Genomic DNA, 144179 nt, shown 5'->3' on the forward strand with positions numbered 1-144179 from the left:
AAATACTGCACATGATAAATTCGCCTCTTGATTCTGGAGAAATTAGATTATGAGCCCCACTGGGGGCAGGGACCTATAGCCATGTCAGTACACCACTGTAGAATATGTTGGCGTTATGTAAGTAACACATAATATATAGCCAAAATATTTTATAAATATATATATATACACTCACTTAAAGAATTATTAGGAACACTTGTTCTATTTCTCATTAATGCAATTATCTAGTCAACCAATCACATGGCAGTTGCTTCAATGCATTTAGGGGGGTGGTCCTGGTCAAGACAATCTCCTGAACTCCAAACTGAATGCCAGAATGGGAAAGAAAGGTGATTTAAGCAATTTTGAGCGTGGCATGGTTGTTGGTGCCAGACGGGCCGGTCTGAGTATTTCACAATCTGCTCAGTTACTGGGATTTTCACGCACAACCATTTCTAGGGTTTACAAAGAATGGTGTGAAAAGGGAAAAACATCCAGTATGCGGCAGTCCTGTGGGCAAAAATGCCTTGTGGATGCTAGAGGTCAGAGGAGAATGGGCCGACTGATTCAAGCTGATAGAAGAGCAACATTGACTGAAATAACCACTTGTTACAACCGAGGTAAGCAGCAAAGCATTTGTGAAGCCACAACACGCAGGGGCGGATGGGCTACAACAGCAGAAGACCCCACCGGGTACCACTCATCTCCACTACAAATAGGAAAAAGAGGCTACAATTTGCACAAGCTCACCAAAATTGGACTGTTGAAGACTGGAAAAATGTTGCCTGGTCTGATGAGTCTCGATTTCTGTTGAGACATTCAAATGGTAGAGTCCGAATTTGGCGTAAACAGAATGAGAACATGTATCCATCATGCCTTGTTACCACTGTGCAGGCTTGTGGTGGTGGTGTAATGGTGTGGAGGATGTTTTCTGGGCACATTTTAGGCCCCTTAGTGCCAATTGGGCATCGTTTAAATGCCACAGGCTACCTGAGCATTGTTTCTGACCATGTCCATCCCTTCATGACCACCATGTACCCATCCTCTGATGGCTACTTCCAGCAGGATAATGCACCATGTCACAAAGCTCGAATCATTTCAAATTGGTTTCTTGAACATGACAATGAGTTCACTGTACTAAAATGGCCCCCACAGTCACCAGATCTCAACCCAATAGAGCATCTTTGGAATGTAGTGGAACGGGAGCTTCGTGCCCTGGATGTGCATCCCTCAAATCTCCATCAACTGCAAGATGTTATCCTATCAATATGGGCCAACATTTCTAAAGAATGCTATCAGCACCTTGTTGAATCAATGCCACGTAGAATTAAGGCAGTTCTGAAGGCAAAAGGGGGTCTAACACCGTATTAGTATGGTGTTCCTAATAATTCTTTAGGTGAGTGTATATAAAGAAGGACGTATATATCTATATGTATGTATGTTCCGCAATCAATCAAAAACGCAACCATCGATTTCAACGAAACTGGGTATACACATCCCTTGCTACCTGGAAAAAAATCTTGTGGGGGTCTCAGCTCTCTAGGACGTACCGTTCCTGAGATATTCCCAAAAAATGAAACAATGTCCAAAAAAAGGGGGCTCACTGAAATAGAACTATACCACCTAGCTGCTTAATAAAATTAATAATAAATAGCCGGTTATTTCAAAAACATATAACCACATTTATTGTTACCTATTATAATACATATAAAATACCATATAATATGTATGAACTCAATGACAAATTAAAATAAACTTAGAATAATATACAGACACAGGGCCAGATTTATCATTACTCTGACAGCTCACTCCACTTTCACATAATGGCTAAAGTCAGTTTTAGCCAAGTCAGATTTATGATCGGCCCTTTAAGACTGTAATAAATGTGGTTTGACGGTAGCAGTTTATCCGTCAGTAAGCAGCGTTACAAAAGTCGCACATCTTTATGAAAAAGTCGCACGTTTTTATGAAAAAGTCGCATGTTCTATTAAAAAGTCTCATAAGATAAGCATGGTCCTCACTGGAGTGAAATTGGGACTTTTTTGCGACTTTTTTAAATAGTCCCAATAGTAAATCTGTCTAGAGATTCATTTACATAAGAAGACACGCCCACTTTCAGAAAACTGGCGAGCATAGTGCAGAGCAGAAAAAAGTCGCAAATTTGTGCGCAGTTTTAGCGTTTGGGACTTTTTTGGGACTTTTTCACTCCATTATTCTGACCTGAGCTAATGATAAATCTGGCCCACAGTCCCTCTTTAAACATTTAGTGTGGAGCTCTCGCACTATTTAAAAATGAGTACGTCACACAGCAGTATAGGAGGAGTTAATGCAGAATCCTTATTGTAGCGTTCTTAATTGAGTCTTATAAGTAGCACTCCTTCAAATAGTATCAAACGCAATATACAGTGATATGTAGCTGGTTATATCGTCACTGTTTGATGTATTTAGCATGCACTATTGCACAATAATTAAGCAGAAGATGCTGTCAACCGCTTACTCCTTGATACAGGGTGCGCGATGATTGTCAGATGGTCCCGCCGCCTTCACCCAACCCATTCAGCAAATAATGCAGTTGTGAAGCGAAACAAATAAGCAGAGTATGTTGTTAACTGCTTACCAGACCTGTCGCTGTGCTCAATGATGGCTAATACGTGCGTAGCTGTATTCAAGTTCCACTTTTCTTGTGGAGCGCGTGTTACCTTTGTTGCATATGCGCTAGTGCCGACACTGTTTTCTGGCGCATGCAGGTTGGTTACTTTGTAATACTGACTTTGCTTTTTAGTTGCAAAGTTTTTATCTTCATGTAGAGCAGGGATGGCCAACCTGAGGCTCTCCAGCTGTTGCAAAACTACAACTTCCAGAATCCCGAGACTGCCTACAGCAGGGCATAGTGGGAATTGTATAGGAAACTATTTATGTCCCTCACTATATTTCTTACCACTGAAGAAGAAACCTGTGCGGTTTCGAAACGCTTTTGTGAATTAGAAACACAACAGCATATACGGAGTGTGAACCTCTACATCAGGGATGGCCAACCTGCGGCTCTCCAGCTGTTGTAAAACTACAAATCCCACTATGCCCTGCTGTAGGCAGTCTCGGGATTCTGGAAGCTGTAGTTTTGCAACAGCTGGAGAACCTCAGGTTGGCCATCCCTGCTCTACATGAAGATATTGGATGGATTTTTTGCAACTGTCGTGTCGCAGTTGCAGCATGTCACATGTCGCAGTGCAACACTATAGCCTATCATTCTAAAAATTGTTGAGACAAAATGTCACACGACACATGTCGTCGTGTAGCACTAGCATTAAAGGGGCAGGGCGCTGTGGAGGTCATTGTTAAAGGGGTGCCACTGTGGAGGTCACTGTTAAAGAGGCCTTCACTGTGGATGTTACTGTTAAGGGGGCAGGCTGCTGTGGAGGTCACTGTTAAAGGGGCAGGGGCCACTATTAAAGGGGCAACTGCTGTGGAGGTCACTGTTAAAGAGGCATTCACTGTGGATGTTACTGTTAAGGGAGCAGGCCGCTGTGGAGGTCACTGTTAAAGGGGCGGACACTGTGGAGGTCACTGTTAAGGGGACAGGGGCCACTATTAAAGGGGCAACTGCTGTGGAGGTCACTGTTAAGGCAGCAGGGTACTGTGGAGGTCACTGTTAAGGCAGCAGGGTACTGTGGAGGTCACTGTTAAGGCAGCAGGGTACTGTGGAGGTCACTGTTAAGGCAGAGGGGTACTGAGGAGGTCACTGTTAAGGCAGAGGGGTACTGTGGAGGTCACTGTTAAGGCAGCAGGGTACTGTGGAGGTCACTGTTAAGGCAGCAGGGTACTGTGGAGGTCACTGTTAAGGCAGAGGGGTACTGAGGAGGTCACTGTTAAGGCAGAGGGGTACTGTGGAGGTCACTGTTAAGGCAGCAGGGTACTGTGGAGGTCACTGTTAAGGCAGCGGGGTACTGTGGAGGTCACTGTTAAGGCAGAGGGGTACTGTGGAGGTCACTGTTAGGGGGCGGGCTGCTGTGAAGGTCAAAGTTAATGGCATAAGCTGCTGTGGAGGTCCCATTTTAAAGTGGTGGGGCACTGTGGGGGGGTCAGTGTTAAGGGGTGGAGGACTATGGAGTTCACTGTTAAAGGGTCGGGGTGCTGTAGATGTCTTTATCTTTTAATGACACACACAAACATTAAATGAAATAGATGAAATATACCCGTGTGAAGCTGGGTCCTTCTGCTAGTATATATAAAATGATGTTATACACATTGAGCAGTATCATCTGTTTTCAGCCCACGTCAAACCCTACTACACAACACAGTGTATTCAGTTTACTACAATTATAGAATGAACTGTAAATTGTACTTCTTTGCCTCATTCGCTGTGTTAATTTAGAGCCATGCGGTAGTTTCCATCTGATTATCTGCTTCTGGAGCTATGTAATTAACTTATTATGTGAAGCCCAGATGGAAAACAGACTAGTGCACCAACAATCCTCATGCATCAGACGAGAAGATGGAATCACCACCTCCTGTCAGGCAGCCTTCCTAAGATCCACAGGCAGCTGTCACTTTTTCTTAGCAATATGAAGCAGTTAGTATGTTTTAGGATACTGCGCCCAGACCTGTGACTTCTTTTTTCTGCGTATTAGACAAGAAAAGGCTTTTAAGATAAATGTAGTCATAGTGTAGTCTTTTCCCAGTCAGTAAAAGACAAATCATTAAAGCCTCTATCCAGGTATATCAGGACAGCTGGCTAAGGATATAGGGGGTCATTTATTAAGGTCGTCTGGCGTAAAAATAGTCGCAAAGGGCATTACAACTATTTTAACAGTATTTAGTTGCCCGGGCATTTTTATGCCATGTACGAAAGATGGCTGGATGGGTGCAACTGAGGGCGTTTTGGTGGCTGTCTGGCTCCAGCAAATTTACTACATTTTCGCCTGTCGTAGTTTTTCAGATCGGTGCATGGACTGCCATATATATGCCTAATTTATGATGAGTTGCACGCCTCATCATAAATTAGCCATATACCACGGCAGCAAAGAGGGGACATCTAAGACCAGCATAAAAAGCCATTTTAGTACAGTACAGGAAGGGTACATCCTCTGAAAATCATCGATTCACCTTGCCCCCCCCCCCCCCCCCTGTACCCATGCAGCTGCTTTCGGGTGCCAAGCATGTCTAAAAAACAAAACCCTTGAAATAAAATCAGATGGATAAACAGGTACAGTAAGGGCAACAGCTATAGGCTATGTGTAATAAAGGTCCATGTGGGTATAATTGTGGCGTTAGAAAATATAGTAAATTCACACTATCATGGACCAGAAGTACCTGACATAGGTGTTTGTATAGAAATGTACACTGTAAAGTTCTGGTTGGTTTCCATTAAAGGCTGAGATAGGAAACCCTCTTCAAAGTCAATGGGCCAGTTCATATGTGTGATTCGGCTTTCATGCTAGACTTACCCATTGGTGTCAGTGGAAAAAAATGGACAGCACATGGACACCATCCATGCTAGGAAATTCAGGATGGGAGTTCTTCAGGTTGTTTTGGATGGACGTGAAAAAATGGATGGCCTACGGACGCCATACGGATAGGAAATACTGACAAACTGAACGAAGTTGGAGACAATGCCGATTTTACTTGGCAGTATTATCATTTTTTAGTAGATTGAACACAAGTTTTTCAATGTAATGCCTCATTCACACAGTCAGTGTTCAGTCAGTGTTTTCCATCAGTGATTTTGAGCCAAAACCAGGATTGGAGCCTCCATAGACATAAGGTATAAGTGAAAGATCTGCCATTCTTTGTTTAGAGCCGCACCTGGTTTTGGTTGAAAATTACTGATGGCAATCACTGACCAAACACGGACGTGTGAATGAGGCATTAATCTGAATAAGCCCTTTCAGATATCCAGTGTAAGGCCTCGTTCACATTTCCGTTTTTTACTAACGTGTGCTGTCCGCATTTTCCACGGACAGCACACGTACCCATTGATTTAATCGTGTCCGTTCACATTTCAGTGGACCAAGCACGCCCATTGAAGTCTATGGATCTGAGAAAATCACTGGCACACATCCGTGTTGTGTCAGTTTTTCACTGAAGACTAATAGGAGATTCTTTGGAAATTAATTTTCAGCTGAGCCACGTCAGTGAATTACGGATGACACACGGATGGTAAAAACGGACACACGGATCCTTCACGGACAGCTTCACGGATGAAACACGTACGCTTTTTTTTCACGGACGTGACACTGACATGGAAATGTGAACGAGGCCTAATGCAATGTTACTCAACTCCAGCCCTCATTACCCACCTGCTGGTCATGATTTGAGAACATCCCACAGAATGAATACCTGATACAGTCCTGTTGCATGGACACTAATTATATTACCTGCTCAATACTGAGAAAATCCTGAAAACATGATCGGCAGGTGGGCCCTGAGGACTGGAGTTGAGGTGTACTGGACCCCAAATATTAAAAGTGGGCTATCCCTTTTAAGGGGCTGTATACTTTTTACTATTGATGACCTATCCTCAGAATCGGCAGGGGTCCGACTCCCAGCACCCCCGCCAATCAGCTGTTTGAAGAGAAGGCATGCCTACATACGAGCTCTGCCTTCTCTGCTCTGTTTACCTGCTCGCTGCAGCAATTGCAGTGGTGACCAGGTGTAATTACACTTCCATTCACCTCTATGGGACGGCTCTGTAGTATTCACTTGAACAGAGCTGTCCCATAGAAGAAAATGGGGACGCCATACTTGTAATTACACAATTGAACCTTCTCTTCAAATAGCCAGGAGCTGGACCCCCAACGATCTGATGTTGATGACCTATCCTGAGGATAAGTCATCAACAGTAAAAAGCGGACAACCCCTTTAAATAGTTAAAAGGGTATTTTCATCACAGATATTTATGGCTTATCCATATTACAAGTCATACATTTCTGATAAATGTGGCCCATCTCTGGGACCCTCGCCTATCTTTAGAATATGTGGCCAGCCTGCTCTGCTCTTTCCATAACTCCCATTCACCTTTATAGGAGTCACCAAAAACAGCATAGCACAGCCAGCTTGGCTGTTTCAGTAAACCTAGGCACTAGTGATGAGCGAGCATGCTCGATCGAACTTCTGTTCGGCTCGAGCATAGCGTGCTCGGCAGATCCAAGTGCTCAGCTGAATAATTCGGGTGCTTGAATACAATTTGATACAATAGAAGTCAATCGGAGAACCCCAGGCACCCCCTGCTTGGAAGAGAAGAGGATGTCTGGTTCATAAAAAAAGGTTAGAAATTAATGGAAACCCCATCAAAATGGTTTGGCAACAGCATTAAGAGGATAGCTGGATGCATCTTAGACTCCTATTATGTATGACATACAATAGACAACCACACAAAGGCTATATACCAAAAGCCAGGTATGTACAAGCCATCCATCTATCCATGAGACAGATAACAGCCAGCATACCTTAAAATGGCAGCCTTGTGCACTATGAGACATTCCAAACCAGCTCTCATCTGACTGAGAACCAGTAAACCTCAAAGTTATTTTGCATCCGTTGGATGGCTTGGGTGGACCTGCACACCTAGATCAATATCATTAGGGGGACAAAAAGTTTTCCGATTGTCCTAACATAATATTCAATAAACTTTCTATACAGTTTTGTCATGTAAAAACGAATTTGCATAAACATGGACATATGGGAATTGACATGCAAATGAGCAGAATCTCTCATGAACAGCGCCCTCTATTAGTTGCATAGTGTTATGACAAGACTATTCACTCACAACAGCGAATAGTCTTGTCATAACACTATGCAACGAATAGAGGGCGCTGTTCATGAGTCATGACTCACATGAACAGCGCCCTCTATTAGTTGCATAGTGTTATGACAAGACTATTCGCTGAGATCATATACACTATATTGCTCTATATTCGTTTTTTAGAATATTCGTAATATTGTAAAAAAATTAATATGTAGCAATATAGCGAATATTATGTAATAATTATGTAGTAAGTCAGTGATAATATCTGACACTGGAAAAGCTGGGTAATAACTCAGTGCAGATCGCGAGTTATTACCCAGCTTTCCCAGTGTCAGATTTTATCACTGAGTTATTACCCAGCTTTCCCAGATATCATCCTAGTGTAGATTGCGAATATTCTAATCGCAAATTTTTATCGTGAATTTTCCATGCAAAAGGCTACACTAATAAGCTTGTCATAAGACTCAGTCTAATATTCATGTCAGGAGACTATGAAACCAATAGATGGCACAATTGAGTTATGAACAGCGCCCTGTATTGGTTTCATAGTCTTCTGACAAGAATATTAGACTTGTCATAAGACTGTGAAACCAAAAGCATATTCTGCTCATTTGCATATCTTTCCCATATGCCCATGTTTATGCAAATTAGTTTTTACATTAAAAACTGTATAGAAAGGTTATTGAATATTATGTTAGCACAATCAGAAAACTTTTTGTCGCCCTAATGATCATGGGTGTAGGAACCCCCAAAAATCTGGGGGGGACAGCATTTTTGCTCGCCGGGTATAAACTTACAGTTCTGAAGACTCAGGGGTGCTGGCTCGCTTGGCCGGGCAGAAGGAGTGTGGGAGACTGTGAGGCCTTTTTCTCCAAGCTGCTCCGGATCAGTGCTCTGGGCAGCTGGGCTCCGGGCTGGAAGTGGGCACAATAAGAAAAAAAAAATTTTCATTACACCTCAGGTCAGACCACCAATCAGACCACCAATGTTAATCAGACCTCAGCTAACAGCCCCAATAAGATCCCCAATGTTAATAATACCTCAGATCACACCTCAGCTCAGACCCCAATATGAATGACCCCCAATCAGACCTCAAATAAGAGCCCCATGCCTCATAGCAGCCCCCAGTGCCTCTCATCAGCCCCCCCCCGGGGCGCCTCTCATCAGCCAGTAATAACAGAACCCCCCCCAATCATGTGCCAGTAATAACAGACCCCCCCAATCATGTGCCAGTAATAACAGACCCCCCAATTATGTGCCAGTAATAACAGACCCCCTCAATCATGTGCCAATAATAACAGACCCCCCCAATCATGTGCCAGTAATAACAGACCCCCCCCCCAATCATGTGCCAGTAATACCAGACAGACCGCCCAATCATGGGGCAGTAATACCAGACCCCCCCCCCCCCCCAATCTGTACCAGTAATTCCAGACCCCCCCCCCCAAATTCCCCAATCATGTGCCAGCCCAGTATAATACCAGGCCCCCCCCCCCCCAAATTCCCCAATCATGTGCCAGTATAATACCAGTGCCCCCCCAAATTCCCCAATCATGTGCCAGTATAATACCAGTGCCCCCAATCATGTGCCAGTAATACCAGACCCCCCAATCATGTGCCAGTAATACCAGACCCCCCAATCATGTGCCAGTAATACTAGACCCCCCCAATCATGTGCCAGTAATACCAGACCCCCCCAATCATGTGGCAGTAATACCAGACCCCCCAATCATGTGCCAGTAATACCAGACCCCCCCCAAATTCCCCAATCATGTGCCAGTATAATACCAGACCCCCCAATCATGTGCCAGTAATACCAGACCCCCCCAATCATGTGCCAGTAATACCAGACCCCCCCCAATCATGTGGCAGTATTGTAATACCAGACCAGACCACCCAATCATGTGCCACTATACCAGACCCCCCCCAATCATGTGCCAGTAATACCAGACGATCCAGACCCCCCCCCCCCATCATGTGCCAGTAATACCAGACCCCCCCCCAATCTGTGCCAGTAATTCCAGGCCCCCCCCCCCCCAAATTCCCCAATCATGTGCCAGCCCAGTATAATACCAGGGCCCCCCCAAATTCCCCAATCATGTGCCAGTATAATACCAGACCCCCCCAATCATGTGCCAGTAATACCAGACCCCCCCAAATTCCCCAATCATGTGCCAGTATAATACCAGACCCCCCAATCATGTGCCAGTAATACCAGACGGTCCAGACCCCCCCCCCCATGTGCCAGTAATACCAGACCCACCCAATCATGTGGCAGTATTGTAATACCAGACCAGACCCCCCCCAATCATGTGCCACTATACCAGACCCCCCCAATCATGTGGCAGTAATACCAGACAGACCCCCCAATCATGTGGCACCAGTAATACCAGACACCCCCCCAATCTGTGCCAGTAATTCCAGAGCCCCCCCATTCAAATTCCCCAATCATGTGCCAGCCCAGTATAATACCAGCGCCCCCCCAAATTCCCCAATCATGTGCCAGTATAATACCAGTGCCCCCCTTTTATGTGCCAACTAATTATTGTATATAGTAAAAAAAAAAAAATGAACACTTATACTTACCTCGGCTCTTTGGAGCGATGCGATGCAGGCCTCTTCCAGCCTGTGTCCTGACTCCAGCTCTGTACGGCTCAGGCCGGCGCGATGACATCATCGCGCCGCCTACGCCGGCCTCTGATAGGCTGCCGGCCTAGTAGTGCCGGCAGCCTATCAGAGTAACAGGAAAGGGACACACCTCCCTGCCCTGCTCCTCCACAGCCTTCTGTTTGTATCGCTGTCCTGAGGACAGCGATATAAACAGAAACCGATCACCATGGAGATGAGCGCTTCGCTTCCCCAATGGAAGCGCTCATCTCAGTGCCTGCCCCGCCGCCGCACACTGCCTGCCGCCGCCGGCCCGCCGCACACAGACACTGCCGCTGGCCTGGCTGGAGCCTGGGGGGGATTTAACCAAACCTGTCCCCGCCGCATTATTTCCTGGGGGGATCCGTCCCCCCCCCCCCCCCCCCGCTTCCTACGCCCATGCTAATGATTTTGATCTAGGTGCGCAGGTCCACCCAACCCATCCAATAGATCTGAAGTAACTTTGAGGCTTACTGGCTGATTTGGAATGTCTCATAGTGCACAAGGCTGCCATTGTAAGGTATGCTGACTAAGCCTGTTATCTGTCTCATGGATAGATTGATGGCTTGTACATACCTGGCTTTTGGCATGTAGCTTTTGTGTGGTTGTCCATTGTATGTCGTACATAATAGGAGTCTAAGACACACCCAGCTATCCCCTTAATGCTGTTTCCAAACCATTTTGATGGGGTTTCCATCAATTTCTAACCTTTTTTTTATGAGCCAGACACCCTCTTCTCTTCCGAGCAGGGGGTACCTGGTTGTCTCCCATTGACTTGCATTATACTCAAGTGCTCACTTTGGTGCACTACTAGGCACCTCTTGCAGCCGATCTAGAGACAGGTGCCATTCCAAGAGGTGGGATCCGCATCTAGCAGACACTGACGGCACATTAGAGGATATAAATGTCTGAGCATACCCCTTTACATGAATAAACTAGTGTGATAATTATAATGTATGGTAAAATTTGTTACATCTTGATAACTGTAATCATTAGGCAAAGAAGTTAAATGACTGCACTGCTAGAGTACAAATTATGCATGCAGCCCATGGTACACTGCAAAATTAATTTGAGGTAGACTTTAAATTAGCATGAAATTACAAGAATGAAATATGTAGTGTTAGTCATTGCCCAGAATCTAGCAATAACACAGTGGGTCCGAGGAGAATTATGACAGCATGAGGCTAGTTCACTCAGGACATTTAAATTAAGGTTTGGTTGCTCGGGTATTTTAACGGTATGCAGTTTTTCCATGTTTCACCTGTAAAGCCTCACACATCCGTGCTTGAATCCGTGAAACGGTGGTCAGTGATGGCTCCGAGAAGATGTCAGTGATGGATCTGTGTTGGGTTCGTGTGTCCATATTTTTTGCTGTCCATGTATCTTCTGCGTTTCACTGACACTGCACAGCTGAAAAATAATTTTCAAAGCATCTCTTCCTAATGATCCGTGAAACACGGATGGCATCCGTGACTTTAACGGACCTATAGACTATAATGGGCGTGATGGATCCGTGAACACGGACAAAATAGAGCATGCTTCTGTTCTAAAAAAATTGACCCACTGACCGTGCTAAAAACTGATGTGTAAATACACACATTAAAATGAATGGAGAACAGCACACGTATGTGGGGGAACACTGACGTGTGAATGAGGCTTTAGGCCGCGTTCACATGTGCAGCAAGCTGCTCTGGCACAAATGCCGGCTGTTGGCCGGACCAAAAACCATTGCATGCGACCGTTGTTTTTGTCTGGCCGAAACCTGCCATTTAGGCTGGAAAGCAGCCAGACCTCATTACAGTCAATGGGGATCCAGCGCTAAACTATAGAATCCGGCAATGCCAGAATCTGTGAAATCCAGCAGGATGCTTTCTGCCGGAGATGTGAACAGAACCTAAATAATACACAGCCAATTACCACATCGTAAAATTGCTGCAAGGGACGGTTTTCAATTACAATGCAGTTATGAATCACAATGTCTGAATATTTTCTACCAAAGTGGTAAAGGTGTGAATCCAGTGAACGGAAAATTCTATTTATAAGATTAGTTACAACAGGAAACGACGGGAGAGCTCCAGATACATGTTAGACTGTCGGCCAAACCCACCATTCCCGGTGGTCTTGGCCGACCATACACTAATTTGTATGGGGGTCTTTCAGTGTAGACAGGGACCCTTTAAATGCGCCAGAATGATCACAGTGGCTTAGGTTGCATGAAAACCTGGTTACAGAATGCCTGTACAAACTTTAAGACAACTTTTAATTGGTTTAGCTTCTTTCAGATAGAAATGTTGGCGCATTTTAGGCCACATCCCTTTTCCCCATGAAAACATGCGTCTTTTCAACTAAGCCACACCCCTTTGTCAAGTATGGCGAAAAAACACTAGATGTCCCATAAGCAGGCTTGAGCGAACCAAGCTTCGGATCAGAGATCTGAAGTTGATTCCTTCAAACACTTCGGTTTTAATGCTGAGACCTGTCTCCGTACGTTAAAATGTATTACCTCTGTGTAGGCAAAATTAGTTTCACCCGAAGTCGCGCAAGACCTCGGGGAATTAATTTGGTATTTATTTATGCATTTTTAAAAACATTTAAAATAAGGAATCCGAAGTCAGGTTTGGTACTGAGGTACCAGCCGGTACCAAACCCGATTTCGGATTCCTATTTTTAATGTTTTTAAAGATGCAGAAATGAATACTGAATTAAATCACCAATACAGAATTAAATCACCAAAGTCTCGCGCCACTTCGGTTGAAACAAATTTTACCTACACAGAGGCAAAATGGAGCCAGTATATTTTAATGCTGTACAGAGACACGGTCATGAAACAAAATTCAGTCCCAGGGTCCATAGTAAATCTGTGCCACTGTATCAGTTCTGCCCAAAGGGCATCTGTCAGCTGATTTGTACCTATGAAACTGGCTGACCTGTACATGTTAACTTGGCAGCTGAAGGCCTCTGTGTTGGTCCTATGTTCATACAGTATCTCAGAGTCCACCCTTCAAATTTTTGTAAATATTTTATTCTATCTTTTCATGAAAATCTAACACTTTGATACAATGTAAAGTAGTCAGTGTACAGCTTGTATAACAGTGTAAATGTAGTGTGCCCTCAAAGTAACTCAGCACACAGCTATTAATGTCTAAACCGCTGGCAACAAAAGTGAGTACACCCCTAAGTCAAAATGGCCACCATTTATGTGGTCACCATTATTTTCCAGCACTGCCTTAACTCTCTTGGGCATGGAGTTCTGTAGAGCTTCACAGGTTACGACTGGAATCCTCTTCTGCTCCTCCATGATGACATCACGGAGCTGGTGGATGTTAGAGACCCTGCGCTACTCCACCTTCCGTTTGAGGATGCCCCACAGATGCCCAATAGGGTTTAGGTCTGGAGACATGCTTGGCCAGTCCAGCACCTTTACCCTCCGTTTTTTTTTAGCAAGGCAGTGGTCGTCTTGGAGGTGTGTTTGGGGTTATCATGTTGGAATACTGCCCTGTCGCCCAGTTTCTGAAGGGAGGGGATCACAGTACATGTTGGTCATCAGGGGCGGACTCAGACAGCAGAGGGCGCCTGTTCAAAGAATGTGCCTGGGCCCCCTCCCCAAACCACACATACAGATGTAAATATATACAATAGATACAGTGACCCCTTTAAGGCTACACAGTACCAACAATGTGTCGTGCAACCAAGGATCACAGCAGACACAATGCTGCAATGCATCGAGTTAAAATGAATGGGGTCGCATTGTGAACTTGAAGTTTCTTGAAATCACAATTGAAAAGTTGCAAGAAATTCATCAGGTTGGATTTTTTTGTGACCGTCAGGTCAAGACCTCATTTATTTTACTAGTTGTGATGTACAAACTACAAATTGGCATGGTATTAAAAAGCAGGAAGTGCTCAACCCCATATGCAGTGGAGCATCTATACTGGGGGGGCAGATCCTGCACTTGTGGCCCTTTGCTAATGGCAATCCCCAGCAAAAATGCATACAATGGAGGATGCCTGCAGCGGACCACAAGTACCACAATGGACATCCTACACAGGATAGCAAATGTGTGGATGTGATAAGCAGTCAAAATAACAAACCAAAAACAAAGACAGGTGCACTCTACGGTCTTACTAACCCTCGTACTGGTGTAAAATTGAGAATTAGCCAACATATCCTGCTTGGAGGACATGTCTGAGCCCGAGCACCGCGCCAAGGTTTCTCAAGTAGCTCGGGAACCTAACGCTAAACCTGTAATTCGCCCACTGGCTCCTGGTATCGCCCATACGGCCCAGGTAGGTTTAGTGTTAGGTTCCCGAGCTACTTGAGAAACCTTGGCGCAGTGCTCGGGCTCAGACATGTCCTCCAAGCAGGATATGTTGGCTAATTCTCAGTTTTACACCAGTACGAGGGTTAGTAAGACCGCAGAGTGCACCTGTATTTGTTTTTGTTATGTTAGTTGTGATGTATCGTAGTATCGCTGCAATCTTTGGCTGCATTATGTGTGTTGCAGCCACAGCCACCTTGTGGGCCCATTTCGACGACTGTGCTTTACAGTCCATAAATTGCGGATCCACAAAACACGGAGACTGGCCATGTGCGTCCTATGATAGAAAATGTCCATTCTTGTCTGCAATTGCAGACAAAAATAGGACATGCATCGTTTTTGCAGGGCTGCGGAAAGGACATGGATGTGGACAACACACGATGTGACGCGCGCATCTTCTGCGTACCCGTTGAAATGATTGGATCCACACCCATTCTGCAAAATTGCAGAACAGATGCGGACTCCTTCATACGGCCATCTGAATGAGCCCTAACACAGATACTGGACTTTCATACATGCAACCGCTCTTTTTCACACATCCTCACACATGCAGGCATTGTCACACACACATTGTCAAATATGCAGGCACACACACACTTGTACACATGCAGGCACTCTCACACATTCACTGTCACACATGCAGGCACTCTCACATACACACTTGTACATATGCAGGCACTGTCACATACACACGGTCATACATCCTCACACATGCAGGCACTGTCACATACACACGGTCATACATCCTCACACATGCAGGCACTCACATACACACTTGTACACATGCAAGCACTGTCACATACACACGGTCATACATCCTCACACATGCAAGCACTCACATACACACGGTCATACATCCTCACACATGCAGGCACTCACATACACACTTGTACACATACAGGCACTGTCAGATACATACGGTCATACATCCAAACACATGCAGGCACTCTCACATACACACTTGTACACATGCAGGCACTGTCACATACACACGGTCATACATCCTCACACATGCAGGCACTGTCACATACACACGGTCATACATCCTCACACATGCAGGCATTGTCACATACACACGGTCATACATCCTCACACATGCAGGCACTCACATACACACTTGTACACATACAGGCACTGTCAGATACATACGGTCATACATCCAAACACATGCAGGCACTCTCACATACACACTTGTACACATGCAGGCACTGTCACATACACACGGTCATACATCCTCACACATGCAGGCACTGTCACATACACACGGTCATACATCCTCACACATGCAGGCACTCTCACATACACACTTGTACACATGCAGGCACTGTCACATACACACTGTCATACATCCTCACACATGCAGGCACTGTCACATACACACGGTCATACATCCTCACACATGCAGGCATTGTCACATACACGCGGTCATACATCCTCACACATGCAGGCACTGTCACATACACACACCGTCATACATGCAGGAACTATTTTACACTACATTACATACTGATCCCTTCCTCACCTCCTGGCTGTATTGCTGTTTCTCGTGTCCTCAGCCAGGCTCCTCCCCCTTCTTGCAGCAGGGCTCGGTCTCCACACAGCAGCAGTGGGTCCTTCCTTCCTCACTGATTAGCAGTGCTCGCCCATTGAAGGAGAGCCTGTCAGTGCTTTTGAGTGACAGTTTTCAGACCAATCAGCTCTCCTGGTCAGTAAGGTTGGGTCCACAAGGTCCTATTTTCAAGAAAATCGCGTAAAAATGTGGTGTTTTTTGCCGCGATTTAGTAAAAATCAGACCCTGTGGACACAGCCTTACTGACCAGGAGTGCTGATTACACTAAAACCTGTTAACTGTCCTATGAATTAGTCCTGAGCTGCACATTATCTTTCAGTCTGAAGTTCAGGAAGGGGGCCCCACTCACCAATGGACCAGTCCAAGCTGTATGGGCCCCCTCGCACACTGGGCCCCTGTGCAGCTGAACCAGCTGCACAGGCGGTATGTCCACCCCTGGTTGGCATTCATGGTTCCCTCAATGGACTGTAGCTCCCCACAGCTGGCAGCACTCATGCATCCCCAAACCATGCACTCCCACCACCATGCTAAACTGTAGGCAAGACACACTTGTCCTTATGGTCCTCACCTGGTTGCTGACACACATGATTGACACCATCTGAACCAAATAAGTTTATCTTGGTCCCATCAGACCACAGGACATGGTTCACAATACACAAGTGATTTACAATCTGTGTTCAATGAATATGTAGAATCTACAAAATGAAATGGTAAAATTAGGCATAAAAAGTGACTTTAAACTGGCTTGAAATATGCAATCCACTGACCTTGCTTGCTGTGACAACTACGACATCATTTCTCTGTCAAGGCCTGAAAGAGGTCATATTGAAAGTGACCTTACAATCCTGGCAATGCTATATTTTCCGTTACAACAATTTACCCAATATTCAGGATAAGGGCTCATGCACACGGTCATAGTTTCTGTCTACATTCATCTGAATGGGGCCATAAAAGATGCGGACAGCACACCATGTGCGTTCCGCGGCCCTGCAAATGAGTATTACACTCACCGGTAATCCGGTTTCCTGGAAGTCTCCATGACACCACATCCTGAGACTGTCTTCCTCTGATAAGACAGGAAAAAACACAGAGGTTTAAAACCCCACCCCTTCCCTCCGTCACCAGTGTATTTTAACGAGACAACCCCAGGATGAAGGGATAATGTAGTTTATATTAATGAAAAATAGTAATTCACAACTAAAATAAATGGGTGGGAAGCATGTGGTGTCATGGAGACTTCCAGGAAACCGGATTACCGGTGAGTGTAATACTCATTTCCCCAGTCGTCTCCATGACACCACATCCTGAGAAATATCAAAGAAATTATTAGGGAGGGACAACGGCACAAAGGACTCTGCGTCCGAAAGCCATGTCTTCGCTAGAAAAAAATATCTAGCTTGTAATGTTTTGTAAAGGTGTGGACTCTCTTCCAAGTTGCCGCTCTACAAATTTTTTGTAGGGAGGCTGATGACATTTCCACCCAAGAGGCGGCCATGCCGCTAGTCGAATGCGCTGTAAAGGAAGAAGGGGCTTCATTTCCTCTGATTTTGTAGGCTTCTGAGATGGCTGTTCTTATCCATCTGGAAATAGAACTTTTTGCTGCTCTTTTCCCTTTATTAGGCCCGGAGTATCAGGAGAGGAAGTGTGAATGAATTTCATAAGAGGAAATTCTCTCATCTCCAGATATGTCTCCTGATAAAAGATAGGACTGTCTCTTGCAGATCGCGGACTCATTCGAGTCAACGGGTCCGCATCTGCAAACGGCGTGCACACGGACGGTGCCCGTGCATTTCAGACCGCCATTTTGGGTCCGCAGCAAGGGCACTGGGCATACAAGCTTGTGTGCATGAGCCCTAAGGCCTCTTTCACATGAGCGTGACGGATTAGGTCCGGATAAGTTCAGGGTGCGTTCAGTGAAACTCGCACCGTTTTGCAAGCAAGTTCAGTCAGTTATGTCTGCTATTGCGTTCATTGTTCCAGTTTTTTCTGCGCGGCTGTAATGCATTTTGATGCGTTTTTCACACGCGTGATAAAAAAACTGAAGGTTTACAAACAACATCTCTTAGCAGCCATCAGTGAAAAACCCATTGCATCCGCACTTGCTTCCGGATGCGATGCGTTTTTTACTGAAGCCCCATTCACTTCTATGGGGACATAGAACATGCTGTGTTTTTCACGCAACGCAGAACTGAAAGAACGTGCTCATGTACACAGACCCAATGAAATGAATGGGTCAGGACTCAGTGCGGGTGCTATGCGTTCACGTCACGCATCGTACCCGCGTGGAAAACTCGCTTGTGTGAAAAGGGCCCAAGGCCTCTTTCACACGAGCGATACGGATTGGCTCAGGATGCATTCAGTGTAACTCGTACCATTTCTCAAGCAAATTCAGTCAGTTTTGTCTGTGATTGCGTTCAGTTTTTTCATGCGTTTTGATGCGTTTTTCACGCGCGTGATAAAAAAACGGAAGGATTACAAACAACATCTCCTAGCAACCACCATTCACTTCTATGGGGCCAGAGCTGCGTAGAAAACGCAGAATATAGAACACGCTGTGATTCCCACACAGTGCAGAACTGATGCGTGAAAAACAAAACGAAAAACTTGCTTGTGTGAACAGGGCTAAGGCCTCTTGCACACGACCGTATGTATTTTATGATCCGCAAAAAATACAGATGACATCCGTGTACATTCCGTATTTTGCGGAACGGAACAGCTGGCCCTTCATAGAACAGTACTATCCTGGTCCGTAATGCGGACAATAATATGACATGTTCTATTTTTTTGCAGAACGGAAATACGGACATACAGAAATGGAATGCACACGGAGTACCTTCCGTTTTTTTTGCGGACCCATTGAAGTGAATGAAAATACGTTCGTGTGCAAGAGGCCTTAGGCTGAGTTCAGATCACCATTTATTTTTCAGTTTTTTCTGATCCATCAGAAGAACAGAGAAAGACAAAAAGGGACCTTTATTTTAACCGCCTCACGTCCGCCCATAGGATATAAACGTCCTATGGGTGGACGTCTATTTCTGACAGCACGTTTTAAAACGTCCTGTCAGAAATAGCAGCTGCACGCTAATCGTGCAGCTGCTGATCGGGTTGCCCGCTGTCAGTGACAGCAGGGCAACCCTAAGACAAGGCAGGGACAGTGCCCAGGTGTCCCTGCCTTCACGATCGCTGCAGACACAGCGCTCACCGAGCGCTGTGTCTGCAGAGCAGGAAGCGCTGTGCACTTCCTGTTCCGGCCCGGCGGTCATGTGACCGCCGTGACCGGAGTGTGCAGGGGCTGTGTGAGGTCTCTCAGAGACCTCGATCAGCCCTGCACTGAGGCTGTACAGCGCAGGATTGCTGCTGTACAGCCTCTCTAGGGGTGCATTTGTCCTGTAACTGGGGCTACTATGTCAGCCCCAGTTACAGGAGAAATCAACAGTGTAAAAAAAAGTGAAGTAAATGTCCCCCAGAGGTCTTGTATGACCTTATGGGGGACGAAAAGTGTAAAATAAAATAAAAATAAAATAAAGGGTTGAAAAAATAAAATAAAAAAAAGTTTCACATGTAAAAAAAAAAAAAATCCCAAGTAAGGAATAAAAAAAAAAATTAAAAATAGAAAAAATAAAATAAAATAGACATATTTAGTATTGCCGCGTCCGTAAAAACCAGCTCTATAGAAATATCACATGACCTAACCCCTCGGGTGAACACCGTAAAAAAATAATAAAAAAAACTGTGTCAAAACAAGCAATTTTTGTCACCTTGCATCACAAAAGGTGCAACACCAAGTGATCAAAAACGCGTATGTCCCACAAAATAGTACCAATAAAACCGTCACCTCATCCCGCAAAAAATGAGCCCCTACATAAGAAAATCTCTCAAAAAATAAAAAAACTATAGCTCTCAGAACATGGACACATTAAAACATAATTTTTTGGTTTCAAAAATGCTATTATTGTGTAAAACTTTAATAAATGAGAAAAAGTATACATATTAGGTATCGCCACGTCCGTAACAATCTGCTCTATAAAAATGTCACTTGACTGAACCCCTCAGGTGAACGCTGTAAAAATAAATAAATAGAAACTGTGCTAAAACAACCAATTTTTTGGTCACCTTGCCCCATAAAGTGTTATAATGAATGATCAAAAAATCATATGTACCCAAAAATAGTACTAATAAAACTGGCACCTTATCCCCTAGTTTCCAAAATGGGGTCACTTCTTGGGAGTTTCTACTGTAAGGGTGCATCAGGGGGCTTCAAATGGGACATGGCATCTAAAAACCATGTGGAGTTCCTTTCCTTCTGCGCCCTGCCGTGTGCCCATACAGCAGTTTATGACCACATGTGGGGTGTTTCTGTAAACCGCAGAATCTGGGTAATAAATATTGAGTTTTGTTTGGCTGTTAACCATCGATGTGTTAAAGAAAAAAATTGATTAAAATGGAAAATCTGCCTAAAAAGTGAAATTTAAAAATTTGATCTCCATTTTCCTTTAATTCTTGTGGAACGCCTAAAGGGTTAACAAAGTTTGTAAAATCGGTTTTGAATACCTTGAGGGGTGTAGTTTCTACAATGGGGTCATTTATGGGGGTATCCACTATGTAGGCCCCACAAAGTGACTTCAGACCTGAACTGGTCCTTATAAAGTGGGTTTTGGCAATTTTCTTAAAAATTTGAAGAATTGCTTCTAAACTTCTAAGCCTTCTAACGTCCTAAAAAAATAAAATGACATTTCCAAAATGATGCCAACATAAAGTAGACATATGGGGAATGTTAAATAATAAATATTTTATGAGGTATCACTTTCTGTTTTAAAAGCAGAGAAATTGAAATTTAGAAAATTGCGAATTTTTCAAATTTTTGGGTAAATTTGGGATTTTTTCATAAATAAAGGTGAAATATTTTGACTCAAATTTATGACTATCATGAAGTACAATGTGTCACGAGAAAACAATCTCTGAATGACTTGGATAAATAAAGGCGTTCCAAAGTTATTACCACATAAAGTGAGATATGTCAGTTTTGCAAAATTTGGCCTGGTCAGGAAGGGTGCAAAGGGCCCAGATGGGAAGTGGTTAAGCATCCGTTAATAATTTATGCACATTTGGCATCCTTTTTAGCCATTTCCGTCTGAGATCCTTTATTTTAGAAGGATGATATGAACCATGATGTCCTCTGAAGGAAAGCACACCATGCAGTACATGTGTTTGTGGGAGGCCTCTACAAATACGAGCACTTCTCTATACAGAGAAATAAAAAGGTACACCCACATATACAAGCCTGATGGGTCATTCTTGTGGTCTTTGTTAGGCTTCCTGCACACGAATGTGTGCACCCCGTGGTTGTGCAGCAGACCGTAATGCACGAACACCGTCCGTGGGGCAGCCGCAACGGATCGCGGACCCATTCACTTTAATGGGTCCAAGATCCGGCCGTTCCACAAAAAGATAGGACGTGTTCTATCTTTTTGCGGAACGGCACGAAACCCCACGGAAGCACTCCGTAGTTCCGTTCCATTCCTCCAGATTTGCGGACCCATTGAAGTGAATGCGGAATGCCCACGGAACCGCGCCCGTGTATTGTGGATCCGCAATACGGCAACGGAGCACCCACGTTTGTGTGCAGGAGGCCTTAGATGGCTGGAGCCCTAAGTGTCAAGAGATTTCCCAACATATACAGCAAATGTAGGGCTTGAAGTCCAAAGCACCTTACACACACACACAGCTCTGCTGCAGGAATCTTATATACAGGGACACACAACTCTTCTACATCTACACATACAGCACTGCTACATGCAGACAGCTCAGCTGAGGGCATCTTATATACAGACACAACCCTGCTATATGTAGATTACACACACAGCTCTGCTGCAGGAATCTTATATACAGGGACACACAACTCTTCTACATGTACACATACAGCACTGCTACATGCACACAGCTCAGCTGAGGGCATCTTATATAAATACAGACACAACCCTGCTACATGTAGATTACACACACAGCTCTGCTGCAGGAATCTTATATACAGGGACACACAACTCTTCTACATGTACACATACAGCACTGCTACATGCAGACAGCTCAGCTGAGGGCATCTTATATAAATACAGACACAACCCTGCTACATGTAGATTACACACACAGCTCTGCTGCAGGAATCTTATATACAGGGACACACAACTCTTCTACATCTACACATACAGCACTGCTACATGCAGACAGCTCAGCTGAGGGCATCTTATATAAATACAGACACAACCCTGCTACATGTAGATTACACACACAGCTCTGCTGCAGGAATCTTATATACAGGGACACACAACTCTTCTACATGTACACATACAGCACTGCTACATGCACACAGCTCAGCTGAAGGCATCTTATATACAGACACAACCCTGCTACATGTAGATTACACACACAGCTCTGCTATAGGAATCGTACAGACACACACAGGTCAGCTACACATAAGATGAGTGTACAGCGGTGATGGAATGTAAGGAGAACCTGTCCGTCCACCTGCTGACTGCTGACACTCCACAGAAACCAGCGCAGCACAGAGCCCGGCTCCTCCCAGTCATGTGACCGCTCACATGATCAGGACGTCATCAAAGGTCCTTCACCCAACCAGGATCTGGCATTTACTGTTGGAATAATTCCGGAAATGGAGGTGAGAATGTCGGGGGGCTGAGCTGGTATCTTACATTGAGGTGCAGCCCGGAGACCCCCTGTGTAATACCTGTGTATGGGGGTCCCCCGGAGGAATGGGGGCACTCAGCGTTATGTACACTGGATATGTATATCGTTACATTTCTGCCTGGTTCTCATAGTTGTCAGTGAGGTATATATGTGATAGTATATCAGGGGCCACATCATGCAGTGGATGTATCTAAGCTTATCATGTGTGATACTGCCTGAGGGAACCTCACAGCACCACATCCCTATCCTGTAATGATTAGTATCACTGGGGGCTGAGCTAGTGTATCTAAGCTTATCATGTGTGATACTGCCTGAGGGAACCTCACAGCACCACATCCCTATCCTGTAATGATTAGTATCACCGGGGGGGCTGAGCTAGTGTATCTAAGCTTATCATGTGTGATACTGCCTGAGGGAACCTCACAGCACCACATCCCTATCCTGTAATGATTAGTATCACTGGGGGCTGAGCTAGTGTATCTAAGCTTATCATGTGTGATACTGCCTGAGGGAACCTCACAGCACCACATCCCTATCCTGTAATGATTATCACTGGGGGGCTGAGCTAGTGTATCTAAGCTTATCATGTGTGATACTGCCTGAGGGAACCTCACAGCACCACATCCCTATCCTGTAATGATTAGTATCACCGGGGGGCTGAGCTAGTGTATCTAAGCTTATCATGTGTGATACTGCCTGAGGGAACCTCACAGCACCACATCCCTATCCTGTAATGATTAGTATCACTGGGGGGCTGAGCTAGTGTATCTAAGCTTATCATGTGTGATACTGCCTGAGGGAACCTCACAGCACCACATCCCTATCCTGTAATGATTAGTATCACTGGGGGGCTGAGCTAGTGTATCTAAGCTTATCATGTGTGATACTGCCTGAGGGAACCTCACGGCACCACATCCCTATCCTGTAATGATTAGTATCACTGGGGGGCTGAGCTAGTGTATCTAAGCTTATTATGTGTGATACTGCCTGAGGGAACCTCACAGCACCACATCCCTATCCTGTAATGATTAGTATCACCGTGGGGCTGAGCTAGTGTATCTAAGCTTATAATGTGTGATACTGCCTGAGGGAACCACACAGCACCACATCCCTATCCTGTAATGATTAGTATCACCGGGGGGGCTGATCTAGTGTATCTAAGCTTATCATGTGTGATACTGCCTGAGGGAACCTCACAGCACCACATCCCTATCCTGGAATGATTAGTATCACTGGGGGGCTGAGCTAGTGTATCTAAGCTTATCATGTGTGATACTGCCTGAGGGAACCTCACAGCACCACATCCCTATCCTGGAATGATTAGTATCACTGGGGGGCTGAGCTAGTGTATCTAAGCTTATCATGTGTGATACTGCCTGAGGGAACCTCACAGCACCACATCCCTATCCTGTAATGATTAGTATCACTGGGGGGCTGAGCTAGTGTATCTAAGCTTATCATGTGTGATACTGCCTGAGGGAACCTCACAGCACCACATCCCTATTCTGTAATGATTAGTATCACCGGGGGGCTGAGCTAGTGTATCTAAGCTTATCATGTGTGATACTGCCTGAGGGAACCTCACAGCACCACATCCCTATCCTGTAATGATTAGTATCACCGGGGGCTGAGCTAGTGTATCTAAGCTTATCATGTGTGATACTGCCTAAGGGAGCACCACATCCCTATCCTGTAATGATTAGTATCACTGGGGGGCTGAGCTAGTGTATCTAAGCTTATCATGTGTGATACTGCCTGAGGGAACCTCACGGCACCACATCCCTATCCTGTAATGATTAGTATCACTGGGGGGCTGAGCTAGTGTATCTAAGCTTATTATGTGTGATACTGCCTGAGGGAACCTCACAGCACCACATCCCTATCCTGTAATGATTAGTATCACCGGGGGGCTGAGCTAGTGTATCTAAGCTTATAATGTGTGATACTGCCTGAGGGAACCACACAGCACCACATCCCTATCCTGTAATGATTAGTATCACCGGGGGGGCTGATCTAGTGTATCTAAGCTTATCATGTGTGATACTGCCTGAGGGAACCTCACAGCACCACATCCCTATCCTGTAATGATTAGTATCACTGGGGGGCTGAGCTAGTGTATCTAAGCTTATCATGTGTGATACTGCCTGAGGGAACCTCACAGCACCACATCCCTATCCTGTAATGATTAGTATCACCGGGGGGCTGAGCTAGTGTATCTAAGCTTATCATGTGTGATACTGCCTGAGGGAACCTCACAGCACCACATCCCTATCCTGTAATGATTAGTATCACTGGGGGGCTGAGCTAGTGTATCTAAGCTTATCATGTGTGATACTGCCTGAGGGAACCTCACAGCACCACATCCCTATCCTGTAATGATTAGTATCACTGGGGGGCTGAGCTAGTGTATCTAAGCTTATCATGTGTGATACTGCCTGAGGGAACCTCACGGCACCACATCCCTATCCTGTAATGATTAGTATCACTGGGGGGCTGAGCTAGTGTATCTAAGCTTATTATGTGTGATACTGCCTGAGGGAACCTCACAGCACCACATCCCTATCCTGTAATGATTAGTATCACCGGGGGGCTGAGCTAGTGTATCTAAGCTTATAATGTGTGATACTGCCTGAGGGAACCACACAGCACCACATCCCTATCCTGTAATGATTAGTATCACCGGGGGGGCTGATCTAGTGTATCTAAGCTTATCATGTGTGATACTGCCTGAGGGAACCTCACAGCACCACATCCCTATCCTGGAATGATTAGTATCACTGGGGGGCTGAGCTAGTGTATCTAAGCTTATCATGTGTGATACTGCCTGAGGGAACCTCACAGCACCACATCCCTATCCTGGAATGATTAGTATCACTGGGGGGCTGAGCTAGTGTATCTAAGCTTATCATGTGTGATACTGCCTGAGGGAACCTCACAGCACCACATCCCTATCCTGTAATGATTAGTATCACTGGGGGGCTGAGCTAGTGTATCTAAGCTTATCATGTGTGATACTGCCTGAGGGAACCTCACAGCACCACATCCCTATTCTGTAATGATTAGTATCACCGGGGGGCTGAGCTAGTGTATCTAAGCTTATCATGTGTGATACTGCCTGAGGGAACCTCACAGCACCACATCCCTATCCTGTAATGATTAGTATCACCGGGGGCTGAGCTAGTGTATCTAAGCTTATCATGTGTGATACTGCCTAAGGGAGCACCACATCCCTATCCTGTAATGATTAGTATCACTGGGGGGCTGAGCTAGTGTATCTAAGCTTATCATGTGTGATACTGCCTGAGGGAACCTCACGGCACCACATCCCTATCCTGTAATGATTAGTATCACTGGGGGGCTGAGCTAGTGTATCTAAGCTTATTATGTGTGATACTGCCTGAGGGAACCTCACAGCACCACATCCCTATCCTGTAATGATTAGTATCACCGGGGGGCTGAGCTAGTGTATCTAAGCTTATAATGTGTGATACTGCCTGAGGGAACCACACAGCACCACATCCCTATCCTGTAATGATTAGTATCACCGGGGGGGCTGATCTAGTGTATCTAAGCTTATCATGTGTGATACTGCCTGAGGGAACCTCACAGCACCACATCCCTATCCTGGAATGATTAGTATCACTGGGGGGCTGAGCTAGTGTATCTAAGCTTATCATGTGTGATACTGCCTGAGGGAACCTCACAGCACCACATCCCTATCCTGGAATGATTAGTATCACTGGGGGGCTGAGCTAGTGTATCTAAGCTTATCATGTGTGATACTGCCTGAGGGAACCTCACAGCACCACATCCCTATCCTGTAATGATTAGTATCACTGGGGGGCTGAGCTAGTGTATCTAAGCTTATCATGTGTGATACTGCCTGAGGGAACCTCACAGCACCACATCCCTATTCTGTAATGATTAGTATCACCGGGGGGCTGAGCTAGTGTATCTAAGCTTATCATGTGTGATACTGCCTGAGGGAACCTCACAGCACCACATCCCTATTCTGTAAGGATTAGTATCACTGGGGGGCTGAGCTAGTGTATCTAAGCTTATCATGTGTGATCCTGCCTGAGGGAACCTCACAGCACCACATCCTTATCCTGTAATGATTAGTATCACCGGGGGGCTGAGCTAGTGTATCTAAGCTTATCATGTGTGATACTGCCTGAGGGAACCTCAAAGCACCACATCCCTATCCTGTAATGATTAGTATCACTGGGGGCTTAGCTAGTGTATCTAAGCTTATCATGTGTGATACTGCCTGAGGGAACCACACAGCACCACATCCCTATCCTGTAATGATTAGTATCACCGGGGGGCTGAGCTAGTGTATCTAAGCTTATCATGTGTGATACTGCCTGAGGGAACCACACAGCACCACATCCCTATCCTGTAATAATTAGTATCACTGGGGGGCTGAGCTAGTGTATCTAAGCTTATCATGTGTGATACTGCCTGAGGGAACCTCACAGCACCACATCCCTATCCTGTAATGATTAGTATCACTGGGGGCTGAGCTAGTGTATCTAAGCTTATCATGTGTGATACTGCCTGAGGGAACCTCACAGCACCACATCCCTATTCTGTAAGGATTAGTATCACCGGGGTGCTGAGCTAGTGTATCTAAGCTTATCATGTGTGATACTGCCTGAGGGAACCTCACAGCACCACACCCCTATCCTGTAATGATTAGTATCACCGGGGGGCTGAGCTAGTGTATCTAAGCTTATCATGTGTGATACTGCCTGAGGGAACCTCACAGCACCACATCCTTAACCTGTAATGATTATCACTGGGGGGCTGAGCTAGTGTATCTAAGCTTATCATGTGTGATCCTGCCTGAGGGAACCTCACACCACCACATCCCTATCCTGTAATGATTAGTATCACTGGGGGGCTGAGCTAGTGTATCTAAGCTTATTATGTGTGATACTGCCTGAGGGAACCTCACAGCACCACATCCCTATCCTGTAATGATTAGTATCACTGGGGGGCTGAGCTAGTGTATCTAAGCTTATCATGTGTGATCCTGCCTGAGGGAACCTCACAGCACCACATCCCTATCCTGTAATGATTAGTATCACTGGGGGGCTGAGCTAGTGTATCTAAGCTTATCATGTGTGATACTGCCTGAGGGAACCTCACAGCACCACATCCCTATTCTGTAATGATTAGTATCACCGGGGGGCTGAGCTAGTGTATCTAAGCTTATCATGTGTGATACTGCCTGAGGGAACCTCACAGCACCACATCCCTATTCTGTAAGGATTAGTATCACTGGGGGGCTGAGCTAGTGTATCTAAGCTTATCATGTGTGATCCTGCCTGAGGGAACCTCACAGCACCACATCCTTATCCTGTAATGATTAGTATCACTGGGGGCTTAGCTAGTGTATCTAAGCTTATCATGTGTGATACTGCCTGAGGGAACCTCACAGCACCACATCCTTATCCTGTAATGATTAGTATCACCGGGGGGCTGAGCTAGTGTATCTAAGCTTATCATGTGTGATACTGCCTGAGGGAACCACACAGCACCACATCCCTATCCTGTAATGATTAGTATCACCGGGGGGCTGAGCTAGTGTATCTAAGCTTATCATGTGTGATACTGCCTGAGGGAACCTCACAGCACCACATCCCTATTCTGTAATGATTAGTATCACTGGGGGCTGAGCTAGTGTATCTAAGCTTATCATGTGTGATACTGCCTGAGGGAACCACACAGCACCACATCCCTATCCTGTAATGATTAGTATCACCGGGGGGCTGAGCTAGTGTATCTAAGCTTATCATGTGTGATACTGCCTGAGGGAACCTCACAGCACCACATCCCTATCCTGTAATGATTAGTATCACCGGGGGGCTGAGCTAGTGTATCTAAGCTTATCATGTGTGATACTGCCTGAGGGAACCTCACAGCACCACATCCTTATCCTGTAAGGATTAGTATCACCGGGGGGCTGAGCTAGTGTATCTAAGCTTATCATGTGTGATACTGCCTGAGGGAACCTCACAGCACCACATCCCTATCCTGTAATGATTAGTATCACTGGGGGGCTGAGCTAGTGTATCTAAGCTTATCATGTGTGATACTGCCTGAGGGAACCTCACAGCACCACATCCCTATTCTGTAATGATTAGTATCACTGGGGGCTGAGCTAGTGTATCTAAGCTTATCATGTGTGATACTGCCTGAGGGAACCTCACAGCACCACACCCCTATCCTGTAATGATTAGTATCACCGGGGGGCTGAGCTAGTGTATCTAAGCTTATCATGTGTGATACTGCCTGAGGGAACCACACAGCACCACATCCCTATCCTGTAATGATTAGTATCACCGGGGGGCTGAGCTAGTGTATCTAAGCTTATCATGTGTGATACTGCCTGAGGGAACCTCACAGCACCACATCCCTATCCTGTAATGATTAGTGTCACTGGGGGGCTGAGCTAGTGTATCTAAGCTTATCATGTGTGATACTGCCTGAGGGAACCTCACAGCACCACATCCCTATCCTGTAATGATTATCGTCACTGGGTGGCTGAGCTAGTGTATCTAAGCTTATCATGTGTGATACTGCCTGAGGGAACCTCACAGCACCACATCCTTATCCTGTAATGATTAGTATCACCGGGGGGCTGAGCTAGTGTATCTAAGCTTATCATGTGTGATACTGCCTGAGGGAACCACACAGCACCACATCCCTATCCTGTAATGATTAGTATCACCGGGGGGCTGAGCTAGTGTATCTAAGCTTATCATGTGTGATCCTGCCTGAGGGAACCTCACAGCACCACATCCTTATCCTGTAATGATTAGTATCACCGGGGGGCTGAGCTAGTGTATCTAAGCTTATCATGTGTGATACTGCCTGAGGGAACCTCACAGCACCACATCCCTATTCTGTAATGATTAGTATCACTGGGGGCTGAGCTAGTGTATCTAAGCTTATCATGTGTGATACTGCCTGAGGGAACCACACAGCACCACATCCCTATCCTGTAATGATTAGTATCACCGGGGGGCTGAGCTAGTGTATCTAAGCTTATCATGTGTGATCCTGCCTGAGGGAACCTCACAGCACCACATCCTTATCCTGTAATGATTAGTATCACCGGGGGGCTGAGCTAGTGTATCTAAGCTTATCATGTGTGATACTGCCTGAGGGAACCTGACAGCACCACATCCCTATCCTGTAATGATTAGTATCACTGGGGGGCTGAGCTAGTGTATCTAAGCTTATGTGTGATACTGCCTGAGGGAACCTCAAAGCACCACATCCCTATCCTGTAATGATTAGTATCACCGGGGGGCTGAGCTAGTGTATCTAAGCTTATCATGTGTGATACTGCCTGAGGGAACCACACAGCACCACATCCCTATCCTGTAATGATTAGTATCACCGGGGGGCTGAGCTAGTGTATCTAAGCTTATCATGTGTGATACTGCCTGAGGGAACCTCACAGCACCACATCCCTATCCTGTAATGATTAGTGTCACTGGGGGGCTGAGCTAGTGTATCTAAGCTTATCATGTGTGATACTGCCTGAGGGAACCTCACAGCACCACATCCCTATCCTGTAATGATTATCGTCACTGGGTGGCTGAGCTAGTGTATCTAAGCTTATCATGTGTGATACTGCCTGAGGGAACCTCACAGCACCACATCCTTATCCTGTAATGATTAGTATCACCGGGGGGCTGAGCTAGTGTATCTAAGCTTATCATGTGTGATACTGCCTGAGGGAACCACACAGCACCACATCCCTATCCTGTAATGATTAGTATCACCGGGGGGCTGAGCTAGTGTATCTAAGCTTATCATGTGTGATCCTGCCTGAGGGAACCTCACAGCACCACATCCTTATCCTGTAATGATTAGTATCACCGGGGGGCTGAGCTAGTGTATCTAAGCTTATCATGTGTGATACTGCCTGAGGGAACCTCACAGCACCACATCCCTATTCTGTAATGATTAGTATCACTGGGGGCTGAGCTAGTGTATCTAAGCTTATCATGTGTGATACTGCCTGAGGGAACCACACAGCACCACATCCCTATCCTGTAATGATTAGTATCACCGGGGGGCTGAGCTAGTGTATCTAAGCTTATCATGTGTGATCCTGCCTGAGGGAACCTCACAGCACCACATCCTTATCCTGTAATGATTAGTATCACCGGGGGGCTGAGCTAGTGTATCTAAGCTTATCATGTGTGATACTGCCTGAGGGAACCTGACAGCACCACATCCCTATCCTGTAATGATTAGTATCACTGGGGGGCTGAGCTAGTGTATCTAAGCTTATGTGTGATACTGCCTGAGGGAACCTCAAAGCACCACATCCCTATCCTGTAATGATTAGTATCACCGGGGGGCTGAGCTAGTGTATCTAAGCTTATCATGTGTGATACTGCCTGAGGGAACCTCAAAGCACCACATCCCTATCCTGTAATGATTAGTATCACCGGGGGGCTGAGCTAGTGTATCTAAGCTTATCATGTGTGATACTGCCTGAGGGAACCTCACAGCACCACATCCCTATCCTGTAATGATTAGTATCACTGGGGGGCTGAGCTAGTGTATCTAAGCTTATCATGTGTGATACTGCCTGAGGGAACCTCACAGCACCACATCCCTATTCTGTAATGATTATCACTGGGGGGCTGAGCTAGTGTATCTAAGCTTATCATGTGTGATACTGCCTGAGGGAACCTCAAAGCACCACATCCCTATCCTGTAATGATTAGTATCACTGGAGGCTGAGCTAGTGTATCTAAGCTTATCATGTGTGATACTGCCTGAGGGAACCTTTACAGCACCACATCCCTATCCTGTAATGATTAGTATCACCGGGGGGCTGAGCTAGTGTATCTAAGCTTATCATGTGTGATACTGCCTGAGGGAACCTCAAAGCACCACATCCCTATCCTGTAATGATTAGTATCACCGGGGGGGCTGATCTAGTGTATCTAAGCTTATCATGTGTGATACTGCCTGAGGGAACCTCACAGCACCACATCCCTATCCTGTAATGATTAGTATCACCGGGGGGCTGAGCTAGTGTATCTAAGCTTATCATGTGTGATACTGCCTGAGGGAACCTCACAGCACCACATCCCTATCCTGTAATGATTAGTATCACTGGGGGGCTGAGCTAGTGTATCTAAGCTTATCATGTGTGATACTGCCTGAGGGAACCTCACAGCACCACATCCCTATCCTGTAATGATTAGTATCACTGGGGGGCTGAGCTAGTGTATCTAAGCTTATCATGTGTGATACTGCCTGAGGGAACCTCACAGCACCACATCCCTATTCTGTAATGATTATCACTGGGGGGCTGAGCTAGTGTATCTAAGCTTATCATGTGTGATACTGCCTGAGGGAACCTCAAAGCACCACATCCCTATCCTGTAATGATTATTACAGCACGTAGCCCTGATCTTGCTGTCAGAATGACAGAAACCTTGAAGGACCCCATTATAAGCCAGTGGGTCCGTCAGGTGCTATTTGGGTCCTCTGTTGTGAACAGAAGCCATAGGGCAGAACAGAACCTGCGTTCTGAACACTACTTCCTCCTCATCTTTGTATCCATTTTATATAAATGATCGCTTTCCCTGAAGAACGGAGCGGCTGCATTTCAGCCTATCGTGTGATGATGACACAAGATCCGCTGCCGGGTATTGGGCTTTAATTTCATGCATCTCCTTAAGGACACCGCCTAGTTTGGTACCTAAGGCTGCAGCCATTTTTTTTGGTTTTTCATCTCCGCATTTCAAAAGCCATAACTTATCGGCATAGCTTGTTTTATGTGTACGGAGTTGTCGTTCTAATGCCACCTTTTTGTGGTACCTCCAATATAACTGTATAACAATTGGTGAGGCGCCACATCGGGAAAAAGCAGTGCCCTTCTGCCATTGGCTGCCATGGGCGAGTATGGCTTGGCTGCACCATCAGGCCGTACCCGTAGTGAGCTGAGGGCACCAGGACGACGTAGCAGGGATGTTAGTTTAGAAAGAGGTAGTGGGAGAAAGAAGCATTTTCTCTGATAAGACATATTGCAAAGTTTTCCATATTCACTAGCACAAGTGCATTGACGTTTAAGTAATAATTCTCAGGATCACTGCTGTGGTGTATCTAAGCCTTGTGTGATACTGTTGGAGACACATCTAGATATTTTATAGTACTTTTGACTGAATTGAACTATCGGGTGACAGCTGCAGGGTACAGGATTGCTTCCAAGTCACTTTACTGCTTCGGACTACAGCTATTGCTCAATGTAAAATCAATAAAAACTGCTACTGCAGCTGGTAGACTGGTGAGGAGGGGGGAGCAAAGTGTTTGGAGCCTTCACTGACCAACCCTGTGGGTAGTCAGCCCCAGCTGCAGTAAGATGCCGTCACTATACAGAAGGACTGACAGAGCTGTGGGCACAGCAGGAATCGGGGACTGTCACTTCTGTGCTGGCAGTCAGTACTTTATAGACCACCCCACAATGCGTACCAGGGCAGTGAGGGAGATTTATCAAGACTGCCGCACGCCTAAGCGGAAATCTACCGCAGATCTGGTGGAAATGAAGATAAATGTGTGTCTGGTGTTGGTCACGCCCCTTCTCTGCCCTTGCCATGCCCCCTTTTGGAAAACTGGCAAGGTCAACATTAAAAGAGGCACTTCTGATTGATTTATTTATTTATTTATTCCAAAAGTCTCATTTATAGTCACAAACACGCAGCTTCTGACTTTTAAAGCCACTTTTCTGGTGCAGGGGAGATGATGAATGCCCTCCAGACGATGAGTGACAGGTTTTGTGTTGAAGTAAGCAGCCATGGGTACATCAACTGCATGAAAAGCACATGCGCAGATTCTGTGCTGAACATGGTGTGTGAACATAAGGCTGCCATGTTAAGGACCACAGCAGTAGAGGTGCGCTGGCCTGTATTGTATCCCAGGGCTGCACTGACCATTCCACTGGTCGTCGGCCCAGTGCAGTGAGACCAGTCACTTTCCCAGCCCTGGACACTCCTAGAATGCAGGTCACCAGGACAAGCTCTGAACGGACATTAGCAAAGCTTGCTGGGTAATTTCAGCTCTTGGGCCTGCTGAAGCGTGCATGCTGTTCCCGGCTTTAGTACAGGCTGGCATACGCTTTAATTTTAGGCATTTTTAGACGAGTTTACATGTGTGGAAAGGCAGTTTAACCCCTCCAGAAACCAATATCTCTTTACTAGACTGACAATATATATGACTTCTCCTCTTTATTTAGGACACTGGACAAGATGGCGCCTCGTCACCAGCCACCCCTGGAGCGGGGAAGTCCAAGGTAAATGTGTTTTCTAGTCTTTCTTTCTACTGAGCTGTACTGTAACTAACAGACTGGGTTATCGAGGGCGTCGGTGGCATGTTTGATCTTTATCATGTGCTAAAATATTATCTCCTTCTTCTTATTTCTCTACTTCCTCTACTCACTACAACTGTAGTTCTTAATTTACTGGGAATAACGGAATTGTTCACTGTGTATTAAAGACTGAGCGGGAAACACTAATATAATGTGATTAGGAGATCAGCACTGATGTCTTCATTTGTGGAGCTCCTCCTGCTTGTGACATCTTCTTCACTGCTGGAAGATGGTCGTCCCTGAGTCACAGGGCTCATGGCCTACACTATCGTAGAAATGCCTGTTCTTGTCCGCAATCGCAGACAAGAATAGGGCATCTTCTATCTTTTGTTGCGGGGCCGCAGAACGAAACTACGTATGCGGACAGGACACTGTTTGCTTTCCACTTTTGCGGCCCCATTTAAAGGAATCGGTCCACAAAATTGTAAAATGGGTAAGGACCCGTTCATACAGCCTTGTGAATGGACCTAGTTTTCCTAGCGGTGTGTTTTCAGTGGAGGCAGCTGATGAATGTGTTGAGCGCCACGTGTCCCTCCATAGACTGCCACGTTTGGATGGGATCTTCTTGCCGTCCGTGAAGACTTATTGTGGTCATGTAGGTGCACAGTTCATACGTGTCAAATATGTCTACGTCTGCATTCACATATCTCCACATCACAACTGAATAGATGGAAAATCTCCATGATCCAGGTGGCGTATACATTTGTGTGCGTGAAGGGGGTGATGAGATGTGTAGCCATGTTCTCCGTGGCCATGTTCTCCGGTTTTTAAAAAGGATATGGAGCCATACAAGTCAGGTCCTGCAGGTCCTATTCTGGCCTGTTTTTGTAGATCAGAACGACCATTTCTGGGTGCATTCCATTCTTCTCACTCCCATGAATAGAGATGATCTGGATTTTTCGGATACGTTTTTGTAAACCGAACATCGGATGTGATTGTGTGAATAAGCTCTGAGCGCAGCCATACACAAGTCATGTTTTCATAGTTGATGATGGAAGCCTTTTTCTGATCATTTTATGCATGTTCTAATGTGAGATACACGTGTTCAATGTGTTTTATAGCTGGACTCCCTGTCTAAAGAAGATCTCATCAAATTTGCCAAGAAGCAGATGATTCTTATTCAGAAAGTAAAATCCAGATGTACAGGTATGGATGGGGCATCTAGCCTGTGTACTCTGCTAGAGCTGGAATACTGGTGGCTCTAGTCTGTTGATGCATTTGCTGGGAATCTTAATGATCACAGGCTTAGGCTGGGTTCACACGAGCGTGTCCGGATTAGTTCCGGATGCGTCCCGGTGTGTTGCGGCAAACCCGCGCGAGTAGGAATGCAATTGCAGTCAGTTTTGACTGCGATTGCGTTCCGTTGTTCAGTTTTTATCGTGCGTGTGCAATGTGTTTTGCACGCGCGTGATAAAAAACCGACTGTGGTACCCAGACCCGAACTTCTTCACAGAAGTTCAGGTTTGGGTTCGGTGTTGTGTAGATGTTATTATTTTCCCTTATAACATGGTTATAAGGGAAAATAATAGCATTCTGAAAACAGAATGCATAGTAGGTGATCAGTTGAGGGTTAAAAAAAATAAAAAAAATTAACTCACCTTCTCCATTTGTTCGCGTAAGTCCCGGTCTCTTCTTTACTTCTCAAAAGATGAACTATGGGCTAAAGGACCTTTGATGACGTAAGATCACATGCTCCAATCACATGGTCCATCACCGCGGTGATGGACCATGTGATTGGAGCATGTGATCTTACGTCATCAAAGGTCCTTTAGCCCATAGTTCATCTTTTTAAAGAACTAAAGACCGGGAGAACTACGCGAACAAGAGGACAAGGTGAGTTAATTTTTTTTATTTTTTAACCCTCAATTGACCTTCTACTAAGCATTCTGTATTCAGAATGCTATTATTTTCCCTTATAACCATGTTATAAGGGAAAATAATACAGTGTATAGACAGTCACCTAGCAACCGTGCGTGAAAATCGCACCGCATCCGCACTTGCTTGCGGATGCATGCGATTTTCACGCAACCCCATTCACTTCTATGGGGCCTGCGTTGCGTGAAAAACGCAGAATATAGAGCATGCTGCGATTTTCACGCAACGCATAAGTGATGCGTGAAAATCATCGCTCATCTGAACAGCCCCTTACGCCCTACCGGAGAGTATGAAGAATACAGAGGCGATTGCTGACACAGGCAGCGATGGATTTAGGCGTGTAATGCTTCCTTTGCCCTGCAGCAATGCTGAGCGTTTCCTATGGTAGTAGTGCCACCTCATCTGTTTGCTGAGGGACTGGATAATTAAAGGATTCATTCAAACCATTACTAAAGGCGAAGTGAAACTCCTCAAGGAACTAAACACCCCTGTCCATGAAAGAGTAAATGTGCGACTTTGCATTGTGGGTTGGTGGTGGACAGCGGGTGGCCCAGGGGCCGTGTGCAGCTCTGGAACCCCATTCCCTGGCTTACCTCTTCCATCTATGTACACCCCGCTGTGCCCCCTGTTCTGGTTTCATGCCCTGTATGCTAATAGATGGCATCGGAACAGGGACAAGGAGACGCCAGCTTTTCTCAGGGGACGTCTCCTCCTCCTTGGCTGTAAGCTGTCCAATCTCGCCTTTTCCCTGGCTGTGACGTGGTGAGAAAAACTGGAGTCTCCTCATCGCTCTACCGATGCTATTAGCATACAGGGCATGAAACCAGAACGGGGGGCACAGGGGGTGAACAGATCAGCTGATCTGGAAAAAAATGACAGCGATGACATCTACTTATAATGCCCTAAAGTGCCAGGTACTAATATTGTAATGTCAGGACCGGTGCCTAATCTAGTGTATTAAATGCATCCCATTAGGTAATTCACCTGCAACCCTTAGGCAGAACAGGGAGCAGCTACAAAGAGCTTCCCTCTCTATCTGGGAGACCTGTCCTGCCATAAGGCCACCTCTCCTCTGAAAATGGGGCCATAGAATGTTAAATGTAATGTGGAGTCAAGGACCTGCAGCACCATCACTTGTTACTGCTTGCAATTCACAGATTTAGAAAAAGAAGTGGAAGAATTGAAAACCAAGACAGTTCCCGGAGGGGCAGATGATGTTGTACAGGTAAATCTTAATTATATCATGGTTAATGGAGTATTAGTTTTACTGTACTTTGTAAAAGTTTATGGCTGACACTGTTATCCCTAAAACTGATCCTTTATGACGGGTATATAGGTCATGGGATTATCCAACATTACACTGTTCCGTCATGCTGACTATGCAATCACACATGGGAGGGCAGTTATCAAACCTGTCTTACCTGTTTTAACCCCTCAAGTGCTGCAGTAAGTAATTGTGCTGATCCTATTGGTTGTAAACAAAGGTATGGCCTCCCCTTTGTTTTTTGGCTGTCAGCCTCAGAATTATGATGAAAAGAACTGTTCCCTTAGTGACCTCCAATACGCCTTCTTACGGCAGTCACTAAGGGGCCTACTTGCTGTGAAGAGCAGGAGCTTGGCTCTCTTATAACATCCGGACTCCTGCTTTAACAGGCCAGACCCCCAAGCATATAACCACTTATACAACCACAGCATCTAAGTAGTTTCAGTGGTAGGGGGCTCTCTGTCGCCCATTGGCACCCCTGCAAATGCGATGGTGAGGTGCCAATGTCTTTACATGGCAGCCGGGGTCAAATGAAAGCTTCCGGGTCTACCTTCTGTGTATGCCATAGGCAAGCCTGATAGCTTGTCTGACACTTTTTTACACTGAAAGCATAATGCATGATACCACAGTTTGGACTTTGATTCCAATACCAAGTGCAATATCACAATTCTCAATACCAAAATGATACTTTGCTGAAGTATCAGTTGTCTGGCTGCTTGATTATGCTGGAAAACTGCTGTTTCACCCATAAAACCCATTAAAAATCTGACTTACAATTTGATAGGTTTTGTGGGTGAAACGGCTCTTTTCCGGTAAAATTGAACAGCTGGACAACACCATATAAGGGCTCATGCACACAAACATGTGCTCCCCGGGCCGTGTGTCCTCCGTTTGCAAACCCCTTCACTTTAATGGGTCCACACTGCAAAAAAAATAGAACATGTTTTAGTTTTTTGCGTTGCGGAGGCATGGACCAAAATCGCACGGTATATTGCGGACCCGCTGTTTTCGGTCACCATACGTCCATGTGCGTGAGCCCTAATCAAGTAGAAAACCATGACGGACATAACCTAGAGCATTGGCTGCCCCAATGCCGCTCCATGTGGCCTCACCCTAAGTGGTACTATTATATGATGTACTGTACGTAGTTAATGTGTGAAGTACATGTTGGGGTTACTTGCTATTAATTTGAGGCACATGGAGGTCTAAATTGATATACGGAAACCTTGTGACTCACATTAATAGTAAGTAACCCAATCAAGTACCTTCTCACATAATGGCCAACATGGGGTTACTTACTATTAATGTGAGACACATGGTGGTCCAAATTGAAAAAACTATGGGGCAAATTTATTAAGGCTGGCATCTCAGACGCCGATCTTAATAAACCCCTAAACTGGCGGTGGATCTGCTGAAGTTATGAAGAGGCGCCAGCCTCTCCATAACTTCGGCACATCCAGCGCCAGTTCTAAATGTAAGACCGCTGTCTTACATTTATACATTTTTCTACACCTAAAACAGGCATGGTAAATGAGAGGCTTGTGCTGGCCCGTCCATGCCAGGCCCACTTATTCAGACACGGCGTGAGCTGGGAAAAGTCGCAGATAGCGGCGCAACGGTTAGTCTGCGCCTGGAGTACACCTAATTTTAAGAGTATTTCAAATTGATAAATGACCCCCTGTGTGCCTCACGTTAATAGTAAGTAACCTCATCATGTACACACACATTAAGCCTATATGTTGCCCATTATCTGAGGAGGTACTTGATGGGGTCACTTACTATTAATGTGAGACACATGGAGATTCTTAAGTAATAACACAATGTGCCTCACAATAATACGTGACCCCCAACATTTATCTCACTTGAGTCACATTAACCCAGTGTTCCTCAGCACTGTACTAAACAATGTTGCACCATTTTCCTCCCTCCCTTCCTGACACTCCCCTAAGCCCACACTGCGTGATCATTGGCGGCAGTGGAGCAGGAAGGAGAGCGTTGCTCTCTTCCCACTGTGATGTGACTGGCCAACAGGAACAGTGTGCGGCTGTTGATAGAAAAGAAGAGCAGAGAGTGCCCTGCAGCCATTGATCAGAACATGGCATGCGCCTAGGGTTGCCACCTTTCCCAACAATAGATACCAGCCAAGTTTACACCGTTAAAAAGGGGGTGTGGTTTTGAGGGTGTGCCTTAACACAACATGTTATTTTAAACCAATTGTTTGATCATATTTTGAGTTTAGAATTTTTGTATTTTTTAAATAAAACTTACTCCCCCCCCCCCCCCCCCCAATTTAGATAAGGATGGTCCTTCTGTATTCTAAGGCCTCATGCACACAGCCGTGCCCGTATTGCGGCCCGCAAACACCGGCCGTGTAAACACTGAATCACAGATGCGGACCTATTCACTTTAATGGGTCCGCAATCCGGAAGGTGCAGTGTGGAATGGAGGCATGGAACCCCACGGAAGCACCACAAAAAAAAATTGAACTAGTGCTACATTTTTGTGCTGCGGACGGATCACGAACCCATTCAAGTTGAATGGGTCTGGATCCGTCTGCGGCAGTCGCACAGATGTTGCCTGTGCATTGGGGACAGGAAATTGCGGTCCCCAATGCATGGAATGGACACCCCTGTATATTTAAAAACATTTTTTTTTCAACTTGTCTGCCAGGTCTTGAACCCAGGACCTGCTCTATGTGAGACAGAAACCTTACCAGTTTAGAGTACATTAACACGACAGTGAAATAAAATGGCCATTACCCCTTGAGGACCTCTGGTCTTTAAACATGGCACCCGCTCACACGTGCAGCGGGCGCCATAGCCACCGGGTTTCTGCTATTTTAAATAGCAGAGACCTGCGGCACATGTATGCGATCAGCTATAAGGCTGATCGCATACATTTTCTCCTTCAGATGTGACCACGACATTTAAGCAGTCCGGAAGCGGAAGCCATGCGCTTCTGCTCCGGTAACAGCGTTCCTCGGCTGAGATCGTGGAACCTGTTACATTGCTGAAATAGCTCAAAGCCTCAAGCAGGCTTCCGAGTCTATTTCAGGAATATACCAATACAGGCCACTAGGTGGCAGCATTGTTATATTGCAAATGAAGTGTTCAATGATGGCTATATAGCCATCAATGAACACAATGGGCAATCTAATGATTGCCAGTTATTGTCACCCAAGGTGACTTAAAAAAAGTAACAAAAAAAAGTTTTTACAAATATTAAAAAATATGAAAGTTCAAATCACCCCCCTTTTCCTTCAAATAAAAATACTTAACCAATAAAAAAAATAAACATCATGGGTATCTCCGTGTGCAAAAATGCCCATACAATTAAAATATAACAATATTAATGGCAAACAGCGTAACGGAAAAAAAAATCAAAACAGCCAATTTGCCATTTTTTGTCACTTCAATTACCCAATAATTTTTTAATAAAAAGTGATCAAAAAGTCGCACACATTTCAAATTCGTATCACTGAAAAGTACAGATCGCCCCGCAAAAAATGAGCCCCCACACAGCCCCGTACACATAACTACAAAAAAGTTATAGGGGTCAGAATATGGTTATAAAAAGTTAATTTTTTTTTTCCTCAAAGACTTAAAAAAAAAAAAAAAGGTCAGTATTAAAACGCAAGAAAAATTATACAAATGTGGTATCATTGTAACCGTATTGATCTGGAAAATGGAGATAACAGGTCAATTTTACCGCATAGTGTACAGTGTAAAAAAAATTAAAAATTTTATCAGAATAGTGTTTTTTTTTTCCCAATTCTACCCGTTGGAATTTTTTTTCCGCTTCCTACTACATGGTATGTAACCGTAAATAGTGCCATTATAAAGTACAACTTGTCCCGCAAAAAATAAGCCCTCATAAGGCTATCTGAATGGAAAAAAAAAAAAGTCAGGACTATGGGAAGGGTGGGAGTGAAAAATGAAAACGCAAAAAAGCAAAATCTCAGGGTCCTTAAAGGGTTAAATACAGACACACTGCCTGTTTTTCATAGCCATTTTGCATCTGTGTGTGCATCCATTTTCTGTCCGTCTGTCAATTTTTAACTGCTGTTTTGCGTCCATTTTTATAAGCCATTGAAAACAGATGTAGTTCACTTTTTTTTTTTTTTTTTTTTTTTAACCCAACCCCTATACATAAAGCCCCCTATAGCACTCCAGTATAGATAATTTCCCCCGCATAGTGCCTCAGTATATATAATGGCTCCCACATAGTGCCCCCGTATATATAATGCTCCAGCCACGGTAGTGCTGACAGATCGTTTATAGCGTGTCATTGGCAGGATCACATTATTACAATCTATTATAGAGCAGTGTAGTGAGGCCTCAGCCCCTTGGCAGCTCTGCAAGTGGAGGCAACCAGTTCTGCTAGGACAGTTTCTGGCGGCCATTTTATATTCCCTAGAACCCCTTTAAGCATTAGGTAACATCCATTTTTTTTTTTTTAAATATACAGGCCACTCTAGCACATAGCCCCAAATTCTTGGTGCTGGTTATATACTTTTACATTGCTTGATAGAGGCAACTCCTCCAAACCAGGTAGTATTAGTAATTAGTAATCAGTGGTAACACTGATTAATGGTTGTAGAACTGTACTTTCTGAACTCTGTGTGCTGAGTCTCAAGATTTAGAGATTTTTACACTATTCATTTGAATAGAAATTCTTACCATGAATGCATTTTTAAATGCTTGAATCTTGAAAAAGCATACCCATGCAAGGACAAGGTACTGTATATAGCCTAATGGTATTTTGCTTCTTAGGCTCTTACTGATAGACTGGATGCTGTTCTTCTGGAAAAAGCAGAGACCCATCAACAGTTGGTTTCTTTGAAGAAAGAATTAACTAAAACGAAAGAAGAAAATGAGGTAATCGTGCTTTTTTTACGGAATCGTAAAGGTTTTTGCTTTAAGGGGTTTTCCCTGTAGGACAATCCCTTTATTTATTATGTCCTATTACCCTTTAGTGACTGCTAATACGCCTTTTTACAGGGGTCACTAAGGCGCCTTAGGCTAGGCCGCTGCCTTTTTACAGCAGCCTAATCTTACCACTGCATGGGTCTCCCGTGCAGCAGAGAGCAGGAGCCTGAATCTCTCATGACAGCTGGGCTCACGCTCTAACAGCCCGGACTGGTAGAAGCCGCCGATCTGCGCTGATTAACCCCTTAGATGCTGCATTCAATAGCGACAACAGCATCTAAGTGGTTTAGAGGGAGAGGGCTCTCTCAGGCATTGGCGCTGTCACAAATGAGATTGCGGGGTGCCAATGCCTTAAAGGGGTTGTCCGGGTTCAGAGCTGAACCCGGACATGCCTCCATTTTCACCCCGGCAGCCCCCCTGACAGGAGCATCGGAGCAGTTCATGCTCCGATGCTCTCCTTTTCCCTGTGCATATCGCGTAGGGCAAAGGCATATTTTTGGCGATCCGGGGACATACTGGGGTTCCCCATGGGGTTGCCAGGAAGCCCGGTGACGTCACCGGCACTGATGGGTGGGATTTGCCGCTGCCCTAGCCAGTAAAACGGCATGAGATGCTCCGATGCTAGCCTCAGGGGGGCGGCCTGGGTGAAAATAAGGGTATGTCCGGGTTCAGCTCTGGACCCGGACAACCCCTTTTAATGTGGCAGCCGGGGGCCTACTGAAGGCCCCTAGTACTGCCTGCAGTGTGATATGAAAAATACAAGCATCCAGCTCCTGTTTTCCCTATTTAGGAGGATCACCATGCAACAGATTTAATTTTGACTATCTATTGGATGTTCTGTAATATCTCTGATAATGTTCTTAGTATGTATGCTAATAGCCTTTTTTAAGCAAAATAAAAAATAATATTATAATGCTATGATATATTAACCATATTAGCATTTGTGTTTTATAGGCTGCTACCAAGAAAGCTAGTGAAGTTCAGCAACACCTGGAGCAGTCAAACAATAATCTATTAGAAGAAATAGCCATATTAAAGAGAGACCTTTCACAGTCCCAAAACAATCACAAAGAAGATGTGGACACTGTAAAGAAAGAACTACAAGATTCACTTATGAAACAGAAAGAGTTTACTGAAAAACTGCTTCAACAAGAAGACCAAGATGCTCATATAAGAAAACTGGAGCAAGAGCTTCAACATATGAGTCAAGACTATGAGGAAAGGATTTCTAATTTGCAAAAACACTTGGATTCTGTTACAGAAGAGAAGAATCATGAAATGATCAAACTCAAAGATACTCAAGCAGCTTCAGAACGGTACTTTTGTGAAATCCAAGATCTTCATGCAAAGATCCTGGAGTTACAAGTTCTTCACAAAGAAGAAGTATCAAACCTAATGCACGATCTTGAAACTTCCACCAATGAGTATGAGAAAGAGAAAAGTACATTTCAAGATATAACTAATCAATATCTCGACAAAGAGAAAAAATGGCAAGAGGAGAGTGATATATCTGGTAAGCAAAATGTCACATCTCAAAGTGAAGATGAAGTCCAGCAGTTAAAATGTATTATCAAAGAATTGGAGTCGCAAGTAAGTCTCTTAAGAGATGAACTTACCTACACAACCAATTTAAAGATTGGCATGGAAAGGAAAGTAGAGCACTTAAAAAGTGAGTATTTCCATGAACGAGAGGAATTAGAATTTAAGATAAATGAACTTCAGCTTGCTATAGAGGAATATCATAGTCTAATAGAGAAATTGAAGACAGAGCTTGAGTCTACAAAAATCCAATATAAACAACTGGCCCAGCAAAAGGCCACAGATAGTCAAAGCATTAGAGATCAGCACAAGAAAGAAATGCATGAGCTCACACAAGCAATAACATCCCGGTTTGAAGATGAAAAATTGTCTTTTGTCCATGAAATACAGATTTTAAAACAGCAGTGTGAAAAACTTTATCAAGAAAAAGATGAAGCTGTGAGCAGCTATGAGAACTTAAGGGAGACATTTGTCAGCCTCCAGGCAGAACTCCAGGATTCTGCTGGTAAGATCAGCCGAGAGTTTAAAACTATGCAGCATCAGCAAGCCACAGATGTCCATGAACTTCAACAGAAGTTGAGAGCTGCTTATAAGGACAAAAATGACCTTCTTGAAACTGTGAATCAGCTAAGGAGTCAAGTTGATATGTTGTCATCAAAGGAAAGTGAATACGAAGAACTCCAACTTAAGATCACCAAGTTGCAACAGAATAATGAAGAATATATAGCATCTCTGCATCAGAAAGAGGAGTTTATAAAAGAGCTCCAGCATAAGGTCAATGAAGATTCCAAGCAAAATGCTGAGGTTTCTGGTCTCCAAGAAGAGATCCAGAAACTGCAACAAATGTACAAGAGTGAGCAAGTCACTGTGGAGTCACTGCAGCAAAAGGTCGAGAGCCAGGCAATCCTTAATGCACAACTGAAGAAAACCAATGAGGAACTGACAAAGGATCTCCAGGAATCTGTGTCATCCCATCAAAGTGACTGTGAAGATCCTCACCTCCAGATTACGTGGTGGCAACAAAAAAATGAAGAGGTCACAGCTACTTTACAGGAAAAGGAAGAATTGTTAAAAGATCTACAACTGAAAATGGAGACGGCAACAAAGCAAAACTCTGAGCTATCTTCTAAAATGCAGCATGCAAGTAAAGAACTTCTTGAACTTCAGGAAACATTCAAGAGTGAGCAGGCAAAGGCTTTGGAGTTTCAACAGGAAGCAGAAAGTCATCTCGAACTCATTGCAAAGTTTGAGCAAACGGTTCAGGAGTTGACACAGAAACTGAGCATTACTGGGCAGAGTTTAGAGGAGATTAAAAATCTCCAGCAGCAAGTAGATACCTTGCTTCTCGACAAACAAAAGCTAGAGACTGACTCCAGAAGGTGGCAAGATGAAGTGTTCCAAATCCGCGAAGAGAAGGATGTTCTTTCTAAAGACTTTGATAGAATTATTTCTGACCACAGTCATTGTAACGCTTCTGCAGAGGAGCTCAGTGACTTGAGAAAGAAAGTAGAACTGATAACAGAGGAGAAGGATGAAGTAACTAGACTTCTTATGAGTAAAGAGCAGCATATAGAAACCTTTCGACAACAGCTTTGTGTTCTTCAGGACATACTGACCATTGAGTGTCCAGATCAAGATATTATTTCACTTCTTGAAGAGATTAACAAAGCTGTTCTCCAACTAAAGGAAGAAAAGGAAGATATACTGTCGCAGAAAGCGGAGACCTCTGTTCAGCTCGAGAGGCTCCATGAGGAGTATGAAATGCAGTGCTCAGAACTAAGAGACTTGCTAAGTGACTACTCTAAAGAAAAGGTACTATTGAAAGAGGAACTGGAGGAAACGCTTAGAGATAAAGAAGCGCTCCAAAAAGATCTGCTGGAGATGAAACATGCGCTTGAAAAATCTAAATTGGATAATCAAGACTTGTTATCTCGTATAGAAAGTTTAACCTTTGATCTGAATTCTGTACAGAAGGAGACCTCTACTAATGTACAATCTAGTGAACAAGAGGATTTAAAGGTAGAAAATAGAGACAGTACCCTTACACAAGAAGTGACTAACAGTGAGGTAAGGCATACCAGGTTACTTCTCCATGTATTCTAATACCTTCTATACTACATATGAAATTTGAGGTTGTTTTTTGGCTTACTGCAGATTGATCATCCTGTGGCTTTGTTTGCTACTATGATGTGCTCAAGACTTTCTGAACGCGTCTGCTATTATCTGCATATGCTCGTGCAGTATCTACATGACTACGATTATTGTTATTTTTCTTAGCCTGAGTAACAGCTGCAAGGTAGTGACCAGGCAAGACTGGCTACTTCATTTTTTACTATTTTAAGGGAAGAAAAACAGCCATTCATAATTAGGCCATGTTCAGACTGGTGCAGTTGATGCAGATTTGTGAAGCATGTTCTTCACCAAAGATCCTCAGCTATTTACAATACAATGCATGTGGATGTAGTTTTCCAACACAGATTCACATGTAGAGGGAAAAAAACTGAAATATGAGCATGGAAGATTTTCTGATCTACAGTAGGCTCGTTTTGCAGGAAAGCCATTGCTTTTCATTTTTATTCACTAAGATTTTTTTAAATTTTATTCTTTGCAGACCTGCAGCAAAATCGGCATCAGAAAATATTTGACACATAGGGCTTTGTGACATTTTAAACCTACTTCCGCAATTTATTTATATTTTCTGTAGCTTATATAGTGCCAACATATTTTGCAGCGCAGTACAGAGATTTATTCGCATCACATCACTGTCACTAGGACCAGTTTCATAGGAAGATTTTTTTTTTGGGCTACGTTTTGCTTTAGCTGCTAATGGCAGCAAATCTCATATACCGTATTTTTCGCCGTATAAGATGCACTTTTTCCCCCCAAAAGTGGGGGGAAAATAGCAGTGCGTCTTATACGGTGAATGCTGCTGATTTTGCTGAGTTTTCAATGATACACCCGCCGCGATGCCGTGCGGCGGGTGTATCAGCTGTGAGGGAGGCGGGACTGGGGGCCGGCATCTGCATTTATAATGACAGCGGGGCCCGTGCAGTGACTGTATTCTACTACACGGGCCCCGCTCACTGTATAATCCTATGTCTAATAGTTAATTGTAATTGTATGTAATCGCATAAGGAGCGCTGTGTATTACCGGTACTTACAACTACAAGCGCTCGCCGCTAGATAGGTAGCAGAGAGGAGGGAGGAGGCAGGCCGGGAGGACGGACGCTGGCAGCGTGAGTCATACGTCATAAGCCTGTGCCGCCCACTTTATGAATGAAGCAGGCGGCGTGGGCACATGACTTATGACTCACGCTGACAGCACCTGTCCTTCCGGCCTGCCTCCTCCCTCCTCTCTGCTACCTACCGAGCAGCGAGCGCTTGTAGTTGTAAGTACCGGTAATACACAGCGCTCTTTATGTGATTACATACAATTACAATTAACTATTAGACATACGATTATACAGTGAGCGGGGCCCGTGTAGTAGAATACAGTCACTGCACGGGCCCCGCTGTCATTATAAAAGCAGATGCCGGCCCCCACCCCCTGTATTGAGGGTCATTCACTACAGGGACACTTATGGAGGGGATCTGTGGATGACACATAGCATAAGATGCTATATATGTGTCATCCACAGATCCCCCCCCCATATCTGTCATACACAGATCACCATAACAGTGCCATCCAGAGACCCCAATAAGAGCTACCCACAGATCCCCCATAAGTGTGCGTCACCCACAGATCCCCCATAAGTGTGCGTCACCCACAGATCCCCCATAAGTGTGCGTCACCCACAGATCCCCCATAAGTGTGCGTCACCCACAGATCCCCCATAAGTGTGCGTCACCCACAGATCCCCCATAAGTGTGCGTCACCCACAGATCCCCCATAAGTGTGCGTCACCCACAGATCCCCCATAAGTGTGCGTCACCCACAGATCCCCCATAAGTGTGCGTCACCCACAGATCCCCCATAAGTGTGCGTCACCCACAGATCCCCCATAAGTGTGCGTCACCCACAGATCCCCCATAAGTGTGCGTCACCCACAGATCCCCCATAAGTGTGCGTCACCCACAGATCCCCCATAAGTGTGCGTCACCCACAGATCCCCCATAAGTGTGCGTCACCCACAGATCCCCCATAAGTGTGCGTCACCCACAGATCCCCCATAAGTGTGCGTCACCCACAGATCCCCCATAAGTGTGCGTCACCCACAGATCCCCCATAAGTGTGCGTCACCCACAGATCCCCCATAAGTGTGCGTCACCCACAGATCCCCCATAAGTGTGCGTCACCCACAGATCCCCCATAAGTGTGCGTCACCCACAGATCCCCCATAAGTGTGCGTCACCCACAGATCCCCCATAAGTGTGCGTCACCCACAGATCCCCCATAAGTGTGCGTCACCCACAGATCCCCCATAAGTGTGCGTCACCCACAGATCCCCCATAAGTGTGCGTCACCCACAGATCCCCCATAAGTGTGCGTCACCCACAGATCCCCCATAAGTGTGCGTCACCCACAGATCCCCCATAAGTGTGCGTCACCCACAGATCCCCCATAAGTGTGCGTCACCCACAGATCCCCCATAAGTGTGCGTCACCCACAGATCCCCCATAAGTGTGCGTCACCCACAGATCCCCCATAAGTGTGCGTCACCCACAGATCCCCCATAAGTGTGCGTCACCCACAGATCCCCCATAAGTGTGCGTCACCCACAGATCCCCCATAAGTGTGCGTCACCCACAGATCCCCCATAAGTGTGCGTCACCCACAGATCCCCCATAAGTGTGCGTCACCCACAGATCCCCCATAAGTGTGCGTCACCCACAGATCCCCCATAAGTGTGCGTCACCCACAGATCCCCCATAAGTGTGCGTCACCCACAGATCCCCCATAAGTGTGCGTCACCCACAGATCCCCCATAAGTGTGCGTCACCCACAGATCCCCCATAAGTGTGCGTCACCCACAGATCCCCCATAAGTGTGCGTCACCCACAGATCCCCCATAAGTGTGCGTCACCCACAGATCCCCCATAAGTGTGCGTCACCCACAGATCCCCCATAAGTGTGCGTCACCCACAGATCCCCCATAAGTGTGCGTCACCCACAGATCCCCCATAAGTGTGCGTCACCCACAGATCCCCCATAAGTGTGCGTCACCCACAGATCCCCCATAAGTGTGCGTCACCCACAGATCCCCCATAAGTGTGCGTCACCCACAGATCCCCCATAAGTGTGCGTCACCCACAGATCCCCCATAAGTGTGCGTCACCCACAGATCCCCCATAAGTGTGCGTCACCCCCAGATCCCCCATAAGTGTGCGTCACCCCCAGATCCCCCATAAGTGTGCGTCACCCCCAGATCCCCCATAAGTGTGCGTCACCCACAGATCCCCCATAAGTGTGCGTCACCCCCATAAGTGTGCGTCACCCACAGATCCCCCATAAGCGTGCGTCACCCACAGATCCCCCATAAGCGTGCGTCACCCACAGATCCCCCATAAGCGTGCGTCACCCACAGATCCCCCATAAGCGTGCGTCACCCACAGATCCCCCATAAGCGTGCGTCACCCACAGATCCCCCATAAGCGTGCGTCACCCACAGATCCCCCATAAGCGTGCGTCACCCACAGATCCCCCCCATAAGCGTGCGTCACCCACAGATCCCCCCCATAAGCGTGCGTCACCCACAGATCCCCCCCATAAGCGTGCGTCACCCACAGATCCCCCCCATAAGCGTGCGTCACCCACAGATCCCCCCCATAAGCGTGCGCCACCCACAGATCCCCCCCATAAGCGTGCGCCACCCACAGATCCCCCCCATAAGCGTGCGCCACCCACAGATCCCCCCCATAAGCGTGCGCCACCCACAGATCCCCCCCATAAGCGTGCGCCACCCACAGATCCCCCCCATAAGCGTGCGTCACCCACAGATCCCCCCCATAAGCGTGCGCCACCCACAGATCCCCCCCATAAGCGTGCGCCACCCACAGATCCCCCCCATAAGCGTGCGCCACCCACAGAATCCCCCCCCCCCCCCATAAGCGTGCGTCACCCACAGAATCCCCCCCCCCCCATAAGCGTGCGTCACCCACAGAATCCCCCCCCTCCCCCATAAGTAACTATAAAGTTATGGGGTCAGAAAATGACAAGGTAAAAAAATAAAAATTTTCAAATATTTTTTTTTTTGTATTGAAACACAAAAAAAAAACTACACATGTGTGGGGTATCTTTGTAATCGTACTGACCCAGAGAATGAAGGGCACAGGTCAGTTTTGCCACATAGGGAACACCATAGGGACAAAACCTGTAAAACTGTGGTGGAATTGAGTTGATTTTCATTTTTTTTTCCCCCCAGTTCCGCCACCCACTAGACTGTATGCCATATTAAACAGTGGCTTTAGAAAGTGCAACTTGTCCCACAAAAAACAAGCCCTCATATGACTATGTGAACTGAAAAATAAAAAAGTTATGGCTCCGGGAAGAAAAATGAAAACGCCAAAATGAAGAAACCTTTGGCTTAAAGGGGTTATCCCACTTAGCAGTTTCATACTTACCTGCTGCCACCGCGCGTTCACTTCCTGGATTCTGGCTGGGGGCGGGCTTCATCTTGATTGAAGTCTTCTCCCGGCCGGGCCGCGCGCTGGACTGAACGCGCACGCTGCCGCGCATGCGCAATGTGACTTATTTCTGGCCAGTATAGTACAGAGCCGGCGTGCGCGTTCGCAGCTCTGTACTATTCTGGCCGGGAAGAAGTCACCGTCGCGCATGCGCGGCAGCGTGCGCGTTCAGGACAGCGAGTGGCCCGGCCGGGAGAAAAGAAGAAGTCTTCTGGGCAAGCGCGACCATCGGGATCTTGCGGAAGAGCGGTGGTCGTAACCAGGGGAGACCGAGTCACAACAATAAGGTAAGTGGGGATGAATTTTCTCCTAATCGGTGGGAATTTGTTAATAAAGTATATTTACAAAAATGATCACTGTCAAATCATTAACAGATTTAACAGTGATCATTATGATGGGATAACCCCTTTAAGCTGGTCTCAGAAATGGATTTTTTGATGCTGAATACAAACTGTTCTCTTACGTTTGGATTTTGGTGCTCGTACAGTTTAATCACCTGTGCACCGCCAGTTATTATACATTTGTTTGGCACTTACTGGAATGTGAATGCGTAATGCATATTAAACGCTTGAGATGTAATGTTTACTGTGTTAATGGGTCTCCAGGTTTTTGCATTGAATGCAGAGCATTTCCATTCACATTCACTAGAACACCTGTCTCAACCTCTTAAAAACAGTTATTCTTTATGTTCTCATTTTTAGGATTTGCTTTCAAAATCTTTGGATCTTCAACAGAAATCTCTTATAGAAGATCTTCAAAATAAAATAGGTACAGAAATACACGTGTGGATATTTAATCGAGTTATTCTTACTGCTAATTTACAAGTGTTAGGCTACTTTCACACGAGCCCCCGTTTGAAGGGGCTCACGAGCGGCCCCGAACGCATCCGTCTGGCCCCAATGCATTCTCAGTGGAGGCGGATCCACTGAGAATGCATCCGCCTGCCAGCGCTTAGCCTCCGCTCCGCTCAGTGAGCGGACACCTGAACGCTGCTTGCAGCGTTCGGGTGCCCGCCTGGCCGTGCGGAGGCGAGCGGATCCGTCCAGACTTATAATGGAAGTCAATGGGGACGGATCCGCTTGAAGATGACACCATATGGCTCAATCTTCAAGCGGATCCGTTCCCCATTGACTTTCAATGTAAAGTCTGAACGGATCCGCTCAGGCTACTTTCTGACTTAAAAATTTTCTAAGTAACAATGCAGACGGATCCGTTCTGAACGGATGCAAACGTCTGCATTATAGGAGCGGATCCGTCTGATGAAACATCAGACGGATCCGCTCCGAACGCTCGTGTGAAAGTAGCCTTAAAGTGTCTGTTCTTAGTGTTAACATTCTGGGGTGCATTCATCACCGATTTTACGCCAATAGTGGCTTAAATCACGGAAAATAATGCACTAACGCAATAAATGCAAACATTATATATGGACTAAGCCCTCACTCTGATATGATAAAATTAGAAATCACACAAATTATGGTGCACACCATTTTATTGGGAGGGAGTGGCCACCCGCACACTGTCACGTTAAGGTTTCTTGCGTTTCATATACGGAACCATTCATTTCAATGGATCCTCCAAAAAAAACAGAAGTTACTCCGTATGCCTTCTGTTTCCGTATTTCCGTTCCGTTCAAAGATAGAACATGTCTTATTATTGTCCGCATAACGGACAAGGATAGGACTGTTCTATCAGGGGCCAGCTGTTCCGTTCCTCAAAAAACTTAATGCACACGGACATCATCTGTTTTTTGCGGACCGCAAAATACTTAAAAAGCCATACGGTCATGTGCAAGAGGCCTAAGGCCTGATGCACATGACCGTAAGCATTTTGCGGGGCACAAAATACGGAAGCTGTCTGCATTTTTTTTATGGATCCAGTGGATTTGCAGTCTGCACTTTGTATACAAGAAGCATGTTCTATCCTTTTTTAAAAGAACATGTGTATGTCTGTTCCGCAAGTGATATAACCTGTCCTTGTCTGAAAAATGCGCACCGCTAACCCATTGAGGTCAATGAGTCCGCAGTGTAATGCAGACCGCAAAATGCTTAGTCGTGTGCATGAGGCCTTACTATAACTGGTGTATAGTTTAAATCTACTCCACCTCTTGGCCTCAGCCTTTTAATACATTTGGCACATTTTGCACCGCCAGACTTTACACTGAGACTGTTTTGCAATGCAATTCTTAGTATATCTGCCCACTGTATATAGCTTTTATATACAACTTGCGTTTTATCTATTATACACTCTAACCAAATGTTACTGTAAAAAAAAAAAAACATAAATGACAGATGATCAGATGTTCTGGAATTCTGAACATCACATACAAAGCTAGAAGCAGACACCCTCCATAAAACCGTACATAATCCTTATCACTGCATGGCCGCCCTCTTCCGCTGTTGTGAGGCTCAAGCTTTTAGTGTTCTGCCTTTGAAGTGAATGGACAACTGTAACCTATGTAGCATGCTTATGACGGTATAAGATTTGCTGCAGCGATAATGGATACGTGAATACAGTTTTTTTTACTTCACTTTGGAGGAATTTAAAGGGACGTTGTCGCATTGAACAGTGATTTCTGATCTGCAGACAGCATATTATAGAGCAGCAGGAGCTGAACAGATCGAATTATAATTTTGTGGTAAAGGATTCACTATAAGGCTACTTTCACACTAGCGTTCGGAGCGGGTCCGTCTGATGTTTCATCAGACGTATCCGCTCCGATAATGCAGACGTTTGCATCCGTTCAGAACGGATCCGTCTGCATTATTACTTAGAAAAATTTCTAAGTCTGAAAGTAGCCTGAGCGGATCCGTTCAGACTTTACATTGAAAGTCAATGGGGGACGGATCCGTTTGAAGATTGAGCCATATGGTGTCATCTTCAAACGGATCCGTCCCCATTGACTTCCATTATAAGTCTGGACGGATCCGTTCGCCTTCGCACGGCCAGGCGGACACCCGAACGCTGCAAGCAGCGTTCAGGTGTCCGCTCACTGAGCGGAGCGGAGGCTAAGCGCTGGCAGGCTGATGCATTCTCAGCGGATCCGCCTCTACTGAGAATGCATTGGGGCCAGACGGATGCGTTCGGGGCCGCTCGTGAGCCCCTTCAAACGGAGCGCACGAGCGGAGCCCCGAACGCTAGTGTGAAAGTAGCCTAACTTGCATTTCATTCATGTAAACCCATGCTCTTTCAATGCTTAGGAGTCCAGTGGGTGGTCCTACTCGGTGATAGACAGCCTTCCCTGTATGACTGCATATAGAGATTGCCAGCTATTACACCAGGCGATTGTCGGGCCAGTGAACGCTTATTAGCGATGATCTGGCAGTGTAATACTGCCACCGCTCCTTCATCGGGCAGTCCAAATCTTTTGACAGGTTTAAATATTATTGTTGGCGACAGATCGTGGTGTCTAATCACAATCTGCTGCCGGCAAACAAGTGGACAGCATGGGGACAAGCGATGGTATAGCGATCACTCCTCCCCATGCTGCGGAGGAGATCGCTGCATGTCATAGCGGTGGTCTCCTCCGCTAGCAAGAAGTTCCTGACAATTGCTGACAGAATTGGGATCACCCAGTATAGAAAGTGTAGGGGTTTAAATGAATGATATAACCTGCTGCTCACAGATGGGATTATATGTACAATGTGACGGGGTCTGTCTGGTTCACGCTGCACTGTATTTGGTTCATATGACATAATATTTATTTCACTTTTTGTCTTTCCATTTCCCTTCTCTGAATAAAAAAATTGGTAACCGTGAGACACCGCTTATCTGCAGTAAGTCATGGAAGAGAATTGGATACAGAGTAATAGGTCACAGGTCTTCTACCATATCATGTGCACTACACCTAGATATGAATGCTAATTAAGCTGGCCCTGTTAGCCTGTAGGATTTTATTACCTATATTCTAAATGGAATTGCCATTATTTTGCACAAATTTCAGCAACTTCTTTTTTTATTTATTTTTTTTATTCATGACCAGAAAAGCTAGAGCGAGAATCTAAGGAAAAAGAAGAGAAGTGCAATAAGATTAAAGCAGTGGCTATTAAAGGAAAGAAGGAGCTGGATGCCAAAAGAAAGGAGGTAAAGAGTCCATTATTCTGAGCTATAACCACAGACAAATAATGGGATGTTACTTACTGGGTGACCTCAGCGGTCTGGAGCCATACCCTTCTGAGGCCAGGGATTGGCTGTAGCGTGTCATCATGGCAGCAAATTCTATGCGGATGGCTGGAGCGGCAGCGGATTTATTTTATACCACGCCCTCCATTTAGTCAGTTTTCTTTTCAAATTTTGGCAAAAAGCTTTTAAAATGCTTATAGGTTTTTGCTAGTTTTTGCTAATCCCTAACGCTTTTTCCACTTCTCAGTGTTACTTGTACTCAAGCCGATATGTTTCTAGGCACTTGCTGCATTCTGTTGACTCTTGTATAATCTGAATACTGCCCTCTTCAGGTCAGTGCTCCACTTTTTTCAGCATCTGTGGCTGCAAAGAAGACCATGTGACACTACTGGACTGGGGACCATTCACATTAAGAGTTGAGATGTTGATATTTTATTTATTGTTTTTATTTTCCCAGTAGTAGTAGTAAATTTTGAGAATATTATTCAAAAAAGAATCTAAGAACAGAATCGCTGTACACAAAGCGTGATAACAAATTGTCTGATATTGCCCTTTAAGAGGAGCATGCAAACAGCAATGGCACAAAGCCCCTTAGCAAGCATGTGCCCCACAATCTACTACCCTAGAAACCACGGCTGTGTCTGATTTGTTCATCTACTGAAACGCAGCTCCTAACTGAGCATGAGGATGCTTCAGGACATGGTCAGATAGGAACTAGGAGTCTCACAGTAGGATCATGATCATGATTGTTCATAGTCATGTGGATCTCCGGTCTTCAGAAGGTAACTGCACTCGATCATTTTATTTAATGCCCGGAAGAGTATGAAGGTCTTGATACTGTTGCACCGTTGATAGAAATTGGACAACTCAATGTAAACCCTCTTCAACAGAAAGTCTGCATGATTTGAAATCCATGCAATGCTGCCATATGTGCTGCTATAATCTTAAAGGGGTTCTCCGGGCTTTTAATATTAATGACCTCTCCTCAGGAGGGGTCCGACACCTGGCACCCCCGCTGATCAGCTGTACGCGTGTCGTCTCCCTTCTCTCTTCCTGCTCGCTGCTGCTATGTCTATGGCGAGCAGGAAGAAAGAAGGGAAGACGGCACGCGTGCTCCTTCCCTTTTGTACAGCTGATCCGCGAGGGTGCCCGGTGTTGGACCCCCACCGAGCTGATATTGATGACCTATCCTGAGGATATTAAAAGCCTGGAGGACCCCTTTAAACTAGTCTCATGTTTTATGCTGATTTCCACTAAGGTCCTCTCCATAAAAGAAGAGTTAGAGCGCGTAAGAGCAGAAAAGCAGCAGCTGATGTCTTCCATGAAGGATGTTGTTCAAGGTGCAGAAAGTTATCAGGTATAACATCTATATACTAATGTGATTTTACATTCAAGGACATGAATCTGTGATGTGTTATTTGTAATAATAAGCAGTTTGGTCTCGCAATGGGGATTTTTATGCAGAGTTTGGCGTTTCTTCCACCACATGGAGTATGCTCACAAGGCATGGGAATCCACACCTCAGATCATACAGCATGGTTTATAAAGCTGCGTGGCAGAAAAAAATAATTGATGTGTTCATTTAGTGGGACTAAATACATTTGCAGATTTGATCAATGTACAACAGTAAATCATCAGAGGGTTAGCCTTAGATTTTTGCAGAATATTCAGTGTTGGATTTTTCTGGCAGAAATATCTGCTGTGAGAACATAGCCTTAGGCCTCATGCACACGACCGTTGTGTGCATCTGTGGCCGTTGTGCCGTTTTCCGTTTTTTTTCGCGGACCCATTGACTTTCAATGGGTCCTTGGAAAAATCGGAAAATGCACCGTTTTGCAGCCGCATCCGTGATCCGTGTTTCCTGTCCGTCAAAAAAATATGACCTGTCCTATTTTTTTTGATGGACAACGGTTCACAGACCCATTCAAGTCAATGGGTCCGTGAAAGAACACGGATGCACACAAGATTGGCATCCGCATCCGTAGGTTACTTTCATACAGACGGATCCGAAGATCCGTCTAACTCATATCCAACAGTATATTCTAACACAGAGGCGTTCCCATAGTGATGGGGACGCTTCTAGTTAGAATATACTGAGAACTGTGTACATGACTGCCCCCTGCTGCCTGGCAGCACCCGATCTCTTACAGGGGGCTGTGAGCCGCACAATTAACCCCTCAGGTGCTGCACCTGAGGGGTTAATTGTGCATATCATAGCCCCCTATAAGAGATCAGGGGCTGCCAGGCAGCAGGGGGCAGAGCCCCCTCCCTCCCCAGTTTGAATATCATTGGTGGCCAGTGTGCGGCCTCCCCTCTTCCCCTCCTTCCCCCCCCCCCATCCCCCGATCATTGGTGGCAGCGGAGAGTTCCGATCGGAGTCCCAGTTTAATCGCTGGGGCTCCGATCGGTAACCATGGCAACCAGGACGCTACTGCATGCCTGGTTGCCATGGTTACTTAGCAATATTACAATATTAGAAGCATCATACTTACCTGCTACGCTGTCTGTGACCGGCCGGGAGCTCCTCCTACTGGTAAGTGACAGGTCTGTGCGGCGCATTGCTTAATGATCTGTCACTTACCAGTAGGAGGAGCTCCCGGCCGGTCACAGAAAGCGCAGCAGGTAAGTATGATGCTTCTAATCTTGCTAAGTAACCATGGCAACCAGGCCTGCAGTAGCGTCCTGGTTGCCATGGTTACCGATCGGAGCCCCAGCGATTAAACTGGGACTCCGATCGGAACGCTCCGCTGCCACCAATGATCGGGCAGGGGGGGAGGGGAGAGGGGAGGCCGCACACTGGCCACCAATGATATTACAATAAAGGGATGGAGGGGGGGGGCCGACGGAGGCCCCACACTGACCACCAATGATATTACAATAGAGGGAGGGAGGGGGGGGGGCGGGGGAGGCCGCACACTGGCCACCAATGATATTACAATAGAGGGAGGGAGGGGGGGCCGGGGGAGACCGCACACTGGCCACCAATGATATTACAATAAAGGGGGGGCCGGGGGACGCTTCAAGTTAAAATATACCATCGGATTGGAGAAAACTCCGATCCTATGGTATATTAACTCCTGACTTTACATTGAAAGTCAATGGGGGACGGATCCGTTTGCAATTGCACCATATTGTGTCAACTTCAAACGGATCCGTCCACATTGACTTGCATTGTAAGTCAGGACAGATCCGTTTGGCTCCGCACGGCCAGGCGGACACCAAAACAACTTTTTTCATGTCCGTGGATCCTCCCAAAAATCAAGGAAGACCCACGGACGAAAAAACTGTCACGGAAAAACGGAACCCGTTTTTGCGGACCGCAAAAAAAAAACGGTCGTGTGCATGAGGCCTTAATGAGACCACATAAGGATAAGCTGGCAATGCTGTAATCCTGGTGTCTGTCACTCGGTGTTCCACCCTTTGAGTGTTAATTTTCAGTTATATTCCTGTAGAATCTGTTAGTAGAGTATGACAGACAAGTGGAGCTGCTGGAACTGGAGAAGGAGAAGGTCCGATCCACAGAGCACCAGCTAGAAGAGCTTTCACGTCAGCGGAGAACTGCCACTTTAGAGGTGAGTCCTTTTTTTTTTAACATTAGCAATGTTCGTAATGCCCTGTTCACATTAGCGTTATTGGTGTTTCTGACTGCTGTTTGCCAAACTTTTCGTGCCATTTAAAGGGGTGGGTCACATCTATAGGAAGATTTCCAAGATTTTCTACTTTACTCCAGATCTGTAATTGAAGGCCCCTGATGCCTATATATGGGTACTGGCCGGCTCCACTTTTATAGGACAGAAGATGGTGGTGGGCATATGATCTACCCAGGTAAATGCTTCCCTAGCTGTTGGCTTCTGGTTCTGCAGAGTTACTCCTCAATATTTGAATGCATCCAGCACATGAGCAGATGCAGACAGTGGAATCTCCTGTAATCTGCACATGCGCTGGATACTGTTATCTATACTTTAGCACTTGCGCTGAAGTGGATGTCAAGAACATCCGAAGAAGTGGTCACATTAGTAAATCACATGATTCCCGCCATCTTACCCTTATGGATGTGGAGACCAAAATTTTGCAATGGGCATTAAGGGAGCCTTCAGTTGCAGGGCATGAGTAAGGTATAAAGACCGTTTCAGTTGACTATGCCCCAATTTATGGGCAGTTTATCGCCGTTTAGGAAACCTTCCTAAAAATTGGCCAATCCCTTTAAAAGTACAGGAATCCAGGCTGACCCCTTTAAAGTCTAAGGCAAGACACACATCAGCGACCAATGCCAGAAACTGGCAGCGTGTGTCAGTGTGAGGTCCCATTCTGACCTCCCCTCCTTTGACATGGTGGCACAGCATTATACTGATATATAATGCTTTGTGACCCTGAGAGTCCTGGAATGTTCTGAATTACATTGACCTAATGCTGTCAATGTAATACAATAGATTCTAGGTCTCAGAGACGCACAATATTATAAATCATTATAACACTGTGCAATCCTGTCAGATGACCGGAGGTCAGAACAGGGCCTCACGCTGAAACGCTGCAAGTTTCTCACATTGAACTTGCTCATGTGTGTCTGGCTTAAAGCGGTTCCCCTGAATGTGCAGGTATCCATTTGAAAAGACCCATGGCAAAACTATTATGGAAGAGAGCCTAACCTGTAACTATGTTGAGATAATAGAGCATGGAAAGGCCAACCTGCGGCTCTCCAGCTGTTGTAAAACTACAAATCCCATCATGCTCTGCTGTAGAGCTGGGCATGCTGGGAGTTGTTGTTTTGCAACAGCTGGAGAGCTGCAGGTTGGCCATCCCTGATATAAAGTATTGTGTACACTTACTGTATAAATGTGTGTGCTTGGCATATACATTAAATATATTGTGTCAAAACATATAGGGGAGCATTTCTCAAAGCCTTTATGCGTAAAAAAAAAAGGTCACAGATTATGGTGCACGCTATATTTGCACCATAATTTCCGAATTTTTGTATTTCTCAACACTTTTTTTTTTTTTTTTTTCTAAAGTGGCAAGAAGGGGCCAGGACCTATCGCGGCCCACTGGATTTACTATAACTTAGGTCAGAAACTGGCGTCAGTTATAGCTCAAGTCTACGGATTGGAGTTTCTGGTCCACAGAGTACCAGAGATGCACCTAATTTATTAATTGGCATCTACCCTTTTAATAAATGAGGAGCATCTTACTCCAGCGTAGAGCAGATGAAGGCTGGCGTATGATAAATCTCCCCATACTGTTCAGTAAAACTACTGGCTTTATGCACCGTAATGGAAGAGCAATAAGCTTTAAGATTAGAGAATGCATTGAGAGGATTTCTTCTTGTATCATGTGGTCATCTTCTGACTGCAGTACCTTGGAAGCCATCCAGCCAGACCCGAGGACAGAACAGCCTGATCGTCTGTCTTTTGGCAGTCCGTATTTGTGTCCGAGTCTTGGGTTCAGCCGCAGAAGTGGCTTCTCCTTGGTCAGTTCAACGATTAAAAAGGTTAAGAGGAGCCAAATATATGAAAAGAATATTATTGTGCAGAAAAGACAAGAAAAGATTGTTTCATGCGTTCGGATTACATGAATGTTTTTTGTCCGCTCTTCTAGTTACACGGCCTAGTTAATAATGATTATTTTGCTGTGTCATTTGCTCTGCAGCTTGCAGAATATATTGGAACCGCTGTACAGGAACAGTCGGTGTGTCCTGTTGCATTCTGATTTACAAATTCTAGGCTACGATAATGTAACTTGCTGACAGAATCTAGGTGTGAATCTAGTGGGGGTTGAAATTGTTTGTGGTTCTGTGATTACTTTCTAGACTTTTATTTTCTGCAATGAGTACAACTTCTCAGATGCTTTCATCCCTTCTCTATTCTTTTGCACATACAGATATCTCACTGCTTGTTTGGATACTAAAACCTAAAATAATAAATTCTTTAATTCAATACATGCCAAAACCTAATATGGGCGGAAAGCCCCTTGTATCACAAGCATTAGCCTATCAGACACTGTGCCTATAGCAAGGCACTAAATGCCAATTCTGGTTGGGGTGTTATTGTGTAGACGTACATCCGGAGTTGGAAATTGCTTCTTGCGATATGCGTCGTATCGCAAGAGCAGTGACTCTAGGGATCAACTTATGTATTTGATCCTACTATCTCAGGGTGAAAATAGAACATGTACCCAGGTAGATCTGATAATAATATAAGATGTGAACCCCAATGCCTTGGAGTTATATAATTCTAGATCTGGTGTGGGTACTTGATAAAAATACGCCAGGACTGTGTGAGACAAATGTGAAGTTTGTTTGTCTCGTTTTACTCTATCATCATATTTCCCCAGTGTGGGACTGGATTATCAGGAGTTTAGATAGATGTATGACGATTGCATGGAACCTGTCTGAGTGGTGTTGCGTACGTAGTTGCTGTGGACTGAGCTGTAACGGTGACATGCAACCGGGTAAGGAGAGCCTAGACTGCAATAGGACCCACATACCAGGTAAGGCAGACTGTCAATTTCTAGAACAGTCTCGCAGTGTGGCTCCACTAGATGATTTTCTATCTACTTCCCATACTGGACACTAACGGGTAACCATATCCCAGATGAGACGGATGTATGTGGTTTAAACCAGTCCATTAGTTGTGCCGCTGAATAAGCAAAGCGGTCTAACAGGTCACCTATGATACCACTGTACTGTTATTTTAATATACAATTATTGGGGAGAGAGAAGGATGGAAGTGAACTTTAATTCCAAGGGTTTGTTCAATCACTAAACCTCAATGAACTTGGTCTATTCTTTACAGCAGAGATCCACAGTGATGAAATCACGTTTCTAGATCTCAGAATTGCGAGGGGACAAGATGGAAATATTGTGAGCAATATTTTCTGAAAACCCACTGCCACTAACACTTTGCTTCACTGGAATAGCTGGCATCCCTATTCATTGAAAAAAGGGATACCAAAAGGCCAGTACCTTAGGGCACGACGCAACTGCAGCTCACTCGATAAATACCAGGTGGCTGCGATAGACCTCCAAGGCAGGTTTATGCTTTGAGCAGCAATAGGGATACCCTATTGAACCCCAGATCAAGATGATGTCCTCCGAATCATCGCTACCTTTGATGCTGCACACGTTGATGTACGGCAGATTCTCCATACCTACTGGGGCATTCTCAAGTCTGATCCGGATATTGGTTATTAGCGCCCCAGCCATCACATACTGTCGTGGCCGCAATTTAAAGAAGACCTATCTCCTCTTCTAACATGTCTCTTCCTGCATTCCCCATGTAATAACGAATTCTGGAACACTTTTTCCAAATGATTCTTTGTTGTGCCATTCCTCTAATACTCCTGCTTGAAGTTTATGAATGAATTGCCATTTGAGTGTTACCAATAGTTGGGGGGGGTCTGCCGCTGAACAGTCCAACACTGGATAATGTCAGACTCTGCAGGGACACACGCCCAGATGGCAGCTCATTTATTAATGTTTTGTAGGAGGGCTAGATGCTCCAGAATGCAATTACTTTTTAATTATATTTAAACCAATTGCCGTTTTATTTCAGCAAGAAAAAATGAACTCTGTCCATGAAGACCTAGTGACCCGTTTGGAAACCTTGCAGTCCAACAACAAGTTACTTGAAGCTCAAATTCTGGAAAGTCAGAAAACGAAAGCTGCATTAGAGAGAGATTTGGAAGCTGAGAGATTGATAAAAGAACAGAAAGTGAAGGTAAATGTGCACAGTAGAAGTGCGATGATGGATGAAATGCTGAGTTATTCTAGATAAGGCCTCCTAATAAATTTGCCACATCTTCTAGTAGTCCGTGCACCAGAAAAGCCAATATGCACCATCCATGAGCTGGCCTAGCTCTGAGCTATAGGCTGAGTTCACACTTCAGTGATTTGGTCAGTTATTCCCATTTGTTATTGGGAGCCAAAACTTGGTGCAGTACAGGAGGACATGTTTCCTTCTCCGTGTAGGTTTCACTACTTGTTTTGCCTCACAATCACTGATGGAAATTAACTCAGCCGAAATAAAGTAGATCTGTCGGACAATGGGAGGACCCATCCCTTTCCACTAAGGGATAAATGGCGAGAGGAACGTAAAATTGTGTTGCAAACTTTTACACTAAATATGCTCCCAGGGGAATGCACTCGCTGATCAGTGTAGTGACACATTTCCAGGAGAAATAACACAGGAACAGCACAATGCAGAATTCTAAGATGAGATGCTTCAGAAGTGTTATTTCATGGAGAACGTGTTTACTAACAGGCATATAGTATGAGGAGAGCTGACAGGTCCTCTTTAATGTGAAGCAATGACTATGTATGCATCTTTCTTTTCAGGATCATAACTGTGCCCTAAAACAGGTTGAAGAGCTTCAAGTGCAGCTCGAGAAAGAGAAAAAACAGCTCCAGAAAGTCACACAGGACTTTGAACTTGTCAGAAAAGTAAGACTTTTGTAACTTTCTTAGTAAGGAGTAGGAGCGCTAGTATTCTTTAATACACAGATGACTTCCTCCATTTCCAAACATACATAGGAAAAATTGCAATTCAATTTTGGTTGGTTCTTTGGGGTAACACTTATTGTTGAGAGAGAGAGAGAGCTTTTTCTTTATCATCTTCCATAGAGTACATAAAGTAGCACTCTCCGGTCCTGGTTCCACGGCTTTATGCAATCCATGCCACATTACAGATAAACAAGGGAGGACAAAAAAGTCACGCTTCCTCAGGGCCTCATGGGATATCCCCTCCTCTTTTTATTTATAGTATATATCCATTAAAAGATGCATAAATAAATTTATAAAATAAAATACTTTTTATCATTTAACCCTGCATTTCCCATGGTTCCACAATACCCTTTGTTTCAGCTGCAACAAGATCTTATGCTTGTCTGCTCCTGTCATTACACGTTTAATACCTGCAAATGGCAATGTTTTTGGGTCTGCATGATGTGCTTCACGAATGCGATAATTCAAACAGACAGTTTTTTTTTCCTGGAACAGTGGATCATCAATGCTCCCTAAAATGAATAAAAAGGGGTACAACTGTTTTTCTGACATAGTAATGTTTACACAGACAAAAAATGACATACAACACATACGTTGTCCTACAGGTAATGACATCCCTTACATTGGAATCTTTTCCTCCCAATCTCAGATATACTTTATTAACCATTTGGGTGCAAAAAATGCAGGTACCACATCTGTAATTTCCTTGTGGAATTTCTGTTTAAACGTATGAACATTGACTTGTATGATAGCTAAGTTAGATCTGGTGGCATTGGAGGTTCAGCTTATTTTTGGAAAGAGCTAATTCGCACACCGGCAATGGGGTGCAGAGTGATTTCAACTCTTGTAGTGTAAAGAAATGTGAATGCAGGCCAGGGATATGAGACATTCTGTAACTTGAGATTAAGAGAGTTTAACAGAATATTAAACATAGAATAAGAACATAGAGCATGCAGCAATGCAGATATGACGTGATGCTTTACATATATACAAAGAATTGTATTGGAAATCGGTTCTTGTTACCCAATTTTCTAATATAAAAAAAAAATCACAGAAAATAATGCACAATAGATGTGTGTATGTATGTATGTATGTGTATATGTATGTGTGTGTGTGTGTGTGTGTGTGTATATATATATATATATATATATATATATATATATATATATATATATATATATATATATATATATAGTACGAGAAAAATGGCGGCACTGGTGAAAATAACTGTAGAAAGTAGGGTGCACGTCCCAAGGGGAATAGGCTTCTTACCCCAATGTATAAATAACGGAAAAACGAGCGGCACTCCGTAGGATATAGAAAAGTGAACCTTTAATCACCCAGAGGTGCAACGTTTCGGCTCTGCTCTTGAGCCTTTTTCAAGCATAAATACAACTCCAAATCTCAGCAATATATACAGGTGAATCAATTAACATGTGAGTCATGTGATCACATCCCTCCCAGTGGGTGTGAACAAACTGTGATAGAATTACACTAAAGCAATGTAAATACATACTGTTGACATATAATGATAAAGTGCAAATAAAAATACAATCGGAAGAGACATGAGTCATCCATGCCATACATATTATAATTCCAGTGAATAAAAAATTATCGATCGAAAACATAAAAATCAATCGATCTGTGTGTTTAAACATGTCATAACTAGCAGAGGGGGAAGCAAGAAGGAGGGGTGATACAACAAACATACCGAAAGCACAGGAAAAATCGTGTCCCGCCGTATGCCCGGCGTTGTTTACTGTCCATTGCGCAGGCTCGGCAAAGCACCAATCAGGGAGGAGGAAGGAGGAGATCGTCATCAGACTGCATCGGCGCACAGTCGACACTTCAGTATCTTCTTGCATAGCCGGAACGCTCCTCTCCAGGCGCATGCTCAGATTAAAAGAGCCTATTCTCGGCGCCATCTTACTCACTGGAGAGACGCCCTTAATTAATGTTACCCAGTGTAATACATCCAACCCACAATATATCGGATATGGCATACTCAGAAGGGCAGTGGGCTCCCTCGAAACAGGGTGTCCACATGCACCGTCCTGGTGAAGAACTGTCATACCCACGGAAACCGCGGATAGTGCAGAGCTGTCAACCAGGTTGCTGAGCTGTCATCTCATCCGAGAGGGATCTCCTCTAGTGGGTACACAGATGCCACTGATATATCTGACATATGAAGAATTATGCTACCTAGGTAATTATGTCAAAATCAACTCATCCCACGGTGCTGGCCAAACTAGACAGAATTAAAATATAAGCATAATCAAAAAATAAAAAATGAAAAAATAAAGACCTAAAAACCGGCCCTATCCTGTGCGGTATGTTGTGATCACTCTATCCGAACCTGCCATTCCTCCTGAAGTTCAGTGTACGTGATCTCTATGTGAAGAAAAAAGAGAAAGAGAAAAAAATTAACATCATTATTGAAGCAAGAAAATGAAAAAATTGAGTTATATAACTCTCTTAGTGTATAACAGAGACACCAAGTGACACCCAGCCTGACCATGGAGGCAAGCCACCTTCACAGAACATCCCCAAAGTTATATTCTATATTTAATCCGTGGGGTTTCAAACTACCCAACTTATGGATCCAGTAGAGTTCTCTACGTTTCAGTATCTTTGACCTATCGCCACCGCGTCTAGGTTGAGGTATATGGTCTACTATCCAGCACCTAAGATCACGTTCCCCATGTTTGACCTCCGCAAAATGCTTGGATACTGGTAGATCCATACGCTTCTTGCGGATGCTCAAACGATGGTTATTAAGGCGGGTCTTAAACTCGGTCGTTGTCTCTCCCACATACAATAAGTTACATGGGCAGGATAGTATATAGACAACATAACTGGAGTCACAGGTTAAATGGAAAGAAATTCCAAAGGATTCGCCAGTACCGGGATGTATAAAATTCCTCCCCTTACACATATATTTGCAATTAACGCAATTGAGGCAGGGAAAGCAACCCAAGCCCAACTGCGTTAATGTGGTTTGTCTCAAAGGCCCTTTAGAGCCCAAGTCAGCTTTAACCAATTGATCTTTCAAATTTCTGGACCGGCGGTAAGAAAGAAGAGGAGGATTCTGAAATTCAGGAATATCCTTGAAGCATGAGCCTAATAGACCCCAATGCTTCCTCAAAATCTTGTTGATTGAGGAGCTATGCTCACTATATACCGAAATAAACGGAATTCTATCAGCTTTGCGGATAGCCTTCCGTTTAGTCAGTAATTCCGTCCTATCCAGATCATGGACTCTATTAATATGCTTATATTTTAATTCTGTCTAGTTTGGCCAGCACCGTGGGATGAGTTGATTTTGACATAATTACCTAGGTAGCATAATTCTTCATATGTCAGATATATCAGTGGCATCTGTGTACCCACTAGAGGAGATCCCTCTCGGATGAGATGACAGCTCAGCAACCTGGTTGACAGCTCTGCACTATCCGCGGTTTCCGTGGGTATGACAGTTCTTCACCAGGACGGTGCATGTGGACACCCTGTTTCGAGGGAGCCCACTGCCCTTCTGAGTATGCCATATCCGATATATTGTGGGTTGGATGTATTACACTGGGTAACATTAATTAAGGGCGTCTCTCCAGTGAGTAAGATGGCGCCGAGAATAGGCTCTTTTAATCTGAGCATGCGCCTGGAGAGGAGCGTTCCGGCTATGCAAGAAGATACTGAAGTGTCGACTGTGCGCCGATGCAGTCTGATGACGATCTCCTCCTTCCTCCTCCCTGATTGGTGCTTTGCCGAGCCTGCGCAATGGACAGTAAACAACGCCGGGCATACGGCGGGACACGATTTTTCCTGTGCTTTCGGTATGTTTGTTGTATCACCCCTCCTTCTTGCTTCCCCCTCTGCTAGTTATGACATGTTTAAACACACAGATCGATTGATTTTTATGTTTTCGATCGATAATTTTTTATTCACTGGAATTATAATATGTATGGCATGGATGACTCATGTCTCTTCCGATTGTATTTTTATTTGCACTTTATCATTATATGTCAACAGTATGTATTTACATTGCTTTAGTGTAATTCTATCACAGTTTGTTCACACCCACTGGGAGGGATGTGATCACATGACTCACATGTTAATTGATTCACCTGTATATATTGCTGAGATTTGGAGTTGTATTTATGCTTGAAAAAGGCTCAAGAGCAGAGCCGAAACGTTGCACCTCTGGGTGATTAAAGGTTCACTTTTCTATATCCTACGGAGTGCCGCTCGTTTTTCCGTTATTTATATATATATATATATATATATATATATATATATATATATATATATATATATATATATATATATATATATATATATAATAAAAATTTTTTTTATCAAAACACATCTGTGCCCGCCTACCAGCGCCAAGGTGGTCTGTCAGGCAGGTCCTACGCTTAACTTGGCAAAAAAGTCCAAATGGATCCAGCGAGTAAAATCAATGATTCTTTATTTCTGCATAAAATCAACGCGTTTCACCCATAAGACAGGTCTTCTTCATGGATTCATAGTATAAAGTACAAACCGGATTCCAAAAAAGTTGGGACACTAAACAAATTGCGAATAAAAACTGAATGCAATGATGTGGAGATGGCAAATGTCAATATTTTATTTGTAATAGAACGTAGATGACAGATCAAACGTTTAATCCGAGTAAATGTATCATTTTAATGGAAAAATACGTTGATTCCAATTTTCACAGTGTCAACAAATCCCAAAAAAGTTGGGACAAGTAGCAATAAGAGGCTGGAAAAAGTAAATTTGAGCATAACGAAGAGCTGGAAGGCCAATTAACACTAATTCGGTCAATTGGCAACATGATTGGGTATAAAAAGAGCTTCTCAGAGTGGCAGTGTCTCTCAGAAGCCAAGATGGGTAGAGGATCACCAATTCCCACAATGTTGCGCAGAAAGATAGTGGAGCAATATCCGAAAGGTGTTACCCAGCGAAAAATTGCAAAGACTTTGCATCTATCATAATCAACTGTGCATAACCTCATCCAAAGATTCAGAGAATCTGGAACAATCTCTGTGCGTAAGGGTCAAGGCCGTAAAACCATACTGGATGCCCGTGATCTCCGGGCCCTTTAACGACACTGCACCACAAACAGGAATGCTACTGTAAAGGAAATCACAGAATGGGCTCAGGAATACTTCCAGAAACCATTGTCAGTGAACACAATCCACTGTGCCATCCGCCGTTGCAAGCTGAAACTCTACAGTGCAAAGAAGAAGCCATTTCTAAGCAAGATCCACAAGCTCAGGCGTTTTTACTGGGCCAGGGATCATTTAAAAGGGAGTGTGGCAAAATGGAAGACTGTTCTGTGGTCAGACGAGTCACGATTCAAAGTTCTTTTTGGAAATCTGGGACGACATGTCATCCGGACCAAAGAGGACAACCCAAGTTGTTATCAACGCTCAGTTCAGAAGCCTGCATCTCTGATGGTATGGGGTTGCATGAGTGCATGTGGCATGGGCAGCTTGCATGTCTGGAAAGGCACCATCAATGCAGAAAAATATATTCAGGTTCTAGAACAACATATGCTCCCATCCAGACGTCATCTCTTTCAGGGAAGACCCTGCATTTTTCAACAAGATAATGCCAGACCACATTCTGCATCAATCACAACATCTTGGCTGCGTAGGAGAAGGATCCGGGTACTGAAATGGCCAGTCTGCGGTCCAGATCTTTCACCTATAGAGAACATTTGGCGCATCATAAAGAGGAAGGTGCAACAAAGAAGGCCCAAGACGATTGAACAGTTAGAGGCCTGTATTAGACAAGAATGGGAGAGCATTCCTATTTCTAAACTTGAGAAACTGGTCTCCTCGGTCCCCAGACGTCTGTTGAGTGTTGTAAGAAGAAGGGGAGATGCCACACAGTGGTGAAAATGGCCTTGTCCCAACTTTTTGGGGATTTGTTGACACCATGAAATTCTGATTCAACATATTTTTCCCTTAAAATGGTACATTTTCTCAGTTTAGACTTTTGTTCCGTGATTTATGTTCTATTCTGAATAAAATATTAGAAGTTGGCACCTCCACATCATTGCATTCAGTTTTTATTCACGATTTGTATAGTGTCCCAACTTTTTTGGAATCCGGTTTGTAATAAACCTACCTATGCCGTTGGGAATCTACATTCAGGAGAGCAGACCCTGCACATATAGTGTGCTGCTCCTAGTTAACTCTGTGTGCTCCAAGCAACCAATGAGAAGCAAGCACACCGATTATGTACCACCTAATCAAGGTCGCCTGTGGGATAGGTGGGGCGAAAGTGCACAGAAAATGCTGCTCCCAAAATAGAAGCGCATTCACACCTGAAGGTGCCACTCCTTCAAGAGTATACTATAAACAAGGAGCAGCACACTATATCTGCAGGGTCTGCTCTCCTGAATATAGATGCTCAATGGCATAGGTAGGTTTAGAGTAGGTCCTGCCTGACTGAGACCACCTTGGTGCAGTAGGCAGGCACAGATGTGTTTTGATAAAAATATATTGGCTGAGAGTCTCAGATTTTATCATATCAGAGTGAGGGCTTAGTTCATATATAATGTTTGCATCTATTGTGTTAGTGCATAATTTTCTGTGATTTCTCTTTTATAAATGTAGCCATGCATATCTGCATATTCATTTATCATATTGTACAGGATGTTAATCTGTTTCTGTGATTTTTGACAATTTTCTAATATATTACATATGCACTCTTATTCAGACCTTATATGTACCCCAGAACATAAGATAAGGTTCAAGCAAAGGAAGACCATAAATGAGAATGTAAGGAGAAATTTAGAAGTGAGGAAAACAGAAGTTATAGGTGCAGAAGGAGAAGTAGTAATTCTTGTTGAAACCCCCGTCTCATCAATTTGCTTATGTCTGTTTCTTATTGTATAATTGTATGTTTGTTGTCTTGATGGTCATTGTATAACTCAGGATGCACAGAAGAACACACTGATGGACATGGAAATGGCTGATTACGAACGCTTGGTCAAAGAGCTCAACCAAAATATTACCAGCAAGAGCAGCCAGCTGGAGGAGCTGGAGCAGGAGGTCCGTGCGCAGAAGCAGAAGCAGGAAATTCTACAAGAAGAAATATGTAAGAAGCATATTCTTCATATATGTTGACCACACACGTTCCTCCACTGCTTACAATAGACATCATCTCATCCTGTTATGACAAGCCATTCCCGTACCCTGGCGGCAGATATTGTGGATTGTCTGTACTAATGGTTCCACTAATGATTTCTGCAGAAAATGCTGTGTATTGTTCATTGTGCGCTAACTGTATTGTTTCAGTGAACTAAATGCAGAAAGCAGAATTATTTTTTATTTTTAAGTGGGTTTTTTTCTGTACTGTGATGATTTTTGCCTTCTAGCGTTTAATAGGAGGCGTAATCTTTATTGTGTATACTCACCATGTGCATCATGCTATTTATTTTAACAGTTCTGGTATTATTGGGGGTCATTTCTTTGGATTTTTTTTTTTTTTCTTTTTGTATAGCTACTAACCCTCTTCTTGGAACCCTCCCTTTCAATGTATTCAATAACTATTGGGTGTACAAGGCAGTTTTGTTACCTGACTCCTTTATAGACAGGCCTGCTTAAAAAAGGTAGCCCATCCCCCTCACTGGTGGCATAGCGCTAGGTTATCCCCCAATGTCAATGCGAGTCTCATCTCTGTGTCTCTAGAACGAGGCCCCCAAAGTGAATGAGGGCCCACCACACCCGCCGGCCTGGCTATTTCTGAAACTCTCATTGAGGTAAATTGGCCACGCTTGCGCAGTGCTTTCTCCATTCACTTCTATGAGAGTTCTGGGAATAGCCGAGCACACTCGCTCGGCTCTTTTTAAAACTCCCATAGAAGTGAATGGAGAGCATGCTGCTCATGCGTGGTGCCCCGATCTAGAGATTATCTGCCTGTAAAGTATTAGTTCCCCCATGAAAAATGTTATGTATATGGCCAACGATAATTTAATCAGTAGTTTGTGACTGCTGCTTTTGTTTCATTGGGGATGAGCATCACCAGATGCTGCTAGTTTCTGCTTGCTCTAATTAAAACTAGGGGGGAAAAAGAGGAGCTATGAAAAATGAAAACTAGAACCTGATTGGTTGCTATGGGTACTTTCACACTAGCGGCAGGGGACTCCGGCAGGCTGTACTGCATGCAGTACTTTTAGTCCGGCCGCCTCTCGGAGTGTGCTGCCGCCGGAACTCCGCCCCCATTATAGTCAATAGGGACAAAGCGGCAGTCCAGGGGCACACGTGAACTAGCAGCAGGACGGATCCGGCAGGCCGTTCACCCGCCGGACTGCCGCTCCATCCCTATTGACTATAATGGGGGGGGCGGAGTTCCGGCGGCAGCGCACACCGAGAGGCGGCCGGACTAAAAGTACTGCATGCAGTACAGCCTGCCGGAGTCCCCTGCCGCTAGTCTGAAACTAGCCTAAGCCAGTTTTCCTTTACACCAGTTTTGATAAATCTCCCCCGAGGACTTTACAGCTATAGCAATAACTATCATGAGGAAACTTGCTGTTATTGCCTCTGACGCAGACCTATGACCATTCACTTTACATTGCCTAATAAAGTGCATTGTATGCACAGGAAAGACCATTAATTGACTGACTGGTGCAGATTTTATTTATTTTTTACTCAAAATCTAAAACTTTAAAAAACAAAAAAACAAGCCTATTACTTAAAATCTAAAACTTGAATTCCTTATCTATTTTATTTCTTTGACTAGCATCCCTACAGACCACCTTGGAGCAGCATGAGGAGCGTAGTACAAAGATGAAGCAATTGCTGGTTAAGACTAAAAAGGAGCTGGCTGATAGTAAGCAGATGGTAAGTACACGCACACTGCTGTCACTTACTGTATGGTTCATGGTTTTCTGATCTAATTACTGTCTGCCCTAGGAATCTGATCATTTGATACTCCAAGCCTCACTAAAAGGTGAACTGGAGGCGAGCCACCAACTTGTGGAAGCTTATAAGGTAAACTTGTTAACTTGGCTGTGCACTCTTATCTTTCCTGTGCTTTGTATCACAGCAAATAAAGTCAAAGTTTATAGAGTCTGTTTCCAGGAAATTCACTGTTAAATCGGGTACAACGCCAGCTGAATGTAATGATATCTTTCACTTAGCAATTGCTTCCTTCTGGAGAAAAAGTACTTTTTTAATCTATATGCAAATGAGGAGTTAAGTGCACTGAGGGTGGGCCCAAGCCACTCGGTACCCCCATGCTTCTCCTGCTTTCTTTGCCAACTCCTTTCCTTCTTTCTTGATTGACAGGGCCAGGTTCCTGCATATATTTATCTTGTCATGGTCCTGTCAATCAAGAAGGAGAGGGAAGGGCTCACAGAGCAAGACAGAGGAGCAGGGATCCACTGAATGGCTTGGGCCCGCCTTTTATGCACTTGATTGCTCATTTTTATATGAATTAAAAGTACTTTTTCCCAGACTGAAGCAATAGATTGCAAAGTGAAAGATATAATTTTATTTAGCTGGCATTGTACCTGTTACTGTTTGTAACTGATGACCTATCCTCATCAGCATCTGATCGGCATCGATTGGCTCTCTGAGAAGGCCCCGGCGCTACTGTGAGCACAGAAGCCTTCTTGCTGCTTACCCTAGGCGAGTGATGTCATGACCATTAGTCATGTGGCCTAGGCACAGCTCTGCCCCATTCAAGTGGGGTCTTCTCAAACAGCTGATAAGTGGTGGTCCTGGGTGTCAGACCCCCACCGATCAGATGCTGATGACCTATCCTGAGGTCATCTGTTACAAACAGTCTGATAACCCCCTTATGAAAAGTATCAATACATTCAGCTGAGCTAGCCCTACAAGGCATTGTACCTGTTTTTCTGGTGACAGATTTATTTTACGTTTTTTTTTATATACTGAGTTAACTATGATTATTATCATCAATGAAAAATACAGATGTTTGCAGCTTATATGGTAAATCCATATGATAATGGTGACAAAAATACAAATCAAGACTTGTGGAGATCCAGGAGATCCATTATTAAAGTTTTACTATTGAAAAAACCCCAGCATTTTGGCCCAGTTTGCAGCAAAAGAAACGGCGTACATGCCTTGCATCTCCTTTATTAACAATTTTAGACATGATTTGATAATGGAGCATGGCTTGGGTGTGGCTTAATGGGAAAGGAATGGGGCATGAGGGGACAACCCCACCTACAGAAGCCAATGGCAGTATGAATTGGCTGTCAGGGGTGGGCATGGCTTGGCCAAACCATGGGGTCGTACCCTAAACGTGACATTGTGTGACAAAAATGTTGGCGTGTTTTTTGGGAGTAAACCAAGTCAACAAATAGGTGTAAAGTTAGCCCTAAAAACCAACCAGAGACAACTGCACCTGGACGTGAAACATCAGCCCACATTTACTAATGGGAGTGCACCTAGATTCTGGCGTGACTTGCCACAATTCTAGTGTAAAATTCTGTTGCAAGGTAAGCCAACGAATACTATCTAACATGCACCAGATTTATCATCCAGCGCAAGTCACTGTGACTAAGAATGAATCATTTCTAATAATTGCTTGATCATCAGAGAGCTGCATTTACACAACTACCATACAGATTCAGTGCAAACAGGACCATCTGCTGGCCAGAAGCAATGATTTTGGATGCCACATTAACAATGCTTTAACCCAGTGGTTGGCAGTACATTTACACTGCCTAGTTATCGGAAACGGGAATACCTAAGAGCATTTTTTCCTGATAATTGTCATTTTGTGGTAAAAGTTTTAGCAAAACATGTAATTTATACATTTATATCTCTGCTCTCTCTGACTTCTGTTGTACACCTGGAGGTGTTATCAGTGATTGATATCATTCTCTGTTTTAAGGCCTCTTGCACACGACCGTATGCCCTCTGAGATATAGGGTCCGTGAGCGGGCCATATGTCCAGGAGCGGCATTGATCGTGCGCACGGGAGCACACTGCATAATAGTTTACAATGATGCTGTGAACGTCTGGCCGCCCACAGGGCTATTGTCCTGCACTCATAAGGTCATATGAGTGCGGGACAATAGTCCCGCGCGCAGCCCAATGTCCACAGCATCATTGTAATCTATTATGCAGTGTGCTCCCGTGCGCACGATCAGTGCCGCTCCTGGACATATGGCCCGCTCACGGACCCTATATCTCGGAGGGCATACGGTCGTGTGCAAGAGGCCTAAGTGTGTATTCATAGATAGCTGTACACATAGGAGGTGTTATCTGTGATTGATGGCATTCTCTGTGTAAGTTGACAGAGATAGCTATCCGTCACTGATAACACCTTCCCTGTGAACACTGAAGTCAGAAAGAGGAGAGAATTAAATGTATAAATTACAAGTTTTAGTCACTTTTCCCATAAAACTATATATCAATCTGCTCAGTTCCTCCTGCTCTACAACATGCTGCCTGCAGATTGCATTGCATTTTGTAGTGACCAGTTCTCTTTTAATATTGCTTTAGTAAGTACTTGCATTCCTCATGTAATAATTCTGAAGCATCTATTTTTATGATTGTGTGTTGTACAGTGTTATTCCTGCTTGAAGTGATAAATGAATTACTAGCGATGAAGGTCCAGCTGGGGGGGTGTCAATGCACCGTTTGACACTGACAGTACTGTTTGGATAATCTCAGACTATACAGGGGCAAGCCCCCCACAACTGGTAACGCCCAGCTGGACCTTGTATGCATACTGCAGGCAATTCATTGATAACCTCAAGCAGAAATAAGAAATAAATTGCACAACATAGCGCTGCGGAATACGTTGGCGCTATATAAATGAATATTATTATTATTATTATTATAACATAGATTCATAAGAATGCTTCTGAAGTATTACAAGAGGCATAAAAGTAGCTGCTAAAACAGAAATGTCTGGGTTACATGTCCTCTAAGTGTATAAACTGTCAGGATTACAGGATTAGTAAATCTTTTCGGTTCCACTTAATGTCCTTTCAGTGTTTCAGCCAATTTACCATTTCTATTCAGATTCAAGTAGCAGAACTGACATCTGAGAAGCACAAGGTACAAGAACAACTCAGGGCATTGACAGAGCAACATCATCGGGCAGCTAATACATACCAACAAAAACTACTAGCACTTCAAGAGGAGTGCACGGCTGCAAAGGTATGAAGGTGCTTTACGTGCCCACTGCATATCTTGTGGATGTAAAACCATTTCACATATATGTTATTTCCTACACACTGTATCTCCACGATCCCCCTTAACTGAGGCTTGTGTAGGTAGGTTCATTGGTTTTGGTCCATCTGTGCCATAATACAAATCAGCTTTCCCTCCAATGACTTCTTGGTGAGCTACATATGTCTAGCAGCCAGTCTGAAAAAGCAGAGCTGCAGTGAAATGCTTAGGAGGTTTCAAAAGATATAGCAGCTAAGCTGGGGTCACTAATCATGTTCCTGCCCATGAAAGTAAACAGCAGGTAACCATTAGGGTACAATCACACTTGCGGCAGAGGATTCCAGCAGGCAGTTCCGTCGCCGGAACTGCCTGCCGGATCCGGCAATCCAGACGCAAACTGATGGCATTTGTCAAACGGATCCGGATGCGGACCTGTCTAACAAATGCATTGAAATACCGGATCAGTCTCTCCGGTGTCATCCGGAAAAACAGATCTGGTATTAATATTTTGTTGCATTTTTAAAGGTCTGCGCATGCGCAGACCAGAAAGCCGGGTCCGTTTTGCCGGAACACTTAATGCCGGATCCAGCACTAATACACTTCAATGTAAATTAATGCCGGAATTCCGGCAAGTCATCAGTATTTTTGGCTGGAGAGAAAACTGCAGCATGCTACGGTATTTTCTCCGTCCAAAAAACGTAAGAGGGACTGAACTGATGCATCCTGAACTGAATGCTCTCCATTCAGAATGCATTAGGATAAGGGTCCATTCACATGTCCGTAGAATGGGTCCGGATCCGTGCCGTAAGAGATGCGGACAGCACACAGTGTGCTGTCCGCATCCGCATTTCCGGAGCGCGGCCCCGATCTTCCGGTCCACGGCTCCCGAAAAAAATAGAACATGTTCTATTCTTGCTCGCAATTGCGGACAAGAATAGGCAGTTCTATGGGGGTGCCGGCAGGATGTATTGCGGATCCACAATACACTACGGACCTGTGAATGGACCCTAAAACTGATCCGTTTTTTTCCGGTATTGAGCTCCTGTGACGGAATTCAATACCGGAAAAAAAAAACACGATGGGAAAGGATATGCAATTAAAGGGGTTTTCTGAAAGTTTATTATTGACCATTTACCCTTAGGTCCTCAATATCGGGTCAGCAGGGGTCCAGCAGCCTCACCGATCAGTTTTTTTAAGTAGCTGCAGTGCGTCCAAACCAGGCACGGGAATACCACAGCTGCAGTGGCCTTGCCTGGTTACCACAGCACTGCTCCCGTTCACCATTGTAAAAGAGAATCTGTCACGTTGATAAACCCCCTGAACTACTATAATGAATCCTCTAGGAGTCCACTGCGCTACTTCTCTGAGCTGAGGAGTCTGGGGCATACAGCACAATACACGGACCTTTTTCTTGGCTTGCTCTGGTGGATCGAAAGGGAGTTTAGAGAGACTATATTGGCGGAATCTGCACCTCCTCAGATATACACACATTATAGTTGGGGGAGTGGGTGTCCATGCTGACAGATAGTCTTTAGACCCCTACTTGTGTAATTTGAAGTATTTATTCAGTTAAGACATTTTGTTGATCACAAAAGGGTTAAAGCTAAAAGCTAAAATGGATTTCCAAGTTCTTAGCGACTAGAAAATTCATTAGCATTGATTTTTTTAAAAATGAAACGCAATTGTTTTCTTGTGTAGTATGCCGAAGAAATTCATTATTGAGTGTAATTGTACTGAGGCAGCACGCTGCTGCACGTAACTCATAAGCTGTGCGCAGTAGGTCGGTAGGAAATATATATGAGATGTAAAGGGTTTTGTATAAAATTAAAGCTTAAAGTAGTTGACCAGGATTTTGATATGTGTCCTGTCCTCTGCGTAGGCCATCAATATCGAATTGGTCATGGTCTGACACCCTTCTCCCTCCTCAGCTGTTTTGTTGTAGCTCCAGCGCTGAAACTAAACGTCCATTGTGTTGTGGATGGAGCTGCTAACTGCAGTGCTGCTCCCATTGAGGGGAATGGTGATGTCTGCCACCGAAGCTACAAGAAAACAGCCAATCGGCAGGGGGTGCAGGGTGTCTGACCCTGATATTGTTAGTAGGCCATCATTATCAACATTTTAGACAACCCCTTTAATCTTTGTATCTCTACAACTTTCTAGTTCTACTATATTTTTTTCAGTCCTTAATCGGTTTCAAGATATTTGCTGCTGGATGAAAATACTGTACAGTGGTCCCTCAAGATACAATATTATTGGTTCCAGGAGGACCATTGTATGTTGAAACCATTGTAAGTTGAGTAATCTGTTCAACCTCCCAGCACTGACTGGGTCGCATAGCATTATATTGATTTATAATGCTATGTAACGCTTAGAGTTCTGGAATGTATTGGATAAAACTGACATAACTGTAAGGGTTACATAGCATCATAAATCAATATAATGCTATGCGACCCTGTCAGTGCTGGGAGGTCAGGACCGGAGCTACTGCATACTCGCGCTGCAAGTCCAATGCGTGGAACTCGCTCATCTGAAAGGGGCCTATATCTTATGAGTCTCAGCAAAGCTCTAACTGAGCGTTACTAAGAAGAGTCTGTCTTCACTCTTCAGCGGTTTACTGAGTGCAGTAGACTCCAGTGTGTAACAAGTCAGGTAGGCAGAAGGGCAGTTAGGACACATATACATAGTCTGGGACTAGGGTTGTGATAAGAGGCAAGCTGGAAATCTCTGTATGATACACACACGTCTTCAGCGCTCAGTAGAACTTAGGACTGAAGACAGACTCCTTAGTAATGCTCCATTAGGCTAGGGCTAGACGGCGACATTTGTTGCAGGACGTTTTTTATGATGGTCAATGGTGTAACACTGTGACATACTGCGACACTACAGTCGCAAAAAATCTATCCAAGTTGGATTTTTGTGCAAGTGTCGTGTCGCAGTGTTACACCATTGACTATCCTCTACCATTACAAAAAAAGTTGTGCGACGTAAATGTCACGTGACACATGTCACATTGCAGTTGTACCCTTTTTTTGTTGTTGCACAACTTATGTAGCCCTAGCCTTAAAGTTTTGCTTAGGAGACTAATAAAGTATATTGCAGAAATGTTTAACATCCTGGTCCCTACACTGAATATTAAAGATAAACGGATACTCCAGTTACACTTTAGGGATGTCTGATTTCAGGTTCTAGAGTCCACAACATTTCCATACCGTCAGTAGAATTAGAAGCCTCCTTACGTGCTGGCGCTCTTGCAGTTTCCCACTGCTCACATCTGCTCCCCATTGACCTTCTGCTTCCTGTTGTACGGAGCTTTGTCTGAACCACTGACACTTCCTGTGTTCCACTCCTCCTTGTAAGAATGTGACCCCTTACCAAGACACTGATTTATATTGTCACTCTTGGAACTTGGAGCTGAAAGAGAATCTGTCATCGTGAACTACTATGATGTGTGGATAGCTGTAACTATTAGATGTGAACTCCTATTCATTTACCTGTAGTCCGTCTCCGCACAGTCCAAGCTCTGCATTGTAACGGATGCCCCGGGCCCTCGGCTAAGTGAAGTAGTCCAGAGGACTCCTAGATGCTTCATTACAATACAGAGCAAGGGGAATGGAAGTAAATTCAGAAATGAGAATAACATCCTTGTATTTTGTGTCTCTTCAGGTACCACACCTTATAGCAGTTTGGGTGGAGATTAATGGTTGCAGATGCACTGTAATTTTTTAGCATATCTTAGTTCTAAGGGTCCGATTTCTCAAAACTTTCTGAAAGAAAAGTTGTCTATGTTGCCTGTAGCAACCAATCACAGCACAGCTTTCGTTTTACCAAAGCAGTTTAATAATTGAGGGCTGACCTTTTAATAAGATAGTTTTCTGTCAACTCTAGTATTAACTGTGACCTTCAGCAGCATTATTCTTACAACTCTGCCTGGTGCCGTTCCTCCAAGAAATGAATAAATACTTTGACAAGGGAAATGTTAACATCCAGTTGGGTCAAAGGGGTATGTCCCTTCACACTCTGACACTGGCAGCACTGACAGTTAGCCAATGTGTGCGGGGACATGCCCCCAACTGGTATTAGTTGTCAGTTTTTATTCATAAATGTGCAGGAGGAATAACAGAGGAATGACCCAATGCAGAGTTCTACCGCAGGATGTTCCAGAGTTGCTATTTCATGTGAAATGTGAGTATTCACTAAACCAGACGTGTCAGGAGAGCTGTTAGGCCCTATTTAAAGGGGTATTCCGGTTGGTAACAAGTTATGCCCTATCCTGTGGATAGGGGATAACTTTAAGATTCGTGCAAGTCCTACCAGTGGGACCCCCACTGATCACAAGAACGGGGGCCCCGTACCTCCTGCAGGCTCCATGCAACTCCCCTAAAATGACCGGAACGGCCAGTCGTACGTGCACTTGGCCACTCCATTTATTTCTATGGGAGTTCCGGAGATAGCGGAGCTCTGGGGCTGGTTGTGCATTCATTTAAGTTGGTTAGTTGGCAGTCTTTTTTCACCAACACCTTCTTCTTCATTCCTTTATGTCGCAGGCTGGACAAGCTGCAGTTACTGCTGAATTTGAAAGCTACAAAGTCCGTGTTCATAATGTGTTAAAACAGCAGAAGAATAAATCTGCATCCCCGGCTGAACAAGAGATCTTCAGAAAAGAACGGTAACTTTCCTGTCGTGTCAAACAACCATATCCTGTTACATCGGTGAGGGTATTCAGTCCAAAACGATTGTATTCCTTCCATTCATGTACTCTAAGAATCAGAAACTGCAGATGAATGGGAAGGTTACCTATGTGAGTGTGACAACCCGAAGTACAAAGAGAAGAGGGGGGCTCTGCTCAGTATATAGGCCTATATTCACACACTGACAGAACCTCACAAGGATCGCCTTCCCCCACTGGCAGCCAGTAGTGTGCTACTCATTTCTACAGCTGATTATTCATTTATTTTTATTTATTTATTTTGTGTTGCGGATAAAAAATTGCATGGACATTTTTCGCAGCATGTGAACTGGATGGCAAAAATTCTAGTTACAATCATGGGATGAGGGTTGTCACTGGCTTTGGAGCAGATTCTGCATCAGAATTGCTGTCAAATATGTGAACAGAGGCTAAAAGTATGTCCACACAGGCGGAAACCACTCCGGATTGTCAGTACAGGTTTACGTGTACATTTTGCTAGGGAGTTGGCTGTGGATTTGCTGCAGAATTTGCCTTCATGATTGCAAAGGGTGAAATCCGTAGTGGAAATCTGCAGCTTAAATTGCCATGATGTGAATTTAAAATCCGCCCCACAGGTCTGTTTACGCTGCACGCTTTTCCCACACCATGTGGAGGAGATTTCTTCAAATGTCATCCACTTTGCTGGTACAAATCCATGGCCAGAAATCTGGAGCATTTTCACCCTGTGTGGATTTACACTAAGAGTAAAACAAAAATGGCCAGATGACTCTTAAAGGGGTTGTCCAAGTGTTTTATACTGATGACCTATATTCATGAGGTCCGACTCCCGGGATCTCCGGCAATAAGCTGTTTGAGGAGGCAGCAGCGCTCCAGTGAGTGTCGTGGCCTCCTCGGAGCTTATCCTAGGCCAGTGACATCACATGGACGGCGCTGTGCGTGGTAAGCCGCAAGGAGGCTGCTGCTCTCACCAGAGCACACAGTCTCCTCAAACAACTGATTGTCAGACCCCCACCAATCTTATAATCATGACCTATCCAGAGGATAGGTGAGCAGTATAAAACACTCAGAAACCCCCTTTAAGGACCCTCTACACACTAGTATATTGTTGACCAAACCATCTGTTTTTGGTGGGCCTGAGCAACAACCTTAGGCCTCATGCACACGAACGTATTTTCTTTGCGTGTCCGTTCAGGGTTTTTTTGTTTGCGGACCGTATGCGGAACCATTCACTTCAGTGGGTCCGCAAAAAAAAACGGAAGTTACTCCGTGTGCATTCCATTTCCGTATGTCTGTATTTCCGTTCCGCAAAAAAATAGAACATGTCATATTATTGTCCGCATTACGGACAAGGATAGTACTGTTCTATGAAGGCCAGCTGTTCTGTTCCGCAAAATCCGGAATGCACACGGACGTCATCCGTATTTTTTGCGGATCCGGTTTTTGCAGACCGCAAAATACATACGGTCGTGTACATGAGCCATTATGTGAATGGGGGAGCTCCTGACTCTCCCCTAGACAGATGTTTGGGTAGAAAAACTTCAGGTGAATTGAATTTCAGCACCCGATCCATTGGTTCTCCAAGGAGATAAGTTGCCAGTAGAGGTATCTGGCAATGGCTTTCTTCTCTCTCCCCACTGGAAACACATACATGCTGAGCGGAACCAATCATATATGGGGTAGATATGTCGGCGGATGTTTTTAACCCTTTACTTGCTTGCCTTGACTTTAGGGAACACCTACAGACAATGTTGGATCAAGTGAAAGCCAAGCTTCAGGAAACCCAGCACACTCTACAGATGAACACGGCGGAGCTCCAGGCTCTGCAGTCAGAACATGACATGCTGCTGGAGAGACATAATAAGATGCTGCAGGAGACTGTGACAAAGGAAGCCGAGCTGAGGGAAAAGTGCGTTATTCTCGGAATTCTGTTCCATTAGTCTTTATGATTTCCTTGGTTGCTCAGCAGACTTCTAGTAGTGTGTAGCAGGCTTACGGCATGTCAAGATAACATTGATGGGGGTCCTTGGTTCCTGCCCCTTAGCCCGATTTTCGATACTGAGCTTTTCCTATCATCATATTAGTCTCCATTATCTAATTAAAAATATACAAGTTTTACCCCCACCGGTTTCATTTTTGATAAAAATAGGTTTTATGCATATGGTAATTACGTTCTTAACGTGCCCAAGGGGCTGTCCCTCTGGCAATTTGTATGTCGGAGAGGCGTGAATAAATTAACAGTGGGGCGGCTCTGGGCTCAGAGATCAGGGGCGCGGCTGGGCACAAACTGCTGGAGGGACAGCCCCTTGGGCACGTTAAGAAGGTAATTACCATATGCATAAAACCTATTTTCTCGCCCATACTCCTTGGGGGACACAGGAAACCATGGGTATAGCTCTGCTCTCTAGGAGGCGTGACACTAAGTGAAATCTGTAAGCCCCTCCTCCATCAGCTATACCCTTCAGCCTGGAGAAGAGACTGCCAGTTTTTGCTTAGTGTCCAAGGAGGCAAGACACCCCCTGCTTATGCAGGGTTGTTTTCCTATGATTTTTTATTTTTGCGTTATTTGTTTTTAATTCGATTTTTTTTTTCTACCTACAGGGACAACAGAGGCGCATTAGACCCCTCTGTTTCTCCCGGGGTTGAGTTGCGCCAGTGCCGGTAATTCCGCACTGCCGCCTCCCCCACAGAAGACAAGGTGGACCAGGGCAGCCTCGCTCCCCTGCGTCCCGCCAGCTCAGGGTCGTCCGCACGCCAAGTCCCTCCCCCGGCTTCCTGCCACTGCGGTGCCAGGAGCTGAAGGGGCGACCCCCGCTGGATGGACTGAGGGCGAAGACAGCGTATGGTGAGAGTGGCTGCTCCAGCCTCCCCTTCCTCCCTCCCACCGCTGCTACAGGCCTCCTGGGCTCCCATGGCCACTGCTACATCCCCCTTGGCCACTGCTACATGGCCACTGCTACATCGTGCGCCCCCCCCCCCCCCCCGGGCATATCGGGACCGTTACCGGGCAGGGGAGTTTATCTGGGCAAGTCCTTGGCAGGGACGCTGCCTTCAGGGGACGGCTGCAGGAAAAAAGCAAGCCGTCTGCCACATCCAGGCGCGGCGGGGGCCGCTTACTTGGCGTGAACGGCGCCATTTCAGGCCGGCACTTCATCATCCTTGGGGGTTAAAATCATTTTGCCGCGCGCGCGCGGCTCTGCTTCTTCTTCAGCGCGGCAGAGGGGGGGCGGAGCTCCCTACATGCGCTCCGCTACTTCCGGTTTCATCGGGCTCCACTTCTCAGTGCTGCGTGGAATCCTCTCTGCCGTGCGATCCTGAAGCCATTCATCTCCGTGTTGCTGCCTCTCCTCCACAGCCTCCTCAGTCTGTTCCCCTTACCGCTGCCACTTGCATCATCCGGGTCTGGTAGGACTGTTAACCCCCTCCGTGCCACCACTTTTCTTGGGGTCTCCCACTTTAAGTGCAACATCTTTTTTTCCACCATGTCAGACCCTTCTGCAGCCGCCAAGCCTTGGTACCATGCCTGTACTGCTTGTAGGGAACCCTTTCCCCGGGGGCAGTCTGATCCGCACTGTACTGCATGCCGAGCTCCACCGCAGCCTCAGTCGCCCGCTGTGTCGCTCCCTGCTTCCTCTGACCCGCCTGACTGGGCTAGATCCCTGTCCCAGGCCGTGGAAAGCCTCACTCATGTCGTGGGCTGCCTAATAGACAGGCCACCTACCCCGCAGGACGCCTCTCTGACTGTCGCGCCCTCCGGGTCCACTGCTTCTGCCGCTGCAGCGGGTTCACTCTCTCTTAGTGACCCCTCCCGAGCTAGGCACTCTCAGAAGCGTATTAGAGTAGAGCGAGCCTCCTCCTCTGAGGCCTCACTCTCCCCGCCACGCGTGCGCACCCAGACGAGCCTCTCCTCTCCAAAGGATTCGCTCTCTGAAGGTGAATTGGCGGTTTTAGATTTGGAAATGGACTCGGCCCTGCCGTCCAAGCTAGCCTCAGCGATGGGTCAGCTCATCTCTGATATTCGTGACACCTTTAAGGTGCAGGATGATCCCCCTAGCTCTGACGCAGCTAGCGTCTCCTTTATCAGACCCAGGCATGCCTCAAAAGTCTTTCCAATCCACTCTGATTTCTCCTCTGTGGTGTCTAAGGCTTGGGCTCGCCCGGACGCCCGTTTTGTAAGCCCCAAGAAGCTGGACATTTGCTATCCCTTTCCAGCCGATGTCGTGGCCACATGGTCTTCCCCACCCAAGGTGGACCCCCCTGTGGCCCGGCTGTCAAAGAACACGGCCATCCCTGTTCCCGACGGGTCCTCTCTTCAGTCAGCGGAGGACCGTCGCATGGAGACCCTTTCCAAGGGCATTTTTGCTGCCTCCGGTTCTGCTCTCAGACCGGTTTTTGCCTCTGCTTGGGCAGGGAAAGCAATCTCTGCTTGGGGTGCGCAGCTGGAACAGGAGTTGGACTCGGACGTCCCCATCCAGGACCTACGTTCCTTGGCCCAGCTTATTATTCGGGCCGGGAATTTTGTTTGTGAGGCCTCCCTTGATGCGGGAGCCCTTATTGCACGCTCCTCCGCCCTGGCAGTTTCCGTCAGGAGGGAGCTCTGGCTGAAGGTTTGGAAAGCGGACGCTGCCTCCAAACGTTCCTTGGCGGGGCTACCGTTTGCGGGTTCCCGCCTTTTCGGGGTCCGCCTAGACGAACTTATTTCGGAGGCCACGGGTGGTAAAAGCACCCATCTTCCTCAACCCCAAGCAAGGGGCGCCCCCCGCGGACGCCCTGGTGCGTCTCGTTTTCGGTCCTCCCGCAGGGCCTCTGGGGCTCCCACTACAGCTGCCGCTTCGGCTCCTCCCCAGGACAAGCGTAGGAAGCCGTTTTTTCGGGCCCAGCCCTCCTGGCGCAAGCCGCAGGCTGCCCGCACACCCGCAGCAAAGCAGTCCTCTGCCTGAAGGCGCGCCCCCACCCACCCGGGTGGGGGGCCGGCTCCTCCTTTTCAGGGACGTCTGGATGGCTCACGTCTCCGACGCCTGGGCCCTCGAAATTGTGTCCTCCGGATACAAAATCGAATTTGCATCCTTCCCTCCAGATCGGTTCTTTCGCTCCCGCCCTCCGCGGGACCCGAAAAGCGCAGCTGCGTTCTCCGTGGCCGTTCAAGCCTTACTGGACAGGGGGGTGATTACCCCCGTTCCTCTAGAGGAAAGGTTCCAAGGGTTCTACTCGAACCTCTTTGTAGTTCCCAAGAAGGGAGGTTCGGTGCGGCCCATTTTGGACCTCAAAAAGCTCAACCGTTTTCTCCTCCTTCGACGCTTTCGGATGGAGTCCCTCCGTTCCGCGGTGGCTTCCCTGGAGCAGGGAGATTTCATGTCTTCCATCGATATACAGGATGCCTACCTCCATGTTCCGGTAGTCCGGTGTCACCATCGCTTCCTCCGCTTCCAGTTTGTCGCCCTTCCCTTTGGGCTAGCAACTGCCCCCCGGGTGTTCACCAAGGTCCTGGCCCCGGTTTTGGCCTTACTCCGTTCCAGGGGTGTTTTTCTGCTACCGTACTTGGACGATATCCTCATCAAGGCTCCGTCCCTTTCTCAAGCGGTTGCCAGCGTGGATCTCACTCTAGAGACTCTGGCGAGGTTCGGTTGGGTCATCAACTTCCCCAAGTCCTCCCTTCCCCCCTCCAGACAGCTAGTCTTCCTGGGAATGCTTTTAGACACAGGAGCGGCGGAGGTACGTCTTCCCTCGGAAAAACGTCTGACCCTCCGTGGAGCGGTTCGGGGTCTCCTTCTCCACCGTCGACCGTCCTTCCGCTTCTGCATGCGGGTCTTGGGGCAGATGGTTGCCTGCTTCGAGGCGATCCCATTTGCGCAGTTTCACTAACGCCCTCTCCAACGGGCGATCATCTCCTCCTGGGACAAATCGCCGGAGTCTCTGGATCATCCCTTCCGTCTATCGCCTCCGGTGCGGTCATCTCTCCGCTGGTGGTTACAGTCCCCTCTTCTGGGCAGGTCCTTTCTGCCACTCAACTGGTTGGTGGTTACAACCGATGCCAGTCTCTTGGGCTGGGGAGGCGTGTTTCCTCCCCGATCCGTCCAGGGCATTTGGTCTCCATCGGAGTCCAAACTCTCGATTAATGTCCTGGAGCTGAGAGCGGCCCTTCTGTCTCTACGACACTGGACTCATCTGCTGAAGGGTCATCCTGTTCGTGTACAATCGGACAACGCCACGGCTGTGGCGTACATAAACCACCAGGGGGGCACTCGCAGCGCTGCAGCAATGCGGGAGGTCACCAGCATTCTCCGTTGGGCGGAAGCCCACGTCCCGGCCCTATCTGCAATTTTTATTCCAGGGGTGGACAATTGGGCGGCGGACTTCCTCAGTCGCACCACCGTCGACCCCGGCGAGTGGTCTCTTCACCCGGAGGTATTCGAGGCCATTTGCCTTCGCTGGGGCATACCGGACGTGGACCTCATGGCCTCAAAATTCAATCACAAGGTCCCCGCCTATCTGTCCAGGGCCAGGGATCCGGGAACTTGCGGAGCCGACGCCCTCGTTCTTCCTTGGCGAGGCTTCGCGCGCCCATACATATTCCCTCCCATCCCTCTCCTGCCCAAGGTCCTTCGGAAGATAGCGGCGGAAGGCGTCTCGGTGATTCTGGTCGCTCCGGACTGGCCCCGCCGGTCTTGGTATGCCGACCTCATGCTGCTCCTGGCAGACGCGCCCTGGCCGCTGCCCGCCAGGGAAGATCTTCTCTCTCAGGGACCGATCTTCCACCCGCGTTTAGGGTCCCTACGTTTGACGGCGTGGTTGTTGAGACCACCGTCCTGACGCGTAGGGGTTTTTCTGCGGACGTCGTCCGCACCATGATCCGCGCCCGTAAGCCGTCCTCTTCTAGGATCTATTATAGGACCTGGAGGACCTTTTTGGGGTTCTGTGCCGATCTGGGGATTCCTCCGCTCCGCTTTTCTCTCCCCACCGTTTTGTCCTTCCTGCAGAGCGGACTGGCCCAAGGGCTGGGCCTTAGTTCTTTGAAGGGTCAGGTGTCTGCGCTGTCCATTTTGTTTCAGCGCCCACTGGCCCCCCTTGGTCCTGTCAAGACCTTCCTTCAGGGCGTGGCTCACGCGGTTCCCCCGTACCGTCCTCCGGTACCGCCCTGGGACCTGAACCTGGTTCTCTCAGCGCTCCAGGCTTCCTCTTTCGAGCCTCTGCGGACGGTTTCCTTGCGACTTCTGTCCTGCAAGGTTATTTTCCTTGTAGCCGTCACCTCTCTTCGGAGGGTGTCCGAATTGGCTGCACTCTCCTGTCTGGAACCTTTCCTAGTGTTCCACCAGGACAAGGTGGTTCTTCGTCCGGTCCCTTCCTTCCTTCCTAAGGTGGTCTCCGCCTTTCATCTGAACGAGGACATCGTTCTCCCCTCTTTGTGTCCTTCCCCTTCCCACCCGCGGGAGAGGAAGCTTCATCGCCTGGACGTTGTCAGGGCGCTCAAGATTTACCTGGAAGTAACCAGCTCTTTCAGGCATACTGACTCGCTCTTTGTGGTCCCGGAAGGGTCGCGCAGAGGGATGGCGGCATCCAAAGTGGCTATCGCCCGTTTTGTCAAGATGGCTGTTACTGAGGCTTATCTCGCCAAGGGCAAGGTTCCGCTCCTTGGTGTTACCGCTCACTCCACTAGAGCGGTCGGGGCTTCCTGGGCTCAGAGGAATCGGGCTTCTACGGAGCAGATTTGCAAGGCGGCCACTTGGTCCTCCTTGCACACCTTCACCAAGTTCTACAGGGTGCATACTCATGCGTCGGCTGACGCTGCTTTAGGCCGTCTGGTGTTGCAGGCGGCAGTTGATTGATGCCTCTGGTGTTGGTTGAGTTTGTTCTGGTCCCTCCCTTCTGGGACTGCTCTGGAACGTCCCATGGTTTCCTGTGCCCCCCAAGGAATATGGGCGAGAAAAGGAGACTTTTGTATTACTTACCAGTAAAGTCTCTTTCTCGCTCTTCCTTGGGGGACACAGCACCCGCCCTTCATTTGGGTTACAGTTGTTGTTCCGGCTTGGTTGCCCCCGTTGGGGCTCGACAGTTCTTTTTCCGGTTGGTGGTTATCTTTCACTACTTGGACACGCAACTGGCAGTCTCTTCTCCAGGCTGAAGGGTATAGCTGATGGAGGAGGGGCTTACAGCTTTCACTTAGTGTCACGCCTCCTAGAGAGCAGAGCTATACCCATGGTTTCCTGTGTCCCCCAAGGAAGAGCGAGAAAGAGACTTTACTGGTAAGTAATACAAAAGTCTCCTTTTTATCAAAAATGAAACGACAGCTGGGGGTAAAACTAATATATTTTTAATTAGATAATGGAGACTAATATGATGATACGAAAAGCTCAGTATCGAAAACCGGTCTTTAAGATCCCAATTGAGTTCAGTGAAAGTGTATGGCATGTGATCACATTACATTATTAAGTGATGCTCTAGGTCTATGACATATCAGATGTGTAGTAGGTACATTATAATAGAGGCCATGTTAAAAATGTTTTTGTAGTTTTAGCTCAATTATATGTCCAATATGCATAAAATGAATAAGCCGTTTTAGACATGCTTGCTTACTCTGCCAGAATCCTTACTGAAATGTTGAGCAGGTAACTCGTATCGGTAGTTTGGAGACAGCACACCAAGGACAGCATATAGCTTTAAATTCAATATTTTATTTTACCAGTGGTACAATCTCATAGTAACTTTTATTGCTTATTGCAACTATTCGAGCCCAAATCGGTGCCCTTTATCCAGCTGAGAGGCCGGTCATATCGCTTCCACGGCGTGCATCATGCCGAGCAGGTAAGTCTCTGGCACAGCCAAGAGCCTGTTCAGCAGAATCGGCCAACTACTAATGGCTCAGGTATATTGCACAATCTAAACTATTTGGGGGACATTTATCAAGACCAGCGTTTTACGTGCCAGTCTTATTCTCGTCCCTGCTTTCTTTAGATGTACCTCAATTATTAAGAGGCGCATGCTTGCAAGGCAATGCGACAAAGTGGAAATCTAGACTAGCCAGGGAGCTGGCGTAGATCTCCGCCATAATCTATGCCAGTTTCCTCGCGTAGGTTATAATACATGTGATGGACCACCCCTCATTGCTCGCTCAACACTTAAAAATGCCAAGCATTGAGTAAAGCACCCCAAAAAAAATCACAAAATTGTGCGCAACAGCAGCATGCTCCACACTTTGCGACTTTATAGTGACATTTTTCTGGCACAGAAGGGATGATAAATGTGACCCTGTGCGCTTTCTCATGGATAAGATAGATACATAGATGGAATATTCTGACCACCTCGACAGAACCAAAAAGGACGCTCTGTTGCCCTCCACTGGGTGGATGGGGAGCCTATGTGTGATGTGCATATAGCCATAGATATGCGGCTGCCTATTATTATGCACTGGACCCTGTTTATGGGGGGTGGCTCTGCTGGCTTTGGTAATGGGGGCATGACCAGTATTTGTATGCAGGGTATACACAGGAATAATATTTCTCTGGACCATAAATCTCCCTGAAAACGGTTCTCGTAAAGGCATGATTTTTTGAGCAAGTCTGAAATGACAAACAACATGGTTGAGGACATGCTATATTGAGACATATAGAAAACTGATACATGGATATCAAGAACTGCGTCTTGTGTGACACATCTAAATTATAACTGCACTATGCATATGCTCCCCTGAGTATTCTATCACTTCTTGCATATGTAGACTTTTTTCTTACATAACATCTTTTTTTTTTAGGCTATGCACACTACAGTCAGAGCATATGGTCCTAAAGACTGAGCATGCTCAGGTGATCAGTCAGTTGAGTGCCCAAAATGAGGCACAGCGGAACAGTTTCATGGACCAAGTGAGACGTTTGCAGGATGATCATAGGAAGACTATGGAGACCTTACAGCAGCAGCTGTCTAAAGTGGAGACACAGCTCTTCCAAGTTAAGAGCGAGGCTACTGTTACAAGTGAGCATCAAAGAAATCCTGGTAATCCAGAATATTTGGCAGTCTTGCATCCATGAAGTCCAGTATCATTATGATATTTAGGAAGCAATGGACAGGTCCTCGAAGCAGCACCTTGACCCCGTTGATGAATCGGTGCATGTTAGTCTACTTTCACACTGGCGTTTTGGTTTCCGTTTGTGAGATCCGTTCAGGGCTCTCACAAGCGCTCCAAAACGGATCAGTTTTGCCCTTGCATTCTGAATGGATAAGGATACGCTCAGAATATATCAGTTTGGCTCCGTTCTGTCTCCATTCTGCTTTGGAGGCGGACACCAAAACGCTGCTTGCAGCATTTTGGTGTCAGTCTGACAAAACTGAGCCAAACTGATCCGTCCTGACACACAATGTAAGTCAATGGGGACGGATCCGTTTTCACTGACACAATATGGCACAATAGAAAACTGATCCGTCCCCCATTGACTTTCAATGGTGTTAAAGACTGATCTGTTTTGGCTATGTTAAAGATAATACAAACGGATCCATTCTGAACGGATGCAGACTGTTGTATTATCTGAACGGATCCGCCCATGACTGATCCGCACCAAACGCGAGTGTGAAAGTAGCCTTAAACAAGGGCAGGTTTGGACTGGCATTATCTGCTACTTTAGAAAGTAGATAAGTGGCAGAAAATCCTTACCTTTTCATGCACTTTTGTAAGCAAAGGTTTCCCGAATATAGCCTCGGGCTAAAAGCCATATATCGAAATCAATTTACACCACAGAACCAGTATAAATGCATGGATTGATCTGGTTCACAATAGTTTATTTTGTGTATGGTGCCAACTGGAATTCTTACATTGGCACCATTGATTATTCGTGTAGTGACATGTGTACTCAGCTGGGACCTGTGTGGGAGACGATTGAGAAGCAGCATGTGTTTGTGGCTGTACAGATTAACAAGGTTCTCAAGTGTGTGCAGACTATTTCAGAAATGTGTCACTTGCAGATGACAAGGGACATGTGCTAGTAAAATCAGTGTAAGGAGAAAACTCAAGTGCTCCGGAGTTAAATGTGTGATCCAGAACTAATGGAACCTGTCAGGATTATTAAACTGTCAAGGCCCCTTGCAGCCGAGCGTGAGCGGATTAGGTCCGGATGCGTTCAGTGAAAAATTAGCGATTTTTCGCAAGCAAGTTTATTCCGTTTTGTTTGTGATCGCGTTCATTTTTTATCGCGCGGGTGCAATGCACATTGATGCTTTTTTCACGCGCGTGAAAAAGTGAAGGTTTACAAACAACATCTATTAGCAACCATCCATGAAAAATGCATCGCACCCGCACTTGCTTGCGGATGTGATGCGATTTTCACGCAGCCCCATTCACTTCTATGGGGCCAGCGTTGCATGAAAAACGCAGAATATAGAACATTCTGCGATTTTTCACGCAGCGCACAAGTGATGCGTGAAAACCAACGCTCATGTACACAGACCCATTGAAGTGAATTTGCTCGTGTGAAAGGGGCCTAAAATACACAAAAATGAACAAAGGCGCCAATATACGTTACGGCCCAGCAGCAGTACCCCTAAATTCCTGGCTGCACCAGTGCAGCCCAACAATTGCCAGTCCGAACCATGTAGGAGAACCCTAAGGGTAGAGAACTTTGAGGGCATAATTACGGATAACATACTTTATTTTTTTTGTTCGTTTTTTGTGCTGACCCATATTTGCAGAACAGATATATGGATGAGGAAGGCACGCAGGTTCTTTACTTGTCCTCAAAATGCAGATGTAACACAGACGGTATCCGTATTCTGCGGACCGCAAAATACATACGGTTGTGTGCATGGGGCCTTAATGTGAAGTAAATGTGCTGTGTCTGTGGGTTTTTTTTCCTTCTAAAATAAAGAGGAGGATGTAGGAAGGAAAAGGCATTTCCCTGGCTTTTGTGTGTTGGTATTAGTTATGCATTCCTGCATGTATGCTTTATTTTCATTTTTTTCAAGGTCCCTCAGGTTCCCAGCCGCCTCTGAAAAGCTCACGGGAAAGAAGACCAGCTGATCTTCATATCCTGGATTTATACTCCATTGCCAGGGAGGAAGGAGAAGGAATGGAAACCACGGATAATGAGTCTGTGTCCTCTGCCAGCACGTATGCAGCTACATTAGAACAGCTCCTCAACTCTTCCGACTTAAAAACGGGTAAACATTCAATTGCTGCTCAAATCTTGATGTCCATAAAAGTGACCAGGATTGGACTATGATCTAATAAATTATGGGTCACTGTCTCAGAACAGTCTGCTCTCCTGACAGGTCTGTTTCAGGAAATACTAGTATTCCCCATGAAATGGCAATTCTGGATCATGCCTCTACTATTCACGATAACGGATCATACGTGGAGCTTCTAGCTGCTGCGTTGTGTGCACGTGCTTAGTATACATGTGCATAAAGCAAACTATTGGCACAGAGTTCTGTCATCAAACAGAGGATTGTTGATTCAGAAATCAGCTTACTATTAGTTTTTTTTTTTTTTTTCCCTCTTATTTTTTATAGAATTAGGCACAAATAATTGTGAGTCTGGACCTCTACTATTTGTTTTATTTATATATTTCATGCACTTACCGTATATACGCTGACATATTCCGCAGCGCTTTACAGACTTTATCATCTGTCCCCAATGGGGCTCACAATCTAGGTTCCCTATCAGTATGTCTTTGGAGAGTGGGAGGAAAGCGGAGTACCTGGAGGAAACCCAGGGAGGAACGTACAAACTCCACGCAGATGTTGTCCTTGGTCAGATTCAAACCTAGGACCCCAGCGCTGCAAGGCACCAGTGCTAACCACTGAGCCATCGTGCTGCCCTACTAAGAAACTGCCAGCATTGTACCCAGTACAGTAGTTCTTAAGCAGTTTTCTCCCCTCAAACACTTGTGGCCTGTCGGTAACAAAATGTCTGACAGGTGAGGTACCAACATCTGGGGCCACCACAGGTGCATAATACAGAAGGGGCCACTGCAAGTTGGAACTGTATATGTACTGGAACAGCCATGTGATTCTCTAGTCTTTGCTTGACCAGAAGTAGATGTGTTCTCATCTGTTTTATTAAATACCTGTATTCCCTATGATATAACCATTCTGGAGCATGAACCCTGCATTGTGCCAATCCTCTGTTTTTACTCCTAGAAATGTATAAATAAGGCTACTTTCACACCTGCGTTAGGTGCGGATCCGTCTGGTATCTGCACAGGCGAATCCTCACCTATAATGCAAACGCTTGTACCTCACTAATCCCTGAAACGGATCTCACAAACGGAATTCAAAACGCCAGTGTGAAAGTAGCCTAAATTGATAACTGGGTGTTGTGTCCCTACACAGTCTGTCACTGTCAGCACTGATTGGACAGAGGCGGTGCGTGCAGGGATACACCCCAACTGGTAAAATCCAAACCCAGTTGTCAATTTAGTCATAGATGACTTGGAGGAATAACAGGAGTTCTACGAACAGGGCGAATGCAATTCTTGCAGACCTGTCCGGAGAGGTGACAACCCCTTGAAGCTTTTCGCTGACCTACAGTTGCTTCTGACCAGGCAGTGAGTGAGAATCCCAGCGTTTTCTCAATGTTTAGTCTCGTGTTAATCATTTGTTCAAGTCCGAAGGCCTTTGCAAAATATACTGGCTAATTTTTAATATTAACTTATGGACTTGCTGGTTGGATTGGAAACCATAGTACAATCAGCAGGGCTGTTTCCATTGAATATTTCTGTTAGTTCAGGGCTCTGCTGGCTTTTATTTTACTCAGGGATAATTTGCAGCTATTACTGCCAGAATCCCTTCCCTGGCTTTGTGAAAAATGACATTAGACTTAGGAGGCCACCGGTGAGAAGAGCCGACAGCTGTGAAAACGCTTTAGGTATTTAAAGGTGTTGTCCGGGTTCAGAGCTGAACTCGGACATACCTCCATTTTCACCCCGGCAGCCCCCCTGACAGGAGCATTGGAGCAGTTCATGCTCCGATGCTCTCCTTTGCCCTGCGCTAAATCGCGCAGGGCAAAGGCATTTTTTGGAGATCCGGTGACGTACCAGGGCTCTCCATGGGGCTGCCAAGAACCCTGGTGACGTCACCGGCACTGATAGGCGGGATTTAGCGCTGCCCTAGCCAGTAAAACGGCTAGGGCAGCGCTAAAGCCCGCCCATCAGAGCCGGTGATGTCACCGAACACACCCGGCAGTGTGTGATTGAAAACAAAAGCGCAATTTAGCACAGGGCAAGGGAGCGCATCGGAGCATGAGATGCTTTGATGCTAGCCTCAGGGGGGCTGCCTGGGTGAAAATAAGGGTATGTCCGGGTTCAGCTTTGAACCCGGACAACCCCTTTAACCAATGTAGTGGCGACCATGCGCCAAAACCATCCTGACCACCCAGACACATAATGAATTGAAACTGAAATGAGTTACCTTGTTAATGGGCGTGCACTTTTGCAACTAAGCAAGTTTTCCGTGCAGGCAATTAAAGGGTTTCTCACTAGAATTTTCACTATTAAACTGGCTGACATTGGCAAAGTGCTATTCTTGTGATTTATATATGCCCCCGTTACTGCAGAATTCTTAATTTTATAATATGCAAATTAGCCTCTAGGAGCAGGGGGGGCGTTGCTCCTGCACCTAGAGGCTCCGCTCTCCAACCTCATTACACTCCCTCCCAAGTCTTGATTGACAGGGCCAGGCAGCTGTCGTATCCTCCAGCCGCCCCTGTGCGCTGGGGAAATTTCGCGCCGTTCAGTATTCGGCAGCTGGCAGCCGGCGAGCATCCTTCCCTCACCGCGCCTGCGCCGAATACTGAACAGCGTGAAATTTCCCCACGCTGCCTGGCCCTGTCAATCAAGACTTCGAGGGCGTGTAATGAGGTTGGAGAACAGAGCCTCTAGGTGCTGGAGCAACGCCCCCCTGCTCCTAAAGGCTCATTTGCATATTATAAAAGTAAGAATTCTGCAGTAACGGGGGCACGGATAATCACAAGATTAGCAGAGTTAGGTGCAGCAGACATTAGCATATTGCTAATGTCAGCCAGTTTAATAGTGGAAATTCTAGTGACAGAAACCCTTTAACAATCAGTTGTTTCTAGATTCAATTAACTTGAAAACGGTGCCAATCTGCATGTCGACGCTGTTTCGGTCACAACATGAGAACCCAGTCTTAATTGGTTGCTTTCAATTTGTGCCTGTTTGCAGCTGCAGATATTCCTCAGTGGCATCCAGAAATGTCCAAAGAAGAATTAACCGAGAAGCTCAACACAACGTCAAAGAGTGTTGACCATCTGAGTGGTCTTCTGCATGAGACAGAGGCAACCAACGCTGTGCTCATGGAGCAAATAACAGTAAGTTTCTTCTACCAGTCTATCACAACTGTGTTTTTCTGTAGGAAATGTATTGTTGGAGGTTCAATAGACTTGTTAAAGGGCATCTGTCAGCAGATTTGTACCTATGAAACTGGCCGACCTGTTGTATGTGCGCTTGGCAGCTGAGGACATCTGTGTTGGTCCCATGTTCATATGTGAAAGCATTGCTGAGAAAGTGATGTTTTAATATATGCAGTTGAGCCTCTAGGAGCAACATGGGCTTTGCCTTTACACCTAGAGGCTCAGCTCTCTCTGCAACTCCCGTACTTTCTGCACTTTGACAGCCAGGCGTGATGACGTTTTCACTGCCTGGCCCTGTCATTTAAAGGAACACCAGACCAACACAGATACCTTCAGCTGCCAAGCGCACATGTAACAGGTCAGCCAGTGTCATAGGTACAAATCTGCTGACAGATTCCCTTAAAATGTCAAATCCTGCTTAGTCTACATAGCTAGCAATAATGCTGTGCAGCTAATGAAGTCCGCACTTACTGCTCTTTTTCCAGAGAAAAACCTATAATTATGTTTTTGGAAGGGTATACTGTCACCATGAGGATTCCACTGTTTGGGTGACCCTCTATTAGCCAGGGCACAGATCTGCTCTGGAAACATGACCTTGCTAGGTACAGTATGTTATATTAGTCCATCAAGGTGGACGCAAATCAGACAATTGCTGGGTGGCTTGGTTTTGAAAGGTATTTTAGTTCAGTTAATTTCCCCCTTTTTTTGTTTTACATTTTGTGTGACCACATTTTCTTGTTATAGCTCCTCAAGAATGAAATCCGCCGCCTAGAAAGGAATCAAGAAAGAGAAAAATCTGTTGCAAATTTGGAATATCTCAAAAATGTCCTGCTCCAGTTCATTTTTCTGAAGGCAGGCAGCGAAAGGCAGAGTCTTCTTCCAGTCATAGACACTATGTTGCAGCTGAGTCCAGAAGAGAAAGGAAAACTGTTTGCCATTGCTCAGGGTAGGACATGGTGCATTGCATGAATGGGCTGGAAAATAAGGAGGCTGGGGAGATTTGTACATTTTGTAAATGTTAAAGGGGTTGTCTGGGTTCAGAGCTGAAACCCAGACATATCCACCCTTTTTCATGCTCCGATGCTCTCCCTTTCCCTGTGCTGTATTGCACAGGGCAGGGCTTTTTTGTTTACATTTTTCACTGCTAGGCAGAGGCTTCCGCCTAGCAGTGTTCTCAGTGATGTCACCGGGTAGGGTAGTGCTAAAAACCCGCCCATTAGTGACTGTGATGTCACCAGGCTCACTGCTAGGAGGAAGCCTTCGCCTAGCTTACCCATGGAGAGCCATGGTAAAAGCCCTTTTCCTGCACGATTCGGTGCAGGGCAAGGGAGAGCATCGGAGCATGGAGGGTGGATATGTCTGGGTTCAGCTCTGATTTTAAGACCTATAGCCACTTCCCTTTTTCTTTGTCAACTGTTTGATACTGCAGAGATTTTTGTAATTGTTAAAAAGAGGATAAATACATTTAAAGGCTGTGGATACCTTTTGGGGGCTATTCATTTTGGGCTAAAAATCTTTTTTTTTTCCATTTACAGCAGTTCTTGTACTAAAGGGGTTCATTGAGTAGAGCTGCCTGCTCAGTCTGTAGTCCTGTTCTTTGACAGCTCAAAAATACCCATTAAAGCTCAATTCTTGTCACACTGATAAGAATTTGACTTCAATAAGTGTTTATGTGCTTTCGGAGATGACCGATAAGGGATTCACATGAGCCATCAGATGACGGGCTTAAATGTAAACCTGGAACCCTGCTGCTCTGCAAATACACGGATTACATTGGTATACTGGGAAAGTGGATGAATATTTTTTTAAAAAGAAAGCAATAATAAATAAATAAATCCCCCCCCAAAGATGTCCATAGCCTTTAACACACACCAGCCATGTATTCTACTTTTTGGCACATTTTGTATAATGTAGGAGAATTTTGCTTCCTAAGCTTCCAAAGTTTGTGTTTACGGCTTAGGCAACTTTCACACTGGTGTTTTGAATTCAGTTTGTGAGATCCGTTTCAGGGATCTCACAAACGGTTCAAAACTGATCAGTTCAGCCCCAATGCATTCTGAATGGAAAAGGATCCATTCAGAATGCATCAGTTTGGCTCCGTTCCGCCTCCATTCCGCTCTGGATGCGGACACCAAAACGCTGCTTGCATATGTAAGTCAATGGGGACGGATCTGTTTTCACTGACACAATATGGTGCAGTTGAAAACAGATCCGTCCCCCATTGACTTTCAATGTGTCAGGACGGATCCGTTTTTGACTTTTTTTAAAAAGAATAATGCAAACGGATCCGTTCTGAACGGATACCATTGTTTACATTTATAGGCGCAGATCCGTCTGTGCAGATACCAGACAGATCCGCAACCAACGCAGGTGTGAAAGTAGCCTTAATTCCTTATCTTCACCAGTCACAAACACGTGGGGTTCAGATTAATGATTGTTTTTATGTTTTGTTTTTTTTGCGTTTTAGGGGAAGAAGAGTCTGCAGCGCGGCCAGCTGGATGGGCCTCTTATCTCCACAGCTGGTCAGGGCTTCGGTAGTTCGAAGGTCATTGATGGATCTTCAACAAACTTTGCAGATTTGCACTTTATTCCTCCTTATTTCCTAGTGTTTGTGTAATTGTCTCGATTGTGAAACTGGAACCTAAATGTCTCTCAAACTGAAAAAAATATAAAAATCAGAGTGCCTATTTAACTGTTATGTGGACGATCTGCACAGCACACTTTCTTACAATTGTTTACTGTATTATTCTTCTTAATTTATATGGTGTTTTAATGATTTCTCCAGGTTTATTTTTTTTATTCCATTGCCATTCAAGAAAACAGTATGTGCAAAATCATTTTCAGCACACTTTTTTTTTTTTTTTTTTAGTAAAGCAGGAAGAAGGAATTTGATTATATATATCTCCTATGGCATTATGTATGGCATTTGATATAAACCAAAGAATGTATATGAATTATAATTGATAGGATGAGTATAGGTTAGGGGTTAAAATTAAATGTGTTATACACAGCATCGTGTCAAAGGACAGTGTAGATTGCTGGAGAGGCAATTTGATTCAGAAAATGATGACTAATGCTGGATTTACACGGCCTGATTTTCAGGCCCGTTATCAGGAAGAAAATTAGTACGAACGCTCGTTCCCGATAATCTGCCTATGCAAATGTGCCGCAGATCACCCGATGAGTAATCAAAATGCTCGTTCATGGGATGAAATAATCATTCATTCGGACCCCTCAATCTTTGTTTTTTGGGCAGCAGATTGTGCGGTGTGAACAGCGATCTGCTGCCCATAAGCAATGAATCTGTATGAGGACGAAGTCGAACAATGGTGGAAGCCATTATTCATTCCCATACAGTGGAAGTGATAGCTGCGCTTAAATGCAGCACTTCACCTCCACTAAAGAGCAGGCAGTTATCGGGAAGGAACGGTCCGTCTAAATCCAGCTTTACTTTTAGGAATTTGCTGTTAATTATTTATGTTCTCCAAGTGTTTTCTGTGATTCACTCCAGCTGTTGTGTTTTAAGCTTTAATAATGCTGAATGTACGTCTAGTGTTGGTACAAAGGAGACTATTGCCAGACTATGTTGACATATATGTTACAGGCCACGACGTTTTTTCTGTTTACTTACCTAGTTATTTAAAGAGAACCAGTCAAGGGATTTATGCTGCCATATCGTAGAGCAGAATATGAGGGAGAGAAGATGAGCTCTGTGATATATAGGTTTATATTTGGAAAATGATTTCTGAGTAAAAAGCAGAGTAATCTTGACATGACTCCTAGGTAAAACAGTACAGGTAAAACAGTACAGTTCCTCCACCCATACGGAATGATTGACAGCCTTCTATGTACACACTGATGCAGGCAGAGCTGTCAATAATTCTGTATGGGTGGGGTAACCAGGACTCTTGCTGTCTCATAAGAGTCATGTCAGGATTTACTCTGTTTTTTTTTTACTGTTTTATATGACCCAGATCATATAAACCTATAGATCACAGAGCTCAGCTTCTCCCCCTCTGATATATAGGTTTATATCTCAGAGCTCAGCTTCTCCCCTCTATTATATAAACCTATATATCACAGAGCCCATCTTCTCTCCCTCTATCATATAAACCTATATATCACAGAGCTCTGCTTCTCCCCTCTATATTATATAAACCTTTATATCACAGAGCTTTGCTTCTCCCCTCTATTATAGAAACCTATATATCTGAGCTCAGCTTCTCCCCTCTATTATATAAACCTATATATCACAGAGCTCATCTTCTCCCCTCTATTATAGAAACCTATATATCTCAGAGCTCATCTTCTCCCCTCTATTATAGAAACCTATATATCTCAGAGCTCAGCTTCTCCCCTCTATTATAGAAACCTATATATCTCAGAGCTCATCTTCTCCCCTCTATTATATAAACCTATATATCTCAGAGCTCAGCTTCTCCCCTCTATTATAGAAACCTATATATCTCAGAGCTCATCTTCTCCCCTCTATTATATAAACCTATATATCACAGAGCTCATCTTCTCCCCTCTATTATAGAAACCTATATATCTCAGAGCTCATCTTCTCCCCTCTATTATAGAAACCTATATATCTCAGAGCTCAGCTTCTCCCCTCTATTATAGAAACCTATATATCTCAGAGCTCATCTTCTCCCCTCTATTATAGAAACCTATATATCACAGAGCTCATCTTCTCCCCTTCTATCATATAAACCTGTATATCACAGAGCTCTGCTTCTCCCCTCTATTATAGAAACCTATATATCTGAGCTCAGCTTCTCCCCTCTATTATATAAACCTATATATCACAGAGCCCATCTTCTCCCCTTATTTCATATAAACCTTTATATCACAGAGCTTAGCTTCTCCCCTCCATCGTATAAACCTGTATATCACAGAGCTCAGCTTCTCCTCTCTATCATATAAACCTACAGGGAGTGCAGAATTATTAGGCAAGTTGTATTTTTGAGGATTAATTTTATTATTGAACAACAACCATGTTCTCAATGAACCCAAAAAACTCATTAATATCAAAGCTGAATATTTTTGGAAGTAGTTTTTTAGTTTGTTTTTAGTTTTAGCTATTTTAGGGGGATATCTGTGTGTGCAGGTGACTATTACTGTGCATAATTATTAGGCAACTTAACAAAAAACAAATATATACCCATTTCAATTATTTATTTTTACCAGTGAAACCAATATAACATCTCAACATTCACAAATATACATTTCTGACATTCAAAAACAAAACAAAAACAAATCGGTGACCAATATAGCCACCTTTCTTTGCAAGGACACTCAAAAGCCTGCCATCCATGGATTCTGTCAGTGTTTTGATCTGTTCACCATCAACATTGCGTGCAGCAGCAACCACAGCCTCCCAGACACTGTTCAGAGAGGTGTACTGTTTTCCCTCCTTGTAAATCTCACATTTGATGATGGACCACAGGTTCTCAATGGGGTTCAGATCAGGTGAACAAGGAGGCCATGTCATTAGGTTTTCTTCTTTTATACCCTTTCTTGCCAGCCACGCTGTGGAGTACTTGGACGCGTGTGATGGAGCATTGTCCTGCATGAAAATCATGTTTTTCTTGAAGGATGCAGACTTCTTCCTGTACCACTGCTTGAAGAAGGTGTCTTCCAGAAACTGGCAGTAGGACTGGGAGTTGAGCTTGACTCCATCCTCAACCCGAAAAGGCCCCACAAGCTCATCTTTGATGATACCAGCCCAAACCAGTACTCCACCTCCACCTTGCTGGCGTCTGAGTCGGACTGGAGCTCTCTGCCCTTTACCAATCCAGCCACGGGCCCATCCATCTGGCCCATCAAGACTCACTCTCATTTCATCAGTCCATAAAACCTTAGAAAAATCAGTCTTGAGATATTTCTTGACCCAGTCTTGACGTTTCAGCTTGTGTGTCTTGTTCAGTGGTGGTCGTCTTTCAGCCTTTCTTACCTTGGCCATGTCTCTGAGTATTGCACACCTTGTGCTTTTGGGCACTCCAGTGATGTTGCAGCTCTGAAATATGGCCAAACTGGTGGCAAGTGGCATCTTGGCAGCTGCACGCTTGACTTTTCTCAGTTCATGGGCAGTTATTTTGCGCCTTGGTTTTCCCACACGCTTCTTGCGACCCTGTTGACTATTTTGAATGAAACGCTTGATTGTTCGTTGAATAAGCTTCAGAAGCTTTGCAATTTTAAGAGTGCTGCATCCCTCTGCAAGATATCTCACTATTTTTGACTTTTCTGAGCCTGTCAAGTCCTTCTTTTGACCCATTTTGCCAAAGGAAAGGAAGTTGCCTAATAATTATGCACACCTGATATAGGGTGTTGATGTCATTAGACCACACCCCTTCTCATTACAGAGATGCACATCACCTAATATGCTTAATTGGTAGTAGGCTTTCGAGCCTATACAGATTGGAGTAAGACAACATGCATAAAGAGGATGATGTGGTCAAAATACTCATTTGCCTAATAATTCTGCACTCCCTGTATATGTCACAGAACTCCGCTTCTCCCCTCTATCATATCCTGCTCTCAGATAGGGCATAATAAAGCACCTTGGTCTTTTCACAATAAGTGTGAGCATATATGGAGTATATGGTTTTACATTCGCCTCTATGCATGTCACTGAACAGCTTGAGACAGTTGGTGTATTCTTGGGATACTTATTCTATTGGTCTTTTATTTAAAATTTCCAGCAGTTCTTGTACTGCAGGGGTTAATTGAGAGTGCATTTCCAGTTGTTTGAACACTTGACAGCTCATAAATACTTATTCCAGCTCAATTCTTGTCACACTGATATATGGCTTCAGGAGATCAAATGAGCCATCAATTGATGGGATTCAATGTAAACACAGAACCTGCTGCTATGCAGATACACAGATTGCACTGTAAAAAGTGGCTGAAAAGACCAATTGAAATAGGTAGAATGTAGTAAATCCTTTTTAAAGGGTTCCTCCAGTTTGTAGGTACTATGGACACAATATTAAGGAACTGTATGAACTGCATTTCTTTTGTTAATAACTAAATGATTTGCACTGGAAATGGGAGATTCTCCATAGCACAACAGAGCATCTTTCTTTCCAGCTTATTGCAACAGTCTGTAGTCTGCATCTCCTTTACATACAGTGTATTGCAATGGCAAATGACCTGTTGGCTGCTGAGAGGAACTCAGGGTTGCCACCAGAGTTTTGAGATTTTTGTAGCTGAACAGGGAATTACTGTTTGATTTTATTTTTTATTTTATATATATATATTTTAAGAAAACTTCCAATCCAGTTGAGGTGCTTTCTGAACTGGTGGACACACATGCTCGCTCACTCTTTCCAAAACAGTGTGTCATCATAATCATCCTCTGTTCAATGCAGAGGAGCCAATAGATATAACTTTCTCATCTGCTTGTCAAAAACAGCATAGCTTCTGCTGCAGCCTTGCAGTATAGGTGAGAAGACTTTCTGCAAGAGAACTAAGAATAAGCTATATAGCCACCTGCCAGAGGGAGAAGGAGACTGATTCTGTCCAGAGCTTGCCACCAGCAGCAGCAGCTGGGGCAACACAGGGAAGCAAAATTGATGAAACGGGCATTTTTATTATGCTAGAAAAATATAAATGACATTGTAATGGCTATAGCCAGCCTTTTAATACTTTAGGGATTAAAATGAATTATGGGAACCCCTTTTAAGGTAGCATCATGCAGAAAGTGGAGTCATTTACCTGCTTTGTCTTTTACAATGTGAAATCTTGTGTAAATAGATGCTGAAAAGATGGTATTAAAGGGAGTCTGTCACCAGATTGTGACCTTATAGACCGCTTACATAGCGCTCTAACATAGCAGTCTATGATTCTAATGGTAGCTTTGATGTTTGCTTGTGAAGTTTCCCCCAAGGCAAAAACGGACTTTTATTCATATGTAAATTAGGGCTCGCAAGTGCCCAGGGCGGCGTTCACCTCGTTGGAGCCCAGGCTGTTCTGCCTCTTTTCGTCATATCCCCGCCCCAGCCTCTTCCTATGCCCGCCCAGCTCTTTCTTTGCGTCCTCCTTCTCTGCAGCGAGATCCCGCGCCTGCACTATCCATTGCTTGGCCGGGGCATGCGCACTGCGATGCCCATTGTGGGCACGGCATCGCAGTAGCTACTGCGCATGTGCCGGCCAACGGCGAGAAACAGCGGCGAGGAGGCGGACCAGAGACACCCACAATGGGCATCGCAGTGCGCATGCCCCGGCCAAGCAATGGATAGCGCAGGCGCGGGATCTCGCTGCAGAGAAGGAGGACGCAAAGGAAGAGCGGGGCGGGCAGAGGAAGAGGCTGGGGCGGAGATATGACGAAAAGAGGCAGAACAGCCTGGGCACCAACGAGGTGAACGCCGCCCTGGGCACTTGCGAGCCCTAATTTACATATGAATAAAAGTCCGTTTTTGCCTTGGGGGAACTTCACAAGCAAACATCAAAGGTACCATTAGAATCATAGACTGCTATGCTAGAGCGCTATGTAAGCGGTCTATAAGGTCACAATCTGGTGACAGACTCCCTTTAAGGGTCCATTCACACGTCCGTTTTTTCTTTCCTGATCTGTTCCGTTTTATGTGGAACAGATCTGGACCAGTTCTGTACCCATTCATTTTCAATGGGTCCTGGAAAAAAAATCGGACAGCACAATGTGTGCTGTCCGTTTCCGTTGTTCCGTTACGCATGTCCGAAAAAATATAAAACTTGTCCTATTCTTTTCTGCAAAAATCGGATCCTGGTACAATACAAAGTCAATGGATCCGCAAAAAACGGAAGACATTCGTATGTCATTACGTATGTCATCCGTTTTATGCTGATTCCGTTCCTGGAAATTTAAATTTTTATTTTATAAACTTTTATTCACTTTTCTTTTCAATTTTTTTTCAAAGAAATCCAAACAACTTTATTTGCTTATTGAAATTTATACATGTTTCCGTTTTTTGCGGATCCGCAAAAAAACGGATGACATACGGAAACATTTTCTGGAACAACGGATCCGCAAAAAACGGACCGAAAATCGGGATATAGAAAAAATACTGACGTGTGAATGTAGCCTAACGTGTAGTGATCGGAACAGGTCATATTGTGGCCTAGTTGGCCATAAGACTCTATTGCTAAGTTTCTATTCTTTTTAATTTTTTTTTACTTCATGCAAAGTTGCAATGTTTTTTGTCTTACATTTCTCTATTCTCAGGATTTGACCTTCAGTCTGAGACCGTGTCTTTATCATTTGATGAACCTAGCTACCAGAACCATCCACTGTGGCAGCTGAAGCGCCACTGCCTTGTGATGGAGTACCATTTAGAAAGATATATCCAAAAATTGCTGCCATTTTCTATGATAATGTGAAAGACTGACTGCTACAAAGTTTACTGCAGTTTTACAGGAATATATAGATGCGAATTGAAGTTCTTTTGTATGGAGAGACATTTTTAAAGACTTTTTAGTCAAATGATACAGTCCAACCTATATATGCTGATTGTAAATTCGCCTAATAATTATAAATTGCTTTTGAGAATAACCAGATGTATTGCAGTCGTAAAGGTTTATTGGTTGTAAATGCCCCCATTGTGGGTGGAACCTACCAGCCCACAATCTAAGGGCCCTTGCACACGACCGTATGCCCTCCGAGACATACGGTTCGTGAAAAGGCCATATGTCCCAGAGCGACATACATCGTGCGCACGGGAGCGCACAGCATCATAGGTTACTATGACACTGTGCGCATCGGTTGGCCCGCGGGACTATTGTCCTGCACTCATATAATCATAACCCCTATTGAGGGCGTATGGGCTCCTTCACTATAAAATGTATGGCACAGGCATGCTAATATTACTCCTTACTATGTATAGCAGCTTTTCTATAAATGTAATGTAATCCAAACTATTTGGGCAGAATGAAAATCTATGCATGCTACGAAGGATAAATCATTTAGTAGTGATTGTTTTCTCCCTTGTTGATTATGGAGGCGATTTGACGTTTGTATGTCGCGTTTGTCTGGTTATGTTGGAGTGAATGGATGTCCCTTTAGTTCGCCTCTGAGAGGCCTTATCTGCTGATTTCCAAGCTGCTGTCAGGTTATGTGTATTCACACAAGCTGGTTTTGTAGCTTTTTGATGCCGTTTTGCAGTAAAAAGCCACAAAACTGGCACATGTAGATGCCTCCTTCTGTGAATTATTGGACTCGTAATGAATGTTACATAGTGGAGTGAAAACAGCTTAGCGTGGATGTAAGCTTTAGCTCCACTACGCAATGTTTACTGGAATGGCTGATGAAGTAGAGCGTAGAAGCCTCATGAGTTTTAACCGCTGCTTGAGAAAAAAAAAGCTTGCATTTTGTGGGGGCATGCCTTGGTTGTAGCCATAGAGCGTGGCTGGACTTGGGATACAGAGTTTTTTCCTTTTGGAAATGCACACATTTCTAAAATGTCTGTGACCCCAGCTTACAGCTAAATAAACTGTGAATAAAACCACCAATTCCTGCACACTGTAATCTTTCCTAATAAAGACATTTTGAATTCTCAAAGTGTGTTCTCGTTCTTATGCTGCCTTCTCTACAATCTACAACCTCTTGCTGGATGGTCACTCCTGTATTTTATGTCTTTCAGTTCTCTGGAGGAGATTGGTTATTAGGTGTACTGTTGCCTGTGTTTGAAAAACGGGCAGGACTAAAATATATATATTTTTTTCAACTTTAAAAGGTTAGGTCATTCCAAATGTACAAGTATTTCTAGGTTTCTCTTGAATGCATTGGGGGACACAGCACCATGGGTATATGCCCAGCTGCCACTAGGAGGCTGACACTAGAAGTAAAAAGGTGTTGGCTCCTCCTATCTGGGCTATACCCACTGCAAATGCAGGAGCAAACCAGTTTCTTTTCTAGTGTCTATAGGAGGCAGACACGACCTGCTTTTTTCCTGCAGGTCTTGCTGCTATTTTGTTTTTATTTTTTTCTTCTTTATGCAGGTTTTTCTCCTGCTGCAGGGGGTGCTCCATCGTGGGTTGCCACTTTAGTTGCACCCTCTGCGGGCGCGTACTTCGGTGCCGCTGGTCACCCAGTCCCCATTACTGCCGCCACAGTGGCTTGCCAGCATTCCCACGGGCCCCATGTTGAGTCTGCTGATGAGGTGACCCTGCTGCGCCTGAAGACTTAATACTGCCTCCCGGTTGGGGGTCCTCATGCCCCCTCCTCCCCCAGAACCGGCTGGTTGGTCAAGTTCCCTTGTTCTATGTAGGTCTCCTGGGTGCCGCTTCTCTCTGGGGTCCTCATACTCAGTCCCCCGATTATGTGTCCGGCCGCCGGAGCTCCGGCCCGGACACTTCTTCTAATCTTCCAGCTTTTCGGCCCGCTAGGCTGTGACCTAGCTCCGCCCCCTTCTTTCTTCCTGGGCTTCGGCCCGACTCCTCTCACTGGGAGGGACCTCCTGCCTTAGCTCCTATCACGGCCAGGCGCGGTCTTTTCCTCTGGAGGGGCGGTTTCTTCTGCTACTGAGAAGAGGCTCCATCTTGCAGCTTAGGGCCTGATCGCCATTCAGAGGGTTCCTGTCCTCCCTTCGCTGCTTCTTCGCATCGTGGGGTACAGCACCTGGGGCCTGGTAGGATAGCCTCTCTAGCTATACATTTCTTTCTTTTTTGCCATCATGTCCTCCTGGAGGAGGGTGAATTTTTGTCGTCCATCGACATACAGGACGCATACCTCCATATTCCCATTGCCCATCAGCGGTTCCTTCGCTTCGCAGTGGGTTCTCTGCATTTCCAGTTTGTGGCTCTGCCCTTCGGCTTAGCGTCCGCCCGAGAGTCTTCACGAAGGTCCTGGCCCCTCTTCCTCTTATCGCTCTCCTCCGCAGTCAGGGGGTGGCAGTGATTCCCTACCTGGACGACCTGTTGGTAAAGGCTCTGTCTCTGGAGGACAACCTGGCCAGCCTCTGTATCACCCTGTCTGTCCTGTCTGAGTTTGGGTGGTTGGTCAACTATCCCAAGTCCTCCCTGGTTCCCCGCCAGAGAATGGATTTCCTGGGCATGACCTTAGACACTCGCCTTTGTCGAGTGTTCCTTCCCCAGGACAAAATGGTGGCTCTCCGAGATGCAGTGGTTCGCCTTCGCAAGCCGTCCCCTCTACCTCTTCGGATGTGCATGCAAGTTTTGGGCCGGATGGTTGCCTCCTTCGAGGCAATCCCATTTGCGCAATTCCATTCCAGGCCTCTTCAGCTGGCGATCCTATCCAGCCTCGACCGTCTGGTTCGTCTTCCCCATCTCGTCCGCAAGGAGTTGTGCTGGTGGCTTCTCCCTCGCACCCTTTCTCTGGGCAAGTCCTTTCTTCCTCCTCGGAGGGTGATCTCCACGGACGCCAGCCTGACTGGGTGGGGAGCAGTCTTCGGGTCCCTCTCTGCTCAGGGCCTGTGGTCAGCAGCGGAATCCCCCCTGCACATCAATATTCTGGAGCTCAGGGCGATCTTTCTGTCTCTCATTGGACACACCTCCTCTCCGGTCTTCCGGTCCGAATCCAGACGGACAACTCCACTGCGGTGGCGTACCTAAATTATCAGGGGGGCACCAGAAGTGTGAGGGTCATGGAAGAGGCACCACGCATACTTCGGTAGGCGGAGTACTTTGTTCCGTCCTCTCCGCAGTCCACATTCCCGGGGTCGACAATTGGGCAGCAGACTCACACTCAGTCGCCAAAGCCCCGACCCGGGCGAGTGGTCTCTTCACCCAGAGGTGTTTCTTCATCTGTGTCAACGTTTGGGCACACCGGACATAGACCTTTTACGCCTCCCGTTTCAATCACAAGGTACCACATTACTTCGCAAGGACCTGGGACCCTCAGGCGCTGACCTCAGATGCTCTGGTCCTTCTTGGTCCCAGTTCAGTCTCGTGTACCTCTTTCCTCCCATTCCGCTTCTTCCCAGGGTTCTTAAGTGCCTGAAGTCTGCCCGGGTTCCGGCGATTCTGGTGGCCCCGAACTGGCCTCGCCATGCATGGTACGCGGATCTTCTGTTCCTTCTCGCAGACGCGCCGTAGCGTCTCCCTCTACGTCCCGACCTCCTTTACAAAGGTCCGCTACTCCACCCGAGTTTACATCAGTTGCGTTTAACGGCATGGCTGTTGAGGCCGCAGTTCTGAGGTTCCGCGGTCTCTCTGAGTCTGTTATCCAGAGTACAGTCGTGGCCAAAAGTTTTGAGAATGACACAAATATTAGTTTTCACAAAGTTTGCTGCTAAACTGCTTTTTAGATCTTTGTTTCAGTTGTTTCTGTGATGTAGTGAAATATAATTACACGCACTTCATGCGTTTCAAAGGCTTTTATCGACAATTACATGACATTTATGCAAAGAGTCAGTATTTGCAGTGTTGGCCCTTCTTTTTGTGGACCTCTGCAATTCGACTGGGCATGCTCTCAATCAATTTCTGGGCCAATTCCTGACTGATAGCAACCCATTCTTTCATAATCACTTCTTGGAGTTTGTCAGAATTAGTGGGTTTTTGTTTGTCCACCCGCCTCTTGAGGATTGACCACAAGTTCTCAATGGGATTAAAATCTGGGGAGTTTCCAGGCCATGGACCCAAAATGTCAATGTTTTGGTCCCCGAGCCACTTAGTTATCACTTTTGCCTTATGGCACGGTGCTCCATCGTGCTGGAAAATGCATTGTTCTTCACCAAACTGTTGTTGGATTGTTGGAAGAAGTTGCTGTTGGAGGGTGTTTTGGTACCATTCTTTATTCATGGCTGTTTTTGGGCAAAATTGTGAGTGAGCCCACTCCCTTGGATGAGAAGCAACCCCACACATGAATGGTCTCAGGATGCTTTACTGTTGGCATGACACAGGACTGATGGTAGCACTCACCTTTTCTTCTCCGGACAAGCCTTTTTCCAGATGCCCCAAACAATCGGAAAGGGGCTTTATTAGAGAATATGACTTTGCCCCAGTCCTCAACAGTCAATTCACCATACTTTCTGCAGAAGATCAATATGTCCCTGATGTTTTTTTTTGGAGAGAAGTGGCTTCTTTGCTGCCCTTCTTGACACCAGCCATCTTTCAAAAGTCTTCGCCTCACTGTGCGTGCAGATGCGCTCACACCTGCCTGCTGCCATTCCTGAGCAAGCTCTGCACTGGTGGCACTCCGATCCCGCAGCTGAATTCTCTTTAGGAGACGATCCTGGCGCTTGCTGGACTTTCTTGGACGCCCTGAAGCCTTCTTAACAAGAATTGAACCTCTTTCCTTGAAGTTCTTGATGATCCTATAAATTGTTGATTGAGGTGCAATCTTAGTAGCCACAATATCCTTGCCTGTGAAGCCATTTTTATGCAATGCAATGATGGCTGCACGCGTTTCTTTGCATGTCACCATGGTTAACAATGGAAGAACAATGATTTCAAGCATCACCCTCCTTTTAACATGTCAAGTTTGCCATTTTAACCCAATCAGCCTGACATAATGATCTCCAGCCTTGTGCTCGTCAACATTTTCACCTGAGTTAGCAAGACGATTACTAAAATGATCTCAGCAGGTCCTTTAATGACAGCAATGAAATGCAGTGGAAAGTTTTTTTTGGGATGAAGTTAATTTTCATGGCAAAGAAGGACTATGCAATTCATCTGATCACTCTTCATAACATTTTGGAGTATATGCAAATTGCTATTATAAAAACTTAAGCAGCAACTTTTCCAATTTCCAATATTTATGTAATTCTCAAAACTTTTGGCCACGACTGTATGCTCCACGCACGCATGCCCCAGTCTTCCAGAATTTATCATCGTGCCTGGAAGACTTATTTTTACTGGTGTGAGGCTGCTCAGTTTCACCCTCTCTACATTTCTATTCCCAGAGTCTTGTCTTTCCTCCAGGTGGGCTTTGACAAGGGCCTTCGGCTGGCCTCTCTCAAGGTTCAGATTTCGGCCCTATCTGTTCTTTTCCAGAAACCCCTGGCTTCTCGCCGCCAAGTGGGAACCTTTCTGCAGGGGGTCGCTCACCGCGTTCCGCCTTTTTCGTCCTCCTGTGGAACCGTGGGACTTGAACATTGTCCTGGACGCTCTTCAGGCCTCTCCTTTTGAGCCTTTATAGGATATTTCTCTTTCCTTTGTCTTGTTTAAGGTTGCCTTTCTTGTGGCGATTACTTCTATTCAGAGTTTCTGAACTTGCTGCGCTCTCTTGCAGATCCCCTTTCTTGGTGTTTCATCAGGATAAGGTGGTTCTGCGTCCGGTCCCTTCCTTCCTCCCTAAGGTGGTGTCCTCATTCCACATTAATGAGGAGATTGTTCTTCCGTCCTTCTGTCCTAACCCCTCTCATCCTAGGGAGCGTTCTCTTCACCGTTTGGATGTTGTTAGGGCTCTTCGCCTCTATCTTCGGTTGACTGAGCCCTTCCGCCGGTCGGACTCCCTCTCTGTGGTCCCTGAGGGTCCTCGCAAGGGCCTGCAAGCTTCCAAGGCCACCATATCCCGTTGGATTAGGTCGGCAGTTGAGGAGGCCTATGTTGCAAAGGGTCGTGTTCCTCCCTTTCTGTTGACCGCTCATTCCACTCGGGCAGTCGGTGCTTCTTGGGCGGTTAGACTTTAGGCCTCAGCTTCCCAGGTCTGCAAGGCTGCCACCTGGGCCTCTGTCCATACGGTTTCCAAATTTTATCACATCCACTCCTTGGCGTCTTCTGATGCCAGTTTGGGTCGCAGGGTTCTGCAAGCAGCCATGAGTTAGTTGCGTTGCATGGCTGTTTTTCTGCCCTGCCTTGTGGACTGCTTTAGGACGTTCCATGGTACTGTGTCCCCCAATGCATTCAAGAGAAAACTGGATTTTTGTTCTCACCGTAAAATCCTTTTCTCGTAGGATGCATTGGTTTGCTCCTGCATCTGCAGTGGGTATAGCCCAGATAGAAGGAGCCAACACTTTTTACTTCTAGTGTGACCCTCCTAGTGGGAGCTGGGCATATACCCATGGTGCTGTGTCCCCCAATGCATCCTACGAGAAAAGGATTTTACGGTGAGTACAAAAATCCAGTTATTCCCATTATAGAATTTTTTACAGCATATTGCTTGGGTATACCATAAGGTTGTGATGTATGGAGGTCTAACCTCTGAGAAGCACACTCATCTGGGCAGAGGTGGACAACCCTCTTTAGTCAAGTGTTAATACTTAGGGTGATAGGGGATAATCATCTGATCAGCAGGATTCTGGCTACTGGGACCCCCACTGATGACAACAGGGGTCCTAAGTCCACTGTATGCAGTAGTGGTTGAGCATGAGAATTCTGCCGCAAAGTCTATGGGGTGGCTAAAGATAGCTGAACGCCTTACTAGGCTATCTCTGGCAGTCATGTAGAGCTTCAGTGGAGTAGCAATGTGCATGCTCACCCGCTGCTCCAATCAACAGGAGACACAGGGTGCCTGTTCTCATGAGTGGTCAGACTCCCAATGATTAGGCACTCATCCCCTAGGATGTGGATAGGTGATAAAGTAACATTATGGGGCAACCTACAGAAGGGCCTTTAATACTCCACCCCAGCTTGGAGTTGTGTTCTATATCTGAAGAGCTGTCACTAACTAGTATTATATTCTAGTTAGTAAAGAGGTTGTAGACATAGGTCATTTGGTATTTGGACAGAGACAACATTTTTCTAATTTTTGTTCTGTACATTACCACAATGGATTTTAAACAAAACCATTCAGATGCAGTTGAAGTTCAGACTTTAAGCTTTAATTCAGTGGGTTGAACAAAATGATTGCATAAAAATGTGAGGAACTAAAGCATTTTTTAAACTCAATCCCTTCATTTCGTGGGTTTAAAAGTAGTTGGACAAATTAAATAATTGTAAATAAAATGTTAATTTCTAATACTGCAATGACTGCCTGAAGTCTTGAACTCATGGACATCACCAGACGCTGTGTTTCCTCCTTTTTAATCTTCTGCCAGGCCTTTACTGCAGCGGTTTTCAGTTGCTGTTTGTTTGTGGGCCTTTCTGTCTAAAGTTTAGTCTTTAAAGGGTTTCTGTCATGGGAAAAATCGTTATGTAGCTGACTGACATTAGCGATGTGCTAATGTCAGCAGTACATAACAGTGTGTTTGTTAACTGCCTGCCTGCTGCCGTTCTATTAAAAAAACATGCTAATGAAGCCTCTAGGTGCTATGAGGGTGTTGCTGCAGCACCTAGAGGCTCGGTCTACTCGCCTTTTGGCACGCCCACGTCTACTTGATTGACGACCTTTTCCGCATCGTCCACATAATCCTGTTCCGTTTAGTATTCGGTGCAGGCGCAGTGAGTGAAGGCCGATTACGTCACAGGCCTGCCTGGCAGCAGCCGAGCGTCCTTCACTCACTGCGCCGAATACTAAATGGGACGGCGCAGGCGCGGGATTATGAGGACAATGCGGAGAAGCACCCTCATGGCACCTAGAGGCTTCATTAGCATATTATAAAAGTCTGTTTTTTTTTTTTTAAGAGAACGGTGGCAGGCAGGGAGTTATAAAGAACACTGTTATGTACTGCTGACATTAGCCCATCTCTAATGTCAGTCAGCTACATAACTATTTTTCCCATGACAGAAATCCTTTAACAAGTAAAATGCATGCTCTATTGCAGGCATCCTCAAACTGCGGCCCTCCAGCTGTTGCAAAACTACAACTCCCAGCATGCCCCAACAGCCTACAGGTATCAGCCTACAGCAGGGCATTGTGGGAGTTGTAGTTTTACAACAGCTGGAGGGCCGCAGTTTGAGGATGCCTGCTCTACTGGGTTCAGATCTGGTGACTGACTTGGCCATTCAAGAATATTCCACTTCTTTGCTTTAATAAACTCTTGGGTTGCTTTGGCTTTATGTTTTGGGTCATTGGTCAGTGTTTCATAATACAGATGGACAATCAGTTTGGCTGAATTTGAGCACACAGTATGGCTCTGAAAACCTTAGAACTCATCCGGCTGCTTCTGTCCTTTGTCACATCATCAATAAACACTAGGGACCCGGTGCCACTGGCAGCCATGCATGCCCAAGCCATCACACTGCCTCCGCCGTGTTTACAGATGATGTGGTATGCTTTAGATCATGAGCTGCACCATGCCTTCGCCATACTTTTTTCTTTCCAGCATTCGGGTAGAGGTTGATCTTGGTTTCATCTGTACAAAGAATGTTCTTTCAGAAGTGTGCTGTTTTTTTTTTAAGATGTTTTTGTTCGCAAAGTCTAATCTAGCCTTTTTATTCTTGAGGCTTCTGACTTATGAGTGGCTTGCACGGTGCAGTGAAACATTATAACAATAGCAAAGACAGGTGCACTCTGCGGTCTTACTAAACCCTCAAACTGATTTTAAAATTGAGAGATTAGCCAACATGTCCTACGGTGTAGGACATGTCTGAGCCCGAGCACCACGCCAAGGTTTCTCAAGTAGCTCGGGACCTTACACTCGCCTACCTGTGCCGTATGGGGCAATACCAGGAGACAGTGGGCAAATTACAGGAGCGTGAGGTCCGACTCAGACAACTCGCCAGTTACCTCCAGCATGTAACCATGCTAGCAATGGGAGGAGGGAGGAGGCTGAGAGTCCCACCCAAGACTGGCTGATATGGCCCAGGCCTCACAGGTGCACCTAAATGTAGCCTGTAGATGGAAAGCAGGCACATATAAATTGGAGTTTATACACCTCCAGGCATCTCTATATATACAAACTGAAAAGAATGGCGTGGTATTAAACAGGCAGGAAGTGCTCAAACCCACATGCAGTTGTGTGTATATATATATATATATACATACACACACACACACACACACACACACACACACACACACACACACACACACACACACACACACACACACACACACACACGGGAGCAGATCCTGCACTTGTGGCCTGTTGCTAATGGCGATCCCCAGCAAAAATGCATACAGTGGAGGATGCCCACAGCGAACCACAAGTACCACAATAGACATCCTACACAAGATAGCAATTATGTGGATGTGATAATCAATATAACAATAGCAAAGACAGGTGCACTCTGCAGACTTACTAAACCCTCAAACTGATTTTAAAATTTATAGATTAGCGGTGTAGGACATGTCTGAGCCCGAGCACCGCGCCAAGGTTTCTCAAGTAGCTCGGGCTCAGCTTTGCTCCCCTGTGTGTGTGTGTGTGTGTGTGTGTGTTTATATATATATATATATATATATATACACACACACACACACACACACACACACACACACACACACACACACACACACACACACACACACACCCTGCATGTGGGTTTGAGCACTTCCTGCCTGTTTAATACCACGCCATTCTTTTCAGTTTGTGTGTGGGTGTGTGTATATATGTGTGTATATATATATATATATATATATATATATATATACTGCTCAAAAAAATAAAGGGAACACTTAAACAACACAATGTAACTCCAAGTCAATCACACTTCTGTGAAATCAAACTGTCCACTTAGGAAGCAACACTGAGGGACAATCAATTTCACATGCTGTTGTGCAAATGGGATAGACAACAGGTGGAAATTATAGGCAATTAGCAAGACACCACCAATAAAGGAGTGGTTCTGCAGGTGGTGATCACAGACCACTTCTCAGTTCCTATGCTTCCTGGCTGATGTTTTGGTCACTTTTGAATGCTGGCGGTGCTTTCACTCTAGTGGTAGCATGAGACGGAGTCTACAACCCACACAAGTGGCTCCTGTAGTGCATCTTATCCAGGATGGCACATCAATGCGAGCTGTGGCAAGAAGGTTTGCTGTGTCTGTCAGCGTAGTGTCCAGAGCATGGAGGCGCTACCGGGAGACGTGGAGGAGGCCGTAGGAGGGCAACAACCCAGCAGCAGGACCGCTACCTCCGCCTTTGTGCAAGGAGGAACAGGAGGAGCACTGCCAGAGCCCTGCAAAATGACCTCCAGCAGGCCACAAATGTGTATGTGTCTGCTCAAGCGGTCAGAAACAGACTTTATGAGGGCCCGACGTCCACAGGTGGGGGTTGTGCTTACAGCCCAACACCGTGCAGGACGTTTGGCATTTGCCAGAGAACACCAAGATTGGCAAATTCGCCACTGGTGCCCTGTGCTCTTCACAGATGAAAGCAGGTTCACACTGAGCACATGTGACAGACGTGACAGAGTCTTGAGACGCCGTGGAGAACGTTCTGCTGCCTGCAACATCCTCCAGCATGACCGGTTTGGCATTAGGTCAGTAATGGTGTGGGGTGGCATTTCTTTGGAGGGCCACACAGCCCTCCATGTGCTCGCCAGAGGTAGCCTGACTGCCATTAGGTACCGAGATGAGATCCTCAGACCCCTTGTGAGACCATATGCTGGTGCTGTTGGCCCTGGGTTCCTCCTAATGCAAGACAATGCTAGACCTCATGTGGCTGGAGTGTGTCAGCAGTTCCTGCAAGACGAAGGCATTGATGCTATGGACTGGCCCGTCCGTTCCCCAGACCTGAATCCAATTGAGCACATCTGGGACATCATGTCTCGCTCTATCCACCAACGTCACGTTGCACCACAGACTGTCCAGGAGTTGGCAGATGCTTTAGTCCAGGTCTGGGAGGAGATCCCTCAGGAGACCGTCCGCCACCTCATCAGGAACATGCACAGGCGTTGTAGGGAGGTCATACAGGCACGTGGAGGCCACACACACTACTGAGCCTCATTTTGACTTGTTTTAAGGACATTACATCAAAGTTGGATCAGCCTGTAGTGTGTTTTTCCACTTTACTTTTGAGGGTGACTCCAAATCCAGACTCTCCATGGGTTGAAAATTTGATTTCCATTATTTTATTTTTGTGTGATTTTGTTCTCAGCACATTCAACTATGTAAAGAACAAAGTATTTCAGAAGAATATTTAATTAATTCAGATCTAGGATGTGTTATTTTTGTGTTCCCTTTATTTTTTTGAGCAGTATATATATATATATATATATATATATATATATATATATATATATAATGCCTGGAGGTGTATAAACTCCAATTTAAATGTGCATGCTTTCCATCCACAGGTTACACTTAGGTGCACTTGCTAGGCCTGGGCCATACCAGCCAGTCTTGAGTGGGACTCGCAGACTCCTCCCATTGCTAGCATGGCTACATGCTGGAGGTAACTGGTGAGTTGTTTGTGAGTCGGACCTCACGATCCTGTAATTTGCCCACTGGCCCCTGGTATTGCCCATACGGCACAGGTAGGTAAGTGTTAGGTCCCGAGCTACTTGAGAAACCTTGGCGCGGTGCTCGGGCTCAGACATGTCCTACACCGTAGGACATGCTGGCTAATCTCTCAATTTTAAAATCAGTTCGAGGGTTTAGTAAGACCGCAGAGTGCACCTGTCTTTGCTATTGTTATATTGATTATCACATCCACATGATTGCTATCCTGTGTAGGATGTCTATTGTGGTACTAGTGGTTCGCTGCGGGCATCCTCCACTGTATGCATTTTTGCTGGGGATCGTCATTAGCAACGGGCCACAAATGCAGGATTTGCTCCCCTGTATATATATGCACAACTGCATGTGGGTTTGAGCACTTCCTGCCTGTTTAATACCACGCCATTCTTTTCAGTTTGTATAAACGGTGCAGTGAACCCACTGTATTTACTTTCATGCAGTCTTATCTTTATGGTAGATTTGGATATTGATACGCCTATATCCTGCAGAGTGTTGTTCACTTGGTTGTTGTGAAGGGGTTTCTCTTCACCATGGTAATTATTCTGTGATCATCCACCACTGTTGTCTTCCGTGGGCATCCAGGTCTTCTGTCACCCCACTAAACTCATTTTTTTTTTTTTTTGTGTACTTATAATCCCTATCCTGCCATATTGCCATATATTATGTTATTAATAATTTTCGTTCAGTAGATTTAGCAAAAAACGTACTTTTATGATATGCTAATTACCTTTCTACCAGCAAGTAGAGCGTCTACTTGCTGGTAGCAGCCGCAGAAAACCGCCCCCTCCTTCTGTTGATTGACAGGGCCAGCCGCGATCTCCTCCTCCGGCCAGCCCTGTCAGCATTTCAAAAATTGCGCGCCTGTGTTGATTCGGCGCAGGCGCTCTGAGATAAGGAGGCTCGCCTCCTCAGCACTCCCTCAGTGCGCCTGCACAGATGACGTCACCGAAAGAGAAGGCGCGCGATTTTTGAAATGCTGACAGGGCTGGCCGGAGGAGGAGATCGCGGCTGGCCCTGTCAATCAACAGGAGGAGGGGCGGTTTTTTGCGGCTGCTACCAGCAAGTAGACGCCCTACTTGCTGGTAGAAAGGTAATTAGCATATCATAAAAGTAAGTTTTTTGCTAAATCTACTGAACGAAAATTATTAATAACATAATATATGGCAGGATAGGGATTATAAGTACACAAAAAAAAATATGAGTTTAGTGGGGTGACAGAAGCCCTTTAAGGTCACCAGTGCTTTCTTTCTCAGGATATACCAAAATGTAGATTTTGCCACTCCTAATAGTGTAGCAACTTGAATATAACTTGAATATGTTTTAGTAAAAAGGTAATAAAAACTAAATTTGTGTCAGTGTCCAAATATATATGGACCTAAGTATAGTATAGGATTTGTGAAATTGTATACAGTCGTGGCCAAAAGTTTTGAGAATGACACAAATATTAGTTTTCACAAAGTTTGATGCTAAACTGCTTTTAGATCTTTGTTTCAGTTGTTTCTGTGATGTAGTGAAATATGATTACACGCACTTCATACGTTTCAAAGGCTTTTATAGACAATTACATGACATTTATGCAAAGAGTCAGTATTTGCAGTGTTGGCCCTTCTTTTGCAGGACCTCTGCAATTCGACTGGGCATGCTCTCAATCAACTTCTGGGCCAATTCCTGACTGATAGCAACCCATTCTTTCATAATCACTTAGCGTTCGGGTGTCCGCTTGTGAGCACCGTTTGAAGGGTCTCACAAGCGGCCCCGAACGCATCCGTCCAGCCCTAATGCATTCTGAGTGGACGCGGATCTGCTCAGAATGCATCAGTCTGGCAGCGTTCAGCCTCCGCTCCGCTCAGCAAGCGGACACCTGAACGGTGCTTGCAGCGTTCGCGTGTCCGCCTGGCCGTGCGGAGGCAAGCGGATCCGTCCAGACTTACAATGTAAGTCAATGGGGACGGATCCGTTTGAAGATGACACAATATGGCTCAATCTTCAAACGGATCCTTCCCCCATTGACTTTCAATGTAAAGTCTAGACGGATCCGTTCAGGCTACTTTCACACTTAGAATGTTTTTCAAACTATAATGCAGATGGATCCGTTCTGAACGGATACAAACGTCTGCATTATAGGAGCGTATCCGTCTGAGCAGACATCAGACGGACCCGCTCTGAACGGTAGTGTGAAAGTAGCCTTAGTGGATTTTTGTTTGTCCACCCGCCTCTTGAGGATTGACCACAAGTTCTCAATGGGATTAAGATCTGGGGAGTTTCCAGGCCATGGACCCAAAATGTCAATGTTTTGGTCCCCGAGCCACTTAGTTATCACTTTTGCCTTATGGCACGGTGCTCCATCGTGCTGGAAAATGCATTGTTCTTCACCAAACTGTTGTTGGAAGAAGTTGCTGTTGGAGGGTGTTTTGGTACCATTCTTTATTCATGGCTGTGTTTTTGGGCAAAATTGTGAGTGAGCCCACTCCCTTGGATGAGAAGCAACCCCACACATGAATGGTCTCAGGATGCTTTACTGTTGGCATGACACAGGACTGATGGTAGCGCTCACCTTTTCTTCTCCGGACAAGCCTTTTTCCAGACCCAAACAATCGGAAAGAGGCTTCATTGGAGAATATGACTTTGCCCCAGTCCTCAGCAGTCCATTCACCATACTTTCTGCAGAAGATCAATCTGTCCCTGATGTTTTTTTTTGGAGAGAAGTGGCTTCTTTGCTGGCCTTCTTGACACCAGGCCATCTTCCAAAAGTCTTTGCCTCACTGTGCGTGCAGATGCGCTCACACCTGCCTGCTGCCATTCCTGAGCAAGCTCTGCGCTGGTGGCACTCCAATCCCGCAGCTGAATCCTCTTTAAGAGACTATCCTGGTGCTTGCTGGACTTTCTTGGATGCCCTGAAGCCTTCTTAACAAGAATTGAACCTCTTTCCTCGAAGTTCTTGATGATCCTATAAATTGTTGATTGAGGTGCAATCTTAGTAGCCACAATATCCTTGCCTGTGAAGCCATTTTTATGCAACGCAATGATGGCTGCACGCGTTTCTTTGCATGTCACCATGGTTAACAATGGAAGAACAATGATTTCAAGCATCACCCTCCTTTTAACATGTCAAGTCTGCCATTTTAACCCAATCAGCCTGACATAATGATCTCCAGCCTTGTGCTCGTCAACATTCTCACCTAACAAGACGATTACTGAAATGATCTCAGCAGGTCCTTTAATGACAGCAATGAAATGCAGTGGAAAGTTTTTTTTGGGATTAAGTTAATTTTCATGGCAAAGAAGGACTATGCAATTCATCTGATCACTCTTCATAACATTCTGGAGTATATGCAAGTTGCTATTATAAAAACTTAAGCAGCAACTTTTCCAATTTCAAATATTTATGTAATTCTCAAAACTTTTGGCCACGACTGTAGATCTTCTGCTGGTTATGTTTTATCACTAGAGATGAGCGAATTTCTTATTTTAAAATTTATTCACACTTTGTTAACTGGTAAAACCAGAATTGCGTTTATGGATTCCGTTACCACGGACCATAACTCAATTCTATAACGGAATGCCTTTAGAGGCATTCCGTTATTTATTCCGTCATAATAGAAGTCTATGGGCTGCATAACGGATCCGTTCTGTTATGCAGGGGATTCCTCTCCTGATACTGAGGACTCTCCTGTATAACGGAAACGGGACGGATCCGTTATGCAGCCCATAGACTTCTATTATGACGGAATGCCTCTAAAGGCATTCCGTTATGCATTCCGTTATGGTCCGTGGTAACGAAATCCATAACGCAATTTACCTTTTACCAGTAAACGAAGCGTGAACGAATTTCATAACCGGAAATTCTCTCATCTCTATTTATCACTTCAGACCTACACATCATCAGATTAGTTTGCTAGCTGTAGAGGCCAAAGTCTGATTCCTGCACCCTGGTAATCAAAAGGTAACATTCTACTTGGAAGAGATCCCAGTACAGTTACAATGGAGCCTCCCATGTAGTAAGTCTGCTTCAAACTTATTTAATGGAGCGTGTTGGCGACTATGAGAGCTCTTAGGTAATAATCAGTTTTTATGATCTACTAGGGAAGACACACATTTATCAATGTATTTGTTCCTTTTTCTGCACATTTTACCCAAAAAAAAAAGTCAAATCTGCGGTATTCCAAGGTTTTTTAACTGATGATCTATCCTCTGGATAGTAAATCATTATCAGATCGGTGGGGGTCTAACATCTGGGACCCCCACCGATCAGCTGTTTGGGGAAGACCAATGAACGTGTTTTCACTCAGCCTAGGGAAAGATGAAGGCCACGCTACTACTGTGAGCACTGATACCTTCTCAAACCGCTCACGTGATTACTAGGGGAATCCAACTGTAACTGGCATCTAAGGCCCCTTTCACACAAGCGATTTTCTGCGCGTGTGCAATGCGTGACATGAACGCATAGCACCCGCACTAAATCCTGACCCATTCATTTCATTGGGTCTGTGTACATGAGCATTTTTTTTTTCATGTTCTTTCAGTTCTGCGTTGCGTGAAAAACGCAGCATGTTCTATATTCTGCGTTTTTCACGCAGCCCTGGCCCAATAGAAGTGAATGGGGCTTCAGTAAAAAACGCATTGCATCTGTAAGCTGGTGCGGATGCAATGTGTTTATCACTGATGGTTTCTAAGAGATGTTTTGTAAACCTTCAGGTTTTTTTAATCACGCGCGTGAAAAACACATCAAAACGCATTACACCCCTGCCTAAACTGAACGCAATCGCAGACAAAACTAGCTGAACTTGCTTGCCAAATGGTGCTAGTTTGACTGAACACATCCGGACCTAATCCGTCACGCTAGTGTGAAAGAGGCCTAAGGCCCCTTTCACACGGGCGAGTTTTCCGCGCGGATGCCATGCGTGAGGTGAACGCATTGCACCCACACTGAATACCGACCCATTCATTTCTATGGGGCTGTTCACATAAGCGGTGATCACTTGTGCATTGCGTGAAAATCGCAGCATGCTCTATATTCTGCGTTTTTCACGCAACGCAGGCCCCATAGAAGTGAATGGGGTTGCGTGAAAATCGCAGCATGCTCTATTTTCTGCGTTTTTCACGCAACGCAGGCCCCATAGAAGTGAATAGGGTTGCGTTAAAATCGCAAGCATCCGCAAGCAAGTGCGGATGCGGTGCGATTTTCACGCATGGTTGCTAGGTGACAGTCTATTCACTGTATTATTTTCCCTTATAACATGGTTATAAGGGAAAATAATAGCATTCTGAATACAGAATGCTTAGTAGAAGGTCAATTGAGGGTTAAAAAAAAATTAACTCTTGTTCGCGTAGTTCCCGGTCTCTTCTTTACTTCTTTAAAATTAAACCAATAAAAATGTAAATTAATCCCACAGAAAAAACAAGTCCTCACATAGCTCCATTGGTGGAACAATAAAAAAAGCTATGCACAAAGTTTCGGGGAAGACATAAAATCCCCTTCATCAGGAGTAATAATAATAGTTTATTATTGCTCCTGATGAAGGGGATTTTATGTCTTCCCCGAAACGCGTTGAGCCACACATCCTTGAAATAAAGCGATTGACCACGAAGTTGCTGACCTGTGTGCTGTTTGTCATCTCTATCCCACGACTGGAGCGCTGACTGCAATCTCTACCACACTACAGGCGATCCTGGATGGGGGGGGGGGGGGGGGGGTGTGGTGGTGTGGTGTGCGAAGTGAGTTAACTGAAGTTTTACTTTGGATTTGCTTTTATCCAGATTTCAATTGAGTATGTGTCTTATATTCTATTTATATTAATATTGTGGTTCTAATTTGAACATTTGGCACCCTCAAATTATTTACTATTACTACCACTATTACTGTATCTCCTTGGGATGTTTCGGGGATTAACCACTCCACCCGTTTTATCGCTTACCCTGTCCCCTGGGCCACCACAAATTCTTTTCCTTTTGTCTGCGTGGAGAGTGGTGCTTTCTCTTTTGTTCCTATTTTTCACCTTGTATTGTTCCATCTTACAAGCTTGCTAGTCGGTAAGCGCCTTTTGTGACGTTTTTTTTCCCTGACTGACAAGTTTTAATTACTCTTCTGGATCACCAAATGTATAGCTCCGCTAACACTATCTCCAGCTGCCTTCTCCACCACCTCGCAACCCTCCATCTTCACCTGTTTTACTTTTCAAAATTTAATTTGCTACCATCACCTTTGGCGTCTCTGGTTTAACACTACTCCTGGGATTTCATCGACCCAGGAAGCATTTGTTAACCTCCTCCTCTCTTTTTTTCCTCTTTTACGTGTCCACTGTAATACCAGACACAGCCACTACTAAAAGTATGGCACTCTGTCTCCTAAACAATGAAAGGGGTGGGACCTACTGGAGCACTTTGACCTCTTCAAACAGCTGATTGGTGGGAATCCCAGGAGTCATACAGCTGTAATGATGTTTGTTAAAAAGGAAAAACTTATAGGGCCTAAGGAGTCATTGTGTGTCACATGGGATCCTGCCTTTGGTGTTCTTTGAATCCCAATGTCACGCACTGTCCCCTCAGGCCCTGCACAACGGGTGGCATATTTACATTTCACTCAAAATTGCTGATTGAAGAATACATTGCTCCTACTCATTATTCTCCACCTTCTACCCAAATATGTGCCATGTTTAGGCCATGATTGATGTAAAAATCTAAAATCAAACATCCATCTCTTTCTAATAAAGCTAGGACCAGCCCTGTACCTCACATGGATCCAAAGATTTCCCCATTCACTGCTAGATTATCTTCAGCCTGGCAGCTCAGGGGGACATGTCCTTTCTGCTGCACTTCTCTCCCTGTAACAGTAGGTACAGCTGGTGGCAGTTGAAGGTTGAGCTGAGCATGTGCGACCACCTCTGTAGGCAAAAGAGCACCTAGCTATACAGATTAAACACCAGGGGTGCCATTATATGGAAGAAAAGAGCATTTCTCACAACTGGAACAGAAAGTAAATTACAAAAGTAACTAGTTTTTCATGCTGAAATACAATAAAATAACATTTATGGGTGGCACAACCCTTTTAACCACCTCAGCCCCCAGTGCTTAAACACCCTGAAAGACCAGGCCACTTTTTACACTTCTGACCTACACTACTTTCACCGTTTATTGCTCGGTCATGCAACTTACCACCCAAATGAATTTTACCTCCTTTTCTTCTCACTAATAGAGCTTTCATTTGGTGGTATTTCATTGCTGCTGACATTTTTACTTTTTTTGTTATTAATCGAAATTTAACGATTTTTTTGCAAAAAAATTACATTTTTCACTTTCAGTTGTAAAATTTTGCAAAAAAAACGACATCCATATAGAAATTTTGCTCTAAATTTATAGTTATACATGTCTTTGATAAAAAAAAAATGTTTGGGTAAAAAAAAAATGGTTTGGGTAAAAGTTATAGCGTTTACAAACTATGGTACAAAAATGTGAATTTCCGCTTTTTGAAGCAGCTCTGACTTTCTGAGCACCTGTCATGTTTCCTGAGGTTCTACAATGCCCAGACAGTACAAACACCCCACAAATGACCCCATTTCTGAAAGTAGACACCCTAAGGTATTCGCTGATGGGCATAGTGAGTTCATAGAACTTTTTATTTTTTGTCACAAGTTAGCGGAAAATGATGATTTTTTTTTTTTTTCTTACAAAGTCTCATATTCCACTAACTTGTGACAAAAAATAAAAAGTTCTATGAACTCACTATGCCCATCAGCGAATACCTTGGGGTCTCTTCTTTCCAAAATGGGGTCACTTGTGGGGTAGTTATACTGCCCTGGCATTCTAGGGGCCCAAATGTGTGGTAAGGAGTTTGAAATCAAATTCTGTAAAAAATGACCTGTGAAATCCGAAAGGTGCTCTTTGGAATATGGGCCCCTTTGCCCACCTAGGCTGCAAAAAAGTGTCACACATCTGGTATCTCCGTACTCAGGAGAAGGTGGGGAATGTGTTTTGGGGTGTCATTTTATATATACCCATGCTGGGTGAGAGAAATATCTTGGCAAAAGACAACTTTTCCCATTTTTTTTATACAAAGTTGTCATTTGACCAAGATATTTATCTCACCCAGCATGGGTATATGTAAAAAGACACCCCAAAACACATTCCTCAACTTCTCCTGAGTACGGGGATACCAGATGTGTGACACTTTTTTGCAGCCTAGGTGGGCAAAGGGGCCCATATTCCAAAGAGCACCTTTCGGATTTCACAGGTCATTTTTTACTGAATTTGATTTCAAACTCCTTACCACACATTTGGGCCCCTAGAATACCAGGGCAGTATAACTACCCCACAAGTGACCCCATTTTGGAAAGAAGACACCCCAAGGTATTCCGTGAGGGGCATGGCGAGTTCCTAGAATTTTTTATTTTTTGTCACAAGTTAGTGGAAAATGATGATTTTTTTTTTTTTTTTTTTTCATACAAAGTCTCATATTCCACAAACTTGTGACAAAAAATAAAAACTTCCATGAACTCACTATGCCCATCAGCGAATACCTTGGGGTCTCTTCTTTCCAAAATGGGGTCACTTGTGGGGTAGTTATACTGCCCTGGCATTCTAGGGGCCCAAATGTGTGGTAAGTAGGTAAATGACCTGTGAAATCCGAAAGGTGCTCTTTGGAATGTGGGCCCCTTTGCCCACCTAGGCTGCAAAAAAGTGTCACACATCTGGTATCTCTGTATTCAGGAGAAGTTGAGGAATGTGTTTTGGGGTGTCTTTTTACATATACCCATGCTGGGTGAGATAAATATCTTGGTCAAATGCCAACTTTGTATAAAAAAATGGGAAAAGTTGTCTTTTGCCAAGATATTTCTCTCACCCAGCATGGGTATATGTAAAATGACACCCCAAAACACATTCCCCAACTTCTCCCGATTACGGAGATACCAGATGTGTGACACTTTTTTGCAGCCGAGGTGGGCAAAGGGGCCCATATTCAAAAGAGCACCTTTCGGATTTCACAGGTCATTTTTTACAGAATTTGATTTCAAACTCCTTACCACACATTTGGGCCCCTAGAATGCCAGGGCAGTATAACTACCCCACAAGTGACCCCATTTTGGAAAGAAGAGACCCCAAGGTATTCGCTGATGGGCATAGTGAGTTCATGGAAGTTTTTATTTTTTGTCACAAGTTAGTGGAATATGAGACTTTGTATGAAAAAAAAAAAAAAAATAAGCATTTTCCACTAACTTGTGACAAAAAATAAAAAATTCTAGGAACTCGCCATGCCCCTCACGGAATACCTTGGGGTGTCTTCTTTCCAAAATGGGGTCACTTGTGGGGTAGTTATACTGCCCTGGCATTTTCCAGGGGCCCTAATGTGTGGTAAGTAGGTAAATGACCTGTGAAATCCTAAAGGTGCTCTTTGGAATATGGGCCCCTTTGCCCACCTAGGCTGCAAAAAAGTGTCACACATGTGGTATCGCCGTATTCAGGAGAAGTTGGGGAATGTGTTTTGGGGTGTCATTTTACATATACCCATGCTGGGTGAGAGAAATATCTTGGCAAAAGACAACTTTTCCCATTTTTTTATACAAAGTTGGCATTTGACCAAGATATTTCTCTCACCCAGCATGGGTATATGTAAAATGACACCCCAAAACACATTCCCCAACTTCTCCTGAGTACGGCGATACCAGATGTGTGACACTTTTTTGCAGCCTAGATGCGCAAAGGTGCCCAAATTCCTTTTAGGAGGGCATTTTTAGACATTTGGATACCAGACTTCTTCTCACGCTTTGGGGCCCCTAGAATGCCAGGGCAGTATAAATACCCCACATGTGACCCCATTTTGGAAAGAAGACACCCCAAGGTATTCAATGAGGGGCATGGCGAGTTCATAGAATTTTTTTTTTTTTGGCACAAGTTAGCGGAAATTGATATTTTTAATTTTTTTCTCACAAAGTCTCCCGTTCCGCTAACTTGGGACAAAAATTTCAATCTTTCATGGACTCAATATGCCCCTCACGGAATACCTGGGGGTGTCTTCTTTCCGAAATGGGGTCACATGTGGGGTATTTATACTGCCCTGGCATTCTAGGGGCCCTAAAGCGTGAGAAGAAGTCTGGAATATAAATGTCTAAAAAATTTTACGCATTTGGATTCCGTGAGGGGTATGGTGAGTTCATGTGAGATTTTATTTTTTGACACAAGTTAGTGGAATATGAGACTTTGTAAGAAAAAAAAAAAAAAATTCCGCTAACTTGGGCCAAAAAAATATCTGAATGGAGCCTTACAGAGGGGTGATCAATGACAGGGGGGTGATCAATGACAGGGGGGTTGATCAATGACAGGGGGGTGATCAATGACAGGGGGGTGATCAATGACAGGGGGGTAATCAATGACAGGGGGGTGATCAATGACAGGGGGGTGATCAATGACAGGGGGGTGATCAATGACAGGGGGGTGATCAGGGAGTCTATATGGGGTGATAACCACAGTCATTGATCACGCCCGTGTAAGGCTTCATTCAGACGTCCGGATGCGTTTTGCGGATCCGATCCATCTATCAGTGCATCCGTAAAAATCATGCGGACATCTGAATGGAGCTTTACAGGGGGGTAATCAATGACAGGGGGGTAATCAGGGAGTCTATATGGGGTGATCACCACAGTCATTGATCATGCCCCTGTAAGGCTTCATTCAGACGTCCGGATGCGTTTTGCGGATCCGATCCATCTATCAGTGCATCCGTAAAAATCATGCGGACGTCTGAATGGAGCTTTACAGGGGGGTAATCAATGACAGGGGGGTGATCAGGGAGTCTATATGGGGTGATCACCACAGTCATTGATCACGCCCCTGTAAGGCTTCATTCAGACGTCCGGATGCGTTTTGCGGATCCGATCCATCTATCAGTGCATCCGTAAAAATCATGCGGACGTCTGAATGGAGCTTTACAGGGGGGTAATCAATGACAGGGGGGTAATCAATGACAGGGGGGTGATCAGGGAGTCTATATGGGGTGATCACCACAGTCATTGATCATGCCCGTGTAAGGCTTCATTCAGATGTCCGGATGCGTTTTGCGGATCCGATCCATCTATCAGTGCATCCGTAAAAATCATGCGGACATCTGAATGGAGCTTTACAGGGGGGTAATCAATGACAGGGGGGTGATCACCACAGTCATTGATCATGCCCCTGTAAGGCTTCATTCAGACGACCGGATGCGTTTTGCGGATCCGATCCATGTATCAGTGCATCCGTAAAAATCATGCGGACATCTGAATGGAGCTTTACAGGGGGGTGATCAGGGAGTCTATATGGGGTGATCACCACAGTCATTGATCATGCCCCTGTAAGGCTTCATTCAGACGTCCGGATGCGTTTTGCGGATCCGATCCATCTATCAGTGGATCCGTAAAAATCATGCGGACGTCTGAATGGAGCTTTACAGGGGGGTAATCAATGACAGGGGGGTAATCAATGACAGGGGGGTGATCAGGGAGTCTATATGGGGTGATCACCACAGTCATTGATCACGCCCCTGTAAGGCTTCATTCAGACGTCCGGATGCGTTTTGGGGATCCGATCCATCTATCAGTGGATCCGTAAAAATCATGCGGACGTCTGAATGGAGCTTTACAGGGGGTTGATCAATGACAGGGGGGTAATCAATGACAGGGGGGTGATCAGGGAGTCTATATGAGGTGATTAGGGGTGATCAGGGGCTAATAAGGGGTTAATAAGTGACGGGGGGGGGGGGTGTAGTGTAGTGTAGTGTAGTGGTGCTTGGTGCTACTTTACTGAGCTACCTGTGTCCTCTGGTGGTCGATCCAAACAAAGGGGACCACCAGAGGACCAGGTAGCAGGTATATTAGACGCTGTTATCAAAACAGCGTCTAATATACCTGTTAGGGGTTAAAAAAAAACACATCTCCAGCCTGCCAGCGAACGATCGCCGCTGGCAGGCTGGAGATCAACTCTCTTACCTTCCGTTCCTGTGAGCGCGCGCGCCTGTGTGCGCGCGTTCACAGGAAGTCTCGCGAGATGACGCGTATATGCGTGACTGTGCGCAGCGCTGCCACCTCCGGAACGCGATCCTGCGTTAGGCGGTCCGGAGGTGGTTAAGGACACTACTCTCTCTGAATGCTCATTCAGTGTATCATTTCTCAGCTATACTACTACTCCTCTCCACCTTGCTGTTGGGGTCCCTCAGGGTTCAGTCCTAGGTGCTCACCTCTTTTCTCTCTACATAGCTCCTAATGGACAAACTAACAGCAGATCTGGCTTTCAGTACCATCTCTGTGTTAATGACACCTAACTGCATACCTCTGGTGACATCTACCCTCCAATACCACAAAACCCCAGTGATTGTATGCTGTCACTAACATCATGTCCTCTCTCTGTTCTAAACCAAATGTCAAAAATGTTTCCACCATCTACAAACTTTTGTAAACCTGATGGCCATGGCCAGTTTTTGTCCGTTTTTAATGGCTGTTTTGCATTACTTTTTAAAAAGTTAAATTTTTTGGGTTTCATTTTTTTTAGCATCCCAACCCCTGCAGTGCCCTCAGTATCTATAATTACCCCCCTATAATGTTCCAAGGTTCTACATTGCCCCCCCATAGTAGCCCCAGTATATATAAGGTCCCCCACAGTTCCACCCTGTATGTAAAATCTACCCAATAGTGTTCCGCTGGTATAAAATACCCCCATTTGTTCCACCCTTTGTATGAAACCGCCCCAGCAGTGATTGCAAAAAAATACTTACCTCATCTACTTCAACGCTCTGATACTCTCTTTGCAGTGGAAGGACCTGACGCTCCCAGAAATGCCAAGTCCACCCTTGCCTGGATGAAGAAGCACTCCCTACACTCAGAGCCTCTCAACAGACGGAAGAAACCCTGGCACACACCCTAAACTCACTTTCTTCATTGGTGTTCCAGATGTGCTGAATGGAGAAAAGCTCATACACCAGAAAATGTCCTCCATTATAAGTTTATGCTACGAATCTATAATTCTGCACTCCACTTTGCCATACTGACCTATTTCATCTTCCTTATCTCTTCACTATCCAACAATCCAAAATATCTCTTTCACACTTTACACTCCCTTCTCACTGACCTCTGTGCTGAAGATCTGGCCACCCACTTCAAAGAGAAAACTCAAAACATCTGGCATGAAATGATCTCCCAGTGTCCAAGTATCATTGATCCCCTTCCCTGCCCCACCTCTTCTGGTTCACTTTGTACATCTGATCCTGTCACAGAAGAAGTCGTCTCCAGGCTCCTCTCTTCTTGACCTACTACCTACACTAATTACCCTATTCTCTAACACCTCCTTCAGTTTTTCTCCCCAGTTGTCACTATTCACCTAAGTAAAGTTGTTACCCTCTCTCTCTCTCTTCTGGTATCTTTCACTCTTCTTTCAACCATTCTATCATAACCCCATTACTGAAAACTAGTTGAGTGCTCTCATAAGAGAAACAAATTTGCAGGTTTGATACCTTTTAATGGCTAACAAAAATAGAAGTAATGATGTTACATAGGGAGCTTTCGAGACATCACCAGTCCCTTCATCAGGCATACTACAAGAATATATGAAGAAACAGCAATATATATACAATAAGAACACAGACATGGGGCAATGAATGAACATTTGAAAAATGACAGAACAACAGAATATCAAAGATCTTGAGAATGAGTCCTTAATTATCTTACAGATAAGGGTTGTGAAAGTTTTATGGTCTGTAAATTGATGTTATCTCAGAGACCTGGTGCCCCGACTATGTCTATAGAAGACTCTTTAGATCTTTTAGTGTGTCATAAATCCTGGGGACAAATTCAGTCCAGTATTCACAGTGTCAAGCAGTGTTATAAATTTGTATTCCCAAATTCTTCTAGCTCTTTGAGATTTAAAGTTACCTTTTAATATGAGAACTTTCATGTGTTCTTTATTGTGTCCTGGGCTACAGAAATGCTTAGCCACAGAAAAATGTAGCTTTTTCTTGATAGGTCCTCTCTTAGACATACTACCAGTAGATATAGTTTACAGTATCATCTTCACGCTGATGACGCCAATCTATATACTTCTTCTCATGTCATCAGTCTCACACTACAAACAAAACAGCAGTGACTGCCTCTCCAATTTAAACTTCTCGCCCTCACCCACAAAGCCCTCCACAGTGCTGCACCCCCTATATCTACTTACTAATATCTGTCTATTACCCTACCCCTACTCTCCACTCTGCCAAGGATTTATGACCACTATAATTAGAAGAACCTCTCACCCCCAATCACCCCCAACTCCAAGACTTTTCTTGAGCTGCACCGCTTCTCTGGTTTGCCCTAACCCAGACAATTCAGTTTATTCTCAACTATATCTCATAGAGTCCCATGGCTTTCAGTATCACTCTTATGCTGATGACACACAAATATACCTCTCTGATCCAGACATCACCACCTTATTATCCAGAATCCCAAAATGTCTATCTGCTATATCATCCTTCTTCTCTTCTCGCTTTCTAAAACTTATCATGAATAAAACAGAATTCATCATCTTTCCCCCATCTTGCTCACCCCCCCCCCCCCCCCCAACAGACCTATCTATCATGATCAAAGGCTGCACACACTCCCCAGTCAACCAAGTCCGCTGCCTTGGAGTGACCTTGGATTTTGCCCTCTCCTTCCGACCGCACATCCAAGCCCCTTCCACGACCTGCTGCCTCCAACTCAAAAACATCTCCCACATCCGCGCTTTCCTCAACTTTGAATCTACGAAAATGCTTGAACATGCCCTCATCATCTCCCGCCTAGACTACTGCAACATTCTCCTCTGTGGCCTTCCATATAGCACTCTCGCACCCCTCCAATCTATCCTCAACTCTGCTGCCCGACTAATCCACCTTTCACCCTGTTAGTCCTCTGCCTCTCCCCTCTGCCAATCCCTTCACTGGCTCCCCATTGCCCAGCGAATTCAGTTCAAAATACTAACAAATACATACAAGGCCGTCCACAACCTGTCCCCTCCCTACATCTCTGAGCTACTTTCCCGATACACTCCCACACGCAATCTTCGATCCTCACAAGACCTCCTTCTCTCCTCTCCTCTTATCGCCTCTTCCCACAATCGCCTCCAAGATTTCTCCCGTGCATCCCCCATACTCTGGAACTCGCTAGCCCAACATATCAGACTCTCGACGACAGTGGAATCCTTAAAAAGAAACCTAAAAACCCACCTCTTCAGACAAGCCTACAACCAGTGACCCTGCTGCCTCTATACCGCTATGACCAGCTTCACCCTCACCTACTGTGTCCTTCTCCCATACCATGTAGATTGTAAGCCCTCACAGGCAGGGCCCTGTCTCCTTCTGTACCAGTTTGTAACTCGTCTTGTTTATGCTTAGTGCAATTGTATTGTATTATGTATGTATACCTCTTCTCATATGTACAGCGCCATGGAATGAATGGCGCTTTAATAATAAATAATAATAATAATAACTCTCTCCCTGATGGCCTATGATATACTCTATTCTAACGCTTCTCCATTCACCTCCTTCAACATTATTTCTCAGAACCTGATCTGTCATCCAACAGCATCTACCACACCCCATGCACTCAAACGCACTTCAGATATCAGCTTGTGACTTTGTATATACTTTACTTTTGTGCCCCCCTCTTATCTCCTTATAGAATGTAAGCTCTTGTGAGCAGCGCTCTCACTCCTCTTGTTTTAATTGTTGACTAGTTTGATGCTAAGTAATGTATACTCTTGGAGCTATATCTATAAAGATTAATTTTATATATTAATAAAGATTATCATTATATAATTATCATATTACTGCCATTTTATAAAACTGACGCGCTTTAGTGACTCATAGCTATGAGCATATATACAGCGGCAAATGTCTGGTAATTAAACTGAATTTATGAGCAGACAGACAGGCAACTTACGAAATCTCTCACTAATTTGCCATGTGAGTATACTGCAGACCCTACGGAAATTTTTTTGCTGGGAATCAGCCCAAAGAGTTTGATATCTGAGGCTAAGTGCACATCTGTGATTGGATTCTGTTATTCTTTTCTGGTATAAGGATGGAATACTCCAACCGGGCCCAACAGATCCCATTCACTATAATGGGGTTTTCTGGGTATCTGGTGTGAATAATGGAATTTTGCTGGACAGGTACTGCTGCATGCAGCGGTATTTACGGCAGATGTGAACTTTGGGTAACACTATGAACTTTTTGAAGGCGATCAATGAGAAGTTTATTTATGGTCCTTGTTCACTTCCAGAACAAAACAGGAATAGGTCTTGGCCGTGGGAGGAAGGAAAACCTTTCCTTAGGGAGGTTAGCGGATCTGACTTATTAATACTGGAGAAAATGGGGAACGGTTTTATGTTATATCCAGTAGAAAAATATACAAAGAAACACAAAACTCTGCATTCACATGTATTGTGCTCCACTTAGAATCTGCGGCATCTGGTAACAGAAATCTGTCAGGGTTGTATGCAGACTCAGTGGCAGTCCAGGATCCCATGCTTCTATATGCATCTTATCGGGACCCCGTTATTGGGGGTTGGTCACAGCCTTCACAGCACCAGCACTGCTAAAAAGCCACAGTGTACACTGACGTGTGCTGCGGATTTTCAGTCTCCAGGATATCAATTTATGCTTCAGGTTTCAACTGCACCTTTGAACCTTTGCAGTTTACGGATCCATAAAAAGTATATGGGATCTGAACTTTGCAAGCTCCAAAAGCTGAGCAAAACCCAACGAAAGCCAAAGGGCAGAGCACTCCGGGCCCAGCATGTACCACTGCTGATTATAATGCAATGTTTATATTGTATTTATGAGCATGGGTGGACTGGGAACTTAAGGCCCCTTGCAGACGAGCGTTCCTCCCGCAGCGAGTCCGCATGGCAGCACCCGGCCTGACCTCCCAGCGCTGCCGGGATACACATAGAATTATATTGATTTATGATGCTATGTAACTCTTACAGTTCTGTAATGTATGGGATAACACTAGCAGCATTATGCCAGTGTTATCCAATACATTCCAGAACTGTAAGGGTTACATAACATCATAAATCAATATAATGCTATGTGTATCCTGGCAGCGCTGGGAGGTCAGGCCGGGTGCTGCGATGCGGACTCGCTGCGGGAGGAACGCTCGTCTGCAAGGGGCCTAAAGATCTCCAGACATGTCTGTTTTAGTAACTACCTAAATTCCCTATGTAGAATAAAATTAACTGGGCACTCTCAGGATATCTGAACCAATTGAAATTTATTAGCATATATTACAATAGCACTGAACAACAGTATATATATATTAATATATACTGTTGTTCAGTGCTATTGTAATATATGCTAATAAATTTCAATTGGTTCAGATATCCTGAGAGTGCCCAGTTAATTTTATTCTATATTTATTACTCCTGGGAGTGGACAGGGTGGACAGGGTCCACCCGACTCAGTGCACCTCTTGGGGCTGTAGTTACTCTTGTGCGTTACATTTATTTTTATTTTTCTAAATTCCCTATGTAATAACAATTCTGGAGCATCTATTCTTATGACTCTATGTTGTGCAGTTCCCTTATTACTCCTGCTAGAAGTTTATGAAGAATTTGCAGCAGTCTGCAGTTAAGGTACAGTAGGTGTTATCATCTAGGTGTGTCCCTGCACAGTCTGACACCAGCAGCATGAAATAAAAAAGACGATTCCGGCACTGTATTTTCTTCCCATAAAATCTTCCTCTCTATTGAATCACAGCATAAGTATGCGGACAGTATCGCAAACAAGCAGTTGTTTACGCGTTTCGGAGACCTTCTCCTTAGTCGTAACAACGTAGTGGGTGGTAGTAGCAGGACGTTATAACTTAATTAGCCAAGAGACTCACACCTGTGGTATCATTCTCAGTGAACATATTAATTAAAATAGCCCCACACGATGCGCTCCGCACTACCCCGCGCTTGGACTGTGCATATCACTATGGCTAAAAATCCTTTGCATATCAAGAGAGCAAGCACAAGGTGTGAGGAAACGCATCATGTGAATAAGGCATATACAAAGTGTCAATAACAAATAAAATGAACATAAATTTAACCTGTAGAGAACTCTACATGCGAAATGGGGGAGATGGATTATACACGGCCACAGTCTCCTAGATGGTATAGTGCAGTGATAGGCAAACTGCGGCTCTCCAGCTGTTGAAAAACTACAACTCCCACCATGCCCTGCTGTAGGCTGAAAGCTGTAGGCAGTCTTTGCATGCTGGGAGTTGTAGTTCTGCAACAGCTGGAGAGCCGCAGTTTGCCTATCACTGGTATAGTGTAAATGGACATATTAGCACTTGCACATAAATGAACCATAATAGACAGACATATAATGGACAGACATATGATAAAGTATTTTTCATCCAAAGGCAGCTGAAGGATCAAATACAGACATCAGATATAAATGATTACTGGTAAATATACATCAGTTCTTTCTTTTGATTGAGACCCGTTGGCACCCTCGTATTTAAAAGGAAAATCCAAAAGGCCTCTCTCAAGAGTATTTTCTTTTGATGGTCCCCTCCCCTAGCTGGCACCGTTACCTTCTCAATTGCAAATGCACGGAGGGATCCCGTACTACGATTGTGTGTGTGGATGAAGTGTTTTGCAGCACCAGATATATTGAGAATGCACCCATAACCCCTATCATGCACGCCTTGCCCAAGGTTCACAAAGGGGTGGTTCCCCCTGCTCTGCGCCCCATTATTTCGGGCATCGGGTCCCTAACTGAACGCATGGGCAATTGGCTAGATAATATATTGCAGCCTATGGTAAAAAGAATACCAGGGTATCTTAAAGATACAGGAGATGTGTTGCGTGCTATGTACAATTTTGTTTGGAATCCACAATACAAGTGGGTTACTGCTGATGTTGAAGCTTTATATCCATCGATCCCCCACAGAGTGGCCCTTATGGCTTTAGAATTTCACCTCCACAAATATACCAGCCATGCAGATGATTTCATTGATTATGTCTGTGAAATCACATCTTTTCTACTCACACACAACTATTGTATGTTTAACAATAAGTACTATCTGCAGATACGAGGCGTGTCAATGGGGGCGAAATTCTCGCCCTCATTGGCAAACCTCACGATGGCATATTGGGAGGAGAGATATATATACAGTGCAGGTTGTCCTTTTGGTCGGTGTTTGGTGTGGTACGGCAGATACATCGACGACCTGCTCATTGTATGGGACGCCGATGTGTCTGCCGTACTGGATTTCAAGCACTATCTGAATGACAACATGTACAACCTACGTTTTACTTGCACTGTGGAGGTGGAGTCTATTACTTTCCTGGATTTGAAATTGACTGGTGTTCCGGATGAAGTAATATATACGGAGACCTATAGGAAAGAAACAGCCGGAAATTCCATACTACATGCTAACAGCCATCATCCGGCGCATGTGATAAGGGCCATACCTGTGGGGGAATTCATGCGCGCACGCAGAAACTGTAGCACAGAAGTAGCTTTTCAAAAGGAATGTGATGGAATCAAAAGGAGATTAAAAATCAGGGGATATCCAAGATGGATGTTAGAAAGAGGGATCAATATTGTATCAAATAAATCTAGATGCGATTTATTATTTGGATCCAAAAAAGCCCTGAATAAAATTGCAGACCAAAAAGTCAGTGAAAATGTGAAAGTAGCTAATCAAACCAGTAACAAAGCCATGACTATGGATAATATGCAAGTAAGGGATAAATGTAAACGGGAAATGGAAGAGAAGGATTCACCAACATTGGTCCTGACATATAGCCGGCAGTTCAATAAAATACAAAGCATTGTGCAGAAGTGTTTGCCTATTCTATTTGATGACAATATTCTGTACAATGCTTTAAAATATGGCTGCAAAATTGCATCCAAAAAAGCATTAACTATGGCAAGTTCCCTCTCCCCTTCCTTGTACATGGCCAACAAAGACAAAAAATCACAGAGCATGTGGATTAAATATAAAGGATTTACGAAATGTGGTAGTCATCCGTGTAAAACATGTAATTATGTATCAGTCAAAAAAAGTTTTCAAAATGCAGACCATTCTACAACCTTCCCTATAAAAACATATATCAATTGCAATAGCACGGGGGTGGTCTATGTCATCCAATGTGTGGAGTGTGACTTGATGTATGTTGGCAGCACCATACGTAAGTTCAAAAATAGAATATTGGAACATCTGAACTATATTTCAAATCCATCTATTCTCAATATATCTGGTGCTGCAAAACACTTCATCCACACACACAATAGTAGTACCGGATCCCTCCGTGCATTTGCAATTGAAAAGGTAACGGTGCAAGCTAGGGGAGGGGACAGGGCCGGTGCAAGGATTTTTGCCGCCCTAGGCAAGATAAAAATTGCCGCCCCCCCCTTATCAGATGATCTGCCCATATCATGACATCACATATGTTCCACCCCTTTCTCAGCATTTAAATTAAAAGAACTGCTATGTTTCCCTTAGGGTTAATCAAGCTTCTTGTAGCTGTCTCCCTGACAGCCGCTAGAGGTGCTTCCGCGATTCTCACTGTGAAAATTACAGTGGGAAGACGCGGAACATAGTTTTGAATGCGTGCGCATGCGCATTCGCAGCTGAGAGGAGGATCAGGGAGAAGAGATTAACCCCTTCAGCCCAGTGGGAGGGGGACACGAGGGTGCCCCACTCCTAACAACTATATAGTGCCAGGAAAGTGAGTTTGTTTTCATGCCACTATAGTGCTCCTTTACCACCAGTACTGCACAGTGTCTTTTCTCTGCAGGAACAGGCTATAGACATCAGTACCACTACATTAAACTGTACTGGTTCTGGGACTATAGTGTCCTTTTAATGTGAGGTAAATTAGTTTCCAATGTAGTATTAATAAACAATTAAATAATAAACATATTGCATTGTCTACTTACCACCAGGACAATAAGATGATCTGGTCTCTGGCTGCAGTCTGGCTCTTGGTCTGGCTCTGGGGACTGGACACAAACACCAATGTCGCCCTGGGGAAGAAGAAAGCAGCTGGACTCCAATCCAGGAGCCCACTTCTGTCCCAGAAGGCACTGGGAGGCAGGAAATTGCTGGTGGCTGGCTGCTCGGCTGCTCAGTGGCCTTCCCTTCCTTCTTCGCTCCACCCCCTCTCTGCTCTCTCTGCTCTCTCTGCGTGCTCAAGGGTGGGAGGGGTCAGGGGGGGTAAACGTAGAGATCAGGGCGCACAGTGCGCGGCTGTGCGCCCTTGAGCTACCCAGCCTTCCATCCAAGTCGGCAGAGCTCCGCCTCCACCAGGGCCGGACTGGGTATGAAAACCAGCCCTGGAAAAAATGACATACCAGCCCCATAGCATTGTGTAATTATACCAGCAGTCCAGCACAACGTCATTTTCTTGTTTACCCGCATGGCATCCGCTCGTGTTAAAGAGCCCTAAGCCCAATGCATGACTACACTCACCCAGTCCTAATAAAATCTGGTCCTACCTCATCCAGGGTGTCGTTGGCGTGATGGTCCACTGGATCCAGAACATTAAGCTGCAGTGGTTCTGGGGACTATAGTGTCTCTTTAATGTGAGGTAAAATTAGTGCCACGAATAATATACTAGATTGCCTCCTTACAACCAGATGAGGATGATGATGGGCTCTAGCTGCAGTCTGGCTCCACTGCTCTTGTGTAGAACAGGCTCTCTGGAGGCTGTTTGTAACTGTGGTCACAAAAATCTATGTTCTGGGAGAACGGGAAGCAGCTCCATTTTTTGGGGCCCTTTACACAGCTCAAGGTCTGGGCCCCAGGGTCTGGCGGTGAGTATGCCCATAAGGCCCACCCATAAGTCCACCTACATGTTCCACCCATGAGTTTGTTCACAGTGGGTGAAGTGTGTAGGGGATGTGTTATGTGTTGCTGTAGAGAATCTAATGTGTGTGCTTATGGAATGTAGTGTATAGAGATACCAGTTTGTGTAGATGATGCAGTGTGTGTAGTTGATTGCAGTGTATTTTCGTGTAAGGGATAGAAAGAAGTTTGTGTTTGTGTATAATGTATGTATTGTGTGTTTCTGAATGTGTGTACGGAATGCATTGTGTGAATCTGTGTTTGTATGTGTAAGGGCTGCAAGGTGTGTTTCTGTGTCTGTAAGGGGTGCAGTGTGTGTTTCTGTGTATGTGTGCAAGGGGTGCATTGTGTGTGTCTGTAAGGGGTGCAAGGGGTGCATTGTGTGTGTCTGTAAGGGGTGCAAAGGGTGCATTGTGTGTGTCTGTAAGGGGTGCAAGGGGTGCATTGTGTGTGTCTGTAAGGGGTGCAAGGGGTGCATTGTGTGTGTCTGTAAGGGGTGCAAGGGGTGCATTGTGATGGATGTCAATCCCTCTCCCTCCCCCCTCCCTCCCTTGTCACTCTCTTCTCCCCCCCTCCCTCCCTTGTCACTCTCTTCTCCCCCCTCCTTCCCTTGTCACTCTCTTCTCCCCCCCTCCCTTGTCACTCTCTTCTCCCCTCCTCCCTTGTCACTGTCTTCTCCCCCCCTCCCTCCCTTGTCACTCTCTTCTCCCCCCCTCCCTTGTCACTCTCTTCTCCCCCTCCCTCCTTTGTCACTCTCATTTACCCCCCCTCCCTTGTCACTCTCATTACCCCCCTCCCTTGTCACTCTCATCCCCCCCTCCCTTGTCACTCTTATTTCCCCCCCTCCTTTGTCACTCTCATTTACCCCCCCTCCTTTGTCACTCTCATTTACCCCCCCTCCTTTGTCACTCTCATTTACCCCCCCTCCTTTGTCACTCTCATTTACCCCCCCTCCTTTGTCACTCTCATTTACCCCCGCTTGTCACTCTCATTTACTCCCCCCCTCTCCCTTGTCACTCTCATTTACCCCCCCTCCCTTGTCACTCTGATTTACACCCCCTTCCTTGTCACTCTCATTTACCCCCCCTTCCTTGTCACTCTCATTTACCCCCCCCCTTGTCACACTCTTCTCCCCCCTCCCTCCCTTGTCACACTCTTCTCTCCCCTCCCTCCCTTGTCACTCTCTTCCCCCCCCCCCTCCCTCCCTTGCCACTCTCTTCTCCCCCCCTCCCTTGTCACTCTCTTCTCCCCCCTCCCTCCATTGTCACTCTCATTTACCCCCCCTCCCTTGTCACTCTCATTTACCCCCCTCCCTTGTCACTCTCATTTACCCCCCTCCCTTGTCACACTCTTCTCCCCCCCTCCCTCCCTTGTCACTCTCTTCCCCCCCCCTCCCTTGTCACTCTCTTCTCCCCCCTCCCTTCCTTGTCACTCTCATTTACCCCCCCTCCCTTGTCACTCTCATTTCCCCCCCCCCCTCCCTTGTCACTCTCATTCCCCCCCCCCCCTCCCTTGTCACTCTCATTCCCCCCCACCTTTAGTGTAGCGTGGCCGCACTTCTTATCAGTCTGCCCGGGTACAGGAAACAAAAGCTCCTGTACTGCGTAACGAACAGAGCTCGGCCACGCTACATTAGAGGCTCTTCCCTCCTGTCAGTCCCTCTTTTCAGGCTGCGCCCGGGCAGTGCACAATCATAGACACGCCAGCCCGGGCAGTGCGGCAGCCGCCCGTTGCGGGGGAGGGCCCGCCGCTGTACTTTAAAAAAAAAAGTTGTGGCAGGACCGGCCCGGCCACCTCTTAACCAACGCTTTTTTTTTAAACCGCACGGTTCCCGCGCCCCCTGCTAAATTGCGCCCTAGGCGGCTGCCTAGGTCGCCTTACAGGTGGCGCCGGCCCTGGGAGGGGACCATCAAAAGAAAATACTCTTGAGAGAGGCCTTTTGGATTTTCCTTTTAAATACGAGGGTGCCAACGGGTCTCAATCAAAAGGAAGAACCAGTAATCATTTATATCTGATGTTTGTATTTGATCCTTCAGCTGCCTTTGGATGAAAAATACTTCATCATATTTCTGTCCATCATATGTCTGTCCATCATATGTCTGTCCATCATATGTCTTTCTATTATGGTTCATTTATGTGCAAGTGCTAATATGTCCATTTACACTATAACATCTAGGAGACTGTGGCCGTGTATAATCCATCTCCCCCATTTCACATGTAGAGTTCTCTACAGGTTAAATTTATGTTCATTTTATTTGTTATTGACACTTTGTATATGCCTTATTCACATGATGCGTTTCCTCACACCTTGTGCTTGCTCTCTTGATATGCAAAGGCTTTTTAGCCATAGTGATATGCACAGTCCAAGCGCGGGGTAGTGCGGAGCGCATTGTGTGGGGCTATTTTAATTAATGTGTTCACTGAGAATGATACCACAGGTGTGAGTCTCTTGGCTGATTAAGTTATAACGTCCTGCTACTACCACCCACTACGTTGTTACGACTAATGAGAAGGTCTCCGAAACGCGTAAACAACTGCTTGTTTGCGATACTGTCCGCATACTTATGCTGTGATTCAATAAAGAGGAAGATTTTATGGGAAGAAAATACAGTGCCGGAATCGTCTTTTTTATTTCGTTTTGCCTTCATATCCAGGAACTTGCTGGTCTGATTCCGGGCACACAGGATATTATATGCCGAACAGGTGAGCTGGACAAACGTTTTCTATCTGACACCAGCAGCACTGATTGGACAGACGCTGCTGGTAACCTTCAGTACCCTTAGGCCTCTTGCACACGAACGTATTTTCATTCCGTGTCCATTCCGTTTTTTTTCCAGATTGTATACGGAACTATTCATTTCAATGGGTCCTCAAAAAAAACTGAAGGTACTCCGTGTGCATTCTGTTTCCGTATTTCCTTTCCACAAAAAAACAGAACATGTCCTTTTATTGTCCGCATTACGGACAAGGATAGGACTGTTCTATCAGGGGCCAGCTGTTCCGTTCCGCAAAATACAGAATGCACACGTACGTCATCCATATTTTTTGTGGATCCATTTTTTGCGGACCGCAAAATACATACGGTCGTGTGCAAGAGGCCTTACTGAAGACTGCTAGCAATTCATTCATAACTTCTAGCAGTAATAATAAAGGAATGGCACAACATAGAGCCATACGAATAGAGGCTCCAGAATTGGTATTACATGGGGAATGCAAGTAACTAAAACTGACATGTCTGAAGAGGTGACAAGTCCTCTTTAAAGTGGCCCTGGAAAAAATTACAATAAAAGTGGCCTCATGTTGTGGGCAGATGCAATTTGACAGAAGGCGGCACCAACATAAGTAGGTATGATCAACAGAAGTAGGCTAGCAATACCACATATAAAATACCAAATACCATAGTGCAGCACAAAATACCTCCTCAGAAGCTGCCCCTCTTATGTGGCCAACACCAGCTGTCATGTTCTATCCTGTTCCTCCACACCAAGTTGTCTGTAATAAAAAGGTTTACACCATGATTGATGAAAAAAATGAAAATCAGCCATCATACAGTACATGACAATCTCTTTCTAACAAAGATAGGACCAGCCCTGTACCTCACATGGATCCAGAGATCTCCCCATTCATTGCTCTGCAAAATTATATTTATCCTGGCAGCTCAGAGTGTGTCCTTTCTGCTGCAGCTCTCTCCTTGTACCTGGCCAGCTTCTAACAGCACATATGGCCGATGGCAATAGAAGATTAAAAGTGAGCACGTTGGACCAGCTCAGTGAGATGGACAAGAAATAAGGAAAAGAATAAACAGCAGGTGGCGCTATACAAATACATTTTATTAAATAGCTCACTGGCTATACAAAATATTTAATTACATATAAAAGTGTTCACATCCTGATTTGTGACACAAGCCCTTTAAAACATGGGGGAGGGGGATTAGGAGGTGAAATGTGGCCCACAGCACCAAAGCAGTCCTACCTTCAGCATGCTACTGAGTTATACAGGGGATTACAGCACTACATATCTCTTACATCTAGTGATATTTCCTCTGATGTAGACGCTCTCTTTCCTTATACTCTTCATTCGGCCCAGACCGCTATGACGACTTCTTTCAGCCATCTCTCATCTTTGCAGAGCTTTTTACACAGATATTTTTAATTCCTCACTTTTCCATCATTCTCTCCACCTTCTAAACACAAACTTCCGTTCCTGGTGCCCCAGTCGTGTAAGGCTACTTTCACACTAGCGTTAAAGTTTTCCGATATTGAGTTCCGTCACAGGGGCTCAATACCGGAAAAAATAACGCATCAGTTTTGTCCTAATGCATTCTAAATGGAAAGCAATCCGTTCAGTATGCATCAGGATGTCTTTCGTTCCGTCCCTTTTACGGTATTTGGCTGGAGAAAATACCACAGCATGCTGCGGTTTTTTCTCTGGCCGAAATTCCGGAACACTTGCCATTGAAATGTATTAATGCTGGATCTGGTACCAAGTGTTCAGAAAATTGCCGCATTGACGCAGACCTTTAAAAATATGAAAAATACCCTGGAGAATCGGATCCGGTATTTCAATGTATTTGTCAGACGGATCCGCACCCGGATCCGGAAACAAATGTTATCCGTTTGCATACGGATTTCCGGATCCGGCAGGCAGTTCCGGCAACGGAACTGCCTGCCGGCTTCTTCTAACGCTAGTGTGAAAGTACCCTAATCCTGCTGTCACCCCCTCCCCTCAATAGGGTGCCGGCTGTGCTCCCCAATGCCCGAAAAATATACTGCAGAAAAATAGTAACTCCAGTAGTAATAATGCCCAGTAAAATGCCCCCAGTAATACTAATGCCCGCATTATTAAAAATTTCCCCTATAGTGCCTCCTGCAACAATAATGTCTCTGTATTGTGCCCTTAGTAATTATAATGCCCCCATAGTGCCTCCAGTTGTAAAAATGCCCCTATAGTGCTTCCAGCAATACTAATGCCCCCCCCCCCCCTATTGTGCCTCCAGTAATAATAATTCCCCCATAGTACCTTCTCCAATAATAATGCCCCCTTAAAGCTTCTAAGCTAGTTCCCTGGTGTAGAAAAGTTCAAAATTTTGGTGCAAGTCCCGGTTTTCACCATAATTTGCAATTTATTGCTCTTTTCCAACCCTCACTACTTTTTGTAAAAAGAGGGCAAGGCATGGTCAAGCCGCGGCCAGGACCTCTGTGGCCTGATTCCTTCAACAGTATACGTGACAGAAAATTGGCACATGCTACTCCTGAAATCTACTCTAGGTTTCAGTTCTAAAGTAGGTGATCAGTATCTGATTGGTGGGGGTCCGAGATCCGGGACCCCCGCTGATCAGCTGTCTGAGGAGGCACCGGCGCTTGCAGTAGCACCGCAGCCTTCTCCAGTTTTGCCTAGGCCAGTGACGACACTTGCATCTATCACATGGACTATAGAAGTGAATGGTGCTGAGCATGATAACCAAGTACAGCCGCTATACAATGTACGGCACTGTACATGGTGAGCTGCAAGAAGGCCGCGGTGCTACTGTGAGCGCAGATGCCTTCTCAAACAGCTGATCAGGTACTGATGACCTATCCAGAGGATAAGTCTGTGATGACTAACCTCCGGCACTCCAGCTGTGGTAAAACTATGACTCCCAAGATGTACACTTGCTTGGCTGTTCTCAGAGCATACTGGGAGTTGTAGTTTCACCACAGAGGCCTCATTCACATTTCCATGTCCATTTGACATCCATGAAAAAAAACGTCTGTTTCATCCATGAAGAATCCATGTTTG

At 45.3% G+C, this 144179-nt stretch overlaps 1 protein-coding gene and 1 long non-coding RNA gene across 5 annotated transcripts; one reads left to right on the forward strand and one right to left on the reverse strand.

Annotated features, from left to right (window-relative positions):
• Positions 1-22858: 22858 nt before the first annotated feature.
• On the forward strand, positions 22859-105145 carry GCC2 (GRIP and coiled-coil domain containing 2). 3 transcript variants are annotated; one of them, XM_040425060.1, is made up of 24 exons: positions 22859-22930; positions 34235-34291; positions 35428-35512; positions 37399-37466; positions 42278-42382; positions 43388-46039; positions 51298-51364; positions 54576-54676; positions 55974-56072; positions 58168-58287; positions 62263-62427; positions 63045-63149; positions 70157-70319; positions 71964-72064; positions 72137-72214; positions 75230-75367; positions 79924-80045; positions 81796-81972; positions 89809-90026; positions 92007-92201; positions 95225-95370; positions 96157-96358; positions 97880-97957; positions 104621-105145. In XM_040425060.1, the coding sequence occupies exons 1-23, from the start codon at positions 22925-22927 to the stop codon at positions 97948-97950; spliced, it is 5241 nt and encodes a 1746-aa protein (XP_040280994.1). In that variant the 5' UTR covers positions 22859-22924; the 3' UTR covers positions 97951-97957; positions 104621-105145. The 3 variants fall into 3 exon arrangements, with proteins under 3 accessions (XP_040280994.1, XP_040280993.1, XP_040280996.1); XM_040425059.1 differs by lacking the exon at positions 104621-105145 and having other exon boundaries at positions 97880-99698; XM_040425062.1 differs by lacking the exons at positions 22859-22930; positions 104621-105145 and adding an exon at positions 33743-33773 and having other exon boundaries at positions 97880-99698.
• LOC120995693 lies at positions 99702-100346 on the reverse strand. 2 transcript variants are annotated; one of them, XR_005777650.1, is made up of 2 exons: positions 100301-100346; positions 99702-100172 (listed from the first exon to the last, which is right to left on the reverse strand). It is a non-coding gene; the product is annotated as an uncharacterized LOC120995693 (long non-coding RNA). The 2 variants fall into 2 exon arrangements; XR_005777651.1 differs by having other exon boundaries at positions 100258-100346.
• Positions 105146-144179: the final 39034 nt, after the last annotated feature.

Source organism: Bufo bufo, chromosome 3, assembly GCF_905171765.1.
Source record: "Bufo bufo chromosome 3, aBufBuf1.1, whole genome shotgun sequence".
In the NCBI taxonomy this organism is placed as follows: Eukaryota; Metazoa; Chordata; class Amphibia; order Anura; family Bufonidae; genus Bufo; species Bufo bufo.

What these genes read in the sequence shown, in the direction of transcription:
- GCC2 (XM_040425060.1), top strand. An exon ending in ACTTTGAACTTGTCAGAAAA is followed by an intron (nt 63,150 to 70,156) that starts GTAAGACTTTTG and finishes TGTATAACTCAG; the next exon opens with GATGCACAGAAGAACACACT. An exon ending in AATTCTACAAGAAGAAATAT is followed by an intron (nt 70,320 to 71,963) that starts GTAAGAAGCATA and finishes TTCTTTGACTAG; the next exon opens with CATCCCTACAGACCACCTTG.